Source organism: Eschrichtius robustus, chromosome 4 (genome assembly GCF_028021215.1).
Source record: "Eschrichtius robustus isolate mEscRob2 chromosome 4, mEscRob2.pri, whole genome shotgun sequence".
NCBI classification, from domain to species: domain Eukaryota; kingdom Metazoa; phylum Chordata; class Mammalia; order Artiodactyla; family Eschrichtiidae; genus Eschrichtius; species Eschrichtius robustus.
In genome coordinates, this window is record NC_090827.1 from 132,146,903 (window position 1) to 132,291,081 (window position 144,179).

The 144,179-nt window shown below is 37.7% G+C and overlaps 1 protein-coding gene and 1 pseudogene across 1 annotated transcript; both read right to left on the reverse strand.

The window, feature by feature from the left end:
* Positions 1-6,267: 6,267 nt before the first annotated feature.
* On the reverse strand, positions 6,268-6,385 carry LOC137764495 (small nucleolar RNA SNORA11; annotated as a pseudogene).
* A 17,486-nt stretch (positions 6,386-23,871) lies between these two features.
* On the reverse strand, positions 23,872-116,677 carry TNIP3 (TNFAIP3 interacting protein 3). The gene is made up of 13 exons (XM_068542331.1): positions 116,631-116,677; positions 79,986-80,106; positions 58,434-58,520; positions 55,142-55,222; positions 53,380-53,445; positions 51,847-51,954; positions 49,652-49,780; positions 44,999-45,118; positions 41,998-42,123; positions 37,811-37,861; positions 36,812-36,910; positions 33,859-33,919; positions 23,872-24,568 (listed from the first exon to the last, which is right to left on the reverse strand). Exons 1-13 carry the CDS (start codon positions 116,660-116,662, stop codon positions 24,537-24,539), a joined length of 1,113 nt encoding a protein of 370 aa, XP_068398432.1. The 5' UTR covers positions 116,663-116,677; the 3' UTR covers positions 23,872-24,536.
* Positions 116,678-144,179: the final 27,502 nt, after the last annotated feature.

The following is a 144,179-nucleotide window of genomic DNA, read 5'->3' on the forward strand; positions in this document are numbered from 1 at the left end:
TGTGCCAGGGGATTTATGTACATTATTAGTCTTCCAAAAACTCTGTCAGATGTGTAAACCTTGTAATTAAGATATAGGGACTCTGGCAAAAAAAAAAAAGAAACAAAAAGCCCAAGTAAATTGCTTAAGATTGTCCAAGTAGTAAGTGGGAGAGATGGGCTCAAACTTAGGTCTGTCTGACTCCAAATCCCATGAGTTTCCACAACAATGTGTTATTATTTTGGTGTTTTTCTCTAAGAAGAAGGAAAATTATTTTAATATATTTGGAAACAATATTATCTTTTTATTTTAAAATTTTGCAAGGCAGAATAGGAACATAATCTATCATAAAAGTACGTTTGGTATCGCAAACTCCGGGAAAATAATGGACGCCTTTCTAAAGGATGCAGCAATTCTCCCCCACCGATTTCGCATAGCCTTCATCTACAGAATTTAACTTTTTCTAGATTCCTGGAGGAAAAATCCCTCCTTACATGATAAAATTAAAGGCATATTCATAACCAAAAATTCCTCTAAGCAGAATTGAATTTTAAAACTTCCAGCAAAAAGAGACTGACGCCTCAGCAAAAAGTAAATAAAGATACTTTCTGCATCTTCTACATAAATTGACACTCATTTAAAAATATACTAATTAGTTGATGGACAGTGAACTAAGGAATTTTCACCTTCTAGTAAATTATGTGAAGTAGCGGCACCTACTGACAATGTACGATATTGCAGTCTAGCATCATTAGAAACAAATTCTAAAGACTTTAATATAGGAAGAAACTGTTTTGTCAGGTTTTAATTTTTATTTATTTATTTTAAAATTTATTTATTTTTTATTTTTTAAATTTTTTGGCTGCGTTGGGTCTTTGTTGCTGTGCGTGGGCTTTCTCTGGTTGCGGCGAGGGGGGCTACTCTTCGTTGTGGTGCGCAGGCTTCTCATTGTAGTGGCTTCTCTTGTGGCGGAGCACGGGCTCTAGGCACGCAGGCTTCAGTAGTTGTGGCATGCGGGCTCAGTAGTTGTGGCACGCGAGCTCTAGAGCACAGGCTCAGTAGTTGCGGCAGACAGGCTTAGTTACTCTGTGGCATGTGCAATCTTCCTGGGCCAGGGCTTGAACCCGTGTACCCTGCATTGGCAGGCGGATTCTTAACCACTGCGCCACCAGGGAAACCCCTGTTTTGTCAGGTTTTTAAAATTACAGAATGCATCTTCCTGGAAAAATACACTATGTCTGGAGTATAAGTAGTTACAGAATATGCATGGCACATCTTTCTGACATCTCAATTTTATTCGACATTTATATACGAAAATAAATGTTTATTGTGACTTAGATGGCACAATTAGCCTGATTTTTTTTTTAATCTATGATGGAAATCTTCCAAAAGTGTCTCTGTTTCAAACACATTCATTTTTGTCTTACTATTAGAGGTTCTTCAGTGGAAAACTTTTAGAAATATTGGATCTAGCTCATTCCCTTTGTTTGAAAGATGAGAAAAGTCATGTTCCAGCTTGTGTCTAGGCTCAGAGAAAAGTTCAGGGAAGACAGACGTACAGACTCTTATTCTTCATTCTTTCCATCTGAATTTACCACAGGGTCCCCATTTGTATGGTAGATAATCAAAATAGAAAAAAAATGTTCAATTTGGGGTATCACAAACACGTGGTCAAAAGAATTTGGGGAACGTGAGAAGTTCTACAACCCCGGAATCACTGAAAATTGGTAGCAATGCTACAATAAAAATCTCCCATGGGAGAAATTCTGCAAGTTCTCAAAGGACCGTGAGTGATGTCTAGCGATTCCAACAGCAAGCACGTCTTCTTGCTGATCGTCAGTCTCTTTTTGCCGGAAGTTTTAAAATTTAATTCTGCTTAGAGGAATTTTTGGTTATGAATATGCCCTTAATTTTATCATGTAAGGCAGCAATTAAATCACCAGCATTAGCTTTATAGCACGTTAACATTCTGAAACACATCTATTCCACATAATGAAAGATACTCAAATTTAGGCCAAATTTGTAAGTTCAAAGAATAGCTTTAAAATAAGACTGCCAATGAGTCTGTTTAGTGTTTGATTTGCAGCTAGTTAGATATCCAGATTTTGGGGGTCATACATGTCTTTGTGTTCTACTTTGCTTTATCAGAAAGCAAAAGGACTTAGATGTGGCCTAACAGTAGACAGATAACTTCAAGATTTCCAAATGATTCTTCAAAATGAAATCATAGACTGAGGTTGGCAAAAATAAGAACTGAAAATATGTAAGGATCATTACTACAGCAAATAGCCAAGCCAGGCTCAAACGGGTGCAAAGTTGCTGTTACCACGTTGCTGAAGAGGCACGCATTTGGCTTTTAGTCAAAGCGACGTGGTCAATATGGAAACTTTATTGTCGCACATAACTAGTGTTGCAGATGTAGGGAGCCTCCAGGGTTTGTTAATTCAGAGACTTAAGAAAGCCGTTAAATACTCAGAATTATTCTTTTCCTTCTATCAGCCTTGCCATCTGGGATAGGCCCTTTCGTGCTTGCAAAATGGTTCTATCTGCAAACTTTACATCCTCACACATCAATGTCCAGAGGAAAAACAAACTCAAGAGCCCTCTCTCACATGTCTTTTTTAAGAGCTTAGAATCTTTCTCCAGGAGTTACTCCAACAGATTTCCACTCATGCCTTATTAGATTTGGATCAGGTACCTCTTTCCAGCTCCATCTCCAAATGGAAAGGGAAATTGAACTACTGTGTTATGGTTGGTTGAAGGTAATCAAGATTCACCCTCTTGGGGCTGTGACTAGGGCAGGACTAATCTTTCCTGAGCCCTAAGACCTGCATCAAATATGGGTTCTACAGAAGGAAAAAGGGCTCTTGGCAAAAAACCAAGTGTCTCCTACCTGGCACATCATAAAGCAACAGAAATTAACATCCCCAAAGATCGATGGGGAGAAACTTTTAGCATGGAAGGTACCTTGATATAAAATAGAATGTATAGGGACTTCCCTGGTGGCGCAGTGGTTAAGAGTCCACCTGCCAATGCAGGAGACATGGGTTCGAGCCCTGGTCCGGGAAGATCCCACATGCCGCAGAACAACTAAGCCCGTGCGCTACAACTACTGAGCCTGTGCTCTAGAGCCCGCGAGCCACAACTACTGAGCCCGTGCGTCTAGAGCCCGAGCTCCACAACAAGAGAAGCCACCGCATTGAGAAGCCCACACACTGCAAAGAAGAGTAGCCCCAGCTTGTGTCAACTAGAGAAAGCCCGTGCACAGCAACGAAGACCCAACACAGCCAAAAAATAAATTAATCAATAAATAAATTAAAAAAAAATAGAATGTATAAGTGTAAGATATGCTTAGAGGACTTAAAGATAGGAAAACGCATTAGGTCAGTGTTTCCATCTATCCCTTCTGCTATCTGGGAATTTTATCTCTGACTCCTAATCACCAAAGGCAAAGGCAGACTAACATCTTAAGGCTACTTTCCTCAGCCGGTATGTATACAAAGTACAAGAAGGATAATGACTTGTCTTGCAAAAATACTGGGACAGCAAAAGGGTTTTGGTCCAGCTGCCTCTTTCCCCAGCACAACTCCATGGGTTCTTTGTGCTTACACACACACACAAATTCATAAAGGCTGTTTCTAGCATTGCTGTGTGCCTGACCTTGGGTTGTGGTATCCTGTGGGAGAAGGAGCACAGGAGATGAAAAGGAAGGCGTTTGTTCTCAGGAAGAATCGTGAGCTCTTTGGGTTCTATGAATTCAACGTAAGGGTCCTGTGAAACAATGTAGATTATGTAGATAATATAATGGAAGTTTATGTTGATAATTTCATTTACAGTGCATATTCTTATCATGTTCTACATTATGGTTACAAAGTAGATTATAGGACCTTTTTCCTCAAACAAGATTGAAAAGGTCAAAGGGATGTTATCTTAATAAATCTCTAAGCCAGAATCACAGAACAATATTGTTTGAAGAAGAATTCTTAAACTTCTCTGTGGAAACTTGAAAAACATTAAAGAAAGGCAAACCTCAAGACTTTCTACTAAAACAAACTGGTTATAAACATTTTTTAGCATAAAAGAAGATTGTACTTGGATATCCTATCTAATAGTGATTAATGTCCTAAAATTATATTTAGCTAAACCATATTTAGCTGTACTAAAGAAAGCTCAGGCTCCTTTCAGATCTAATATGATTCCAAGAATTCTAAGATTTTATGTATTACTTAATGTTGTTGTTCTTTTTGTTACTGCGTATTTAAAAACTATACAGATTCATTAATTTAACAACTATTTATTCAGTAACTCATACACGCCAGGCACTGTTCTGAGTGCTTGGGATACATTTGTGAACAAAAGTAGACAAAAGATTGAAGCCCTTGTGAGCTAATATTCTAGTGAGGAAAAGAGAGACCATGAATGATAAACGTAACAGATTAATAGATACACTATGATAGAAAGTAATAAGTGCAATGGGGGAATACAGAGCAGGGTGAGAAAATCTAGAGCATAAGAGACGTTGCCTCTTTTTTTATGTATTTTTAAAATTAATTTTTATTGGAGTATAGTTGCCTTACAATGTTGTGTTAGCTTCTACTGCACAGGAGACGTTGCCTTTTTAAATGAGGTGGATAGGGTAGACCTCATGGTGAAAGATGTATGTATATCTTATAAAGTTGTATGTGTATATATAATATAATATATATTTACATGAGTACATAAATGCAAGCTACATTAAAATTAAATATTAACTATATGTATGTTTTTACACTGAAAGTCTATTAATGTATTTCCCACTAATTTAAAATTTGCGATTAATTCAAACACTCTATTGGTTAAAAATTTATCTTTGTGTTTTCCATGAAGAGCTTCTAATAGCCTAAAATGACTTCAAAGAATGTTTTTATAATATTTTTTATTTTTCTTGATTCTAAAAGCTTGCTTATTTTAGGAAATTCAGAATATTAAAAAGAAAGAAAATAAAAATCACCCATAATCCCACTGCTCATAGAAAACTACTAATATTTTAGAAAAATTCCTCCCTTTCTTCATACCTGCCCTTCTTCCTCTTTCCTCCCTCCCTCTCCCCTTCCTCCTTCACTTCCTTCCTTCCAATCTTCCTTTTATCCACCTAGATAGAATTAAAAATAATTATATAAATGGATAGGTTTTTTTTTTTTTAATTGAGGTTATGCATAGGTCTTCAATCTCTTATCTGAAAACTCTGGAACCAAAATGTGCTTGAGAATTGAGAAATGATTGGGTATAAAAAGGTAATTTTATATAAACTGTACATTACGTAACATCCCTAGTGTGTCTGGGGCAGGACCCTGCAATCAAATACATTAATAGTGAAATGTTTGTTCATAATACATGAGATTAATAAAGACTATAAACAGCCTCATATGAGTTACGGTCATATTTTGCTATTAATTGACTCACAATTAGTCACAAGTAGTCTCTTGTTTTTCTGAGCTTATTAGATTTCAGAATTGCAGATAATGAATTGTGAACCTAAGCACATTTTTTTAAATGGTGTTGTTTCTTTACTTAAAGTTATATTTTAGAAAAAATTTAAAAATTTTTTTAAAAGTTATGTTAACATTCTATCATGGTAAAGTTTTATAAACAATTTTGATAGTGACAAAATAGCTTACATATTAAAAATTTATTAAATATATTTTAAGCATGTTAGCCAGTTGTTCACCATATTTGATGTGTATGTTTTTCTAGTTTATGTTTACCTATTTATGTTGTTTTTAAAAATAGTTACAGATATTACATGTATCAGTAAATGCCACATATGATATTTGTGGTGTCATCATACTTATGGCTGCGTCTGTAGACCAAATCTGTAGATTCTTTTTTGTTTGTTTCACCTTAGGGTTCACTTTAATGAAGTGAATAGTGTTGCACATTCTATGGGTCTGGACAAAAGTATGATGACATATACCAATCATAATGTCAAAGTATTTTCACTGCTCATAGAAACTTCTGGACTCTGTTGTATTCCTCTTCCCTCTCCCCCCAAACTCCTGACCACCACTGATCTTTTTATTGTTTCAACAGTTTTGCCGTTTCCAGAATGGCATATAGAATCTATTTTTCTTTTTCTTTTTTCCTTGAAAAGAGAGCTTCAAAGCCTTTATGTCTATAAGACCACTCATGGCCCACCCATGCGAGGACCAGACAGGCTCTAGGTGGCAAACTCCCCCACTAAATACTGTAGCTTTTCTTCCAATATTGAGCCCTGTCCCACTGGTCCTGCCCAGCCGCCACGTGGAGGACGTGTGTTGGGTATTTGTTGGGTATTTTGTGCCCCTTGTCACAATGAGCCCAGATTCCTGTCAAGTGTGTTGTAATCAGACGAGCCATTTCTTCTCGCTCCCTGCTCTGAGCACACCCCTATAAGGTGTTTTCAGTTATGTCTTTCTTTTAAGATTTTATATTTTCCTTTTTACCCCTTAATCCATCTAGAATAAACCCTTCAGCTACAAGGTAACTTCTAAACAAAAACATTTTAAAGATACATTATAGCTATATAGATATTATAGATATATAGTTATTGTAGACATATATACAGGAGCATTGGCACATGGTATAAGGTTTTGGCAAGTACTTTCTGAGGATCCTCTCTGACTTTTGGGAGCCATCTGACCCTGACCCTGACCCTGTCAGGAAGCCATCTGACCCATTAGAGCCCTGACCCTGTCAGGAAGGACCACGTGGTCCAGCACTGCAGGTGCCGGGTCAGTATGAGGAAGGTTCTTAGTCAAGAATTATCTTCAAAAAATCAAAGACAGTGATTTCCAAGTGGATGAAAAAGTGAAGAAAGAAAAGCAGCTTTTTTTCTTAAGAAAGTTCGTGAAGAGTGGAAAAAGAAAACCCAGTGATTTCAGTGAATGCCAGTATAGCAGAAGAGAGGCAGCCCCTTTCTGCGCGAGCTAACAGGATGCTAGTCAAGAACAGAGAGAAATGTCTTAGACCGTGAACTGTGTGCGAAGAGTCAGAAACTCCAAAAAAGAGCTTGATGATTCTTACTCCATAAAGAGCCTTTCTCAGAAAAGTGTTCTCTGCTGGCCTGGTTGATAATCGTAATGTGGTTTTGCAGTGGCTGCTAATTTACCAAAGATGACCTCAATGCTTCAGACGTTGACACTTAAGTATAAAGGAACTTCTGGCTGTAAGGTTCCTGTGGTTCCCAGTGAAGCGAAGCTGATTGGTTTTGCTCCTGGAGTGTCAGATGATGGGTGTTCTTTGATGTCGTCCTTTCTCCATTACACTAATAAACCCTCAGCCTTTCCTCTTTCTGCCAACTGCCTCCTTCCCCTTGCAAAAGCTTAGTAATATCAGAAGATTGCGAAGAGGTCAGTTTAGATGAGAATGGGAGAATAATTTTTTAAAGCTTCCCACACTCTGAGTTCTGCTTCTTATTCTAGCAATCCTCAATCCAAGAACATGTAAATGCCACACTGGCATGACTGTTGCTAACTTTTACAAGCTGCAATGTAACATCCTTAGCAATCAATTTGGACTTCGCTTATAAAGAATTTGAAATGCACTCAGGTGGTATGTTTATTGGTACAAAAGAACTTTCAGAAAGTCATCAGAAGAAAAAAATTTTATCAGAAGTTTAGTTTTTCTTTTATTGTTAAGTTTTTGTTGGATTATTGTCCATCAGACTATTTAATTCTGTACTTAATATATATATATATATAAGATTTAACATATATATCACATATAAATTGTTTTTACATATTATCTATAAAGGGAAAACATCTGGCATATATGTTTCTTGCCATTAATTTCCTTTTTTACTTAAACAAATAGCTTCAGGTGTATCTTTGGAGTATCTGTACTTCCAGTTTTTGAAATAATCTAATTAGGAACTAGGAGGCATATTCTATTGAAACTAATTGACAATCTGATTGTCTTTTGGAAATTGGAGTTGTCTTGCAGACATGAACATCAAGAGTGTGCCTGAAGCTGGAGTATTGCCGGATCTCCAAAATGTCTCTACATAGAGTGACATATGTAAGTTCAGCTTCATAAGGATGCTTGCAAACTAGGCTATAACATAAAAAGTCCTCCTTCTGCAAATTGCTAACCCCATAGCCACACCTGTGATTTAGCGTCTCCTTGAGTGATATGATTTGTTTTTCTAAAGAAAGTAAATGTGAAAACTGGAATCTGAGTTTAACTTGAAATTCCTCAGAACTGCAAGATAGAATAAAAATTTTGAAAAGAATTTTGTGTAATAGCCAAAATGTAAAATGCTCTTAGGTTTTAAAAGTAAGCACTTCTGGCCCAAGTAGCCCTTGGCTTTGAGCTGTGGCCTATATATAATGAAACTAATAACTTTCAGATTTTTAAACAGAAAGATAAACTCGCAGGGAGGCGGGCTCTTTGCATGGTACCATTACTACATTCTAACTAACCCTAGATATGGGAGCACTTTAATGTATTTTTTTAAATGCAAATATATACTACTAAGAAATAAGGTATTTATAATCACTTTACCATAAATTCAGACATTATCAAGCCATTTATATAAAATGTAATGTAATTTAATTTTTGCATATTATTTATACAAGGATACCCCTGAAAGATGACTGAAAAGATAAATGAAAAATGAAAGTATAATGCCAAAAAAATGACAAGTGCTACTCCATTAGCTCCTTGTATGTCAAGTTGTCCAGCATTGGTTGGTATTCCCTCTACAGTTCCTTTGTAGACCAACTGATTTTTTTAGTTTAGAAACTTGTATGAGGATTTTTTAAAGTTTGTGATTATGATTTTTGTAATACAAATAGTTTTTTCAGAGTGTGTCTGTATAGTCTTTAGTTCATTCTGTATGAGAATTTTTTCAAGTTTATGATTATTATTTTTGTAATTCAAATAGTTTTTTCAGAGTGTGTCTGTGTAGTCTTTAGTTCATTCTGTATGAGAATTTTTTCAAGTTTATGATTATTATTTTTGTAATTCAAATAGTTTTTTCAGAGTGTGTCTGTATAGTCTTTAGTTCATTCTGTATGAGAATTTTTTCAAGTTTATGATTATTATTTTTGTAATTCAAATAGTTTTTTCAGAGTGTGTCTGTGTAGTCTTTAGTTCATTCTGTATGAGAATTTTTTCAAGTTTATGATTATTATTTTTGTAATTCAAATAGTTTTTTCAGAGTGTGTCTGTATAGTCTTTAGTTCATTCTGTATGAGAATTTTTTCAAGTTTATGATTATTATTTTTGTAATTCAAATAGTTTTTTCAGAGTGTGTCTGTGTAGTCTTTAGTTCATTCTGTATGAGAATTTTTTCAAGTTTATGATTATTATTTTTGTAATTCAAATAGTTTTTTCAGAGTGTGTCTGTATAGTCTTTAGTTCATTCTGTATGAGAATTTTTTCAAGTTTATGATTATTATTTTTGTAAATACAAATAGTTTTTTCAGAATGTGTCTGTATAGTCTTCAGTTCATTCTGTCTGGATCAAGATGAGCTCTTTTAATTTGCATGCTTTGATCCATTTTCAGTTGCTTTCAAATTGAACATCGTTATCACTCCCTGTTGGGTTTTCCTGGGGCTTACATCTAGGTTGGTCTGCCCCTCTGTCTATCACCATCGACTTGGAACATTCCACCCATTCCTCCCGTCATCTGCAGCTGTGTCTTCCTCATCTGGGTCTATACCACCCACCCTATGGGTGTGCTGTACTTCCTTTCCTGTACTTCTAGCCTGTCCCAGCCACTGAAGCTAACCCTATGTCTTTGAGTGGTATGTGATAGGATAACCCTTTCTGTGTTGGAGCCACTCTTTTAATAAGCATAATATATCTAAACTTAACAGAGAATAACCACTTTTTATGCTTTTGTCTTGCAGAGATAATCTTTGGATGGCTGACTTTTGTGTTAATTCTATTTATGGTATCTTTATCAACATGACTTAAATTCTCCACAAGTTGGGAACACTTCACAGAGTGAGTTTCATAACTTGCAATTTCACATGAAAAGATCTGAGAACTCCTACAGTAAAAACTGGGTGGGACAAAGCATTTCTTACATTTACGAGGAAATCCTTTCCTGCACAGCTCCTATTTTTCCTCCTATCAAGCACATTTTGGGAAATGTTACCCAAGAGAAATTTCTTTAGCCGTCACAGTAAGCAAAGGGAGCTAACATACGATGAAAACCACCCAACTGCCAAACATCACATATTTGATATCATTTAACTTTTTACAAAAATCTGAGATTGTTTTCTTGTCATTTTTCAGTTATGAGAACTGAGGTTTATTAACATCGGGCACACTTGCTCACGTTCATACCCGTGCAATCAGGGCCAGAATCTGTACCAGACTCCAAATCCCGTGCTCTTTCTACAAAATTTTCTACAAAATTTACTCATTCATTACATTCTTATTTGATAGAAGTGAATCTCTTGAAGATCTCAGGTAAAAGCTCTTAAATTATCTCAACTATTCCTATTGGGAAAAAAACTCTTATTTTTACCTGATGATTTTTTCATTTTACTGGAAAGCAATCAGTGGAGGGTGAAGGAAATAGATGCTAAATAATTTGATAATGAAGCAAGAATTAATGTCTAAAGGTAAATTAAAAGTTTGCTAAATATTGTTAGTGGTAGTTTCTTTTGAAAAACATATGACAAACTGGAAAAAAATTAAATTTACGAATATAAATATAAATTTATGTCAGAAACATTGGCCTACCACTTCCTTATATTTAAAAAATTCATTTTAACTTTGTTTGTAAAGTTTCTTAGTGATTAATCTATGTCCTGGGATTAACTTTAATGTTTTATGGGAAAGATAGATTTCTGCCATACTGTTGGAACCTATTGAACTAGGAGTAATAATAAATTAAAGAAAAAGTAAATTAAAGGCTAGTTATTCTTTTGGGGAAAATGGATCTACATTTTGCTAATTAATGGAATAATACATTTTGATTAAAAAACTTACAAAGTTTTGCTAGAATATTTGAATATTATAATAGTTTGCTCACTTTAAATTGCCAAAATTTGACTGATTGCCTCCTGTGACTTATAGAAGGAAGATAATTCTTCTAGAGACATTGAAAGACTGAGGAATAGGTTGGAAATTAAAAGGAGATTCAATCTCCCCTGGCTTCAATGCATTCTCCCCACAGCTGCTAGAGTACTTTTCCTTAGACAATAGAAAGAATAGGAACTGCCTCTCTTTGGTATCACCCACGCATCACACCACACACAGTACAGTTTTATGCAAATAAAAGAAATTTCCAATAAAATGACAATGACAAATAATAATCCAAAATAGATCATTGATCAAGATGAGAATTAGGATATGTGTAGAATTGGCCAAATGTCCAAAAATGTATTGATTTACAAGAAAGTTTTAAGCCATCAGGAATTTTACCTTAACTTCTTATTGAGGAGCTGCCCTGTATTAGAATTCACATTTTGCTGCAGAATAATCTGAAGTTTATAATGCTAGAGTTCAACTTTGCTGGAAAGTAACACCACCATCTCACTGATTTTTAAAGCAGAGCTCATTTGGTATAGTTCTTTCACAAAGGAATTCTATTACCTATGATTTATTTATTAACAACCTATTAAAATGTATATTATCAGTTATATGCAAGTAGGCACTTCACTGAAAGAAATAAGGAAATTAGACATGGGCTTTGGTGGTTTTATTTCACTGGAACTTTTCCCAAAGTTGCTTCATTAAAATATTTTCTTAAGGAGCTTTGTCATATTTTGGAGGAAATTCAAATGAATAATTGTATTTTATTTTTATTATGAAGTTTTCCACTTTAAAATATATTTGAGTGTACTGTGCAGTGATCCAAGGTAATATTTTGTCAGACGTGCAAGCATAGCATTTGAATTGTTTAACTCATCTGATTATATTGGATCTGATTATATTATTATAAAGCTACCACCAGTCCTACTTTCCATTTTCAAAGATATAATAAAGAAAAAAATATGTATGTTGTATGTGTACATATATTCTTCACAAGACCCTTGATCTAAACTCTGAGCTTTAACTCCCACATTTGTGATTAAGATTCGTTTGTTTCAAACTAGAGAAACTAACTCTGACTGACCTAAAGAACTGATTGGAGAGATACTGGGTTACTCACATGAGTAAGAGGGAAGTTGTAGAGCATGGTCAATCTTAAGGGGCCAAGGTAGCAACCACTATCCCCTCAAGGCACTCTGCTGCCTTGAAGTTCAAATTCCAGCAAGGGAAAGTTCAACCGGCCTGGTTTGCATCACATGGGTGTCCCTTGCCTAGGAGAGGACAGGACACTTTAGATCAAACTGGGTCCAGTGGGGAAAAAGATAATTTTCCTAAAGGATATTAAGGTGCTATTCCCAAAAGAAGATGGAATGGATGTTTGGAAATCAAGAAAGCAACAATTTCTCAAATGCCTTTCATAAAGTATGCTAGAGTAACTTTCCTCAGAGAACCAGGAAATCTTATGTGTATTTTTTATCATTCTTTTGAGTATGCACATGCAAAGATATATAAGGAATAATATTGCCTAATAATTGACCTTAAAGCATATAATTGACAAGAGGTATTGAGCTATGTCTAAGATTGAGTTAATTGGAAGTATCCCATTTTATAAATGAGGTAGTTACTGTATATGTAACCCAAGTTTTAACTCCGAGCTCGTATAGGTAGACAAATTTGTTACAGCATTTAGAAAACTGGTGATTTTATTCACATATATCTGTTGGGAGAGAATCCTCCTTGGGAATATCCCATTTCTTTACATCTTGCAAGCAGAGACACTGATTGCCTTAGTTCTGGATTATCTTTTCAAAAGTATTTTTCAGGGGCTTCCCTGGTGGCGCAGTGGTTAAGAATCCACTTGCCAATGCAGGGAACACGGGTTTGAGCCCTGGTCTGGGAAGATCCCACATGCTGCGGAGCAACTAAACCCGTGTGCCACAACTACTGAGCCTGTGCTCTAGAGCCCGCGAGCCCCAACTACTGAGCCCGTGTGCCACAACTACTGAAGCCCGCGCGCCTAGAGCCCGTGCTCCGCAACAAGAGAAGCCACCGCAGTGAGAAGCCCGTGCACCACAACAAAGAGTAGCCCCCGCTCACGGCAACTAGAGAAAGCCCGCGCACAGCAACGAAGACCCAACACAGCCAAAAAATATATATATATATTTTTCAGAAGATAGAGGAAGTATCTCCTTCTGGAGTAGGTGGCAGACAGGTTTGCTGCCCAATATAATAAAGATAATGTCTCTTTCCAAAGCATCAGTCAGGCAGGATTACTGCCCATCATAAAAGGCTTGGGTTCTCTAAATTTAGGGTTCCTTTCCTGTAATGTGGCCACTGCATGTGTAGGTGTCACCTGGCCCTCTTCACTTTGCCCTGTGGGAATCAGGCTCAGATAACGGGCACAAGGAAATGCTGATACTGTGGCTACTGCTATTGCTGGGAGTAATGAAGTCTTCTGTCTCTGACCCAGGAATCTGTGTCTTCTGCTAGCATTCCTGAACTATGGCAGCTGACTTATGTATTTCAGACTTTTACAGTTCTTGACAATAGCAGCCTTTATCAACATTGACATTTTTCTTTATAGATATTGAAACCAAGGAATTTATTGAGTCTCTACCATGTACCAGCCACTGTGTTAACCTCTTTATACACATAATTTAATCCTTAAATAATCCCATAAATTAATAACTATTTTCTTCATTTTGTGCCTTAGCACTTAGAGAATTCATTAGAATTCATTTCAGAGAGAGCCTTGCCATTTGTCTGTCTGTTTGTTTTGGTGACAGAATACATTGATAATACTCTTGAGTAGAGGGTAAGACCTCAAGGACACGTTTGAAAAATAAATGACTGTCATTATATTTATGACAAAGGGGTAAATGTTTGTTGCTACTGAAAGAAGGGAAAGAGTTGGAAGTTAGAGAAAATGTCAGAGACTGAATACTACGTGGAAAAAGGCAGAAGAGAAAGTAAAAATAATAACAAGGCAATAAAGCTGTGGTAGAGGGCAAGGCAGGGTACACAAATACTAGATAGGAACCTGTAGTGGGAGGCTATGAATGCAATCCCCATGATCCCACAAATATTTAGGACAGACTGTACAAACCATGAGAAACTCATTTCAGGGATTAGATTACTTGTGGATCCTCTGGAAGTTTCCGAATTTCATATCCAGGTTTACATCCAGGGTGACAAGAGGTTTGGAGGTCATGATGAGTTGGTAAAACAGAGATGGCAAAACAGAGATGGCAAGCCAGAGGGTCTTGAAGCCCCCAAATACTATGTGGGATACTTATTCAAGGAAAACCTGATGCTCATAGAGGCTGAGTATTTTGGTCAGACTCACCGAGTTATTGTGCTGCGTGGCAGAGGTTTTAAAAACGGAACGTTTTCATTATGTTTAAGTAGAGAATCGCATGCAGAAATACAGTCAAGAAGGTTTTTTTCGCTTAACTTATGTGGAACCCAAATATCAAAGCAATTAACATAACCAAGCTGGTGCAAATGATTTTCAATGCTTGATTTGGATATTTTGAGTATGTCGGCTATCTCCCGCGTGGTATAACAGTGATTGTTCTCAATTAATGTCTCGATTTGATCGCCGTCAACTACAACTGGTCTACCCGACCGTGGAGCGTCGTCCAGCGAGAAATCTCCAGCACGAAACGTCGCAAAACACTTTAGACATGTTTGATCAGTCACAGCACCTTCTCCATACACTGCACAAATCTTTTTTTTTTTTGTTTCAGTTGCATTTTTACCTTTCTCGAAATAGTAAAGCATAATATGCCGAAAATGTTGCTTTGCTACTGCTTCAAAGGTCTCTGGTTTATGGGACTAGATGAATGACAATTCTGTAGATGAAAATAGGAAATAGAAGACAGAGTGGGTTTAGAAGGGACGATGGCATTCATCACAGTTTGGGACGCACTGAGCTCTTTATTAGGAATCAGGAGAGGGGTCTGGATTAAGTCATAGGAATCTGGAGACCCCCGGGTAAGTTACCACATCTGAGAGAACTTGAGATCACACTGTTTACATTCACGCTAGCGTCCCTCTTGCCTTTTTGAAACTTCCGTTACTTAAAAGGAACACGAGAAAAGTCTGAAAAAAGGAAACTGAAGGGAAAGACATGTTTTTGGTTGGCATTCAGGAGTGGTCAGGAAGCAGGAAGACGTTAGGGTCTCCACCCAGGAACAGAGAGAAAGAAGCTGTGGAAGTTAAACAGAATCAAAGGGGGAGAGAAGGCTTAAGTCTCATTCTTTACATGCTAAATCCTGCTCAATGCTGTAACCCCTTGTGAGAAATGCGGAGTATCATCTCAGCCTAGGCCGGCCCCTGCGATCTCGCACATGTGTTCCCTCAGCCCCCCTTCCCGGGGCAGATGGAAATGGCCCGAGTGTGGCAAATGCACGTGAAGCGACACGCCGAGCACCTTCACCAGCACAAAGCCAGCCCCTCGGCCTGCAGAGGCGTCTCCTAGGGGAGGGGGCCTCGTGCTCGCCAGCCGCCTCTGTGTCTGTGTTGGCTGATGTGGGTCGTCGTCATCTGACGGCCGCAGAGGCGGAGAGGAAGAAGGGAGCTGTGAGGTTCCCCCGCAGGTGTGCAAATGCTCCCCCCAGTCAAGGGCAGACTCAGGAAAGTCAGCTCATGTGATGATTCTCCCAACAAATGAATTCTCAGTAATAGGTTAAGAGCATTGGGAAGCCCTAGGGTTGGGCTTAGTTTACCAGAGCAGCACTTCGTGAGCCTCATATATTGTGCTCCTCCTTCTGACGCTGGAGTGGAACAAAGTGGAAGAAGAGCAGAGAGAAATTACTTTAACTTCTGAGTGCAGGACACAAATTGGCAAAACTCACGCATTTCCACAAACATTGAATTCCCCCCCTATTACTCAGCAATTATTGGCAAGTTAATTGGTTCTAGATCTCAACATTATCACTTCCTGTAGGAGGCTTAAGATAGAGTTTGTCAATATTCTTGGCAATATATTACACACACACCAGCATTTGAGGCAAAATGGAAAGAAATAACTTTATTATGCAAAATTTTCCATTTGAATATATCTACCCAGCCAGAAATGGAGAAACTAGAGTCCCACAGGGCTGCCTGGAAGGCTGGGGAGGCAGAGGCGGGGCGCGTGTGTGTGGTGTGTGTGTGCATGTGTGTATAGCATGTGTGTACTGGCAAAACTTTCCTTTTCTATGGAATCACAAAGGCTGGAGGTATACCTGTTTCCCTGTAACACCTTTTTCCCTTGGAGCAAAGACTGATGAAAGTGAAGAGGTAGTTATATAAGATGGAAACTAGGCAAGAGAAATTATTTCTAAAATTATTGAAAACTGAGGATTAGAGCAAACATTTTCTTTTCTTTTGAGCTTGTACTTGGAGCTTAAGCAATTTTAAGCCAGCAAAAGGATCATACTGTGGCTGCAAGAGCAGTGCAACTGATTTTATATCTGCCTAGGATTTAACATCCTGCAGGTGCCCAGGATGATTAGAAGCAAATGACAGAAATGAAACAGGGCAAAGGGACCCTCAAGTTGGGGAGAATAGTGGCTGCTGAATGACTCTGTCCTCCCCTCCAAATATGGACTCAACCAAAATTAGTGCATAGACAAAGAATCAGTGTGAGATGCTTTGAGCTGCCTGGACATTTTTGAAAATAACTGAGTGTTTAAAGAATAATTGTTAAATTGAATCATTGAATTGGGAGATATATGTCTTTTAGATTCAATTCTACCAGTGCCTGAGCTACATGAAAAAGTATCAATACATGAAAGCAACCAATCAGGCCCATACTTCTACCTTTAATGCATTTTAACGTTAAATGTACATTTTCCTTTTTCTATGTAGGAGCTTAAATGAGATACTTCTCTTAACCCAGGGGGTAACATAAATTCTATAAAATATATAGCATTTTTTATCAAAATACTTTCTCCTAGAAGTATGCTCTTATAACTGCAAATTGATGAAGACCCAAAGAACCATAAAACAAGTGGAACTTGCTGGAATAATTTAGGAAGCAGAATTATAGCATGCATAGAACTGGGCAGCCAGCCCTGGGGCAATTTTGAATCCTGGCTCTGCCATTTTCCTGCCATGAGACTTGGATTAATCACCTGTAACAACGGGATAATTATACCTCTCTTGCTGGGTGATAGAGCTCAATAAATAAACTAAGGAAAATCATCTGAAGTTAGTCCATGCTTAATAATATTAGAAATTTAGTCTGAAATATTATTTTTGTTGATAAGGAAAATGGGGTTAAAAAAAAATCTATGCTAGTGAGCGTTACAGGCTGGCCTCACTCCCAGACCTAACTAGACTCCGAGGAAGGTTTTCTTCTGACATCACATCACAACCATGGCAAAGTGAATACATCTTTCTCTTCATGTGATACCTTCAAGTCAAAGATCGAATTCTCCATGACCTTTGAAAACTTAAAATATGCCTGGTCTTACATTTCCAAAGTAATAGAGACCACCGTGTGGTGTGACTTCCTCTCTTTTCAAAGGGATAGAGCTATTCCTCACACAGTTTCTACAAACTGTGTGTGATAATGAAGCAAGTGCCACAGCACAGGGGTATGACCTTTATAATGAGCTGAGATGGAGACGTCCCCAAATGATTCCGGGAGAGGGTCACCAGAGGGATTGGCTGACTCGCAGGCCAGGGATGTGGAAACCTGTCTTCTTGGAGCTACAGTAGTGCCCTGGGCAAGGGGTCCTCTTTGCACATTTGCAGTCACCCACCGGGTGTTCAGATGAAATTAGGTCTCGCCTAAACTGGATTTTCTCCCAATACATTAGCATTTGTACAATCTTGCCAATGTCTGGCAGTTTGCTAATTAGTAATAGGATGACTTCAGTAATAGTAATGGCATGATTAAATCATGTTTTACTGCTGTTGAATTGACCTATAAAAAGGCTGCCAAGGGGTACTTCTTATATATACGTTCAGTTTTTATTCTGGTGAGCACACCTCAGTTGGCAAACTTAATCCACTACTAGAAGTTGGATTACAATGACTTTTTCACTAATTCAAGGAAATGGAAATTTAAAAAAATACACCAAAATGTTATGATGCAACTATGGTCTTTCTGATTCACTTATACTGAAGTATTGGCCAAGAATGATTTGTCTCTTTAATCAGTAGTAGAAAAAACAAAGCTTTAGTGAATTAACGTAAGAGAAGGATAATTGTTTCTCAAGAATTATCAAGAATTAAAGAGATAGCCTCAACCACCAGAGGGCAGACAACAGAAGCAAGAAAAACTACAATCCTGCAGCCTGTGGACCAAAAACCACAGTTACAGAAAGATAGAGAAGATGAAAAGGCAGAGGGCTATGTACCAGATGAAGGAACAAGAAAAAACCCCAGAAAAACAACTAAATGAAGTGGAGATAGGCAACCTTCCAGAAAAAGAATTCAGAATAATGATAGTGGAGATGATCCAGGACCTCGGAATAAGAATGGAGGCAAAGATTGAGAAGATGCAAGAAATGATTAACAAAGACCTAGAAGAATTAAAGAACAAACAAACAGAGATGACCAATACAATAACTGAAATGAAAACTACACTAGAAGGAATCAATAGCAGAATAACTGAGGCAGAAAAACGGATAAGTGACCTGGAAGACAGAATGGTGGAATTCACTGCTGCGGAACAGACTAAAGAAAAAAGAATGAAAAGAAATGAAGACAGCCTAAGAGACCTCTGGGACAACATTAAACGCAACAACATTCGCATTATAGGGGTCCCAGAAGGAGAAGAGAGAGAGAAAGGACCAGAGAAAATATTTGAAGAGATTATAGTCGAAAACTTCCCTAACATGGGAAAGGAAATAGCCACCCAAGTCCAGGAAGCGCAGAGAGTCCCATACAGAATAAACCCAAGGAGAAACACGCCGAGACACATAGTAATCAAAGTGGCAAAAATTAAAGACAAAGAAAAATTATTGAAAGCAGCAAGGGAAAAACGACAAATAACATACAAGGGAACTCCCATAAGGTTAACAGCTGATTTCTCAGCAGAAACTCTGCAAGCCAGAAGGGAGTGGCATGATATACTTAAAGTGATGAAAGGGAAGAACCTACAACCAAGATTACTCTACCTGGCAAGGATCTCATTTAGATTTGATGGAGAAATCAAAAGCTTTACAGACAAGCAAAAGCTAAGAGAATTCAGCACCACCAAACCAGCTCTACAACAATTGCTAAAGGAACTTCTCTAAGTGGGAATCACAAGAGAAGAAAAGGACCTACAAAAACAAACCCAAAACAATTAAGAAAATGGTCATAGGAACATACATATCGATAATTACCTTAAACGTGAATGGATTAAATGCCCCAACCAAAAGACATAGACTGGCTGAATGGATACAAAAACAAGACCCATATATATGCTGTCTACAAGAGACCCACTTTAGACCTAGGGACACATACAGACTGAAAGTGAGGGGATGGAAAAAGATATTCCATGCTAATGGAAATCAAAAGAAAGCTGGAGTAGCTATACTCATATCAGATAAAATAGACTTTAAAATAAAGAATGTTCCAAGAGACAAGGAAGGACACTACATAATGATCCAGGGATCAATCCAAGGAGAAGATATAACAATTATAAATATATATGCACCCAACACAGGAGCACCTCAATACATAAGGCAACTGCTAACAGCTATAAAATAGGAAATCGACAGTAACACAATCATAGTGGGGGACTTTAACACCTCACTTACACCAATGGACAGATCATCCAAAATGAAAATAAATAAGGAAACAGAAGCTTTAAATGACGCAATAGACCAGATAGATTTAATTGATATATATAGGACATTCCATCCAAAAACAGCAGATTACACGTTCTTCTCAAGTGCGCACGGAACATTCTCCAGGATAGATCACATCTTGGGTCACAAATCAAGCCTCAGTAAATTTAAGAAAATTGAAATCACATCAAGCATCTTTTCTGACCACAACGCTATGAGATTAGAAATGAATTACAGGGGAAAAAACGTAAAAAAGACAAACACATGGAGGCTAAACAATACGTTACTAAATAACCAAGAGATCACTGAAGAAATCAAAGAGGAAATAAAAAAATACCTAGAGACAAATGACAATGAAAACACGACGACCCAAAACCTATGGGATGCAGCGAAAGCGGTTCTAAGAGGGAAGTTTATAGCTATACAAGCCTACCTAAAGAAACAAGAAAAATCTCAAGTAAACAATCTAACCTTACACCTAAAGAAACTAGAGAAAGAAGAACAAACAAAACCCAAAGTTAGCAGAAGGAAAGAAATCATAAAGATCAGAGCAGAAATAAATGAAATAGAAACAAAGAAAACAATAGCAAAGATCAATAAAACTAAAAGTTGGTTCTTTGAGAAGATAAACAAAATTGATAAGCCATTAGCCAGACTCATCAAGAAAAAGAGGGAGAGGACTCAAATCAATAAAATCAGAAATGAAAAAGGAGAAGTTACAACAGACACCACAGAAATACAAAGCATCCTAAGAGACTACTACAAGCAACTTTATGCCAATAAAATGGACAACCTGGAAGAAATGGACAAATTCTTAGAAAGGTATAACCTTCCAAGACTGAATCAGGAAGAAACAGAAAATATGAACAGACCAATCACAAGTAATGAAATTGAAACTGTGATTAAAAATCTTCCAACAAACAAAAGTCCAGGACCAGATGGCTTCACAGGTGAATTCTATCAAACATTTAGAGAAGAGCTAACACCTATCCTTCTCAAACTCTTCCAAAAAATTGCAGAGGAAGGAACACTCCCAAACTCATTCTATGAGGCCACCATCACCCTGATACCAAAACCAGACAAAGACACCACAAAAAAAGAAAATTACAGGCCAATATCACTGATGAATATAGATGCAAAAATCCTCAACAAAATACTAGCAAACAGAATCCAACAACACATTAAAAGGATCATACACCACGATCAAGTGGGATTTATCCCAGGGATGCAAGGATTCTTCAATATATGTAAATCAATCAATGTGATACACCATATTAACAAATTGAAGAAGAAAAACCATATGATCATCTCAGTAGATGCAGAAAAAGCTTTTGACAAAATTCAACACCCATTTATGATAAAAACTCTCCAGAAAGTGGGCATAGAGGGAACCTACCTCAACATAATAAAGGCCATATATGACAAACCCACAGCAAACATCATTCTCAATGATGAAAAACTGAAAGCATTTCCTCTAAGATCAGGAACGAGACAAGGATGTCCACTCTCACCACTATTATTCAACATAGTTCTGGAAGTCCTAGCCATGGCAATCAGAGAAGAAAAAGAAATAAAAGGAATACAAATTGGAAAAGAAGAAGTAAAACTGTCACTGTTTGCGGATGACATGATACTATACATAGAGAATCCTAAAACTGCCACCAGAAAACTGCTAGAGCTAATTAATGAATATGGTAAAGTTGCAGGATACAAAATTAATGCACAGAAATCTCTTGCATTCCTATACACTAATGATGAAAAATCTGAAAGAGAAATTATGGAAACACTCCCATTTACCACTACAACAAAAAGAATAAAACACCCAGGAATAAACCTACCTAGGGAGACAAAAGACCTGTATGCAGAAAACTATAAGACACTGATGAAAGAAATTAAAGATGATACCAACAGATGGAGAGATATACCATGTTCTTGGATTGGAAGAATCAACATTGTGAAAATGACTATACTACCCAAAGCATTCTACAGATTCAATGCAATCCCTATCAAATTACCAATGGCATTTTTTACGGAGCTAGAACAAATCATCTTAAAATTTGTATGGAGACACAAAAGACCCCGAATAGCCAAAGCAGTCTTGAGGCAAAAAAATGGAGCTGGAGGAATCAGACTCCCTGACTTCAGACTATACTACAAAGCTACAGTAATCAAGACAATATGGTACTGGCACAAAAACAGAAACATAGATCAATGGAACAAGATAGAAAGCCCAGAGATTAACCCACGCACCTATGGTCAACTAATCTATGACAAAGGAGGCACGGATATACAATGGAGAAAAGATAGTCTCTTCAATAAGTGGTGCTGGGAAAACTGGACAGCTACATGTAAAAGAATGAAATTAGAATACTCCCTAACACCATACACAAAAATAAACTCAAAATGGATTACAGACCTAAATATAAGACTGGACACTATAAAACTCTTAGAGGAAAACATAGGAAGAACACTCTTTGGCATAAATCACAGCAAGATCTTTTTTGATCCACCTCCTAGAGTAATGGAAATAAAAACAAAAATAAACAAGTGGGACCTAATGAAACGTCAAAGCTTTTGCACAGCAAAGGAAACCATAAACAAGACGAAAAGACAACCCTCAGAATGGGAGAAAATATTTGCAAATGAATCAACGGACAAAGGATTAATCTCCAAAATATATAAACAGCTCATTCAGCTCAATATCAAAGAAACAAACACCCCAATCCAAAAATGGGCAGGAGACCTCAATAGACATTTCTCCAAAGAAGACATACAGACGGCCACGAAGCACATGAAAAGATGCTCAACATCACTAATTATTAGAGAAATGCAAATCAAAACTACAATGAGGTATCACCTCACTCCTGTTAGAATGGGCATCATCAGAAAATCTACAAACAACAAATGCTGGAGAGGGTGTGGAGAAAAGGGAAACCTCTTGCACTGTTGGTGGGAATGTAAATTGATACAGCCACTATGGAGAACAATATGGAGGTTCCTTAAAAAACTAAAAATAGAATTACCATATGACCCAGCAATCCCACTACTGGGCATATACCCAGAGAAAACCGTAATTCAAAAAGACACTTGCACCCGAATGTTCATTGCAGCACTATTTACAATAGCCAGGTCATGGAAGCAACCTAAATGCCCATCAACAGACGAATGGATAAAGAAGTAGTGGTACATATATACAATGGAATATTACTCAGCCATAAAAAGGAACGAAATTGAGTCATTTGTTGAGACGTGGATGGATCTAGAGACTGTCATACAGAGTGAAGTAAGTCAGAAAGAGAAAAACAAATATTGTATATTAATGCATGTATGTGGAACCTAGAAAAATGGTACAGATGAGCCAGTTTGCAGGGCAGAAGTTGAGACACAGATGTAGAGAATGGACATGTGGACACCAAGGGGGGAAAACTGCGGTGAGGTGGGGATGGTGGTGTGCTGAATTGGGCGATTGGGATTGACATGTATACACTGATGTGTATAAAATTGATGCTTAATAAGAACCTGCAGTATAAAAAAAAAAAAAAAAAAAAAAAAAGAATTAAATAGCCAAAGACTGAGGTTGAAAGTAGTTAACTGCTTAGTAAGGCTCTTTCATCTTCCTATTACACAAAGCTTCAAGTATTTCCAAAAATTGAAAAAACAAAAAAAGATTGAGCTGGAATTAAGCAGAATAACTTTTGGAAGTTGGAGCTAGATAGTCTCAGCTCTTATCTCTGGATTGTTTATTGGACTGCAGCTTCAGTTGACGCTCCTGGTTTTCTTTAGTTACTTCTAGAAGTACAGATATTTGTGAATCTCACACTCCTGCTTTATACCTCCTCGCAAAGATGATCTCCAGTTGGTCCTAGTAGAATCTTTATTAAATGGATGAACTTAATACTTTTACCTGCTTAATCTTTAGACATCTGTCACATCCCTGTATAATTTAATAGCAATAAAATTTGGATACATTCGTTTTCTGTTTTAATTGGTTTGAGAAGACAGAGTTACGTTTTTTGTTAATAATTACGCAAATGCACAGGAAGAAAAACAATTTAACTGCAAATCTATGTGTCTCTGAACTACTTCTCTAAGTATATATGTACCCAGCAAAGCCATCACCATCACATTAGGATTTTATGTTTCATAATCTAGTCCAGCTAAAAATGAAGCAGGCTCACAATTTCTCATCTTAAAAAAATGATTTGTTTATAGTTTCAAGTTGACCATTCAGGTTGAACCACTCACTTAGTTTAAGAATGTATATACATTTATAGTTTCACTAAGGACAACAATGATGAACATAGTATCTAGATAAACTGGCTAAAGAACTAAGCCCCGATAAAAAGAATGGGAGCAATGTTAAAATTTTACTACCGCAGAAACTTTTCCCCCAGGGAACACATATTTAAATCAACATACAATATTACTGCACTGCAAATGGAGCTGCTGAAATCATGAAGTCACCCCTGTGAGTCCAACAGCAACGTGCTGAAGAGAGTTTCAAGGCGTGGTGCCTCATCCATCAACCAAATCTCATTTCGAGGAAGCTGGAAGCTGTGACAGGTTGTATAATTTTGGCCCCTAGGACTTGATCAGGATCTCAGCTGGCACAGCCTTGTCCTCCATCCGTGCCAAAGGGAAACATTACCAGGTATAAGCAGTGGCGGAGGTGATGTGCAGGTGTGGCGGACACAAGCCACAGTAAGAAGACGAACGAGGGCCCTCAGCCAAGCTCTCCCTCGGCCTGTGTGCTCCTCCAACAGCGTGCGCTTCTACGCATTGGCTTTCTTTTCTGAGGAGAAACCTATGAAAAACAGCAGGAAAATGTTTCCGATTGAAAATTAAAAATTCATTTCTCTTCTTCTGGCTTAGGGCTAACATAAACTTCAAGGCTGGCGAGAAAAGAAGTATTTTATTCATGAGCACCCACAAGTTTACACTGAGAAATCAAGAGGCAGCAAATGGAAGGTTATTATTTTCAGGACTGACATATGCTTACCATTTCGTGAAACCACTCGTGGCCTAGTCCTAATCACGCCTGACAAGGATATACTACTTCTCATTCTTGCTGGCATTTTGGTGGCTCTGGCATTTGCTTATGAAAGTGAGTCATATGTGTTACTATTTGGTTCAGTACTCATCCCACAGAGAGATAACTGCCAAATAAAGTACTTTAAAAATACGATACTGGGTGCGTTCTTGCCGAAGCCATAGAAAAGATCACAGTTCTTACGATGTGAGAGTGTATCATGAAAACCAATATGAAAAATTTGGAATATTTTAGTAAGACCAGGATAAAATGCCACAAATAAGTGCCATAGGGAAAACAAAATCAAAGAAGTCTACTCATGGCAACAGAAAAAAAAAAATCGCATAAATGCCAAGAAATAAGGTGTTTTCCTGGTTCATGATAACGTTTTAGTATATGTTAAATGTTTTATACTTGTTGCCCTGCATTTGGTATTTCAAAGATATGCTAAACTAACATTTTAGTAACAGGAAGATAAAAGGTTACTTTCTCAGGCTGAAAAAATATTCTTCTGAGAACTGTGGTCATTATATAAAAAGGTATCTACTGGAAACAAAATGAAAAGACAAGCTACTGAATTGGAGTAAATACTTGCAAATGATATGACCGATAATGGGTTAATATGTAACATATATAAATAGCTCATACAACTCAATATCAAAACAAACAAACAACCCAATTAAAAACGGGCATAAGACCTGAACAGACATTTTTCCAAAGAAGACAGTCATTTGACCAATAGGCACATGAAAAGCTGCTCAACATCATTGATCATCAAAGAAATGAAAATCAAAACCACAATGAGATATTAGCTCACACCTGCCAGAATGGCTATCATCAGAAGGACCACAAATAACAAATGTTGGCAAGGATATGGAGAAATGGTAACCCTTGGACACTGTTGGTGGGAGTGTAAATTGGTGTTGCCACCGTGGAAAACAGTATGGAGTTTCGTCAAAAAAACTAAATATAGAACTACCATATGATCCAGCAATTCCACTCCTGGGTATGTATCCGAAGAAAACAAAAGCACTAATTCAAAAAGATATATGTACTCCAATGTTCATAGCAGCATTGTTTACAATAGCCAAGATATGGAAGCAACCTCAGTGTTCATCAACAGATGGATGGATAAAGAAGATGTGGGATATATATATATATATATATATATATATATATATATATATATATAAAATATATGTAGTATATATATCCATTACATATATAATGGATATATATAATATATATAATACATAATATATATATAATGGAATATTACTCAGCCATAAAAGAGAATGAAATTTTGCCATTTGCAACAACATAGATGGACTTGGAGGGTATTATGTGAGATAAGTCAGACAGAGAAAGATAAATACTGTATGATATCACTTATATGTAGAATCTAAAAAATACAACAAACGAGGGAATATAATAAAACAGAAACAGACTCACAGATATAGAGAACAAACCAGTGGTTACCAGTGGGGAGAGGGAATGGAGAGGGACAAGAAAGGGGCAGGGGATTAAGAGGTACAAACTACCACACATAAAATAAATAAGCTACAAGGCTTTATTGTACAGCACAGGAAATATAGCCAATATTTTATAATGAATGGATGAATATGTTATAATGAGCTATGAGCAGAGTATAACCTTCAAAAATTGTGAATCACTATGTTATACATCTGAAACTTATATAATATTGTAAATCAACTATACCTCAATAAAAAAAGAAAAAAAAATTTAATGCCTTTTTGGAAAGTTATATTAAACATAATAAGTATCATACTTTCTCAGAAATGTTAGCTACAGTTTCTACAGGAACTTAGCCGCATAACGTTCTTAAGATATTTGTGGTGTACGTTTTTGAAATTACATGCAGTTTATGGCGCTGAATTACATTTTATGGCAAAGAATTGATTTACAATATATACCTGAACTTTTGGTGTATTTTAAAGACAGAGTAGACATGATTATGCACTAAACTGAGAAAATATAAAAATATAGGTAAAAATGTGTTTAGATGGGAATATGATAACTTTACAATAATTTTTTAAAGTCTGGAAGCATTCCTTAATTTGATTAAAAAGATTTTGCATTTCTGAAAAGAAAAGATATCTAATACGGTGAGAACATAAATTTGGATCCAGAAGCATGATCTACTGGCCTAACCAATCCTGAAGTTTAGAATTAATCCATTAATTAATGATACCTACCTCTAGGTATCTTAAAACATTAAGAAAAATTAGTTCCTGTGTAGTTTTTACAACACTCTTGTGAAATAGGTATAGAGGCAAGGGCTACTACCCCCAAGTTTTAGATGGAGAGCAGCTATGGCCCATGAGATAATCCATGGCGAATGGAAATCTGAACAAAGGCAAATACAGGTCTTGAGTTCCTTGAATGGAAGGCAGAGTGTCCTTATATAGTGAAGTTGGTTAGAGACTTCTGTCGTGAGACTTGGCTCTGCAGTTATGGGGGCAGGACAAGAGAAACACCACAAGGGAATGTGGGTCCTCACCTGCTAGGAAGAGTTGGCTTTGCCTTATTGCTTGGTGAAGGACTCCACTCAATAATTGGGTAAGTAACTATCTATTAATGGTGTTGGTTACACTGTAGGTTTCCATGTTCACAGGAGCACAGGTTAAGTAGCCTGATGCCAAAGTGATCTGAATAGACCCCAGAGATCTTGGTGGCAGAAGCCATGTCTCAACTCTACATCAAGTATTAGCTGAATCTAAAGTTCAGTTGGTGGTTAAGAGTGGAGGGGGTATCAGTGCCGCAGGGGGGTTTTAAAAGGATTGAGGGGACTCTGCTCTCTACATGCCCACTAACCTCTTTGAATGTGAACTCTTAGGCATGAACAGTAAGGAAACCTAGGTAAGTAGACTTTCTTCCCAGTTGGGATGCAGAAAGTCTACTTACCTAGGTTTCCTTACTGTTCATGCCTAAGAGTTCACATTTTATATATATATAAAACATATACCTTGCTTTCCTTCCCTATGGATTTTTATCTTCCATTTAAGACAATTACTACAATTTTATTTACCTGGTGGAATTGTGACTAGTCTAGACTTATTGTGTGCATTTTTCCCATCTAGGATCGATCTATCTATCTATCATCTATCTATCTTCTATATCTATTCATACAAAATGTTAAATAGAATGTTTAGTCTTTGCTTATAAAATCAATGTTTGACTAGGAATATATTTACCATCTGTATTTTCATATGTTCCTGTACATATAAATATACTTTTGCACTTTATTATTCTTTTAGCAAAATCATTTAGTTTACTGATAAGCTGACCTTTAGAGCGTTAAAGGTGAGGTGGCATTTCTCCTGTAATTCTTTTCAAACAATCTAGAAACAGGCATAAAATTATCTGCCTCTAAGTTTCAATTAATTTCCTTTATTAAGAAAGTAATGTATTTTATAAAAGAAAAGTATTGTAATATTTTATCCATCTGTATTGAAAATTATACAAAGTATGGTCTTTAAGTTTCTTCTGTTCCTTACATTTCTTAAGTACTTTTTACTATTTACACCGGTTCCTTTATCTCTTCATACTATTAGGAACTGGAAAAAATCCAACTAATCCAAGCCATTTACCAATGTAAGATCACCTGTAATGTTTAAATATAAAGACAGTTATAAAAAGACACACCCTGAGAAATAAAGATTCTGGCTTTCAGGACAGGACCATTAGAATTTATTTAAATAGAATAAATGCAAAGTATGACACTATTACATTTTACTTAATGCAGAGCATGGGGTGGTCCATATTGCTTAGTGGTTACAATGTGGGCTTTGGAGCTAGACCGTGTGGGCTTGTCTGTGTCCCAGCCAATAACCAGCCATGTGGGGTTGGGCAAGTTACATGATCTCTCTGCTTCTCAGTTTCCACATTTACAAAACAGGGACAATGGCAGTCCTCGTTTCACATGGTTGCTGTAAGGTTTTGATGAGATAATAAATATAAGGCCCCTAAAATAGTTTCTGGCATATAGTTAGTGTTATTGGGTGAACCGTGTCCCCCCAAAAGATATGTTTAAGTCCTTGCCCCTGGTACCTGTGAACGTGTCCTTATTTGGGAATAGGCGCTTTGCAGACATAATCAGGTTAATATGAGGTTACACTGGATTAGCCTAATCCAATATGACTGGTGTCCTTATAAGAGGAAAATTTAGACACAGACACAGAGGGAAGATAGCCACGTGAAGAGAGGCAGAGATTGGCGTTATGCTGCCATAGCCAAGGAACATCTGGGACTACTGGAGGCTGAAAGAGTCAAGGAAGGACCCTCCCCTACAGGCTCTGAAGGCAGCACAACCCTACCAACACCTTGATTTCAGACTTCCAGCCTCCAGAGCTGTGCGAGTATAAATTTTTGCTGTTTTAAGCCACCTCGTTTGTGGTAATTTATTACGGTAGCCCTAGGAAATGAATTCAGGCAGTATTCAATTAATTAGTTATTATTAGACATCAGTAAAGGCCAATTATAATGGTTGGGCTTTGATCTTCTATACTGTAAAGAAATAATGATGTTTGCTCACAACACAATCTTGCATGCCTACATTTCATGCCATTCCAAATATGTAAGAATTGAGCTCCAGCTCATTAGACAAAGTTCAACTCTACACCATATGAAAATTTTGGAATGTACAGAAGTGATTGGCATACAATTGAGTCAGAAAACATAGCCTTTTGACATTTCAAAAAGGAGGAAACAAACAACATGCTTTCAAGGTTATACTAACTCTACTGTGCCATAATTGTTCTGGAAACATGGAAGTCATTTTGCATCTCATTCTGATAACAGATAAAATGAGATTAAAAGCTCTTTGTAAAATCACATGTTTAAACAGAAACTGTTAACCCATTGACATCTGGGGACATCATGTAGATGTTGCATTTTCTACATCATGTAGAAAAATGCCATTATTTAATGCTATGCAGAGAGAAAGCTAGGAAAGTCTCAAAGCCTTGAGACTTTAAATCTTGAGGTTCTGAAAGAAGATTTGATTTTCAGTGTGTCCTCAAAGCACTCTAAAATAACCACAGACAGTAGCTGAGAGCAAGGCTGGAAATCAGTTGACCTGAAGACTGTTCCATGTTGTACTCAGTACCAACTGACCTTAATCCTCGGCCAGGGAGCCCTTCACTGGGTCCCCACTCTTCAGAGGACCCTGTTCTGGCCCTCCTCCAGCCAGACTCCCCCTCATCATGTGAGCCCACCTTCCTTTAGGACAAGCTCCTGGCACCCACAAGCAGACCCCCAGATTCTTTGCCAGGTGACCCTGGGTCTGCTTCCAGGCCCCATGTGGTCTTCTTCCCCAGGCCCGAAGACAAGGGGTGCTGTTTGTAGGGTAGTGAGGGGTATACGAAGTTGGGATGTGCCTGCTGGCTGTCCTCAAATTCACGCTCAAGACCCTTCCCAGTGGGTAGGTGGGAGGGAAGGGGGTGGGCCATGGCTCAGGTCTTCCTGTGCCACTGCGTTCTGGCACAGAACTGGTTGGAATCTGAGTGTTCTAAATTTGACGCTGGCCTTCCAGGTATATTTATCAATAGGAGGATAGACTATACTTTAATAGCTTCTAAGCCTGATCCATAACGTTTAAATATTTACAAATAAAGTATGCAGCTTTCCTTGTGTTCTTGTCGCAGACCCTGGGAATGTCAGAGGAGGCTCTAGTGGTAGCAGAGACGTTTAGTCACCCATTTTGTACCCACTGTACCTTTTAAAAATCACAAGGCTACCGCTCTACGGTACGGGTAGACATTGGAGCCACTATTTCAGGTTAAATTATAATAAGAGGAATAATTATAAAGGAAGATACTAAGATAAAAATATCCTACATATATTGGGGTCAGAAAAATAAATTTGTCAGGAGTAATAGGAAATTAATAAAAACTGAGAACTAGGACACTCTAGGAAGCATATGTACTAATTAATATTAATTTAAATATCCACATTTTAAAAAAGATCCTTTTTATTTAAATATAAATAAAATATTTTAAGTATTTATTATATGAATAAAATGTATAGCAGTTTTCAGAAATTGTTTATAGATTATTAGAAACAGTCTAATTTTTCCACTCATTTTTCTTTCCATTGCTTGCATTTTGGTATTTCTAGTCCAAAACACAGGCTATATTGACTAGCAGTATATTCTTGAATAGTGGAGAATAAATGTATTGGTCATATAATGAGACAATAAAAATATCTTTATAATAAAAGCTCTTTAAACCCATATTTTTTTAAACAATCAATACTACACAATTATTTTTAAGAACTCTGAGCAATTGTGTTGGATCGACAAAGCAAAAGGAGCTTTCCAATTAAATAAAACAAAAAATAACAAGAATCACTACCGAAATTAAATAAGGGCACGTGGGATGTTTGTGACAAGGGTGATTTCAGAGCTTCTGCCAAGTGCCATGACCTGGCTTGAGCTTTGAAACAGCATCAGCTTTGGAAGCTAGAAGAGGGGCAACAGGAATTCCAAGCAGGTAGATTTTAAAGTAAGGAATCTCTTTCTATAATAGTCCCCTAGTCATGATCAGCCCTCTTCCCTGCTCTAGACAAGCCACAGTCAGCTGCAGAGCCGTGATGGTACAGAGGACAGGCTTCAAATGGTAATATAACCCTTCAGTTTCCACCAGGACTGCCCAAGCAAGATTTACCTCATAACACATTTATTATGCACTTATTCTTACATAGTACTGTGTCTTTTACCTGTGATATTCTAAGTGTCGAATGAGAAGCACAGATAATATATGCTATGAGTTCTTAGGAAGAAGAGATTATTGAGCGTTAGATACTAGACCTATAATTATCCAAGTTAAGACCCCCATTGTCATTTTTATATCTACCATTTTAGAGAATTTTGATATAGTAAGAGAGGTAGGTTTTCAAGGGCACTACAGGATATGATTCAAGCACAGGTTTTGAAGTGTTATACACCTGGAATCTAATCCCAGGGTTAAATCTTCCTAACTCTGTGATTTAGGCATGCTACTTAAATTCTCCAAGCCTCAGTTTCCTCATCTGTAAAATGGTATAATAATAAAACTTACTTTATATCTGTAGACCCTGTCACACAACATGTTTATACATCACAGAGCTCTTATATTTCTTCCCAAGTAGACAAAAATCAGTAGGTTTCACACACTGACTATAAAATTATATTTTTGCATGTTATTTAGTTTCTGAAGATCATCACAATTCATTCCTATTTTATATAATCATTAGTTTCTATTACTTTGGTCCAGGATGAATACAATAGTGATATATAAATGGCTTTATGATATTATTGAATTCTCTACTGCATAATTATATTTTCTAGTGATTCAACTCCAACTCAGGAGAAAATATCTTTAATATTCATTCCAGACCAATATAATATAAAATGGGAAATTATAATTGGGTGGCAACTCAGCTAATGCATTTCAGACACACAGACATTATGCAACAATCATTATGGTTAATAGTATGCCTTTCTATTAAAAGCTCTCCTTTATGACTGGAACCCAAGAACTTCATTAAAACCAATGGTTATATTAGTAGTAGAAAGAAAAGAAAAAAGAAAGTCCTACAGTTTTCTGATAAATACCTAGACATTTTGTTATAGAGTTCCCACTTTTTATCTTTCTTCTGCATAATGCTGCTGTGAGCTACGGCCTTTGCCACCGTCAGTGCTGCTGTGTACAGCTGCCCAGGTTGTGGGCTGCACAACTGTAGGAGGCTCCATTTACGGAGACGACCATGAAAAGCCCTTGGACTTGTGAAGTTCCCAACTGGAAAATTACATATGGCATCCCTGGCTCTCTCCTTCCACTCCATAATGGATTCCTTGTACTAAACACTAGAATTCTGTGACCTCAGATCTGAACTAAATGAGATAACATTCCAAGTATGGCCTGAAATTGGAATATGGCTCCTCTTCAGCTTTTGTAGAGAGACTCCAATCTCTGGAAATTAACAACTTAAAGTCACAGGTATGTGTCATATGGAATTTTAAACATGTAGCAGACATTGCTGACTTTTGATTACATGTGATGAAAACAGAAGAGGGATTATAATTATAGCCCAGTTTATTCAGCCCACTCCTGGGTGGCCTCATGAGACCAGAGAAAAAAGCAGTAGAAAGTGTAGCAGATTCTGGAAAGAAAGAAGAGAATGGTAAACCAAAGAAAAATAAGGTAAAAGAGTACTCTTAGGGCTTCCCTGGTGGCGCAGTGGTTAAGAATCTGCCTGCCAATGCAGGGGACACGGGTTCGAGCCCTGGTCTGGGAAGATCCCACATGCCGCAGAGCAACTAAGCCCGTGAGCCACAACTACTGAGCCTGCGCGTCTGGAGCCTGTGCTCTGCAACAGGAGAGGCCGCAGCAGTGAGAGGCCCGCGCACCGCGATGAAGAATGGCCCCCGCTCGCCGCAAGTGGAGAAAGCCCTCGCACAGAAACGAAGACCCAACACAGCCAAAAATAAATAAATTAATTTATAAAAAAAAAAAGAGTACTCTTAGTTGTGAGTACTTGGTAGGTGACTTTTTCATTTTTCTCAGCATACTTAGAAGTGGGCGTTGTGGGCAACTCTGGCCTAAACTTGGAGCCTGATATTTAGTCATTAGGGAACACAGCTCTGAGCCTTTGGTTTCCTCTGTCTGTCTGCCAGTGACATTTAAAACATCTGTCTAGCAAACTCAACCTGGAATAGTGCATGTGCATCTGTCTTGTGCAGTAGAATCACATAACTTTGTTGTTGTTGTTATAATGCAGCTCTGCTGGAAGTTCTCATTTCTAACCCCAGATGGAATACTGACTCTGAGATGGAATAGGAACAGAAGCCAGAACTGAGATCCATGCATTTCTGCATTCGAACATTTTCTTTTTCTAAAGGAGTTCAATTTAACCCCAGGTGCATCACATTAGAGTTGTGTATGCAACTCAACTTTATAGTGGGTCCTCCCTGAGTATGAGTGAATGTATGTCGAGTAAACATCCCCAAAAGAGCCCATTAAAATGTAAACATGAAAGAATGCTCAATACAGCTGTGGTCTTACCATTCGCCTTGTCCTGCACATCTGGCGGAAACAGGTCGGGAGCATACCACTGACAGTCTGGCTGTGTGGAACAATAAAACATTATTATAGCAACATGGGCTTCAAACCAAACATAGTGGCATGTTAAAAATATAACTATCCTATGTGGCTTTTGTTATGCAGGCAACACAAAAGGGATTTCTATCCAAACCTGTGGCCAATCTTCCTCACCCCTCTTATCTCCCTCATCATTATTACCATCTCCCTACCCCCCTCCTAAATCCACTCTGTGTTCAGCCAGAATGTCTACTACTTTGGGATTGTGGCTTTTTAAAAAAAAAAACAAAAACAGATGTGTTTTGGATATGTGCAGAAGTATAAACACTTTTGTAAAACTTACTATAGCCCGTAAATAAAACAAAAGAATTTATCATCAACAAATACTCTTTATAAAACCCTCGCACAGGAGGCAACAGGAAGACCAAGACAACAGTGTACAAGTTTAATGTTTTCTGGCGGCTCAAGGAAGGAATCTAAGCCATTACATGAGGACATGGCTTATAGAGGCTCAGGATGGTAAAGGAGCGAAAAGCTTTCCCTTTGTACTGTTCCTCTGCAGAAACTATTCTAAATTGCTTAGTTTAGACTAGAAAGTCAGTGAGAAGAGAGGGTAGACTTGGATTTTTCTCTTGGGATTTTTTCCCTATATTTACACCAATTAAGAACAGCTAGACATTGAACATCAGGAAACCTGTTAAACAAATTGCATTGAGATAAATCATAAACTATAGACCTGAATTTCAAAATACAGTTCCAAGGCCAGAATCTTTGTATTTAACCACTTAGACCAGAGGAATCTCAGCTTTACCTGCCAAGGAGGTTGGTCTGTCTTCCTGCTCCAGATGCTTATTCCTGCTTCCTCTACCTCTCTCCAAGACACAGAGAACACAGGCTTTTTGTTCTATTATCCAATTACCACCTGAAAATAACTCAGGAGAATTTTCTCTAACAACGAGCCAATAGGGGGCATTTTACAGGGCTGCCAGACCACTGAAAGTAGCCTAAGAGTTCAATTATCTAAGACGCTAAGAAATGCTGCATTTGGTACTGTCTGACCCCACGTTACCCTCACTCAGACACCTAGGCTCTTGGCTCTTTTTGGTCCACAAAAAGCTAAAAGAGGAAATGAGATCACCTCCGTTTTTCATCTCCTCGTTTATTTTTAGATGTCTCAAATAACACATAGGATAAGTGACATGAACCTCAGTGTTATATTCCAGGACAGTTGCCAAAAGAAGGTGAAAATACCATAATTTTACAAACGCTATCGCATGTGCTTTAATCCAGGCTTAGAAATAAGCATGAAACATGAAATATTCTTTTAAAATGAAAAATGAAAAATGAAATTACATGAAAAATGTAATTTCTCTCCTTATACTGAGATTTTGTTTAAGTGAATACTGATTGAAAATGTAGTCATTACATGGCTTGGAATCTTGTTTCAAATACAGACGTTTATTTGGTGATAATTTTAAGTGATCTGGACTGCCTAATCTCTTGTAATTGATAGAAAAGGTTTGATGAGCTTTTATAGTAAGCGAACTTCTGCCTTCTTTCCACAAACGAAGATTTGAAGAAAATCGTCATTTTTACTTCTAGGCAAACTTGAATGACTCATTGGATTTATAGTTAACCTTCCACGAGAGTATTTCCCCCAATTCCCTAACCTGCAGACAACTCCTTAGTAAATTTCTATCTCTTTGTTTCCCACAATATTAATTTCCTTCTACATTCTGAAAAAAATCCAGAATGATAGCTGTGTTTGGAGATTCCCAGAAATGTTTCTAGTGAAAAGTAAAAAGTAAGCAAACGGGTAAAGAAAAAAAAATGGAGGCAGGAGAGCAGACAGAAGAAGCAACCAACAACAACACAAAAAGAACCAAATTCTCAGCTGTATGCTGTGTCACACCAGGGTCAAATAAGAGATGCTCATTAAATTCTGACATCCTTTCACCACCCAAAGAGTCATTATCTCCTCCCTTGGGAAAAGGGCTTCTGAGTCACACTCAAATACAAAAGTGTGAGATGTTTCAGGCAGCTAAGAGAACTATGTACTCCTTAAGTGTCCTGCTAGGAAAATCCCATTTAAAATCTCAGATTCTTTGCCTAATTAGAAACACAGTTAATAATAACTAAGGGGGAGGAGGTTGTCTGAGCCAATCCAAAATGCAGAAAAATGCATGATTTATTTCCTGTATAAAGATTCTGTCTATGTAGGCAAAAATAGAGAGTAGAGACAAACTTCCAGACCATGGGGGAGGGTGGGTGGAACACTGCTTTGAGAAGGAAAGGGAGGGTGCTCTGGGTCTGACTTATTCAGGTTGACTGTCCAAATCAATTTCACTCACAACTAATGGCTCCACTGTTCACTTCATTTTGCTTGGGTAGACACAGCCATAGAGAGCAACTTAAGTGGGTCACTTTTTCTTGGATCCTTTAAGAAGATCCTTTCAACTGGAAAATGTCAAAAACTATTTTGCACAGATGTAGCAATATTCACAGTAGTTGAATATAAGTCTACAACTGAAAAAGGTATCTCCCAGACTGTTTTGCTATATTCATTTTGCTTTTCTTTATACACAGAAATGTCTTTTTGGTAGAGTCAGGTATGTCATTAAAAATGACCCATATAAAATGTTACATGTTTGTCCCTGGAATTTTAGTTCAATTCGATACCTTTCAGTTAATGTATTCCTATCTATATGTCCTATGGATACAGTGTCCTAAAGATAATTATAGTGTACATAGACCACTGCAACTCTGCAAATTAGAGGCTGAAATAAATAGAGGCTCTTTATGTAGACAGTACTATGTGCCAAAATTCCTGAGACAGACATCATTTCTACCAAAAGAGAATATTAGCACTTATTAGAGATATAAGCACTTATTTGTTGCAATGAGAGCTCTTACTTACTGGGAACCTCTGTAGATCCTGCACAGCCCCAGGGCCTGTCAGTAGGCATGGATCCCGCAGGTGGAAATTCCAGCCGTAGTTACTGGTTGGGAAATACATCTGAGGATAACAATGCTGTTGGTTCACGGGAAGTGGGTGAAATTGGGGAATCACACTGACACTTGTTTTATACAACCACAAAGTTTGGTTGAAATCTTAAGGTTTAGCCTAAACCTGGCATAATACAAATTCAAGATAGGAGGCCTGTCAATGCAGACTCTGGACTGATACAGATGAAGCTCACAGGCCAAATTTTACTTAAGGTGAAGCTGTAGCTACTTTTCCATGTTGAAGAAATTAGAAACACTTGAAAATGTATGTAGAGTTAACTTTGTGTCTCTGAGTTATCTTCACAGAGTCCTTGCTTAAGAAGAACCAGCCTTTAAGCCATAAAATAAATTTTCTTAAACTGCAGCCAGAGACACTGATGACATAACTAAAGTCCAGAGAGGGAATTAGGAATTAAGAGAAACAATATTCATTCCTTAAGGCTACTAGCGAACCAATGGGATAGAATGCTCCAATACCCAAGAAGATACTCTACTTTCTCAAAAGAAGGCACAAGTCTTTGACGTAGTTTTCCACTGTTGTGGAAACAACTGCAAGGAATACCAAGGAAATATATTTCCCAGGAGTTTGTGAGTCTATGGAGAAATCTCCGTTTGCATGAACACACACTAAAGCTTGTGCTACTGTAAAAACGTGTTCTGTAACATGTGCTTTTCATGAGTGTTAGGGTTGAGAGGCCTTGGTGGTACCTAAGCATTAACTCTCCACTGACATTTTAGTTGACAATGAAAAGCATGAGTTGTCCTAGGCCATCTGTAGCAGAGCTTGAAAATGCCTTCAATTGGGACCATGAGGAACTGCTGTACTTGGGAATAAATGTGTGAGTAAAACTTAAAGTTGGCATTTCAAACATGACAAGAGGCTGGTGAATTTAAGTAAGGATCAACATACCTGTTTTAATTGCCTTTCTAGTTTTTCTTTCTCCATCTGACAAGCTTTTATCTGTGGACAAAACAAAGGCATTTGTATATCAGAAAGAGCTCAAATGTTCTAAAGCTACTCTTGGCCCAGAGGGCAGTGATCTACTCAGAAATCCAGGGGGTGAAGCATTGATAACAGTCATGCCAATGAAAATAGCTGAGTTTTGGATTTTTCAGACAGGCACTGGTTCTATCTTGAAATTCCCAAATGAAGTTTGGAAAGTTGGATAGTTTAAAATTGTTATTCCAATTTGTTGGGGCCATTATAATTCTCAGTTTTAGGTTGATGTATTTAGCTCTAGATATAAATATAGATATAGACATAGATATGGATATAGAAACAGCTTCTACTGCTTATTGAATGTAATTGGAATTGGTCAATTGTACAGTCAAAGGCTTCCACAATAAATTTTAGAAGTTGCATATGCACTTAATACATGCCAGACAGTGATCTAAGTGCTTTACACTTAATAACTCACATTCAATCTTCCCAATACCCCTATGTGATACTTAACATTATTATTCCTATTTTACAGATGAGGTCACTAAGGCATGAGATGCTGAGTAATTTGTTCAAAGGCACACTGCTACACTTCATGCTTCTCGCTATTTAAGGTCCAACCTCATCCAGCAGAGTCACCTATGCTGGGTTCCCCCAACATCTGACACATCTAGGGAAAGCTGGTTTTCCTTGGACTCTTTAGTAATGCTATTGTCATCCTTACATCCCTATAAAGCAAGGTCAAATGTCCCCTACTGTATGATACCTTTCCAAGTCCTACCTATCAGAATTATTCTCTCCTTTGGTCCTCCCATATAGATAGCATTTTACATTTACTATATGACTTTTTATAGTCTAATGTGTACTATGTACAGTCAGTTCTCATGATTCACGGTAGTTATGCTCTATAAAGTCACTGTGAACACAGAAGTAGCAAACACTGAACCATTTCTCCCAGGGAAATGCAGGCTTAGGTTCCTACCAGCTTCTGGTCATGCCATTTTTGTAAATCAATAAATACATAATTTTGTTTTATGTGTGTTCTGTTAAAGACACCTCATTTAATAAATATTATAAATCCATTAACATTGAACTCATGGCCAATAGCGCTATATTCATCCCTGAATGAAGCTTATCTGACACATGCCTTTTCTCCATTAGGCACATCACAGCCTTCCTGTGCTCAGGAACACTGGACAGCACTTCAGCACTATGCTCAGGGGCCACTTAAAAAAAATGAAATCACCGGGGGCTTCCCTGGTGGTGCAGTGGTTAAGAATCCGCCTGCCAATGCAGGAGACATGGGTTCGAGCCCTGGTCCGGGAAGATCCCACATGCTGTGGAGCAACTAAGCCCGTGCACCACAACTACTGAGCCTGTGCTCTAGAGCCCGCGAGCCACAACTACTGAGCCCGTGTGCCACAACTACTGAAGCCTGCACGCCTAGAGCCCGTGCTCCACAACAAGAGAAGCCACCGCAATGAGAAGCCCGCGCACCACACCGAAGAGTAGCCCCCGCTCACCACAACTAGAGAAAGCCCGCATGCAGCAACAAAGACCCAATGCAGCCAAAAATAAAATAAATAGAATAAATTTATTAAAAAAAAGTGAAATCACCACCAAAAAGCACAAATATGTGAAAAATGTGGCACTGTATAGACCATGAAAAGGACACTTTTTACAGAATGAGATCTGAAAGAAGAAGACAGCATCACCTGTTGGACCTCCACTGGGAACAAGTGTGTCAGGAAGCTCAAGTATTTTGCTGCTCTGTACAAGTTCACAAATGACCTTAAAGGTGGCACAAAAATTGATTTTGGGGTGACAAATATATTTTAGTGAGTAGGCAAATTCACAAAAATGGAATCTGCAAAAATGATGAGGACAGACTATATATGACCCCCTCATTATCTTGTGAGTCTTTTAATAGAATGGATCATTTTTTAGTTCCCTCACAGCATATAGCAGAATGCCTTGCAGAAAGAAAGCATCAAAATTAGATTACGAGGCACTGAATGTGGCAGGCTAATTATACAACTAAATGAAACTATTAAAAATTCTCCCTTCCAACAGATTATTTATGAAATACCTGTGAGCCATGAATTGAACTAGATGTTTCTGCATAGATTTTTGTTCACTTAACACTGAGAACAACTTTGTGAAGTCATGAGGTGGGTATCATTATCTATATCTTACAGGTGAGTATGCTAAGAGAGGTTAAGCAGCTTACTTTTAGAGACAGAGGTTTTAGAGTTATAAGAAACATTTTGGAGATCATCTACTCCAACTTTGTCATTTTACAGATGAAGAAAAGAAAGCACAGAAAGGTTGAATATTTGCTCAAGGTCCTCACTGATTGTCAAAGCAGGCATGAACATTGGGCTTTTATCCTTAAATATCTCCTAAGAATCTTTCACTTCACCACACTGACTGTTTTACCAGTCATTGCCTTAAAATGTCCTTCGTGATAGGAAGAATAAACTCTGGTATGTAAGCAACTAGTGGCAGATCGATTTGTCCTAAAAATTCCTTTGGTCAAGTGGTCCGTTTGGACCACAGGTAATATGCTACTCAAATAAGGTAATGCCTATTCTATCATGGCATTTAATCTGCTGTTAATACATTTAACATAGATTGTTAAACCATCTATTATATCTGGTGAATTCCGTCTTCCTTTCACCTGAGTAAATGAGACTTTTGAAGAATAAATGCTTGGATTATCATTATAAAGAAAATTTTGATAGTTTTAGCATATCACTAGGATCCTCCCCTAGTTCATAAGCAGTTATACTGTACTGTAATTAGACAATACATTTATTTTTTGATATCAATCAAAAATTACAGATGACACGGGAATGAAAATTACTGTGAATTATAGTCTATAATGTAAGTATGTGGTTGTGTGTTTCTGGCTGTACTACAGCTTTTATAATGGCAAGAACATTGCCAGTCTGGACAAATATTTATCATCAATCTGAATTTAATGTAGTAGAATGAATAAAATTAAAATATGGCAGGAAGTAAAATGATTTGTGCAGTGACAACTTCAAAAAAATTAAGGCAGCTTTGCATGTAAGGCATACAAATTGAGACAGTGATTTTCTCACCAAGAACAATCAGAACATTTTCTCACCCACTGTTGTAAAAGTATGCTGCATGAATTATTTTCAGAAAAAGCAGTTTATTATATTTTTACCGTTATTTTATTCCTTCCAGTTTCTTAGAAAGGAAATGGTTCTGCCAAATAATTCTCCATGTAAAACTAGGAACTTAAAGTTAATCTTTAAAAAAGATGTCAAAGAAGAAACTAAATTTAACTCACAATCTACTTTGTATTAGGAAGAAGGGGATGACAAAGTTTAAAATCTCTTCTAAGACTAAGAATCTTGAAGCTACAGAGCTGTCACAGCCTGTCCCACAACAATTTCTTGTTTATTGAAAAACACTGCATAATTTTGCAAATTAAAAATTTCGTGGTTCACTGTTTTTTCCTAAGCCAAATTTGTGTTAGCTACATTTCCCTCATTAACATCAATATTTACCCATCATGGCAACTTCCCGAGTCTATGTTTAATAAATTCTATTGCACCTAATTTTAGTATGCTTACATTTAATATTCTATTAAATAAAGTGGCTAACATTATCTGGCTTCCTTGAGAGCACTCCAGTTACTTTAAATCTGGGAACCCACTGAACAAAATTCTTGGTTTCACTAGGTATATAAATGACATTTAGTATGTAAGTTTTTAGAAGACAGGAACATTCCAACATAGCCCTTCAAAGAAAATGATAAGAATTTAGAAACAACTTCACGGTACTAGAGTGTTTTGGCTTTGAATTTGAGTGCTAGGTAGTTCCAACTCCCATTCTACCAAGATAAATATTATGAGAAAAAGATCAAAAGAATTGGATTTTATAAAGGACTTTGGAATCCAATTTCTTGGAAAACTCCTTAATATACTTAAGTTGAAAGAAATCTCTAGTCATTTTCATTTCTTTACAAGATTGTTTAAGAATGATTTCATCCCAGGTGCTAATCTCTCAAAAAAAAAAAAAAAATCCAACGGCAATTAACAGAAGCCAAAATGTCTAGATTTTTAAATGAGAAAATAAAAATAAAATACATACGTGCTGGCAAAGATTATCTGGACTTATACCTGAGAATTCAGCCTGTTCAACTGGGTTTGAGAAGTTTGATTAATTTGCTGTAGCTCCTCTTTTTCTTGATTAAGTCTTTCTCGGTCTGATCGTTCCTTTTTGAAGTCTTCTTCGTATATTTGCACCTAGGAAATATTAACTTACTGTTACTGCTAGCTTCCTTTTCTCTTAAGCCATTTAAATGAGTTCTGGAGAGGTGCTATCTGCGTTTGTCCAATCTGAGACATTCCCGTCCTCTTTTCATGAATATTTCTTTATGGTGGGGCTCTATCTTGATACATATGACTATAATTTTATCTTTCACTTTGTTTATAATGGCAGTTCTCAACTTTTTTCTCCTTGAGCATATATCAGAAATTCATAAGTAAAGTAATAACATGGATATTTTGAAAATAATTCCCCTCACCGATTTTTTATTGCATATTCCATTATTGTGATGAAGCCTTGCTCCTCCCACCCCATCAGTGTTAAGTTTCACTGTTTTGGAGCAAATCATCCATCTCTAAAACAAGGCTTTGATGTATAAATATTGCTTGAAGTTCTGAAAGACAGTTTACTGACAATAGCTGCTAAGTGAAGCCACTAAAAACTGACATGCCAAAGTTTCTAAATATAAATTATAAGTTTAGCACAAGATAGAAATGGAAGGCTCATGTATGTGGGAAAGCAAAGCATGTTTATTGAAAGATATTTACCAGAGTTGGCCTTTATAAATAATTGTGGGAGTATATCATAAAAAAGAGTAACATTCTAGTGGAATGCCTCTCAAGAGGTACTCCAAATATTCCAGAAAAGTAATCAAAACAAACCCCCCAAAAACAGACTTAATTATTGTTGTTTTAATTGGTGTAGTGTTGGCTGATGGCTTGGAGACTAGAATGTGGAGTTATGAAAACAAATGAAGCTTAAGAAATGAAGCAAAGGAATTCCTCTAAAACCAGATTTAAACTACAACTTACATGCGAACCTAGTAGCTAGATTTCGTCTATTAAAGTTAATGCACATTGCACCACCATCAGCAACAGTGCAACAAATTTTAACTAAAGGATTATCAATTTTAAGTCAATAATAATAGAACAAAATGTAATAGGCAAGGGGGGGGGGAATTAAACATTTTACATGGATCTAGATGCAGATATACATATTTAATTTCAAGGTTTTATTCACCAGAAGGTTGCAAGGGAACTATACCCAGCCAAGCTGACATTTTGTTTTGGGGTGTTTTTTTTTTTTTGGTTGAGAGCTGAGATTCAAATCCAGACACAGTTAAACCAATGTTCTGTAAATAATTACCAGAGGCATCTGAAGTGGGAGAAGTCCATCTGATTAGAACAGAACACTCTGTATCAAACACAACACTGATAGCAATTTCATCACTTAGATGGCCAAGATTCAAGCTCAGTTTCTTTGTGAATTTAAATCCTTTAGGGTTTCACGCAGCACTTGGTGATGTAATGATTGTGGGTACCCAATTAGAAATGTGCACAGTTAAAATGTGAATGCCGAAAGCTAGCAAAAGGGCCATACAGAAACGAAGGAGATGGATTCTGGTCTACTCTTGGGGTTTATGAGAAGACGAATACCTGCCATTGTCTGTATCAAATACGAATTAAACCTTTACTGTAAACACGTGTAAGAGCAACTCTCTCGCATGTGGTGTACATTATATGGGAGCACTGAAGATGACTCAGGTGTCTGAACGTAAGCAGTACCTTTTTCAGAGGAATCCTGGCTAGCACCAGTGGTACTTTAGGGGTTGAGAATTTGGCAGTTTTAACACTCTGATTATACACTTATTCTTTCCATGGGTCTATTTTCAAGCTGTATATTTGATCCTGAATGTAATGAAGCAGATTATTCAAACTGAGTTGATAGAAGAGAAAATCCAACTTTATGTCAAATGCTCTGAATTTTTTAGATTTATAGATAGGTTACTTCCTATGAAGTAATAACAATAAAGTAAATAACAACAACAATATCACAATTGCTCTATTCTTCCTTGTACTGCATCAGGAATCCTTGTAATTGGCACTTGCTCAGAGCAAAACAGCCAACAAGTCATACCCAGGGCCATCAGAAAATAATACTTCTCGGCTCTTTGTTCTATGACATCCTATCCCCTGCCCCTGTCATTGCTAACATATTACTGACAATGTGTGCTTCCGGGATTGGAATTCCTATATTTCCTGTACTTATCAATATCACTTTGAACTGTTCCAGCCCTTTGCTTATATTAGTTTATTTAACCTCTTACAGGAAAAGAGATGTGATATGCATGGGTGGCTCCTCAGCTAAGCCAGCTCCAGCTGGCTGAACTAAAATTAGACTCAAGTAGTTTAGGCAGTGCTATATCCCCACAGCCCTATGTTGCTGGTGCATGCAGAAGCTTAGAGAGAACATCCTTTACTCTTGCTGTGCACTTGGAAACAGTGAGTGAAGTTGGGCGAGGTAGGAGGAGGAAACCATTGTACATCAGTAAATTCCTAGGTGGTGCCATGTGTATGTAGGGGTAGATGAACAGACCTGGCTCTTCAGTGACTGTGATAGTGCAGAGTATTCCCTTTAAAGCTGCCCTCATTGTTCAAAAGCCCAGAGGCCTGCAGCTACAGAATAATAGCCCGGCTGCTACCATTTTCTGAAAAGGTCCAGAGTTTGGGTTAATAGTGTCTTCAAAATAAATCATGTCTACATGAAACCCTCTAGACCCAGTGCTAATAGAATTTCACTAAAAGGTTAATTAACATGCCCCCTTTTTAAGTGTAGGATCTTGGGTGAGCCACTTAACCCATCTGAAACTCAATTTTCTCTTTTATAAAGTGTGAGAGTTGGACTAGGGGATCTATATTTTCCCATAAAGCTTTAAAATTAGGTAATTCTGATTAAAATATATGCAAAAACCTTTGACACATTTTGAATAGGAGGACTTCCAGAACTGGCTAAAGCAGCGTGAACAATGGGCCCTAAGTTCTCCGCATGATTGCTCCACTTTCAACTTCTCACCTGCTGTTTGAGAACTTCCATTTCTGTTCTCATCTCCTCATGGCTGCACTCCACTTCAGACTTCCCCAAACAGTCCTCAGGAGATGAAGAACACTCCATTTTCAAGGCATCCTGAAGAGCCTGTGTTATAAGATAAGCACACTGTTGGCCTGAGAGTTGCCACATCATATGAATTTCTCTACAATTCTTACAGTCATCTCAAATGCACTCCTAAGGTAGAATTTCATTTTTAATGCTTCTTTCATTACTGAGTAACTTTCTTCATATATGCATTTTTTTCAGAATCTCCATCTTTTTTCCATGATGGTGCTTATGTTATTCAACTCTCATTGTTACTTGAGAAGGCTTTGGTGTTAGAGCCCCTTCCACCTAGTCAACCATGAGTGGAAAACAGATACACAGCCATTCTCTAGAGTCTCCGCTTCAGTCAAATATATGCTCCATCAATAAGGCTCAAGCTTTAGGGAGCATCAGAATCACCTGGAGAGGTAGCAAACACGCCCACGCCTGGGTATTGCCTCCAGGGATCCTGAATCAGTATATCTGGAAGCAGGGCCTGAGAATCTGCATTCCTCAAAAGCTGAGCTCCTGATCTCAGAAGACATTTTAAAAAAAAATATCTTCATTGACGTATAACTGCTTTACAATGGTGTGTTAGTTTCTGCTTATAACAAAGTGAATCAGCTATACATATACATATATCCCCATCAGATGGCATTTTGAACAATGTATTTCTGCTATATAACCATGTCCCTTACAGGACAGAGGGAAACTCACATAAATGGAAACCCAGGCAGATTCATTATCCACTGTTGTACGGTTCTGCTCTGTACTCCTTCAGCATAACATGCCTTGGCCTAGACACAGTCATATTTATTCTCCAATAAAACATCCATTAACCCACTAGAGGGTGGAGAGAGTGCTCTGCTTTCTTGACATGCAGTACAACTTGGTGTTTTCACCGTGGGGTGAGGAAGTGAAGCGAATAAGAGACACTTAGATTTGCCAACCAGATCATCATCCTTACTCATAATTCCATGACACTCTTATATATACTATACTTTTTCAGATTATATGAAAGACATTGTCTCTATTCCGAAGACTTCTGGCTCATGATGAGTTAAATAAAACGGCCACCAAAAATTGTGACAGAACATACCTCATCCTGTTGTGGTCTCAGAGCCCACACACAATATGACTACTTGCTCATTATCAAATGAGTCCTCTATACAAATAGAAAAGGTTCACTTCCAAAGCTCCAAGACTTTACTACCTCTGTATTTCTTTAGTAGCTTCGATGGTGTTCATTTGATGAATCTATTAGTAACTCACTTCCCTGCATTACTATACAATATGGTCATAAGGATAGAAAAGAAAAGCAAATTTAAGGTCTTAAATATGCATAGTTAAGATTAGAAATTTCCTAATAGAATGTCTTATAGTCTAGCCTGATGTAAATATCATTTTTCAGGTAGTTGTAAGAAAAACAAGAACTTTTTTCTTCCTCTAAGAATTATTAGACAACAGAAGTTGTTTAATAATTTATGTTTTGTTAGAATTTATTGCTAAGCTACAGAGTTCTAGGAATTATCATAATAGTTATATTTTTAAAAAATGTGTCACTAGTAATAGAATCTAGGGTGGGGTGAGCCAAGTGAGTCAAGATAATCAAATATGCTGGTTCTATATCCTACAGCTATGAATAGACTATTTTTGTAGGTCTTGTAATATTTGAATTTTCTGATCTACCTTTCATGCTATTCAGACTTCTAGAAATTTTGCAAATGAGTCATAAACGAAAGGTGAGTCTAGTAGACATTTATTCCATCTTGGGGTTTTCCAACTTCCTTGAACAAACACCTGTAACCTACTCTAGAGCAGCAGTTTACCATAAGCACGGATATACTAAACAGATCTACCCATCTCACAATGGCAAGATGTCAGACACATCAATTTTGCCCATGGGTGGCCCTGGTTGACTAGCCTCAGGTAATTTCTCTCACTTTGATCAAACATCTGGCTTCTCTGTCAAGAACCTGATGAAAACAATGCCCTTAGGTATCTCCCTCAAAGCAAATAAGTAAAATTCAGTACACACAGTTGTGTGAACTTCTGAAAACCATATGTTAACTGCTAAGGTGACATGCTACCAATTTCTGCTGAGACCGGGTCAGCAGGCAGTGGGTTTGTGCAAGCAGAATGGACCCCAAATTTCCATGCTGTGATGAATGGTGTGTACAATTAGCTACCCAAATCATCATTTTGAGTAACTTCTATTTATTGCAGTGGTAAAAGAGAACAGAAGAAAAATCTATACTGTAAAATAATAATTTCTTACATTTCATTAGACACTAATACTAAATGAGAAAAAACCTAAATGAGAAAAAAATCTCTTTGCACTAAATGAGAAAAAAATGAGAAAAAAAATATCTTTATAGCTCATCACTTTCTGTCTATGTTTTTAAAGTGACAGTTGAAGGTATACATGTGTGAGATGAAATCTTTTCTGGCTTGAAGTACCTTTTATTTTTTCTTACTACTCATAAGTAATGTGTTACGCCTATTAAAGCATGAATCTCAGGGCCAAAGTTGGCTACTGAACATATTATGTACCAGCAAATTACATTAATTAGTTAATTCATCCATTCATCCAGTCAACAAATATTTAAGAACATATTATGAGCAAGGCCCTGTTCTAGGCACTTGGAATATAGCAGTGAACAAAATAGAGAAACTCAGGGCCCCATTATGACTGTTGTCTTTGTGAGTCCCTTCCTCCAAATAAATATGTAGTAAAATTATATATTATAATTGCATTCTTACAAAGATGAATATGTTAATATTAATATGAAAATGTTTTTTCAACCTCATACTTTAGTTTTTTTCCTCTGACTTTAAGAGGAATTAAGCATATTAATGGGCCACTGTAAGTATTGTGGGCCCTCAATACTGTGTCCATCTTGCCTAGGAGAGAAGTCTGCCCTGCAAATATCCTGCCCACATGGCGCTTACAATCAAGACTGGGAGACAGGATACAATTAAGATAATAAATATGAGACATTATGCATATACTAGAATGCAATGAATTCCAAGGAAAAATTAAAACAGGAAATATTAGAAGTGGAGTATGCAATTTTAATTAAGATAACCAGAAAAATCCTCTTTGAGAAGATGACAAGCTCTGAATTTTACTCAAATTAATTTTTCTCATTGAGATTTTATGATTATAATCATGAGTTTTAAAGTTTTTACTAATTAAAAAAAATTTTCTATAAACACACCTACACAAAAATGAAGGTTATACATGGGTTTGAGTAAAAAACAGAGTTCTTGGCTGTTTTAATTTCTACAGGCTTTATATCCTTGTGCCTACATTTATAGAAATAGAGAACAGAAGAAAACTGATAAGTAATAACATATTAAAAATGGGAGAGATTTCAAATATAATCTCAATTAATGTCAGTTCCTCTAATTCATTTGTGAAGGATTTCCAGCAGTGATTAAGACAGAAAATTCATTTGCCCTGAATTTGTATCTCTGAACATTGTTTTTCTCTCTTAAACGACAGAGAAGTACATTGTTTACGAAGTCAATCTCCAATTTCTCATTTTCTCCTGAATAATAACTTGCCCTATAAACAGATCAAACATAGCATGACATTTGTAAAGCACCCTATCAACCATACAGGCATATAGTTAACACTTTGGGGATATTTAAGTTACACCTCTGAATACTACTTAACTACAAGATGGCACATGGTCCCAAAGGCAAGCACTGAGCACGTGTTTAAGGCCAGTCAACCACCTACTCTTTTTTTAGAAGATAATTTCTGTTACTTTGGTCAAGAAATATCTAGCTTGAGAGATGACTATCTCAACTCAACCATGTACTACAAGTATTACTATGGTCCACATACGACGTGGCTCTTGGAAAAGTCAACAGCAAAGGATTTATTTTTTTTCCCTGAACAAGTCAGCAATCCCTCCCTGCAAGAAAATTAAGGTTTAGTCCATTAAAACAACACACACACACACACACACACACACACACACACGTCATCCTTTTGCAACAATTCACAGGCTCCTTTGAATTGTTGGAGCAAAGGCATTAAATCACCAGCATTTTCTTAATAGACCTACACCCCACTCCCCAACCCCCCATTAAAGGTGAGTTTTAGGCTTATTCTCAGGAAGGCCGCCATCTCATTTTTGGGTTTGGCATTTAGCCTGCTTCCATATAGTCTGTATTACACTCAGCAGCTCCACAGTGATGATTTTAAAGAGCAGCCTGCTTTCCTCAGGAAACTTTTGCGGTTGACCAAGAGATAACGCTACTATTCGCAAACACCCACTTGCTTTATGTGGTTCTTTGAACTACCAAAAAAAAAGTTCTTACTCTCTCTATAATTTCTCCTTATCTCTTTCTTTAATGACAATTCTTTGCAGAGACATGAATTCCCCAAAAAATTCTTAGCCAAGTATGGCTGAATGAAGCAGAGAGGAGTGATTTATGCAATTACAGAGACCTCCCGTGCAAGCCCCCGAGACTGTGAGCTGCATTGCAGTGTGGATTTTGCTGTGAGCCTCAGCCCAGACAGTGCTCTTTATACAGAAACCTCTCATTTGATCTCTCCAGCTTCACCTGGCCTGATACCTTATTGAGGCGTTTTATTTCGCATTCAAAATGTTGCTTCTTCTGGTTCGCGAGAGCATTTTTTTCCTTCAAAAGCTTATTCTCTCTCTTCAATTCATGTAATTCTTCATTTAGGCTCTCCTTTTCCTTCTGAAGTAGAAAGCAAGAAAACAAATTCAAAATCAATAAAATTCAGATGAGATGATATTGTAGGACTACTTCTGAAATAAAAAACAAACAAACAAACAAACAAGAAACAGGACCTGCTAGATTTTCACTTAACATTCCATTTGAGCAATAATCTCTGGGTGGAGGTCAGGATTAGGATAGAAGAAATCTTTATGTTATCCTTACTGCTACTAAGTTTCATGACCCCAGAACAAGCTATCAGAATCCCCACTCCTCACTTTCAAGGGTCAAATGGGTCTGCAGAAAAAGCTACTTGCTATGCACCCTTACAAGGTGATGAAAGAGTGACTCGGTAAAAATAACTGAAAGTTCTAATATGCAAAGTGTCATTGCAACAAAAGATACCAAATATCTCAAAGCCCAATCCTGCATCATTCAGGACTGGTGAGAGAAGGAGAAGAGGATAAAAGATAAAACCTCAGGAAAAAAGACATTTCACCACAGATAATTATTCAGAACACTGTATTGTTCTGATGATTACTTTTAAAAGGTGGAGATGAGCTAGTCCAACTGCCATCACTCCACCACTTTTCAGATCACCTTCAAGGAATCCAGTGTTTTAAGTAACTGAAGCAAGGTCGGTGGCTTAGACACTAACAGACTCTGGATTCAGACAACATCTGCCTCCTATCTCTTAATTTTATATTCTGGACAGTAAACTTTTTGTGGAGTGAATTGAATTTTTAATGAGACTGCAGTTTTAACCCAGTAAAATAAACATTCTGGAATTTAGGTAAATCGAGATGAGGAAGTAGCTAAGATATATGTTAAAGTATATTATTTTAATAGCTAATATTTCCCATCACAATGATTAAAGAAATCCACTTTAGGTGAGTCGTTTTCTTTAAAAGTGAAAACACTTCTCTTTGCCTTTGTTTAAACAGAATAGGTCCATATGTACACATAGAAAATTTACCAATCTTTTTCTAACTTAGCATAGTTTAAGAGAAAATTATTTCCACAAGAAAATGGTCCCAACTGCATAGGGAAAAAATTACCATGATTCCTGTGCTGCGAGTACATGGAACCGAAAGGTTCTTACGTGGCAGAAAGGGAGTTGCTAAGCAAGGAAGGGAACCTGGACTGATGATGTCTGCACTGATTTGTGACATTGCCTTAAGATTTGTGCACGTTTTAAAGCACAGCCAACTGCATCACAAGACTTCACCAGAGAAAATCTACCCTTCTCGTTCTTTCCTAACATGCCTGAAAAAAATGAGAGGCCATTAGAGCTCAAGGGTCTCCTCCCATTTTCTACAAATCCATGGAGTCCCATAACTAAAAGTAAAACCGGGAGTCTATTTTAAGAGAGGCCATCACCTCAATGGCCACCTTCTAGTTCTCAGGAGGATTAAAGGGGCCTTCCAGTCTGGAGACTGGGCTCAAGTCCCATTTTTCCACGTGCTACATGATCGACGACATTAAGTCATCGAAGCCCTACGTCTCAGCCTTCTCATCTCTAAAACGGCAAAAATAAGAGTCTCCTCACAGATGGGCTGAGGATGTTAAATGAGACGACGAGGGTGAGATACTTTTCAAAAATGTTATATTTTTAAGATGACACAAGTAACACTTATTTGTAAAGCTCTCTGTAAGCTGAAAAGCAGCTGTACAAATACAAGGAATTGTCGCATTATCAACACTGGTAATAAAAATGATCGGTATGAGTAAAAGCAAGAACGCAAAATGAATTTTCTCCGAGGCGGCAATGTCCGAGAAAGATACCCCGAAGCCCCGGCTCAGTTCTCCCCGCGGGAGGAGCCGGGCAAATGAAGGTCTGCCTGTTTGCGCGGCAAAGAAGGAAGTGAGCCGGGCACCTCCCGCCTTCTGATTCTAGAGAAGTGGCCCCTATTTTTGGCTCTGGGGACTTGCGTAACCCGTACAGCCTTGCCCATCGGTCACCGCTCTGCAGAGGGTTGATTTGAATAAACGGTTGGTGTTCAACCGTCTGGAGGCAGGTGCCCCCGCCCCCACCCACTACCGCGCGCTCCTGGGGGCGGAGACGTCGCTCCCCGAGCCCCGCCCACCTCCTCGCGCTGCTGCCGGTCGCTCTCCCTCTGGCTCTGCGGCAGCTCCTTCTCCAGCGTGCCTGGGAAGCTTTCTGCGGCGTCCAGTTTCGTTTTCAGCTCTGCGACCTGTAGAAGTGGTTCACAGACAGCTGCCGACACCTCGCCTGAAGCCCACAAACCCCTGGATTTATTCCCAGCCTAAGCACCCGGGGACAGAACTGACTCAGTCTTGGGCGTCCCCTAGGGAGTGGCTCTTCTTCCCACCGCCCCAAACCAAGATCGGGTCTTTTGCTTTTAAAAAGAAGTTTCCTCTGCAAGAAAAAAAAGCAAACACCAAAACGGCCTCCAGCCTCCTTTCTCTTAGACCACACCACTTTCGAGGAAATAAACCCGTAGACCTTAAGGGAGCCTTCTAGGCGTGTCATTCTATTCTCAGCTCGCAAGGTGTGCCTCATCTGATCTGAAAAGGACAGCGAAGGATAGGGGATAAGTGAATATGCCTACCTTGCCGAAAAACAGACATGACCTTTAACTCATCAGTAACCTGCAGCATCTGACCTGCTACTAAATGCCAAATTAGTCGTCTGAGTGACAAGGGTCCAGTGAGAAAAGCCTTAGGGACAGGCAGTTCATCAAAGATGGAAACTGTGACCATTGTTAACCCTGGGTCTTCATGCAGCTGCAAGCCGTTCAGGAAGGCAGCTTAAACAATTTTCTCTGGGATCATGTCCCTTAAAATTTGGAGATCCCAAAGCTGTCCAGACCGAATATTATACGGTGGCTTGACCATGGCCTGGTGTAGTGAAACGTTATCCTGCTCTTTCCAAATTTAGTACTCTGAGTATCAAAATGAGGAAGAAAAGAGCAATACTAATGTATTACTCACTTGTGGTCAAGTTTCTTGATTCTGAATTATTTGGGGGAGTTTACTTTCTCTTTCCTCTCTTTTAGAACATGGAATGGTTTTAAACTATAAACTGACTTTTACCCTTTAAAATATATTTCCTCCTAAAAATTTCTTTCTCACCAAAGCAAAAGTTTCTTGACAGAGAACATGCTTTGGAGAGAAGAAGGGATTCCCCACTTCCCCTCACACTTTCACCGCTAACACTGCTTGTCTCTTTTTCTGTGGAAAACAGCTTATGCTGTAAAGAATTAGAGAAGTAGCCTTGCATAAAAAAGTATGAACTTTAAGCCATTTCTCACCGCACTTATAACCTTGTGTTTTTATGGCTGCTAGTAACAAAGCCGAGGCCAGGATACTGTGTGAGCTATGATAAATGTGGGCAAGAACTCTAGAGACAGCACTGGGGGCTATATTTAGTACCTTTCTTTTGCCATGCTTAAGACATTTCACTGACACGTTCCTTCGTTCATTAATCTTCAGTACCAAGAGGCCAATAATGCACTCAGCACCCTCCCCCTTATCATTTTTCAACAGACAGCTGGCTATCCACAAATCTCCTGTAGTTGAAATCAATGAGAATCTTCACATACTTGTCTCCCCCAGATTACTGATTTAAAGCAAATACCAAACAGAGCGGTGTTTACCTTTCTTTCGTATAACTCTTTCATGCTTCTAAATTGCTGATCCCATCGCTGGTTAACTTCCAGGAGCTGAAATTATTAAAGTTTGGTAAATCAACACAGGATTTTGCCCATTTGGAAATTTAGCCAAAATGAAATCACTTTTCGAGGCTACTAAGGTTTTGGAAGCCATGGGTGAAGACAGTATTCCTTCCACCAAGTTCTGGTAGATCTGGGATAAGTTACTTGAACACATTCGCCTTTCATAATGGGTTCACATATGAAAAACTATTAAGCCTTAGGTATATCTTGACTAGTCAGTTGAACAGTTTATTAGCAACTTCTAACTTTGCTTAGTTATTTGAATTTTCATCTTCTTGTTTAATCTAACCAGAATCTGATAAAAAATTGTAAGTATTAATGGTTTTATGTAAGATTTATTAATATTTGAAGGGCCTTTTTTAAAACCTTTCCATATTTTTTGTGCTTACATTGATTTGTATAATGAAATATTTCTTCTAGCTTTTTAAAGGCAGAATTTATATTAAAAAATTCCAAGTTCAATTAACTGATAATCATTTGCTTGCAATACTGTGTTTTTTAAAAAAATCAGTACATGATTTGTATTATATACTCAGCTAATGGATAATATCACCTTTTTGGAAGCATAGGTTTTTCAGGGAATAATAGTCTTGTCATAAGAAAATATTTAGAAACAATTTAGGCTGCAAACAATTTGGAAGTTTTAAAACTGTGTGCCAAATAGATGAAAGAAAAAACACTGAGACCTGTTTTCAGTTTTCTTGTAAGGGAAGTCTACAACTTTCCACATTAAGAGAAATTCCAACACCTATAAATATGGGACAGACATGGAGAAGACTGTCACAATGACTAAAATGTAGCAAGACTTTCTCTTAATTACAAAACAAAATATCTAATCCAGAGTGGCAGTTGCTAGGTAACTCTTATGCTGGAAATAGATATGACTATTTATTATAAGACTATATAATATTATTATGTAAAGATCCCTGATCTGTTGTTATTTTAGGGACTAACATTTCTATGCTATGGTAACATTACTCTGCTATAGTTCAGTAATTTTCCAGAAGGGCACACTATTTTATGCAGTATCAAAGAAGGGTAGAGGAAACCATAGGAGAAAACATGAAGGCTGTAGCATAGAAAATGATTTCGAAAAGGAATTACAAAATTGACAACAGAGTGCCAAAACTGTTAACTTTTTACCTCTTTCTCTGTCAAGGAGAATAAAGAGGTTCTAATATTCATTAAACTCAGAAAAACAGAACTCAAAGTAATATCCATCACATTCCCGATGACATTTTAAAACAAATTTCTTTTATGCTAATGCTCCTTAACCCCTGTTGGTCAGATGCCCAACTCATGAAGTCATAGCACCTAATCAATGATGCAATAAAGCCTCTGACAGTTTGAGTTTCAAGGTGTGTCAAGTGCCAAGCATAAAGGGCACAGATGATAAGCTCACCTAGCCCATGTGGAGGAAATGTCTAAGTTTAAAAAAAAATTAAGATTATAATTATTGGATTTATGGCTTTGTCATTTTTATTCATTTGCACAAGCACTGAGAGACCGAGTAAGAGATATGTAGGTGAATAAGAAAGAAGTATTTGCTCTCAAAATAATGCAGTCCAGTATCCTTAAGATAAATACTGTGACCCAATAACAAAAATAAAAGGCACTAGGTGCCTATTTTATTCTCAGCATTAATCCACGGCACATGTTGCTTCAACTAATATTTCAAAATTACCTCTTTTCTCTGTTTTTCCAGGCACCTTATCTTTTGTTCAAGGGAATTTGTTAAGTTCTTTCTTCTCGATGATTGAGTCCACTTAAAAAAAAAAAAAAAGAAAAAGAGTGAAACAGAACAGTCTATAAACAGGAGAAATGCTTCTCTTCACAAACTCTTGTGTTGTAATTCATAAAAATATTTTAGCAATAATAATGCTCACACCATAGTCCTTCATAGAGACCTGTTGATCACAAAGCTTTATATTTTAGACTCTTTTATATGAATTAAGTACCAAAATAATTCTCTAATAAATTACAAATGTATCTATATAATGGACAAGCAAGAAATTAGGATTTTATGAATTTGGATTTCAATCCTTTTCCAAAAAAATGAAAATTCAGAGTATAATGTATATAGAAATCAAGTAAGTTTCATGGATATATGTTAGGTATTTACCTGGTAAACATTTCTAAAAACTCATTTTTGTAGACATACCCATGATCTGAAGAGTGGCCCTGGCAAAAGTCAGAGAAGTGATAGAACCACCAAGAAAAAAAGACCAACACACTACAGTTAAATGGCAACAGATTGATTCTGAAACAATAATACAATAAATTAACTACCTCAATGACCATCCTTATGATTATGTTATAGAGGTGGGCATAGATTATCTGGTATTTTGTAATTTTAACCAGCCCTTTGTATAAAGCTACTAGGTGACAAATTTAGATTAATAATAAATCATTGGTATGGTGAAAAATTAACCACCTTTCTTTTCAGTTTTTAAAAAAAAAATATTATTCATTTAAAGAAAGCACAAAAGCTCTGGAAACTCCCTGACATCTGTCTAAATCGACCATCAACAAAGTTTTCTTAAGTACTGTTTTCTCTGTTTTAACTCAGTAGTCTTAAAACCATCGCATGGCTGAGTCATATAAGTAATACAATGAATGGGGTAATGAGGGTCGTCCCTAAATCTGCTATTCAGTTTCAGGCTCAATAGCTATTGTGGACCACGAAATTGCTTAAGGGTATTCATGAGCAATTAAGAAATATTTTCAAAACATGTTGGCCTTTGCCACAAGCGTTACAGGAAATGCTGTTTTGCAATCATCATAGGATTTCAAGGACTTTTTTCATTAGAAATGATTTACAAAACTATTTTCTATCTTTTCTCTACCTACCTTTGTCTCACAATGTTTTAGGATTTGACGGTATTTTATACCTCTATAGATGCTGTTCTTAGTTTTCTTAGCTACTTCCTATTCAGATCCATGTGTAAGTAAGACTGCATTTAAAAAGCCATTCTTCTGTAGGTCAACACAATGAGAATGATTATACCTGCTTCTGGCCTCAAGGTGGTTTAGCCCAGTGCCAGAAGTGACATCAATCTCCAGGTGACAAATATGTTGGGTCCTGCAATTGAGATTTCCCTTTTTTAGGAAGACTTCCAAGGGACTCGACTTATTCTGGATCAGCACAGACTAAATATCAGGCATCTCTGATTTGGAGAATGCTGTGAGCCAACCCTACTTAGTGTGTCCTGGGCTCTGTGAAGCAGAGATTTGGTGAGACTGGATTCTAGACCAGTGGTTCTCACCACTAGAGCACATCAGAATCACCCTGGGAGCTTGCTAAACATAGGGCACCCTGAACACTGATCAGAATTTCTGAAAGGGAGCCGTAGCACCTCTATCTTCTTTTTAATAGACTACTTTTTAAAGCAGTTCTAGGTTCACAGAAAAATTGAGTGGAGAGTATAGAGATTTCCCACATACCTATTGCCCCAACAAATGGGTAGCCTTCCCCGTTATTGGCATCCCCCATCAGAGTAGTATATTTGTTAATAGATGAGCCTACATTGACACATCATTATCACCCAAATCCACAGTTTACCTTAGGGTTCCCTCTTGCTGTTGTACATTCTATGGATTTAGACGAATGTGTAATGACATGTATCTATCATTTGTAGTATCATGGAGAGTAGTTTCACTGTCTTAAAAATCCTCTGTGCTCCACCTATTTATCCCACCTCTATTTTTAATAAATACCACTGATTATCATGAGTTACACTAAAGTTCAAGTTTCTTCCATTCCATACCATGCTTCGGAATATGAATTTTAGGTCCTCAAAAAAAGTCTTTTTTCTATTTGTGATATAGACCAAAAAAAAAAAAAAAAAAAAAAAAAATCTGTGACCAACAAATATTTGTATGACCCTACTTTCTGGGAATCTAGATTAAGAGTAATCAGATAGCATGCATTTTTTTCCATATATAATTTTCTCTGGAAAAAAATTATGAAATATTTTGACCCTTGATTTTCTTATAAATGAGTTACTTTTAAATAACTTTATAAAAATCATTTATAAAATGATTTAGTAAAGATATTAAATCTGCAAGACAGAGAAAGCACAGCAATAGGTATGGCTTATGAGTCATAAATGTATCACTAGGGATCTCTCTGAGGGTTAATCAACATTTTACCACCATTCATATGTCTTAGGTGTGCATTAAAATGAAAGAAAATCAGTTAAATACAAAGTTTTGGGGAAACTTTTCACTTGTTTTTGCTGTGCTTCCCAGTTGCTAATAAAGGCATAGAAAGATTTTTAGTCACTGGTCCTTCTAAGGGCTCATTTAAAGAACATTTATCCCCTATAAAATGTAATCTGTGTTCAAAGTATTTGGACCTTGATTTCTCATTTACCCTAATACCCAGACCAACTTCTAAAAGATCCAAGTTCTGAGACTGCTAAATTAAATACCTAAATGTACCAAAAAGTCTCAGTTTCCTATTATATATTAGTTATCTCCAAAAAAATCTTTAAGAAAGCACTTTCATTCATTCATTCAATTAGTAAGTATCTGTTGCAGTAACCAGTAACAGAACAATGACTGTGGTATTAATTACGTATATAGAAGTATTTCACCATAGATACTCTATTGCTATAATAGCTTTCATTTCTAACCACACAAATATAATATTCTTTTTACATTTTACATTAAACCAAATTCCTTGAAATCAAGAGCAAAATATGAAACACATAGAATTGAAAAGCTGACAGGACAAGATTTTATTTCTCACTTTGTAAAAGAAGAAATGTAGCTCAGAGGTGTCAAAGGAAATGTAACCAGTCACCTAGATATTTTTCCTTTGTTGAATAACATTCTTGAAATATATAGAGCAGATCTTAGCTAAAGAAAGCAAACTAGCCATTTCTACTCTTATTAATCATTGCATAATTCGCCATTAGCAATGCTGTCGATGATATATATGGTCAATTCTTCCCCTAGAAATGCGTTCTTACCTCTGCATGCTCCGTAGAACTTTCTGTACCACTCATTCTAGTTGTGGACTGTAGGAAATGTGTCACGGAAGCTGGCTTTCCTGGAGTCTTGGAGAGCAGAAAGAAAGAAGCAAAGAAAATATCTCTTAGTGGTGTCTTTTAAAGTGAGAGCAAATATATATATAATTTTTAAAATACCACACAAATAGTTAACTGATGATAGAAAATAATAGCAACAGTTTTTCACTGAAAATGTACAGAAGTGACTCTGTATGTGAATTATACAGAATAAGGTTAAAAGCACAGCAAGTGTGATTATAACTTTTCTTCTCTTCCAGATAGGGATTTCCCAGCATGTCTCAAGCTGCAGGCTGTGACTAACACACAAGGCAGATAAGCCTTGCTATGGTATGTAAATTGCCATTCTTCCCTTACTGGCAGTTTCTCCCACTGGAGGAAGAAGTTACCACAGAAGGCCTAGGCAAGCCAAGTCTTTCCTCAGTAGACTAGCTGCCGTAACTTCACTGTATTTCCAGATCAATTAGGTAACTGTTGACTTTTTGACAGCCCAGTTCCTTGCTTCCCTAAGGGAAGGATTTTCTGGCAACGCCTTATACATGTCAGCTTAGCTGTGCAGAATTTAATGAGTCATACATAATTCTCATGGAACTGAAAAGAAAATAATTCATTACAAAGTTATTGGGTATTGTTCGTAAAAACTAATCTTCTGTATTGGCAGGAAGTTTAAACTTGGTTCTCAAGTGTAAAGTCTCAAGACTGTCTTTTCCATAGGTTGTCCACATTTTCTCCATGATCCCATGGAAGTAAAATCTTTGCACTAACATTTAGCTTTAATGAGTTGGCTTGTCGTTTTACAGGGCACTGAGATAATGGAGCACATTATAAGTAAGGCAGATAAAAGCACGGAAAGCAGATGTTTGGAGCTACACAGATGGGCCGTGATAGAGCAGAAGACCTCATTCTTGACTTGGAGGAGAGGGAACAGAAGACAAGGCAACAATATAGAAAGGAAAGAATGTGTTGCTGAAAGGAGAAAAGGAAGAATTTAGTCAATCACTTAATTTACGTTTTTCTTTAGACCTCCCTATTTGATATCCACATATACGTAGGATAAATCCTTAAACTCCTGAAATTCAGATTCTTTAAAAGGGAATGAATGGGTGGCTAAGATTTGGCCCTCCTTTTTCTCCTTTAGATCTTCTACCCATCTCCAATTCTTGGGCTCCAGACGAACTGAATTCCCTCTGCTTCCTGAACTGGTCACGCCCCCTGATATCTGTGGCTCTCTCCACCTGGAGTGTGTGTGTGTGTGTGTGTGTGTGTATTTACTTTCTGCTGGTTTCTTGGTCTGTTTGGGGGGTACACTTGAGTGAAATAGAATGATATTTCCTTAAGGCAATATCCAAAAATACAAGTGGGAATGAAATTGTTCAGAGTTCTAAAGGTAAAACTTATGACTCACATATGATTTGATTTTAGGGAATATAAGCAGGGATTTCCTGGCGACTGACACTTCATTAACAGTAAAAATCTACTCATCAGAAAAGAATAAAAAAGACAATAACATAAAAATATATTTTTTCCCTCTCAATCCCCGCCCCAAACACACACACACACACACACAAAACATAATTATATATTAATTATATATGGTTCAAGGTTCCCTTCAGCCTTATTTGTGTATTTGGTAATAATAACCCAGTGGATGTGTTAACACTGACCTAAAGAAATGGTTAGAAAGAACATTTTCTTGCCAGGCACTGTCGTCTTTGGGTCCCCTCTGTGTGGGTATCCTGTTGCACATTCATCGTTGTAACCCATCATGATGTGAGTGATTCTACTGAATGGAAATCCTGTATCTTTGCATTTTTCATTATAAATTTTTCCCTCTTTTTCTGCTATGGCAGTTTAACAACGAACAGATTTTCTATTAGCTCCAGAGAGCCAAGTGGTGATTTATGAATAAACAATAACTCTTCTGGAGTGTCCCAAGTTCAGTTTGAGAAAAAAGGAATTTGCATTAGTACAGTCCTAGGAATAAACTGGATATTTTCTGTTACATATGCCCTCTTCACCTCACCTCCATCCCTTTCACATATGCTATATACTTTAAGAGTCTGGCTTTTAGTCAAGCTTTGTTTCATGAGAAGTCCCACTAGCTGCAATAACTTTCAGAGAAATGGACATGTCACTCCATGTTTCCAAAGTGATTTTGAAGAGTCCTCATTTCTCAAGTGAATAAAATAATCTCTAGAGGAAAATAACTAACAGAGGGAAATATGGTGAAGTAAAGGACCAAGGAACTACCGGTCAGTGGTCTGTAACTATCATTCCGGTTGATGATAATTCTCTCAGAATTAGTTCAAGAGAGATCATCACATTTCTATACATGCTTGGAGGGATTCTTTGGCAGGTAAAATAAACATGGCTTTTTCTTTAATATCCATTTAGAATGGGGGTTAAAAAACCTCCTTTGCTTCCTGAATCTATTTGCATAGATTTTTAAGTGAATGTGCTATCTAGGTAGGAGACAGAGTACGTACGTAGTGGTGACTAAACATCTGACTCTAGAGTCCAGTCATCTGGATTCATATCTCAGCTCTACCTTCACTGCTTGTAAATCTGGGGATGATGCTTAAGGCCCCTAAGTCTCAACTTCCACATTTGTAAACTAGGGATAGTAGAGGTGTCTTCTTCCTGGGGTTGCTGTCCATGATAATACATAGAAGAGCTTAGATGTTAATAATGATATGACCTTAAAGATAGGGACCATCAATCATTTACACATCACTTACTATGCACATGGCACTAAGTGGGTTCCAAAGGAAAATAAACAAAAGTAACAAAAGTTCCTACTTCTAATGAAATTTACATATCTATAAATAAATAAATAAATAAATAAATATATATATATATATATATATATATAGAGAGAGAGAGAGAGAGAGAGAGAGAGACATGACCATAAGAATTCAGAGCTTTAATCATTATTGCAGGAGTTGGAATTTCTGCTGGGCCTTGAAGGCTGGATAGGATTTTCATAGATGGTGAGAACTGAGATATATTATTATAAGGGGAGCAACTTAAATGAAACAGAGATAGACAAGCCTAAATATGAAGGATTATAGCAAGCTCAGTGTAACTAGAGGGGGGCTCATGTGGTCTATCTAAAGTCGATTTGGATCAAATTGTGAAAGGCTTTTAATTTCGGACTAAGAAATTTTAAGTTTATTGCATAGGCCGTGGGGCACTGCTAAAGACCCTTGAGGAAAGGAATTATATGATCAAAGTGGCTTTTTAGTAAAAATAAACCTGGATATGCACATTATGTACTAAATGGGTTAGACAACTGCAATACCACTTAATGGATATTATCAAAAGTAATATTCAAAATACTTAACATCTCGTGGTAATCAAAATATTTAATAATCAGTTCACCTGGGGCACTCAGAATGAACCACACCTCTGAACTCCAGACACCTATATTAATTGCCTACTCACCATACCTGTTTGGTTGCTTAATAGGTACCTCCTTATCCACTTATATAAAAGCTATTTCTTGATCTTCCCTCACAAAACTTGTCTTCCCCATGACAATGACAAATTCCATGCTCTGGACTAAGAACTGTGGAGTCATCCTTGACTCCTCTTTTTCCTCACAGCCTATACCCAATCTATCTGAACATTTTTTAGGCTCTCTATAAGCATACACAGAAAGGAGAGTAGCATGTTGCCACAAGAGCCTAGAGACTTCCCAGTTTAAGGAGAGAGTGAAATAAACATACAATTTTATAAATTTTCAAAATGGAAACTTTAATGATTACTTCCTGATTTTATTCACATGAAAATTCTTGAGAACATCCAGTAGTTACTGACATCTGTCTCTGTGTCAAATCCTAGTTCCATCCTTTCCTAGATATGTGACCTTGGGCAAGATGCTTAGCATCTCTGCATTGATCAAGCCACCATCATCTCCTACCTGGATTATTGCAATATTATTGCAATGTTCCTTGCTTCCCCTCTTGCTCCTTTCCCATCTATTCTCAGCCCAGTAGCCACTGTGGGTCTTTAAAATATGTCATTTCACGTCACTCCTCTGCTCAAAACCTTTCAATGGCTTCCCATCTCAGAGAGAAAGCAAAACTCTTTATAGTGGCCCACAGGGTACTAGACACTCTAGCCTGTGCTCCTCTGACCTCTTTCTCAGTGTCCTCCTGTTTGTTCACTCTGCTCTATGTCCTGGCCACACTGCTGGTCCATGAACCTCTCGTGTACACTCCCTGTTCTGTCCGCCCAGAACTATCTTTCTCCTAGATAACCTCATGGCTCATCCCACCCTCCACCCCAAACCGGTAATTGCTTCAATGTCATCTCTTTATTAAGATCTTACCTACCCCTCCCCCATTTAAAATTACTCTCCACCCCAGTGCTTTCCTGCTTTTTTTTTTTTTTCCTGCTTTCCCAGTGCTTTTCCACAGCACTGTATATCATACCCTATATATTTTTCTTCTTTGTTCTTTGCCTCCCACCATTAGAACTTAAACTCCATGACAGCAGTTGTTGTCTGTTGTGTTCATTCTATATTTCTCGAACCTAAAATAGTGCCAATTATGTTAGTGCCTAGGCAAGTACACGTAGTACTCAGACACACGTAAAGCCTCCTCCTCACCCAAAACTAAATCTGTAATGTTGCTGAGTCATGTATCTTCTCAAGAGGTTGTAGAAGATCTCAAGATCAGAAAAGTCAACTTCTTGGCCTCCAAACTAGTAAATTACTTCTCTTTCATACCCCAAACCTGGGTTTGGACTAGAAGAGTCCCATGAGAGGCATGTCCCAAATTCCACAGCCTCAAGGGGGATACAGGCTTGTGTCCCTCCAGGTGGGCGCTTTGAAGCACTTCTTCCATGCAGTACATACATGTCTATTTCCACTGCACACTTTTAGTTTTTAGTGCATTGCAGATACATCACAGGGCAAATTGGACTTTGCTGACTATTCTCTAGTCTTTAGGAAACTGCAGAATTTATGAAACTTCCATGTCTAAAGATTTCTCAGCGTTGCCCAAAGCAATAAACCATCTGACACAGCCTGACCAGCAGCCCCTTCGAAGTCTCCCCTGGTTTTCCAGAGCAGTTAGTTACCTCCTCCTCTGTGATCCAGGGCACTTTGTGAAGCATCAATTCCTGCACTTATTGTAAAACTGTCATTAATTTTATGTACCTTTCTCTCCCAAGGCTGTAAGTTTCTGGAAGGTAGGGTCGATATTTATGATTTCAGCCTTGGGAACTGACATAGTACCTTCAGAGTACAGAGTAGTGACATACACATTTAAAAAAAATAAACCTGTTTATGTATAAATTTTCAGTAGGAAATCATAGTACACTTCTACATCTCAGAACACAGCCCAGAGGAGAATGACCACAGGGATAAACAACGTTATATGTTTTGTCTCCAAATCAGAAAGGATCAAGTAGGGGTTTCCATTTTTAAAAAGCTGTTCTGTTTAAATGTATTTTCTTTTTATTCATCTTATAGGTAAATATTTCACCCTTTTTTATTTTGGTTACGTGATCAATATTATTTTGTCTCCATACAAAACCTCCTTAAATTTTTTTCTCCTAATCCTAGTTAATATTTAATAAATAAATAATATAAATGATTATACATGTTACGAGGGAATTTTTAAAAGGTATAAATGTGGTCTTCAATAATATCTCCTGCATTTGTACAGTGCTTTATTATATCTTATGAGATAAGTTAATCTCTTGAAGTATTAACTGGTGATTCCCCCAAACACATATGGTTCTTTGTTTCATGTAACTAATCCTTTCTTTGTTCAGTAAGAGATATTTTTCGTCTCAGGGCTGAGTAAGTTTGTCATTGAATGCAAAGGGAAAAACAGTCCCTGCTCAGCCTTTGAACTTCAAAATAGACTCTTCAAACTCTAGAGACAATCCTGAAAACCAAAGCTTTGAATTGCAAGAGCTAGTATTTCTGAAAGTAATATATTTAAAAAAATTTTTTTAAAGATTAATTCCTTTTGTGAAATTTATTTTGAAATGCTTCAAAAAGTAACATGGATTGATGGATGAAACGTGCGGTGGGTAGATGGATAGATATATGATAAACAAGTAGAGTGAAGTTTTAATAGGAAAATCTATGGGTGTACACCATAAAATCCTTTCAACTTGGCTATATATTTGAAATTTTCATAACAAAATGTTTGAGAAAAATCAGAATCAAGCCATAAAATCTTATACCATAAACAACTGACAGAAGAGAGGGTAGATGAAGAGATGGTATAACCTATTCCTTACCTCTTCCACACTCCCTACCCCATCCCACCCAGAGAAGAGTAAAAAAAGGTATATGGCCCTGAGGAAAAATGAGAAAAGAATCAGGGGAAAAGAGCCATGAATGTTGTGAGTCCTCTTGGGGAAACTGAGTACAACTCTTCTAGGGGCTCATCCATCATCTATCGAACGGCATAGATTGAACATTAAAGAGCAGAGAGAGCTTTGGCCTTACCCCCTGAGGTAAACCTGGGGAAGGGGCAAGTCTTGAGAACCTCTGCATAGCACACATCTGGGACTTCGCAGCATGTCTAGGTAGGGAGGTCCTGAGACAGACACCTCAAACACAGAGTGGTGTGGAAGCAGAGTCAGAAATTTCCTGCATTCCTGAGAAGGATGTAACAGTGGTTAACTAGGGTTTTGTGGATTTAAGAATGCTTTGCTGTCAAATTGGGGAAAATGCAGTATTTATCACATGGATCCGAGGACAGGAGATGAGAAGAGGGACCTGGGAGCTTCAGTGATTGCCAGTGAAGCAATAAGCCAATGAAAAGAGCCCAAGGAGCAGATTATACCAGTGCTAATGGCAGTGTAAGATGATGGATTATTGCAACCTGGTACCTTCACCCTGAAGTTGCCAGAAAAACATAGGACCTCCAGATAAATTTGAGTGTTAGATGCACAATAACTTTTTTTGTAACAGTATGTCCGATGCAGTATTTTGTTGTTTATCTGAAATTCAAACTTAAGTGGGCATCCTGTATTTTTATTTGTCACATCTGGCAACTCTACTCCACCTGCATTTTTCCACAAAATCTGCATCACAGACTGTAGGTGCTGCTGTGGGGAGAAGAAGACAGAGGAGAGAACCCCTGCATAAGGCTGCACTGAAAATATAAATTGCCTGAGAAAACGCTGAAGTGGCTGAGATTTCCTGAAGTCAACTGGATTAAATTATCTTCTCAAAGACAGCATAAGGGTCCTAGATTGAAACTAAATTCAGCTTAAAAAATGGAGAAAATTACAATTTTGCACATGTGCGTTCTGTGGTTTGAAAAATTTTATCTGCTTCAATTTGAACTTCATAACAGTCCCGTGCAGCTGTCCGGAGAGACATCTTTGATGTTAAGAAGGATTAAATTGAGGTTCAGAGTTGAGAAGTGACTTGCCCATGGTCATTACATGGTGAGTGGGTGGCTGAACCCATACCAGGACTCAGTCCCCCTGGCTTATTCCCCACAAAGAGCCTTTCACCTATGCGAGGAGACATGAATAACATAGCTAAAGATTATTGGACAAAACATAATTTACTTTGTGTGATACAGGAGCCTGAGCCATTAAGAAATATAATTCAGAAAAGTTTCAAGGGAGTTGAGCTTTCTTGAGGGCCACATATGAACTGGCTTGACCTTCAAGATCATATCCAAACAAAATCTTACCAGTTCCCGTCACTACTTGCCTAGAGATTAATTTCTACTGCCAGTGACTGGTGGTCAGAAAAGAGAAATTTAGCCTTCGAAAATTGTAATCCTGCATTTGAATTTTTTAATGTTCTCTTCTCTGCCAGGACTTTAATCCATGATCACTCGGTATCTTTGCAAATCACTTTATTTTTCTCTTGTACTTAGCTTACATGTGTTGACTTCACCTTCATTCATGTACTCATTCATATAATAAATATTTATTGATTATGGACTGTGTATTGGACATGTGATAAGTACTAGATGAGCAAAACAGACATGTCTTTCATGTATTTTCTGGTTTTTGAACATAAAATCTGAAGATTAGAGGGATCACTCCATTGATGATGAAATCCTTTCTGCATCATTTCATAATCACCAAGCGATTAGCCTGGAGACCTCAGGTGAAAGAGACTACTTTCTTCCTGAGACAAAACATCTCAACATGTCATAGCTTTAGATACTATTTTTAAATAGCAAAAATTATAGTTACATATAGTAATTAAGAAAGGGCATGTACATATAAAGATGACGTGGGAATAATGGGAGCCTATGGTGATGACTTGTGGAAACACAAGTGATCAAATAGTGTATATTGGGACTGTTTTGTCTGAAAATGAGCCTGACTCAAAGAAAATCTCTCAATATGATAGCTTGAAAATATTGCAAATATTTACTAGCTGATCTTACTGATTTAAGGAACATTTACTTTAAAAAAGTAAATCTTCCTTACTGGAGAAAAAAAAAAAGGAATAAATTCTCTCACTTTTTGCGTCCTATCCCAGAATCCCATAGGAAAAGATATTTATATACTTTGTGGGTCCAGCCTCACTCCCCTCACAAGTACAAAAGAAGGTAAAAAGAGTCTTAAGGTGCATTTCATCTAGATGGTAGACATTAGAATACTATGAGCCTTCTTCAGTGAGAGCTGAAAGTGCCCATTTCGCTAGTATTTTCCCCACGCCCATTAAAGAAATTGTTTCTAACCAAACTAGAAATGGGAAGGCTTGCTTGAGAAAGAGGGCTTCTTGAGGCATTAGATTCCAAAACCCATCTTAGGTTTAGAAGTCCCTATGAGAGATCCACATTCTGTCACAAAGCTAAACAGATCAAGAATATAAAGAATACATATTTGCTAAACAACTCTTACGAACGTGTTTATTCGTGGTATCTCCCAAGCCAAGAACTTAGCTTCCTTAATAGTGTCACAAATTTACAAATCTCTGAACCCAGAGGCTGATGTTACTCTTCCTTCTGCATAATAAGAAAGACATATCTAAAGTTTTTTCAAATGTAATTGCTGAAGTCATCTAAGTCTAGGAGAGGGCAACGATTCCAAAAGTAAGGATAATACTTTTAGTTCCAAAAGTCTGTTTGCTAGAAGCCCTGACACTCAGAATTCATTTTCTTCTCTTTGCAGCCTCCTGGATGCCTTATGTTCGTTTATTCCGTTAAAATTATAAAATGTATTATAATTTCCACCCAGATGTCACCCTTCACTTCAAGATTTGGTGGCTTCCTCCACTAACACCCACCTCGTGTTGGCATGCTGCTCTCCTGGCCACCGAAGCAGCCTGCATTGGACCTTCCAGGATCATTATGTTCAGAGGCAGATGGACTCCTCTTGCACCTACTGCCGGCATCTTCGAAAGGACAACCTGCATCTTCCAGTGTTCTCTGACTCCCTCTCTTGTGGAACTTGGGGCAAATCCTCCCAGCGATGGAAGAGAAAACCTTTGAGTAAGAAAGTGTCCTACTCAAAAGTGTCTCTTACTTATTAACCGAGAGGAGCTTGAGTTTATCGCCTCACTTCTATCCAATAGACAGCCATCTGTCCAACAATGGACGCCTCTCAAGTGTTAGGGAGAGTTTCTGTCTCCCTTCTTTTATAAGAGTTTTAATTGTGTCTTAGAGTTCGATTTTAGCTTACAGACTTGGGTGTCTGTTTTCCTGTGGTGCCTGCTGTTATACCTTATTACAAAATAGAGTTCAAGGTGGACAGACACAGCAAGATCTCCTTATCTGGACATATACCTGATATTCATGCATAGTGGAAGCTTTTAAAATCTTTGTAATGAATGGAGGAATAATATGTCGTAGATAAGGCGTGGTGATATCTTGGGAAACACAACCTGGCCTCTTTATCCACTAATCTGTTTAGTTTTGAGATTTGATTATACTTTTAGAACTATAAGACTAAAAACTACTAGCTGAACTTAGAGATAAGAGAAAGATACATAGCTCATTTAAATGACTTCACCCAGGTTGCCAACTGTGAGCTTCAAACACCACAAAGTGCAGCAGCTGAGTTGAGACAGGCCTTCTTGTTGCCTAAGAACTTGCTGTTTTTCCAGCCAGCTATTCAAACATTTCCCAGGGAACAGTAAACAGGTCCTCACACAACAATGCAACGGTTTTTCCTAACAAAAAAAGGGTCGAAATACTCCACGATTACCACAACTGAAAATTAAATAATGGAATTCAAAGAGGAAGCCAGTAATTGTATGAGAAAGACTAAGAGGACTTTGAGGCCCAAGCTAATCCCACTAGTGTAATAATAATAATAATAATAGTGCTGTGTTTCAGCCCTTTACAGTTACTTACAAAATGCTTTCACATTTTCACTCATTTATTTATTTATTTATTTATTTATTTATTTATTTATTTATTTATTTAACATCTTTATTGGAGTATAATTGCTTTACAATGTTGTGTTAGTTTCTGTTGTATAACAAAGTGAATCAGCTATATGTATACATATATCCCCTCCCTCTTGCGTCTCCCTCCCACCCTCCCTATCCCACTCCTCTAGGTGGTCACAAAGCACCACCGAGCTGATCTCCCTGTGCTATGCAGCTGCTTCCCACTAGCTATCTATTTTACATTTGGTAGTGTATATATGTCAATGCTATTCTCTCACTTCATCCCAGCTTACCCTTCCCCCTCCCTGTGTCCCCAAGTCCATTCTCTATGTCTGTGTCCTTATTGCTGTCCTGCCCCTAGGTTCATCAGAACCATTTTTTTTTGTTTGTTTTTTGTTTTTTAGATTCCCTATATATGTGTTAGCATATGGCATTTGGCTTTCTCTTTCTGACTTACTTCACTCTGTATGACAGACTCTAGGTCCATCCACCTCACTACAAATAACTCAGTTTCGTTTCTTTTTATGGCTGAGTAATATTCCATTGAATATATGTGCCACATCTTCTTTATCCATTCATCTGTCAGTGGACACTTAGGTTGCTTCCATGTCCTGGCTATTGTAAATCATGTTGCAATGAACACTCTGGTACATGTATCTTTTTGAATTATGGTTTTCTCAGGGTATATGCCCAGTAGTGGGATTGCTGGGTCGTATGGTTGTTCTATTTTTAGATTTTTAAGGAACCTCCATACTGTTCTCCATAGTGGCTGTATCAATTTACATTCCCACCAACAGTGCAAGAGGGTTCCCTTTTCTCCACATCCTCTCCAGCATTTATTGTTTGTAGATTTTTTGATGATGGCATTCTGACCGGAGTGAGGTGATACCTCATTGTAGTTTTGATTTGCATTTCTCAAATGATTAGTGATGTTGAGCATCCTTTCTTGTGTTTGTTGGCAATCTGTGTCTTCTTTGGAGAAATGTCTATTTAGGTCTTCTGCCCATTTTTGGATTGGGTTGTTTGTTTTTAATTTTGGGCTGCATGAGCTGCTTGTAAATTTTGGAGATTAATCCTTTGTCAGTTGCTTCATTTGCAAATATTTTCTCCCATTCTGAGGGTTGTCTTTTCATCTTGTTTATGGTTTCCTTTGCTGTGCAAAAGCTTTTAAGTTTCATTAGGTCCCGTTTGTTTATTTTTGTTTTTATTTCCATTTCTCTAGGAGGTGGGTCAAAAAGGATCTTGCTGTGATTTATGTCAAAGAGTGTTCTTCCTGTGTTTTCCTCTAGGAGTCTTAGAGTGTCTGGCCTTACATTTAGGTCTTTAATCCATTTTGAGTTTATTTTTGTGTATGGTGTTAGGACGTGTTCTAATTTCATTCGTTTCCATGCTGCTGTCCAGTTTTCCCAGCACCACTTATTGAAGAGGCTGTCTCTTCTCCATTGTATATTCTTGCCTCCTTTATCAAAGATAAGGTGACCATATGTGCGTAGGTTTATCTGTAGGCTTTTTATCCTGTTCCATTGATCTGTATTTCTGTTTTGGTGCTAGTACCATGCTGCCTTGATTACTGTAGCTTTGTAGTATAGTCTGAAGCCAGGGAGCCTTATTCCTCCAGCTCCGTTTTTCTTTCTCAAGATTGCTTTGGCTATTCGGGGTCTTTTGTGTTTCTATACAAATTGTGAAATTTTTTGTTCTAGTTCTGTGAAAAAGGCCATTGGTTTTTGATAGGGATTGCATTGAATCTGTAGATTGCTTTAGGTAGTATAGTCATTTTCACAATGTTGATTCTTCCAATCCAAGAACATGGTATATGTCTCCATCCGTTTGTATCGTCTTTAATTTCTTTCATCAGTGTCTTATAGTTTTCTGTATAGAGGTCTTTTGTCTCCTTAGGTAGGTTTATTCCTAGGTATTTTATTCTTTTTGTTGCAGTGGTAAATGAGAGTGTTTCCTTAATTTCTCTTTCAGATTTTTTATCATTAGTGTATAGGAATGCAAGAGATTTCTGTGCATTAATTTTGTATCCTGCTACTTTACCAAATTCATTGATTAGCTCTAGTAGTTTTCTGGTAGCATCTTTAGGAGTCTGTATGTATAGTATCATGTCATCTGCAAACAGTGACAGCTTTACTTCTCCTTTTCCAATTTGGATTCCTTTTATTTCTTTTTCTTCTCTGTGGCTAAAACTTCCAAAACTATGTTGAATAATAGTGGCGAGAGTGGGTAACCTTGTCTTGTTCCTGATCTTAGAGGAAATGGTTTCAATTTTTCACCATTGAGAACGATGTTGGCTGTGGGGTTGTCATATATGGCCTTTGTTATGTTAAATTCCCTCTATGCCTACTTTCTGGAAGTGTTTTATCATAAATTGGTGTTGAATTTTGTCGAAAGCTTTTTCTGCAACTATTGAGATGATCATATGGTTTTTCTCCTTCAATTTGTTAATATGGTGTATCACATTGATATCACACTTACATATATTGAAGAATCCTTGCATTCCTGGGATAAACCCCACTTGATCATGGTGTATGGTCCTTTTAATGTGCTGTTGGAGTCTGTTTGCTAGTACTTTGTTGAGGATTTTTGCATCTATGTTTATCAGTGATATCGGCCTGTAGTTTTCTTTTTTTGTGACATCTTTGTCTGGTATGGTATCAGGGTGATGGTGGCCTTGCAGAATGAGTTTCGGAGTGTTCCTCCCTCTGCTATATTTTGGAAGAGTTTGAGAAGGATAGATGCTAGCTCTTCCCTAAATGTTTGATAGAATTAGTCTGTGAAGCCGTCTGGTCCTGGACTTTTGTTTGTTGGAAGATTTTTAATCACAGTTTCAATTTCAGTGATTGTGATTGGTCTGTTTATATTTCCTATTTCTTCCTGGTTCAGTCTTGGAAGGGTGTGCTTTTCTAAGAATTTGTCCATTTCTTCCAGGTTGTCCATTTTATTGGCTTATAGTTGCTTGTAGTAATCTCTCATGATCCTTTGTATTTCTGCAGTGTCAGTTGTTACTTCTCCTTTTTCATTTCTAATTCTATTGATTTGAGTCTTCTCCTTTTTTTTCTTGATGAGTCTGGCTAATGGTTTATCAATTTTGTTTATCTTCTCAAAGAACCAGCTTTCACTTTTATTGATCTTTGCTATTGTTTCCTTTATTTCTTTTTCATTTATTTCTGATCTGATCTTTATGATTTCTCTCCTTCTGCTAACTTTGGGGGTTTTTGGTTCTTCTTTCTCTAATTGCTTTAGGTGTAAGGTTAGGTTGTTTATTTGAGATGTTTCTTATTTCTTGAAGTAGGATTGTATTGCTATAAACTTCCCTCTTAGGACTGCTTTTGCTGCATCACATAGGTTTTGGGTCATCGTGTTTTCATTGTCATTTGTTTCTAGGTATTTTTTGGTTTCCTCTTTTATTTCTTCAGTGATCTCTTGGTTATTAAGTAGTGTGTTGTTTAGCCTCCATGTATTTGTATTTTTTACAGATTTTATCCTGTAGTTGATATCTAGTCTCATAGCATTGTGGTTGGAAAAGATACTTGATACGATGTCAATTTTCTTAACTTTACCAAGGTTTGATTTGTGACCCAAGATATGATCTATCCTGGAGAATGTTCCATGACCACTTGAGAAGAAAGTGTATTCTGTTGTTTTTGGATGGAATGTCTTATAAATATCAATTAGATACATTTGTTTAGTGTGTCATTTAAACCTTGTGTTTCCTTATTTATTTTCATTTTGGATGATCTGTCCATTGGTGAAAATGGGGTGCTAAAGTCCCCTACTATTATTGTGTTACTGTCGATTTCCCCTTTTGTGGCTGTTAGGATTTGCCTTATGTATTGAGGTGCTCCTATGTTGGGTGCATAAATAATTACAATTGTTATATCTTCTTCTTGGATGGATCCCTTGATCATTATGTAGTGTCCTTCTTTGTCTCCTGTAATAGTCTTTATTTTAAAGTCTATTTTGTCTGATATGAGAATTGCTACTCCAGCTTTCTTTTGATTTCCATTTGCATGGAATATATTTTTCCATCCCCTCACTTTCAGTCTGTATGTGTCCCTAGGTCTGAAGTGGGTCTCTTGTAGACAGTATATATGACTCTTGTTTTTGTGTCCTTTCAGCCCGTCTATATATTTTGGTTGGAGCATTTAGTCCATTTACATTTAAGGTAATTATCAATAGATATGCTCCTATTACCATGTTCTTAATTGTTTTGGGTTTGTTTTTGTAGGTCTTTTCCTTCTCTTGTGTTTCCTGCCTAGAGAAGTTCTTTTAGCATTTGTTGTAAAGCTGGTTTGGTGGTGCTGAATTCTCTTAACTTTTGCTCGTCTCTAAAGGTTTTAATTTCTCTGTCTAATCTGAATGAGATCCTTGCTGGGTAGAGTAATTTTGGTTGTAGGTTTTTCCCTTTCCTCACTTTAAATATGTCCTGCCACTCCCTTCTGGCTTGCAGAGTTTCTGCTGAAAGATCAGCTGTTAACCTTATGGGATTTCCCTTGCATGCTAATTGTTGCTTTTCCCTTGCTGCTTTTAATATTTTTTCTTTGTATTTAATTTTTGATAGTTTGATTAATATGTGTCTTGGTGTGTTTCTCCTTGGATTTATCCTGTATGGGACTCTCTGCACTTCCTGGACTTGACTGACTATTTCCTTTCCCATATTAAGGAAGTTTTCAACTATAATCTCTTCAAATATTTTCTCAGACCCTTTCTTTTTGTCTTCTTCTTCTGGGACCCCTATAATTCGAATGTTTGTGCATTTAGTGTTGTCCCAGAGGTCTCTGAGACTGTCCTCAAATCTTTTCATTCTTTTTTCTTTATTCTGCTCTGTGGTAGTTATTTACATTATTTTATCTTCCAGGTCGCTTATCAGTTCTTCTGCCTCAGTTATTCTGCTATTGATTCCTTCTAGAGAATTTTTAATTTCATTTATTGTGTTGTTCATCATTGTTTGTTTGCTCTTTACTTCTTCTACGTCCTTGTTAAATGTTTCTTGTATTTTCTCCATTCTATTTCCAAGATTTTGGGCCATCTTTACTATCATTACTCTGAATTCTTTTTCAGGTAGACTGCCTATTTCCTCTTCATTTGTTTGGTCTCGTGGGTTTTTACTTTGCTCCTTCATCTGCTGTGTATTGCTCTGTCTTCTTATTTTGCTTAATTTACTGTGTTTGGGGTCTCTTTTTCGCAGGCTGCAGGGTCATAGTTTCTGTTGTTTTTGGTATCTGCCTGCAGTGGGTAAGTTTGGCTCAGTGGTTTGTGTAGGCTTCCTGGTGGAGGGGACTGCTGCCTGTGTTCTGATGGAAGAGGCTGGATCTTGCCTTTCTGGTGGGCAGGGCTGCATCCGGTTTTGTGTTTTGGGGTGTCTGTGAACTTAGTGTGATTTTAGGCAGCCTCTCTGCTAATGGGTGGGGTTGTGTTCTTGTCTTGCTGGTTGTTTGGCATGGGGTGTCCAGCACTGGAGCTTGCTGGCCATTGGGGGGAGCTGGGTCTTACCGTTGAGATGGAGATCTCTGGGAGAGCTCTCGCTGATTGATACTACGTGGGGCCGGGAGGTCTCTGGTCGTCCAATGTCCTGAAGTCCCCTCTTCCACCTCAGAGGCTCAGGCCTGACTCCAGGCTGGAGCACCAAGACCCTGTCAGCCACATGGCAGAAGATGAGAGATCATGTGGAGGAGAACTGAGGAGTCTCAGCCAACATCCAGTACCCACTGCCACACATCTGAGTGAAGACAACTTGGACCCTCCAGCCACAGTGGAGCCTTCAAGATAACTGCAGATTAAATGATCCCAGGATAAGGACCTCCCAGATTTACAGCCATACGACTCAGCAATTCCACTCCTAAGTATTTACCTCGAGGAGGAGGCGTGTGTGGCGCTGCCTTCCACAGAACGGTAAGAGACCCGGGTCAAGAGGCATGAAATCAGGAGAAAATCCGAGTTGAGGCTGCGGCGTTGGTGCAGCAGGGGAGCAGCGGGGCCCGCGGCTGCTGAGCGAGCGCGTGGCTTCACTCTCCTTCACTCACTTTAGTATATTCTTGTGACAACCCATTTTAAAGATGAGAAAACAAGATTTCAATAATCAAAATTTTATTTTGATAAAGAAATAGCTTAACTTTCTAAAAAGGGAAATAAGGAAACGGAAACTAGATCTTTTGTTTTTTTCAACAAATGTGGTTACAAAAAACGTGTGTCAACTTACTGTACTTTCCAAGAAGTTTCATATTACTCTCTGAACATTTCGAAACATTTTCCCAAAGCTTTTTGCCTTGAGAAGAATGTCCAGATCTAGAATTTTTCTCCAGTTACTGGGAAATCTTCCCTTAGCTGGTACCAAAGTTGTTAAAAGCCAATTTCTAGTGCTGTCTCAGTTAAAATCAGAAAAGCAAAATAGAATCTAAACACAAGACAATGCCCTTAAGCAAATTCAGTTATGGTATATCTTCTTAAAATTTGGACACTTTTCCTTCCCATTCCCAAGTGGCACCCTTGTTTCCAAGCATTACTGGAATGTATTTGTTTGTCCAAGAAATACATCTCAAGTCTCCTATCACTTTCTTTTGTATTTGAAGACATACAATTACAGGGTCATAAATTAATGTTCATATGTTAATTTTCTCATAGTATTAAGACCATGTCTTGGTTTAGTGTAACTTCCATTTAACACCCATTTTGGAATTGAATATTATTCTCACTTAGAAAATTATTTGTCCTTTGCCTATGAGACTTTAAATGCCTTCTATTCACCAGCTTTCTACTTCAGCTCTCCCACAATATTAAAACCTGCTTTCATACTGATGGAGTTCCTCATGTTCATCAATAATGTTTTTCTGTTTCCTCAAAGCAATGAGTCAGTCTGCTCATTTTCTCTTACAGTAATTCTCCCTATTTACTTATTCTTGGCAAAGATAGAGCAAAAAGGGAAAATGACATATGTCTCAGGACTTTTCATTAAATCATATTTCTTTTATTCAGCCACACTCTTCCCATCTCATAATGTCATAAAGAAATTCATTTCCTCTTCCTGGAAAGGGAGTCTACCTTACCGTTCTTATGCTTACTTCCCCCAGTGGAAAAATGAGAGACGCCCTCCACTGTTCTTCTGTCATTGGCTCACCCTTGTCTTACCCCAAAAGATTTTTCCTATACGTTTTTTAGTTCCATCAGTATCTCAGTGAGAATGCAACAGTTTTTGTTTGTTTTGAATGTAGGATTTACTTCTGCAGAGTGCTATTGTAAACAGTAATTCAGCAGAGCTTCCAGCTGGAAACTAAGCTGTGTTTGCTTAAGGAATCAAATATTTTAAGATACTTCAGATGACAATTGAGGAGGAGATGCCAGAAGTCCGTGAGATAAAGAGAAACTTCCAGGGATTTTTCCTGGGAGACCTTACCCTCAAAGAGAGAGTAAAGGCACAGTAGCTTGATCCAATGGTGATGCTTTAAGCCAGAAAGGAGGGTTTGCTCTGACAATAGCATCATTCCTGATACCAGCTTGAACTTGGGCCCAGTCACTGAATGGTTCTTATGTGAGGGAGGGGAAATTAAGAGCAGGATATATAGGGCAACCCAGACAAATCTGGGTTTAGGTCCAGAAACCAATTTCTACTAGCTGTAGGACCATGAGAAAATGATTTAGCTTCACCGAACCTCAGTTTCCCCATCTGCAGAAGGATGAAAGTCAAAAAGACTGTTACACATATTTCTGGCAAACACTGGATGTGTAAAGTAGCACTGGGGGCCTGTGTAGCTAAAGTTGGAAAAGAAAAGGTCTTTCCATTGAAATGGAGAGAGCAATAGCATTTAACTGCATTTGGGCTCTGGAGAATATATCCAAATATTAGGCTTACTTGTCACAGTGAGTGGTACCACAACAATGCCACCGAGAGTGGTACGGCTGACATCTAGAAGCAGCAGTGATAGGTGGGCATCTGACAATCACTGGCAGTCAAAAGCTTTAGGATGAGAAACTGGGCTTATAAGTGTATATTCAATATTCCCCTGTAGACTTTGAGAATTATTTGTGAAGGGATTCTAGAGATAAGTTGATTTTGTATATCTAGTTTTCTCATAGTGCATGAAAACAAACATGTTGCATAACACTGGTACCCTCTAGAAAAACCTATATTGTGATACTTTACACATTCATGTGACACTTTATACCCCATCCTCAGGAAGTCCATGACTGGTGGGGAAGACATGTCTATACATAAATGATTACAAAACCAAGGTGATAAAGCCTATGAGTGAGGTATAAAGAAGGTATTTATTTAGGACAGAGCAAAAGGGGGCTGGAGAAATCTGTGGGACTAAAGAGTCATGAAATGTTCAAACCTTGGCATAAAAGATAGTTCATCCATTGGGCAAGGAGGCAAGGGTTCCCATGAAGAATAAACAGCATGTGAAAAGGCATAGTACATGAAACTTCATGGTCTGTTAGAGGACTGTGGGGTGTTGGGACATGGGTGCATTTGGGGAAGTGGGAAATGGAGAGTGGAAAAAAAGATAACAAGCAGTTTTAACAAGAAAGATACTGAATTCACCTTTGAAAATGCTGAGTGAAGCTGATATGAGTATAGAAAAGAACTTGACCTTTAGTAGGTGTATGTGTCGGAAGTCATCAGCCTATATTTTGTAGTTTAGTGAGCCAATGATTACGGACAGATCCCTGGGTGACACTAGTATAACACAGGCAGGTGATGTAAGAGAAGTCAGTGAAGGTGAGTGAGAAGAAAAGATCAGAAGGAAAAAGGAGGGTGTTGAGGGACACTTTTATAGATGTAAATGGAGTGAGACATTTTAAGAAAGTTGAATTAGTGAATAGTATCAAATGCAGATGGGAGGACAAGTGAAAAATCAGATGCAAAATGACCGTGGATTTATCAGGGTAGAGCTTATTAGTGCTGTGATAAGGGGCTGGAATGTCTTGGACGTCATGATCAATAAGCTTGGCTATCATGTATTAGAGTGAGTTAGAACATTACCCCTAAAATGGGGCCGAGGGAGGGATAAATTAGGAGTTTGGGATTAACAGATACATAGTACTATATATAAAATAGATAAATAACAAGGACCTACTGTATAGCACAGGGGACTATATTCAATATCTTGTAATAACCTATAATGGAAAATAATCTGGAAAAGAATATATACATGTCACTTTGCTGTACACCTGAAACTAACACAACATTGTAAATCAACTGTACTTCAATAAAAAAGTAAAAAATAAAAAAAAATCATACTTAATGGTGAGAAAGAAAGAACATTACCCATAAAATAATATAAGGTCTCATAAATGTTTAAAGTTGAGGAGAATTAAGCTGGCAAGAGGTGATGGAGAGATTGAAGATTTAGGAGCCCAAACACTCTTTAGTGACTGGTGTTATTAAGTGGTCCTCACTGCTACTCAGCAACTAATTTTAGTTTTGCTCCTCTCTCCTGTCTCTCAGTCTCTCAATGGCCATTTCATATCTTCCCTTATGTTAACCACTGGACTTCACGTTTACCCTCGCATTCTCTGTAGATGTCTTTCCCTCACACTTCACATCAGCCAGGTACCTGTTCTCCTTTGCCTGGATATGTATCAGAAAATGAGCCAATTTCATCAACAAAGTGATAGGGGAAACAGTATCTTAAAGAGAGGTAGAAGTTCCAGTTAAGTCCCCAGAACAGAGCGAGCTAATTTCCAAGATGGTAGCAATAAGGATGGAGAAGAGGTCTTTACCATATAAGGAGGAATCCAGAAAACAAAACGAACGGAATGGGGAGGGAAGTCAGTCAAATGAGTCTTGGGGGCTAATAATCAGAGAATATGCAGATCAGGGTACCGGAGGGGATTCAAATTCTCATCATTAAATTTCTTTCCGGGATTAGACAAGATGGCCACTACAAAAAAGCACACATTTCGTGAAGGAAGGAAGTCTTAACTGGGAGTTAGAGGTATGTGTATGGGGGTGGGAGTGAGAAGAGAAGAAAGAAAAGCCTGCTTGCCCCTCATCATTAGCAGAGAGTCATTTCTAACTTTGAAAAGCAATACTTCTTTTTCAGGGAGAAGTGGGAAGAACACACACCATACTATTTGGTCATTAAATGAATGAAAGAGTTATAGGAATATCCACAACATTTTATTAAGTGATAAAAGGTGAGTTTAACAAAACAGAGTGTGCACGTGTGTGTATGTGTGTGTGTGTGTGTGTGACAGAAGGAGACACACAGACAGACCCCAAATGCTGAGAGAGGCTCTCTAGGAGCTGTGGGCATGGAGGGGATTTCAGAGGCTGATACATGTTTGGTGAGGCCTGAGGCTTATACAATTCCAGGACCTCCTTTAAGAGAAAAAGACACAAATCTGTGAATGCTAATTAGTTACAAAAGTAAATATTTGTTTAGGGGAATTCAAGCTTAATTAGCTCCACAGTAAATCTGTCTCTACATGATTTTTATAGTATTCTCTATGCTTAGTATAGCTTTTCCACAATGAGCATGAATTATTTTAGAACTAAGAACCAAAGCAGAAGTTATGTCAATGTTTTTAATGTCAGCCATGCTCTCTAATTTACTTACATTAGATCTCTTTTGAAATGATCATTAGAGACGGTTTCTAATCAGAAGGGCTGCAGAGCTTAAGAGCTTATGTTGTCATTTATGATGTATTTCTAGAAAGTCATGCACAAAATTCCTAGCTTGAGCTTACCCTTGAATTTTCTTTGCTTACATAAAGCACCATAGACAAATATCCTAAAACAAGAGGAAAGTCAAAGTCAAACAACTTCTCTAATCAGGAAAACCTTGTTCTTTCATCAAAAAAATGGCCGTGAGTTGTGCAGACTTTCGTAACCCAGTGTAAGTGGGTTTACCAAAACGAGGTTAGCGCCTCCCAGTAAAAGAGCTGTCGCTGCATTAAGCGTTCTTTCTTGCGGCTTGAGCTCTGCTTCCCCTGGTATCATGCTTTAAACTGGAAGGAGCTTCTGCTGAGGGTTTCCTTGGTAACAGGAAGTGACTGTGTATGAGAAGTTGGTACTGGTTCACTTTGTCCTCTCAGCCGTCAAGGAAGTGCATTACTGTAAATGATTTGGGGACTGTCCCCATGCATCCTTCTCGGTGAACACGCTGCTGAAGGGTGTATTGAGAAAACGTCGAAAGAAGATGTTTTCTTACCTTCACAGGACACGGACTTCTGTGACTCGGCATTGGCCCCGGGGTGACCCCTCTGGGATCAGGAGAAGCATTCCTCTCAATCAGATCGCAGATTTTATTATCCAGCTCCATGCTTTCACATCTGCCCAGGGGACATGGGAAAGTCACATTTTACAAAGGTAATTAAAAATGATTATAATTTTGTGAACGATGTGGAGGTGTTATTAGTGTATGACATCCCTCTAAAATCTCCAGTTCCCTGATTTCATTTTGTATTCATTAGTTGCTGCCATTAGAGAACTTTAAAGAGTGTTGGAGTTTAATTTTCACTTACTTGCACATTTATTCTAAGTAATCAAGTAAGATACAGGCAAGTTTAGGGATTTTCACAGTCTGATAACGATGACCAGAACTGAGCATTCCCAGCAAGCCCGGTGCTTTACATCCATTTTCTTATTCAGTGGGTACAACACTCCATTACCGTAGTCAGCATTACCTGCGTTATACAGATGCGCAAACTCAGGCTTAGGAAGTTAAATAACTTACTAATTTATGTGAAATCACACTGCAGAACATTGGCAGGACCAAGATCAGACTCAGATCTGTAGGGTTCTATGGCCTGTCTCTTGGCTATGTTTGCTGTATGTCTTCAATTAAACTGAGAACAAATCCCTAAGGAATTATTTGCCACCAAATGGAAATATTATATTAGAGTCAAAGAGTATCTGGAAGTTACCTTAAAAAGAACTTAGTCCAACTTGCATCATTTATCTGAGAACCAGAATGAATTGCTTACATTCCCATGACTATTAAGAGGTAACATCAAAATTTAGATCAGATTTTCTGACTCCAATCCATTTTTCTTTCCATTATATCATGTTGGCATGATGGAGAAATCTTCTCATTAAAAACACAATTCAAGAGAAAAATGCATTCATTTTGTGATTTTTCTTTACATATATATATATTTTTGTCTTCCTCATCATTTTTCATCCCTTAAAAACAACCCCTTGGATTGGGGTAGGAGTTTTTTCAGGAATACTTCTTAAAGTTGTCTCCAAGTAGAATAAATATGTAGGTGGATGACCTAATCGCATGTCCATGTGGCAGAGGTTGCTTGGGCTGTCTGCCCAACCCTCTACCTTCTTTGAGAGTGGCTCCCAGGAAGAGGCTCTGACAGCCATACTTGCTGACACTATTTGACCTCACTTGTTTGGTTATAGCTGATTGGACCAAGCGTAAACAACTGATTCCAGCTTGGCCAATGAGATTCTCTTCTGTGTGCAGAGGGAGCCAAGAATGAAGCAGCTGGGTAGGGAAAGGCAGAGCTGTGAGACAGAGTCTTGGCAATTTTCTAGTCCTGAATCTTACCTTTCTAAGGCATGACTGCCTTCCTACCCTTATATTCTGCTAATCATCCCATATCTTTATAATGAATTATCTCTGTCTTTTTTTTTTAAGCTGGCTTTTTGGTGTCTGTTATTTGTAATAGAAAAAAAAATCTCTAAATAATACACCTTAACCCTCATATTTCTATTTATTCTTTCTCTTGGGCTGTGAAATAACTGTACCTCACGTCCCACATATGATGCCACCATATACAACAAACTACTGGGTGTACCGTAAAACCCTTCAAGGCCCAAAAGTTTGTATATGTGTAGCATTGAGTTTGGACCTATCCTCAAGGTTTCCCACAACTCTCTGAGAAGAGTCACAAAATTCCTTTAATAACTGCCCCAAATCCTTCAGGTTAATTAGATTCTCAATTAATTAATTAGTCCTATGGAATTGGACTAGACTGAATGTTAAGCCCCTGAGGCAGCTTTCTGACTTATTCTGAACCACACTTACCTGCCAAGAGGTCACAATACTTCCCAGTACTACATTCCTCTGTGGCAAACATGTTACTGAGCCCAGCCCCCAGAGGGGATCGTTTTGATACGACCCACTGTGACCTCCAAGTCCCCAAATGATTGGGCTCCCTTGCTATGTTTCTGAGCTCATCGTCCGCTCCCCTCCGCCCTGCCTTTTTCTTCCAGGCACACTTGCCCCATCACAGTTTATTGAACATGCCAAGCATGCTTCCCACACTGGGGCTTGGCGTTTGCTGTTTCCTCCACATGTCTTGCTCTCCCCATGCCATTCAGGGCTTGTCTCAAATGTTACTTTATCAAGAAAGCATCTGCTGACAAACCTATCTAAAATAGCTTTCTCACACCCATCACTAATGACCCTTAATTCTGTCTAATTTTCTCAGAATTTTTTTATTACCTTGATTTCTTATTTGTTTACTGTTCTTCTCCCCACCCCAATATAGGCCTCATATATGTCCCATGAAAGAAGGGTGTTTGGGGCTTCCCTGGTGGCGCAGTGGTTGAGAATCTGCCTGCTAATACAGGGGACACGGGTTCGAGCCCTGGTCTGGGAAGATCCCACATGCTGCGGAGCAGCTGGGCCCGTGAGCCACAACTACTGAGCCTGCGCGTCTGGAGCCTGTGCTCCGCAACGAGAGAGGTCGCGATAGTGAGAGGCCCGCGCACCGCGATGAAGAGTGGCCCCCGCTCGCCGCAACTAGAGGAAGCCCTCGCACAGAAACGAAGACCCAACACAGCCAAATAAATAAATAAAAATAAATAAATAAATAGTAATTTAAAAAAATAAAAAAGGGTGTTTGCCTGCTTTTATTCACTGCTCTTTCCTGGCACATAGTATGACCTCCCTCAATAAATGTTATTGAATAAAAGTGACGCTGTGATGAAGTTTAATTCAAAATATTAACTCAAATCTAACAGTAAATTAGATGCTTATTTAAGATGTATGCAAATAACCTCAAACTCATAGGACTGATAAAGTGGAGGCACAAATCGTTAAGCATGGAAACATTAATGACAGCTATAGAATGGGCACGTGAGCTTAGTTATTACTGCCTTCGTGGCTGCCTTGTGCTTTTGTCCTTGAATTATGTGCCTTCTTCAATATTCAATAATAATTCATTGAGTATCCACTATTGCAGGGTTCTGACTTTTTGCAGGAATAATCACAATCCACGATGATCCCCAAACTGTTTGGACTTTAGTGGTGAACCTGCTTAGAGGCCAACAGCCACCCTTTCCTTTCTTGTTGGGACAAGTGAGTGAATGTTCTGCCTCAGAGCAGGGGCCCTGCTCCCTCTCTTGTGAGTGGGGTTCACACATGTCCCTCAGAACAATAGCCAAAGAGCGAGGGGCCCTTGTGGGGCTTGTGGGTTCCTGAACTTGGAGCAGAGTGAGCCTCAGGGTGGAGACCACAGCTGCGGTGACTTCGGCCACCCTAGAAAGAGGAGAAGTGACGGCAAAGCGGAAGAGAAGCACATGGTGGTGAATGGAGGCGGGGAGCTTCCAGTCACACCTATGGAGATGGCGGGTCTCGGCACCTAGGAACCCAGCTGGGAGCTGAAAGGACAGGGGAGGGATGGAGCTCCAGGGATTATATCTCAGCCAGGACTCAGGGCTTCTTTGTCTTCTCATTGCCATTGTCACAGCCGTTGTCCCAATAATGAGTATGCCTCAGAACTTACATATGAAGCCTCTGAAAGAAGCATTATGTTGCAGAAGAAAGTAGAAACTAAGTTTTTTAGGGTTGAACATAACAGTGGGACCTAGGGTAAGTCCCCCATCTTCTATGAGTCCTATTAGCCTGGTTTATAAAAATAATGCTGTACCGTGAGGCTGGCCGTAGGATTAGTGATAACATGGGTACAATGCACTGTGCCAGGCATGCTGTAGGTACTTAATAATTGATATCACTGTTATTATTCTGAGGGTCTGGCACAGTTACCAAACATTCTAACAAATGAGACTGGAAAGTAGGAACCATAAATGTAGTATATTGCTGAAAGGAAAAATAATTTAAAAAGCACAAACATTTTAATTTGGTTAAAAAAATAATCAAAAAGTTTAGCCGCACCTTGCTTAAAAGACAGCCATGTTACCTACCTGGGTTTTATGAAATTCTTAGCAAATCTTTTAGGTTATTCTTTAATATAAGAATTTAGTGAAAGAAAATATATTTATATTCTGTCTTTAACTTGTGAAATTCATTATGTTTCATGAAATTCAATTGGCCTTAGATTTATTTTATAGAAGAGAATACTATTTATCTAGGTTTATTTCTTTCTTAGAAAGCTCAAAATTGTGACAACTGAGAGGCAGAATTAATTAAAGTTTGTAAGCTCTGTTTTCCTCTTTAGATCACTAAATAATTGCTTGCAACATATAACATTGCATGTAACATTAGGACCCAAGGTTTGGAGTATAGTAAAAAAAGAAAAACGCTCTACCAAACTTTTAAACACAAATAGAACACATCCTACATAACCTTGCATTAGTTTTACTGGGTCCATATTATCCTCACCTGGGATCTGTTCCCTGATTCTACTCAACTGATTAGGTGAGGGGTATGGCTCCAGATATCTGTGCTCTGGGCCCTACCCCTTAATCATCCTTATTTTTTAATTATGTAACTTGAGACTTAGTGAAGTTAAGTACCTTTTTTAAAGGTCACTTGACTTATAAGGGGCAGGGTAAGAATGCGCTCTGAAGCCCATGACTTTTTAAGCTACCTTTGGGTTGCTAGTGATTTTAGGAATTGTCACTACAGCAAGACCATAGAGGACTGTGTTATTCCCAAATAACTGGGTTTAGGTTTTCCATTGTGATGGGCATTTCTGCTTCAGTGCCAAAGAAAACAACTTATTGGTGCCTGCAACTGAAAGGTAGCTGACTTATAAAGTCCGATATCAGGAGAGGGTTGGGAGACAAGCTATGAGGACCAGGTGCTTCACTGATGGTCTTTTACAAGCCTCCTTGTTTTTCTAAGTTGGGAGTTATGGACCAGGGTCCAGGATGAAATGCGGGGGGTCCATGAGTCATCCCAAACCAAATTAAGTACAGAATTATATATATATTATAATATATGTGTTATATGCTCATTGTCTCTTTCTGAAGAGAGGGTCAATATTTTTTTTGACCTCCCAAAAAAGCTAAAAATCACTGACCCATCTTGAGTTATTGCCATGAGTGACCACTTTATATTCAAATCTCATCGTGGCTTTCTTTGTCCAAGAGTACACTTTGATTTAAAAAAATATATTCTTTTTACCATGGAAGAACTATGAAAATTCAAAAATGACTCTTAAATACTATTAAGTAAATCTTTATTTGAGGTGGCATCCTTGTGAAATCGCAAGTGAACAGGGAATTATAGAGGCAGTATTGTTAGGCTAAGAGTTTTCCAAGATGATGGTGACAAAATTCAATGAAGTCCAATAAATCCCTGTTAGATCCTTGGCTTATTCGTTGCTTGTTTTAAACTTACGTGGATATAAATCTCCTACGTTACTATTGCTCCTTCCTACCCTTCATTCAACAAGAATAAATCAACCTAGAAAGTAAATAGAAATGATATTAATGTGAATTAGATTTTACCAATAGGATAATAGGTTAGGCCAATGTGACCATGAAGCTTATTCTACAAATAGTTTTCCCTATGTTATGTATGATGTGTGAACTCTTTTTCCCCTAGACTACCCTTGGGAGGTAACAATCTGCCCAGTAACCCAGCAACCAGAGAGATCAGGGAAAGAGGTGAATGAGTTGCCAGTATATCTGGAGCCCTCAGACTTTTATTACATATTCAAGGGTCTCCAGTACAGATGCCTCCAAAAAATTATCCAATAAAGTGAAGTCTTCGTATGCCATCATTTAATACGCTCATCCAAGGATTATTTAATTATTTAAATTTTACCATTTGATTAGAGCCAGGACGTTGTTAATTTGTAGAATCCTCTCTGGCAGAAAAGATAATCTCAAAGTTTATGATTTCCTGCCTCTTAGGGAATTACCATTTTTGTATCTAATCTAACATCTTATTCTAACATTCCTTTATTAAATTGCCTGTATTTATTTACCCAGCTCTTCAAATGCTTTTTGAATGAGCTCTCTTATCTTTCTGGATACCTCATTAATTAACGAGTTGAATTAAAACTGAACATATGTTCATTTTATATTTGTAGGACGGTTGTATTTTTAAGTTTTTGTGCCTTGTACATTAACATCACTGGATATCTATACTTTAAGACCATGGAACTTCCACTTACCGATAATGACTTCAGGTGAACACACAACCCCAAAACCCCACCAGACTTGGTTTTTATGGTTACATGCTGTGGTTGCCTCATTAGTATTGGCAAGCAGTGTAAATTCCTAAAGAAAACAATTACACTCAATAGACAAAACAGAAACCACAATCTTGGAAATAACCTGAAGATCATTTAATTCCTCTCCTGCATTTAGAAGGCAGAGAAATGAGGCTCAGAGGGGTTAACTGGCAGATAGCAAAGCCAGGGCGAGAATTAAGGACACTAGTGTTCTTTGTTCCTCTGCACACTCACCCACCTCAAATGTCCACATTTTCTCCCAGCCTGCCGCCAAGGTCACATGTTATGCTTTGATCTTATGTCATAAGCCAAGTCTTTTTAGGGAAGATTCCGGAGAACAAAGTTTTCAAATACAAGACAAGGAAGAATCAATAGCATGTTCTTCTATAATGGAAACACTTCCAGATGTTCAAAGACTAGGAATCACAACCGTTGGGGACCCAGAATGAAAAGTGTTGTCTAAAATACTATAATCAAGCCGTGCATTTAGATTTTACTTTTTGTTATTGTGATTAGTACTCTGAGTGTGCTACTGGCTATAAGAGGGAGAAACAGATGACTCAATAAAGACTCAATAAAGAAGTTACTCTGTGTAAATGTGCTTTAGATCCACAAGTCATGGTGTCTTAATTATTTCGTAATTGGGAGCTTTAACAGTTGTGGTTTGAAGAGGCAATGGAAGAGAAAAGATTTGCTCATAAAATTTTCAGAGTAGCATTGGCCTCGGGGAAGAGTGACTATTTCTAGAGTTCAACCCAAGGCTATGTGGCTTAATAATTTAAATAAATGTCTAAAGATGGTCTTTGCGTGTCTGAGACAAAAGCCTGGAGGATAGGGATATTCCTTATAAACATGGACTCTATTACTGCCCTCAGTCTGCATTCTTGGTTGGATCCCTATTTATCTCCTCTCTGCTTTTTGTGATGTGCCAGGTCGCTGAGTTGATGCCACATACCCCAGCCAAACCTCTTGTGGCCGCTCCCGGGAGGAGCGCGTGGACAGAGGAGCCAGATTGGAGTGGAGATAAGGTGCAGCTGCAGGTGTTGTTCAGACCGCAAAAGGTTACAGGTGAGCATAGTTCTGTAGAAAACACATCTTCCTATAACTACCCTACGGAGTTAAGGTTTGGCCATCTTACTGGAACTATCCTACGCCAGTGAAACATTCTCGTTCACAAGGGCAGAGTGACAGATGAGACAGGACGCAGCGTCTATGAATACACACTGTTTCGACAGGAGATATTGTGATACATGCAAACCTTGGCCTTTTTGTCTGGCTAAATGTTAGCCATTGTGCAGTTCTCACCTTAAGTATGGGAGCGTGACAAGACCCTAGATTGCATGAGGTGTTCCAACTATGTATTTCCGTAGCAACGTGTATTTCCTACATTAGGCAGCTTATTACACTTGATTTGTAATTGCATGTTTACTCACATGTATCCTCCATTAGATTAGAAACCCCTGGAGGCAGGCACGGGTTTGGCTTGCTTATCACTGTAACTCCAGAGTCTCAGAGTGATTATGAAATGTTTGACAAGAGAACAGATAGTCAAGAACAACTAGGTCTGAGGTCAACAAGGATGCCAGGTAGTCCTGAAGGAGGGGACGCTTGTATTAAAAAGTCACGTGTAGGCTGCTCATCTGTTCTCTCTAGATGCGTTCCCTCCATGGGATCCATATGATTTCTTCCCTCCTCATCTCGGTAGTCAGCCTCTGGGAGAAGGAGCTGACAAAGTCCTAACAGCTTGGGATGTTGTAACAGGGGACACAACTTTCTGCTACAAGCCATAGAGCTTTAGGCATCAGCAAGCAGCGTTCTGGAGGGATTTCGGAGTTGTGGAGTCCTTCCAAATTCCTTGGAATCAAACCTGTAGTCAGGTTGATGCTTGAGAAGAAATATAAATCAGGATAAAATCTTGTCCGAGGGCAAGTAGTAAGCATGATTCTCTCCTCTCCTAACAAGTTTTCTGAGTTTTTATTGAGAGAAAAATGACACTGTTTTTAGGTCTTAGATCTGCTGGATAGACTGAAACCTGGAACACCAAGGTTTGTTAGGATGTGAGTTTCTCTACCCCAGGGAGCAGGGACCCTGTTGGAGGAACAGCAGAAAAACGAAGAAGTCATGCAAATATTGCTACTCTCCCTACTATTTATTATGGGGTTGAAAACATACAAAATACACCCTCTAACAGGGATACAGGAGGGACATAGCTTGAGAGCTTTATGGGTCAATAGGGGATAGATTCCTTGGTGTTTTTGTTACTATTTTTTTTTAATATGGCAGACTATCATGAAGGTTGTTCTTTATTTACTTAAAATTCCATTCTTTTGAAGAAGCAGAGACTATAAAAAGTGAATACTCTTAAAGATTCAGGTGATAGGAAACATAATTCCCAACCAGCATTGTGAATAAGTTAAGCCTCTAGTTTCAGGTCAAGAAAACCTTGGCATTTTAGCGTTTGTATCACGCGGTTAAAGCTTTTGCACATTGTTCTGCAGAGTAAATATGCTCATACTGATTTATTGAAAACAAAATTAAACTAGCTATACATGCAGAGCAAAATTATATATTTTATTGTGAATGTTGAATGATGGCAGAGAATGCCACCCCAAAATATGCCACTTAAGCATAAGGATTATTTTGAACAAAAGATACTTGAAAAACAGCAAATACAAAAAGAGCATTCTGATCTTCCCTTTTTCTTCCTGAAAACAGGAGATAAAACTCCCTTGTGAAAGATGTCCCCCTATACTAGGAAGAAAGAAGCATTCTTATCATCAAGGATGGGAAATTAAGACGAAGAGAAATCTGTACAAACAGACCTTGTTAAAATAATTCTTATCTTCCTTTAGCCTCATCATATGTTTCAGTTACTTTTCCCTAATTGTCTTTCTTTGATCAATTTAGTATAAAAGCATTTTATACTAGGTTTTGCCATTTCTTTGGGTCTTCATTTCCTAACCTCTTAGGCTCCCATGTCACCAAAAACTTGTTTGTGCGATTTTCTCCTATTAAGCTGTCTTTTCTTCCAGAGCCCATTCAAGAATTTTCCTCCCCTACACTGTTCTTGTAAATAAGCATTTCAACAGGAACATTAAATTATATATTTTACAATTGTATCTATATCAAAAAAGCAAAGTAGATAAATTAGATCTGGTTACACTCATCTGATATAACCACATTTTGGTGTCAACTATAGTTTTCCTTTAACTTATCAAAATGTATCTCTCAAATCTCTTCTTTACACAATACCAAGTTGTGACATTCTCTAGGAAGATTGGAAGACTAAATTTTGAGTCATGTCTAATTATAATATTTTCCCTAGTATCTCATTGCTGTTTAATATTGACTATGTATTTAGGTAAAAAATATGATCAAATAAAACAATATTATCTTAAAACTATTCTCTTAACTCAAATCTATATTGTTATAGCTGAACTTCATTCAGACAAATATTTGAAAGGACTTTTTTAAGGAACAGCCATTGGTAAAATAATTTTATTCGAATTATTTTAAATTATTGCAAAGAAGGTGAGAAAGTGATACTTTTCAATAACTATAGCTGAAGTATAAAGTAATTTAGACCCCCATATACTTGAGAGCTGTATAAAAATTTTGTAATAGGAGAAGTAGTTTACCTTTCTATTTACTTGATCTTTAAGTAATACTTATTTAAACGATATCAGTTTAAATGTGAATTTTTCACATCTGTGTTGGAGTTTCATTTCAAGATGTGACTACAGTTCTCGATTTTAATTCACCAGCAGTTTTGAAGTTTGCAGCAGTACATAAAAGGTACAGAGCCAAGTGAGGCAGTTTACAAGCTGAATCTACAGCTGATTCGTCTATGGATGGTGAGGAAATAATGGAATAAATTATGGAGACATTTCTTCTGCATAAAATTTTTGGGAGATTTCAGATTTGGCAATAGCTTTACCAAAAGTCACAAACTGACATATGACAATTTGATGTCTTATCTTGTGATCACGTGTCTCAATTCTCTTGTCTAGCTGATAAGGTGGGAGCCACTTTTTTGTTGGATCCCTTGCATTAGTTTTGTTAGAGGTGGTACATAATACACTGAATCAAATCATGATGAGTTATTAGTATGCGTAGAGTAAACCTACGTATTGAATGAGAACTGCTTCTGAAAACTTTCTACAGAGCTATGTTATAAATAGGTTCATTTGCAGTTGGAAATATTGCATTGATTAAATGGTGCCTCTAGAGGGCACTCTGCATTCAGTTCAGGTAGAAACTAGTTTCTGAAGTTGCTCACATTTTCTGTTATGATATTTATTTTGAATTTTGACGTCAGCAGAGAGAGAGAGAGAAGTGTATGGTGTGTACATTTGTAATAATTGTAGCTTGTTTTTTTTACCGAATTTTAAACTTTTAATAAAAATTTTCTTTCTTTTTTAATAAATTTCTGTTTTTTTTAAAAATTGCAGCCGTTGTTTAACATTTATGTAATAGACTTACACCGAATAGCTTTCCTACTATAGTGGTAAGTTAACTTTGTTAAAGATTGAAATGGTCCATATTCATTTTCTTTCTTTCTTTCTTTCTCTTTTTTTTTTCAGTGTTCATATGGATGTGAAATTGATGAGCCTAAAATTTCTTTTTGTGCCAGAAATTAGGAAATACTTAAAGAACTGGTTAAACATGGGACAATTTCACATCAAAATAAGTAATGATAAAAATGCATTATAACTCATTAAATAAAATAGGATTAGTTAATTTATACTGATAAAAAATTTAGAAATAGACATAAATGGGGACAGGAGAAATCTTTTTTCTTTACATTAGAATACCTACTAATAAATGTAGAAGAAATTATGGTATCAGAAATTCACTATTCAGCCATCATAGTAATAATTTAAATAGGAAATATTAATGGATGCTAAAACTCATGCCTGAAATTTTGATGAGGAATGGGATCTTTACATCCTTTCATAGGATCTCCCTCCCCCAATACTTAGCTAATACTAAAGGAAATACAGAAGAGTAGCTTTACATTGGAGAATATTGGCAGACTCCACCTTAACGAAATGATCAAGAATAAAATCACCTGTAATGAGAAAAATCCAAACTGACCATCTGGTAAGATGCATCAAAACATAGCTTCACATCTGTGGTATTCCTGCTAAAAATGTATAAAGTGTTAGGTCATGAAAGTCAAGCAAAGACTGGAAAACTGTCCCAGATTGAAAGAGGCTAAAAATCATGAAAACTACATGCAATCTATGATCCTGGATGGGATCCTTCTTTTTCTAGGAAAGACACGAACAGAATAATTGGCAAAAACTTGAATGGCTTCGAGGATTATACGATAGCATTGTAACAATGTTCATTTTCTGATTTTGATGCAAAGGGGATCAGAATTTGCCACCCTCAAAATATGCCACTTTGATATGAAGATTATTTTGAGCTGAAGAATCAACAAGTATGGTAAGAGTTATCTGCCCTCCTTGATCTCCCTAAAAGCAGGGCATAAATTTCCTTTTGTGAAGGTGGCATAAATTTTGCCCTTTTCCTATACCAGGATGAGAAGAATAACTCATCACCGGAGATCAAAACCCGGCAACCAAAATGAGTCTGCATAAACAAACCTTACTAAAATAGCCCATATATTTCCTAGTTTCTTCCATACAATTGATTGTCCCCTGAAGCCCAAACACTATTTCCTTTGCTAAGAAGGGTATAGAAGCTCCTGAGTCTAACTTCTTCTTTGAATTTCATTTCTTCTCGTGAAATCCCATGAAAATACAAATATTAATAAATGTGTATTGCTTTTCTCCTGTTAATCAACCTTTGTCAGTTAAATTAGCAGGCCCCCCGACACTGAACCTAAGAGGGTAGAGGAAAAGTTTTTTCTTTCTTGTGGTTACATGGGAGAATGTCCTTGGTTATAGGAAATGCACACAAAATAATCCAGTGTTAATTTATTTCTGAATGGCTCAGTTAAAAAAAAAAAAGATCTTGATACACTTAGAAATTCTTGGGAGTTTGAAATTATCTTAAAATAAAAAAGTACATAAATATTAAACCTAAAAAATAAAATCGGTTTGACACTTTATCTTATACTCAATGTAGAAATCATCTTATGAAAATGAAATTAGCATTTCATTATATTGCAGAAACTAAGATACAGGCCAATAAATCTTCTTTGAGATTTGTGAAATTAGTGCAAACCGAAACAAAGCAAAGATGATTTAGTGTTTTGCTTTTCTAAGAGAATGTGGAAGTAGAGCATTTGTGTGAATCAAATTACTTTGATAGTCTGTTCTAGCCCAAGGATTCCAAAAATGAAATGAGCTATTTCTACCATAATATTTAAAGCCCAGGTAGGAAAAAACACAAAATAAATAAACAAAACTCCCAAACCTTGAATGTCTTCATCTTTGCTCTGTAATGTCTGGCATTTCACCTCCCTGCGGACTTCTCATAATAAACATATTGAAAATTGTTGAAATCCTCAGATTATAGAAGCCTGCCTTTGGAAATGTGGGTTAGTGTTAAAATCCATGCACAATAGAAAAAGAAAAAACCCAAACTCAGAGAGACTTTTTTTCTCATTTAATTCAACAAATATTTCTTTAAAACTTCTTTATGTAATAAAGTCTATTAACCTTCAAGAGCCTATGTCCTCATGATTTTGGGTGAGATTCCAAAAGAAAGAAATGTGCATAAAGGGAGATTTTTTTCTTTCATTAATTACTTTTTTTTAAAACACAATGATATGACTTTTGGCATCAAGGAATAGCACAGGGGTTTAAAGTGTATTTTTAGGGACTTCCCTGGTGGTCTGGTGGTTAAGAATCCACCTTCCAATTCAGGGGATGCGGGTTCGATCCCTGGTCGGGGAACTAAGATCCCACATGCTGCGGGACAACTAAGCCTGCATGCCGCAACTACTGAGCTTGCACGCCACAACTAGTGAGCCCGTGTGCTGCAACTACAGAGCCCACATGCTCTGGAGCCTGTGCGCCACAACTACAGAAGCCCTTGCTCCGAGCGCCACAACTAGAAAGATCCCGCATGCCTCAACTAAGACCCGACGCAGCCAAAAATAAATAAATAAATAAATAAATAAATAAAATGGATTTTTATCACAACATTATTTTTAGATTCAAAAACTATAAAATAAAACTATTGTTGACCTTGTGCATTTCTGAGTAGAGAGAATGGATCATTTATTCTTGAGTGAAATGGAAAATAAAAACACTGGTTTCTCTTTGTTATAAAACATCAAATCATTGAATTCGGAAGGAAATTATCAAGGGTCATGATTATGCGAGAAACCAGCAAAGTGAAACAGTTATTTGGTATGAATTGTTTCTTGTTCTTCAAACATCTTTACAGGATTGACGTAAAAGCAATTCAGGTATTTGTATAAATGCAACTACACAAAGACTAGAGGAGGCATTCCTAAAACTGGGTAAGTTAGAATACTTGGCAGAAAAAGCAAATCTCACATTTAACTGGCATTTTCGAGATGAAGTGAAAAAAAAAATCATCTCCAAAGGCCAGGTAGTGTTCTGTACTGAAAACAAGACCAGCAGGTGGGTGAGGTGACATTGTTCTTATGAGTGATGACAGAATAGATGGGAAACAGTAGCATTCTACTAAAAAAATGACATTCACCCTTACTCACCTGACACTTGTTGAAATATATACAAACACACAGTCCCCTGGCCAGGCTAGTCACAGCGATGGCAGTGTCTACTGAGCCAGGCACTGCACTAAGCACTGTATATGCTTTATCCCATTCACTGCATAGAAGGCCTCCTTGAGGTAGGAACTGCTTCCCCTGCCTTACAGTTGAGGAAACTGAGGTTCACAGAGATGAAGTAACTTGCCCCAGGTGAGCTCTTCTCATTGCATTTCATTGAGCAGAGCTTTTGTGTAGATTGCCAAAGGTAAAGAATTAGAAGAGATCACCTGTTCTAATACTGGTGGAAACAGATCTTTTCAATAAACAGTTCATTTTTCTATATAAGTACTTTTTTAAAAAAAAAGACAGTAAGAAAAGAAAGGGCCACATACGATGTTCGGTTTTTAAGAGTTAAAAATTAAGAACTGGTTCAGGAAGTAATTGCGCGTGCTTGACTGTGCAATGGAGATCATAATGCAATTAAATTCAGAATTCCAGTGAAATTTGGAAAACTAAAGAATTGGTCAGACTCAGGCATTAAAAGTGGGATTACAAATAGCCAGGGAAAAGTATTTAGTTGTGAAGACAAAAAAAATTAATAATTACTTAAAAATATACACTCATATCAAATATAAGTATGCATATCTAGTAGCATTTTCAGTAATAAAGATTTTTATAATTATTATAATAGTAATACAACTTTAATATAGAATAAAATCGTGGTAAATTTACCCTTTTCCTTTCTATGCACATACATATTTTTGTAAATTGGGACTAGGGGTATATAAAGTATTGTATTTTTTTTTCTGATTAATATATCATCACAGTATTAAAGGCCTTTCCTTCAGTACAGAGATCCATGAGTAGCATAGAAATTCAATTTAAAACATTCAAGACCAAATATGAACAGACTTGGGTCAAAGTATTAGGCTTAATGAACTTAAACCAGTTAGAAAGTTATCAGTACAACGTAAAAGTTGTGCTCATCAAGTAGATGGCTGTTCAGAGTTAAGAAACTTGATTTTTGACTTAACTGTTAAAGATTTTGAGTGTCCCTTAACATCTAGGGCCAAGCTTAAGTACACATAAGATCTAGCCTAAGCCTAGCTATAAAGCTAAACATAAACAAAATTGTGCGGGACTTCCCTGGTGGTCCAGTGGTTTAGACTCCGTGCTCCCAGTGCAGGGGGCCCGGGTTCGATCCCTGGCCGGGGAACTAGATCCCACATACGGCAACTAAAAGAGCCCGCCTGCCGCAAGGAAGATTCCACACGTGGCGACTTAAGCTCCCGCGTGCCACAACTAAGACCCCGCGGCCAAATAAGTAAGTAAGTAAATAAATAATTATTAAAACAAACAAACAAAAAACCAAAAGAGTAGGATTCACCCAAGAATTCTGAAGGAATTTGAGGACAAATTTAGGATTTTTCCTCAATATTTGTTAGCCAACAGAGAAACAAGGTTTGTTAATACTATTTTAATTAAGAATAGCCATGTAAGAAATACAAAGACCTTATCAGTGAGAAGTAGAATTTATGATACAGACTTACTAACACGAAAGTAATTTAAGCTGTGGAAAGAAAAGTTTCTGTAAGGACAAATCTTGCTTGATTGATTAAATACACACATAAAATCTCTCCACTAAGATTATAGGCAAAGGCAATTTTAAAAATTGAATGCATATAAAAACGTTTTGTCACGTTTTAAAAATAGATTCTAGAAAAGAACTGAAGGGAGTGAGATAATAGACAAATTTCTGGGTGACCCTAGGGATCTGGTTTCTCTTAGGGATCTGGGCTAGGAAAGATTTCATTTTTTTTTTTTTTTGTAAACTACAGGAAAGGAAAGGTAAACAATAGCAATGAATGGCATTTTAATAGCCTTTCCAAACCAAAATGTTAAAGCAAAAGGAATGGACTACAGGAAAGATACAAAAACTTAAAGGAATAGGCTGAAAAGTAGTATATGACCTTCACTGTAGAGAATCACATTCCGAGAAAATATAACCCAAAACATATGAGTTTGATATCTGCGGCCTAAATTTTTAGTTACAAAGAGGTTTACACGGCATTGAAGGCATTGAAGATTTTTTGCTTATGAACCATTCTCACAGAGTTACAGAGGTAAAAAAAGTAAAACAAAAAATGACTGGAGTTTATCATCTATCCCTTCAGCAAATAACTATTGAACATCTATTATACGTCAGACACTCTTCCTAGTGGTTGGCACATTATCTCAACGAGCAGAAAAGAAAAAAAAATTGCCTCCGCTTGTGGAGCTTACAGGATTTCTTACAAACGGCCGCTATAACATTTTCCTGCCTCCAAACAAACTGTAGTGAATTTGCTGTCAAGTTCATTAATAAACATGGCTCAGGAGATCCAGTGAGGGTCAACTATGCTGATCAAGAAGATTAACTGCCTGAAGGTTATCAAGAGTTTAGTATATCTGCTTGGAAAATACGAGTAGGTTCAAAGAGAGTGTTAACAAAATCATGGGATACGTTATGAGAAGAACCCTTCCTCTCAAAAGTGACTGCAGTAGGCACTGAGACCCTAGAGTTTTTCCTCGTAAAATACTCATACAGCTCTGAGGTATTTAAATCAAAAAAAAAAAAAAAGAATTATGGAGCTTACTAAGAAAGAGATTATCTTTAACATGTAATGTTTTTAAAGAGGTGCTTTGAAAAGGGTATAGACCTTCTATGATGGCTAGAGATACAAAGTTGGAAAAAAATTTGGAGGAAGTTTAGTGAAACTCACAACAAAACAAATAAAAAACTTGGGAGAACCCAGATGCAACATGGCAGGCCCAGCTGAAAGCACTGTGCAAGGACAAGACAGAAGAGAGAGTTCAAACCAAAAAACAAAAAATCAAAAAAACCCCAAAACAGAACAAGAAGATCTAGAGGAAATCAGGAGAAAAGGAAAGCTGAGAAGTGTTCAAGGAGATGGGGGCTGGCGCCACCTTAGGGACGCTGTAGGTGAAGAATGTGAGAGCCAGGAAAAGTTCAGTGAAGTATTTGTAATATCGGTAGGGTACTGAGCTTAAAGATATATCGATGAAGCTCATTGTTACCTTGACAGCAGTTTTCATTTAAAAGTAAAAGAAGTCGGGCGTGGGGCCTATGAGAAAGGAGTCTTGCTATTCATGTAGCTTGGAAATACCCCTGCCTGGCAGAAGTAAGTGGGCAGGGAAAACAAGGACTCCAGGTGTCCTGGCCATGAGTCAGGGTCAATGGATTAGAAAAGGAAGTGGCAACTGGGAATCATTGATTGAAGATTTCAACCATGACTAGCTGAGAGATGTGAGACTAAACTAATAACTGAACTGATTTTTATCTTCCAAATTTCCCCCCACAGAACTGGAACTACTTGTGTGCACCTAGCATCAATGGCTGGGGAAGAACGTCCCAGAGAAGAAGAAACGGATCATGTCAACCCCAAGTCACAATGTCTGGAGTTGAAGCATCCCTCTGATACCCTCAGATAAGAAAGGAAGCTAAGGAAGCTTACTTAATCCTTCTGAGGTGACAGGGCAGGTAACCTGTCAGGGTAGCTCACTGAGGACAGTTCTGTGGGTTGCTGTGTCAGAGCCCCTGGCTGGTGCCGGGGAAGGCTGGCATCTCACCCATGCTTCTCTTGCCAAGCCAGGAGCTCTCGCGTGGGGCTGTGTACACCCAGAAAGGGGAGCATCTGTTTCTCAATTACACAAAGGCCCTCTCTGGGCTAACAGTGCCCTGGAAACTGTGTCCCCTGTCAAAAACCATCGTCAGAGGAAAAGCCCATACCTGGCAACATTGGGGTGGCATTTGGCATTTCTTCTGTTTGTATGTTGAGACATGGCCACCACTTGTGACTGGTTCTTTAACGCCCCCAAATGGACACAGACACGCAAAGGAAATTCCTCTTGCTTTTGTTCTCACCCGAATAGGCGACACCAACCACACCTGAGAGTGCTAAACAGTGGGTTTACTGGGATAACTGCAGAAAGATTGTGATGAATAGGACGCTATGAAAATTACGAATTCCCTCTGCATAATCTTAAATTAAGAAGAGGACACTTTCGAGTCCAAGATTTCTCAAAAACCTCATAGTAGGGGCCTCAATTGTCTTTATTTAGACCCAATTTCTCAAAACTGTACCTAGTTAGAATGCGCTAGGCTCAGGGGGGTTTTCCACGCTTCTGAGCAACGTTTTTCATCTTTACACAAAATTTTGGCAGTTGGCAGCTGTCGGGTCACCAGCAGTCTCTGGATGCAGAAAGGGACCCCTGAACACACGTCCTGACCAGCAGGCTCCCAGCTCCTCTGGTGCTTTAGGTGACCACCAATGACTGCTGATTAGAAAGCATCCTTTTCCTATGACAGAACAATCTAGTTCAAACAGAACTGTAGCTGACACTTAACTGTGTGACTGATTTAATGATCAGGGAATTACTGCCAGCTAACAGGCACGTTGGTTATCTTTTCCTCAACAGATTTTTGTTTGTTTGTTTTTGTTTTGATTTCCGCAGAGAGCTTTTTGTTCCCTTTCATCCAGCAGATTTCTGGAACCCCCAGCCCAGCTGGCCATTTCAAGTCCTCTGCTCAGGCTCTATTAAGAGGAAAACCAGAACTGTACTGGAAAATAACGTACCTTAGGTGGAACTAAATCCGGAGGGAAGTATTAAAAAGCGAAACTGGTTCTTTGGATCCGCTAGGTGAGAGTGAAAGTAAAGGTCACTTTTTGGTAAGAGGCTCTGAATGTTAGTAAAAGCAGAACTGTGTGCTGGGGAAAAGAGTAGGAGTTGAAGGTCAAGGGGGAAATTTGGTGGCTGCAATAACTAGAGTTAATTTATGAATGGACTCTAGGCTACGTCAGTGGATGCTTCTGACGTGCCTGAGTGAGTAGGGGGCAAGAGAGGAAGTTTGGGGTGTGAGGAAAGTCCAGAAAACATGCTAATCAAATGTTCCACAAAAGGGGACAACTGGGTAGCCATATTGATACTTTATGTAGTGCTTGGAAGGACCAGAGTAGAACTCAGCACCGAAACCACAAGGCTGTTCCATGCAAGATGGTGTGTGGTCACTGGCCTGCTTCTGACAGGGCAGCAGGCTCCAGCATAGAACATCTGGTTGTTAGGCATTGTTTTGTGTCTCATGTGTTTAAAATTCATTTCTAAGCATTATTTTGTATGTTTCAAAAAGCAAAACACAAAAACAAAAAACCCAAAACAAAAAGTAATAAGCTTTCTAAGAGGAAAAGATAATTATGGTCCTTTACTGTGTGCATCATGATTTTTGCCTTAGGCAAATTTAGAGCCAGAGTTTATCACTGCTTTAGGCCATACACACATCTTTCTCCATGTTGCTTTCCCAAGCCTATGTCAAGGGAAAGAGCCCTGCACCTGGAATCAGAAGATCTGTATTCTAGATGTACCTCTGCCACCAACTAGCTGTGATTTGAGCAAGTACTTAGCTTGTTCTTTGTCTAGTAATTAATGCATCCATTCATTTATTCAATGGCCTTATACTGAGAACCTGCCTTGTGCATGGTAATCTCATTTTCTTCATGTGTAAATTAAAGGAACTACCCTAGATCAATTCAATGTTGGAATCATATAATTAATTTTAAATGTCACCTTTTTTTGAGAACTGAGATAAAAATCTAGGTCCTCTGATATGATACATACACTTATTCTGCATTTATCAAAGCATTAGGCTATGTATTTTCAAATAAAAGCCTGTTTTATTTTTTTCTGTATTGTACACTATAAAAGTACACCCACTTTAACAAGCCAACACTAGAGAAGATTAAAAAATAATAAACTTATTCTTCCCTCAGTTCCACCTTACTGTGATAATTAGTATTTGCACCAGTATTCCATATTCTTCTCTATACTCATACAAATATGTGTATATTTATATGATATATATGATAATTTTTCTTCCGTTTCTAAAAAAGTAAAATATAGTCACATTATACATTACTCTGCTAATTATTTGGTTATTTTGCATTTTTCTGAACATTCCTCCAGGTTCATACATATAGATCTAACCAATTATTTTTAATGGCCAAATAATATTGAAAATTATAAATGGGTCAAATTTATTTAACTATTTCCCTATGATGGAATATCAAGTTGTTTCTAAGTTTTTTCTTTTTAATGTCACTTTAGTTAACGTCATAAAAGAAATATTTGTCTAGATATATTCTTACATACTGGTGCTTTATTTACATAGAATAGATTTAGATTGTTAGCCAAAGGGTATAAACGTTTAAACTTCTAACAATGCTTCTAGATTACTTTCTAAATTGGTTATAGTAATTTTCATTTCTATCAGCTATATATAAGAATTTTTATTTTCCTACAACTGACGTCAGCTCTATGTGTATTAACATCTTTGCCAACAATGAGTATTCCACTGTTGTTTTAATCTGTATTTTCCTAATTACCAATGATGTTGATCATATTTCAATATATTTGTTTTTATTTGCTTGTTCTCTTCTGTAACTGTTAGTCTTGGTTCTTGACTGACTTTTCTTTGCGGATGCCTTTTCCCTTTCCCATTTGCAGTACTTCTTTGTCTAGTCATCATTTTAACAGGTAGAGGTGTTACAGAAAACAATACAAAGCAAGGGAAGTGGGATCAGAACTATGGAGTGTCAGAAGTAGGGGAAGTAGGGATTCCAACTTTATGTAGGGTAATCAAAGGCAAGGCTCACTGAGAAGGTGACATTTGAGCAAGCCTTGTGGGAGGTGTAGGAGTGAGCCTGTGGCTTACTGGGGAAACAGCAGTCCACTCCCTGCTGAGGTAGCTAGTGTCAAAACTCGAAGGCTAGAGCTTGCCTGGTGTGTCCAACGAACCCAAGGAGGAAGGTATGCCTGGAGTAGACAGAGCTGGAGGGGAGGTTGTAGTCAATAATACTAGAGGTAAAAGGGAGCCAGCTCATGGAGGGCTTGTAGGTATTAACAAAATCTTGACTTTTACTCTGAGGAGATGAGGGTTTTGAGCAAAAGGGTAATATGATGTGACATATTTTGGAAAGATCACTCTGGTTGCTGGGTTTAGAGTAGCCTGCAGGGAGGCAAGGGAAAACGCATGGAGACTACTGAGACTACTCAGTAATCTGGGCAGAGATGCTAGTTGCCCTTTACTGAGACAGAAGACTGAGGGAGGAGCAAATTTGGGTAGTTTGAGAAATGGGAAGTCTACAAAGTGTTCATTATTGTCAGACACATTTTATCATAGACACATTACTTAGTGTTCTGACTTTTTAAATACAAGTTAACTTAAAGGTGTTGAAATGTTAGACTTAGATATAACCTGGATTTTTTTCTTGTACTAAGCCCCTGAGGGTACAGAGCTATCTAATTTTATATTTATGGGAGTTGCCTCTTGACATTTTGCCTCAAAATAGAAACAAATTTAAGTATCGACTCCAAAGGGCAAGGAGCTAAGAGCAGAAAAAGGTGGTCAGGTAGAGTAAAATCTTCTCATTGGAAAAGAACAGTCATGGAGAGTCACATTAGTGAGACTACTTTACATGTGGTCTGGGTTTTTTTGTTTTGTTTTATGTTTTTTGCCATTTGTTTGTTGGTGTTGTTAAATACCCACAATTGAAGAGAAAAGATAAAGGGAGCGTGAAAGTTCAGAGAATTGTTCAGAAGCGCAGAGAAAAATAACCTCAAGATCAGTAAAAAAACAGTGATCAATGATGTGTAACTGAGAACATAAAGAAGACATTAAGCTTTGACAGCTTTAAGTGCAGGAACTTCTAAATCACAGAGAGAAATTAATTAACAAGTCTCAGGAAAATCAAAGATTTCATTAATATTAAATCTATTCAAGTTTTGTAGAAACCAGGATACACTAATGCAGATTTTTCTCGATTTATGAGATGGGACTACATCTCAATAAACCCATCATAAGTCGAAAATGCATTTAATACACCCAACCTACCCAATATCAAGGCTTAGCCTCATACTACCCTACAGTTGGGCGAAATCATCTAACATCTAACACAAAGTCTATTTTATTGAATACTTTACTGAAAGTGAAAGACAGAATGGTTGTATGGGGACAGAATGGTAGTAGGTGTATTGGTTGTTTATCTTCATGATCGCACGGTTGACTGGGAGCTCTGTCTACTGCCACCGCCCAGCATCATGAGAGAGTATGGTATGCATATCACTAGCCAGGGAAAAGATCAAAACTCAAAATTTGATATATAGTTTCTACTGAGTGCATATCGCTTTCGTACCACCATAAATTAAATAAATCATAAGCCAAACCATCATAAGTTGGGGACCTCTGTACATGATTTATTAAATGTTGATGAATTAAGCAACTAATTCTATATAGATGCTCTACTTCTTTAAATCTCTCTAGACTATTTCATAAGTCTGGTGATTTTTAAATGTTCTATTTAACTGCTCTAACACTGAGTTAAGGTATTAACATTCTAGCGAATTATAGAACCTGAGGAGAGGGTTATAGGATCCCCCAAATTTATAACCTGTCAGTCAGAAGTATAGGTGGCCCCTGTGACTGGAATTCAAAGTGAGGCCAGTCTTGTGGGACTGAGCCCTTAACCTGTGGGGTCTAACTCCAGGTAGCTAGTGTCAGAATTGAATTGAATAGTTGGACACACAGTTGGTGTTGGAGAATTGGTTGTGGAAAAAGTCACTCATTTGGTGTCAGAAAAAAGATGTTACAATGGGCATAAGTGATGCTTATATAAACCCAAGAAGCATTATACACAGAAAGAATATTGCCTTGTAAATTCAGATCAGTAAAGTTATGGAAAGTCTCACATGTATTCATGTGTGTCTCTGAAGCTCTATAAAATAATTGTGGAAGAATCAAGGTCCTCTATCCTTTGATCCCAGATGGGGTGAGATAAATATCAGATACATAATTTTATTATGTGATTTTAATTCACTCACTAACAAATATTTATTGAAGTTTACTATGGGCCAAGAACTGTCCTCAATGCTTCTTATATTTCTTATTGTAAGAAACAAGTCAGTGACACATTTGGGGGTATTATATAGACTTGTACCTAATTTTACATGACTGCTTCTAAGTATAGAGAAAATTTTTGACAACTGAAATATTTTTAAGGTGAGACATTTTCTATCCATAAGCTAAGTTGGTTGTTTTAAATGCATCTGAATGCTTACTATGTGTCAGAAGCTCTATATGTATTATCTTATTTAATCCTCACGACTATTATTATTCCCATCAGGAAGATGAGAAAACGACGATATTTAGAGAGATTAAGTAATTTACCTAAAAAGTGCGATTTGAACTCAGGCAGTCTGACTCAAGAAACCACACTTTCAACCACAAGACTGTTTTTTAAATGGTGTCACTGATATAGTGGATGCTCTTTACTTGTCAGTAAATAAGAACTTCTATCAGCTTTGCTCAAAAGGATAGGTAGGAGTTTTCCTGAGCCATTGATGAGAAGGGGTCTCATCATCCTCTAATAAATTATACCATATGATAAAGAAAAAAAGTTTACCACTATATAGAGATGAAATAAATCCTTGTACTCTGGAACATTTCTAATAGTCTTAAATTGAACCAGGTTTGGTAATCATATCTTTGATAATAAAAATGCATGTGTTTCTTTAGGGGATTATTTCTCAATATATTGCATGGACTTCTAGATTCCTGTTACATTTTAGCAGTTGCCTAATCCAAATTCCTCCACACATCCTCCAAAATGCTTACAGATCAACAAGAAGGGCAAATAAAATCCACAATAGGCATCTGTAGCATAAATAAGTGTCTTAGCCTGCTCAAACTTCCATAAAAAAATACTGCAGACTGGGTGGCTTCAACAACAGAAATTTATTTCTCACAGTTCTGGAGGCTGGGAAGTTCAAGATCAAGATGCCAGCAAAGTAGTTTTATTCTGAGGCCTCTTCTCTTGGCTTGCAGATTGTGCCGTCTCATGATCTCTTCTTTTTTTGCGTGTGTGTGTGTGGAGAGAAAGAGCTCAGGGCAGCTCTCTGATGTCTCTTCCCATAAGGACACTAATCCTATTGCACCAGGACCCCACCCTTATTACCTCATTTAACCTTAATTATCCCCTAAAGGCCCTATCTCCAGATACTGTCACATTGGTTTCGGGATTCAACATATGAATTTGGGGAGAACACAATTCAGTCCATAGCAATAAGAGACAGAGAGTACTATAAATTTCAATCTCAAACCAACAAAGCTAGATTTGGGAACCATGCCAGAACAGGGTCTGGTGAAGAATGAGTTGAAAAGAGGAGCAAACCCATTGTGGTCTAGTAGTGACGTACATCAAAAAAATCTCCCTGAGAAAAAAATGTCCCCATTATTTCAAAACAGGTACATGACAGAATCAAGTTATTTATATTGCCTCTCCTATATAATCTGTATCTCAGAATAGTCATATAGTTTTGGGGAAATTTTTTATAGAATTATTCTACATAATAAAGAAGAAATGGTACAATGCTCTATTGCTATTTTATAATCATAATAATAAATGAATGGATCTAAGCAATTATCAGAGGCTGATATTAATCCAAAAAAGAGATGAGCAAACATTAAGTATTTTCTGGTAGAAGTATACAACATCACCTATAAAGTAGTCTTGCCAAATGAATAAATAAAATCTGATTCTGATCAAGCCTTTAGATCTAAGGAGCAATTTATAGTAAATACAGTGGACAGAGGAACATCTATTATATGATCAACGTGATTGCTGTTGGCAAACTCTATAAATTACCCAGTTTCTTCAAGAGACAACAACAGCAAAACAAAACAGCAACAACAAAACTGCAAGAAAAAGAAGAAGAGGAAGCTGTAGACCAAAAGATAATTAGCTAGAATTATCAAATGTTTGATCCTAGTTCAATAAACTGTAAATAGAAACAAGTCAATTGCGAAAAATCTTAACACTGGATATTTTGTGATGTTAAGGAAGTGTTGTTAAATATGTTAGTTGTAATAACGATATTGTGAGTATGTTTTTTAAAAGAAATACTTATCTTTCAGAGATACTGAAATATCCACAGATGAAATGACATCTTCAATTTTTTTCAAAATAATTCAAAGTTGGGGGGTAGGTGTGGATATAGATGAAATAAGACTGCCCATGTATTGAATATTATAAAAACTGCTGTGATGATTAAGGGCTTCACCATAATATTCTCTCTGCTTTTGTATATGTTTGAAAATATTCATAATATATTTTCAAAAGGAATATATCAGAATTTTGAAAAAAAAAAAAAGGAGGTGAAAGTCCCCTTCTGAATGAGAAAATACTCAGAACGTGTCTGAGAACTGGCTTCTGGGGACCCAAAGATCAAAAGGCCGCCATCTAGAACTGTGAAGAGGCTGAGACTTTCTCCTTGCAGGCTAACAATTTAACCCATCAGTGTTTCATGGATACTGACAGAAGAGATGAGACATATATCAGAGACAAAGGACTTTATTGCTCACAGAAATAGCAGTAGCCAGGTATCGGCGTTTTTGATAAGCTGGGCTAGTTCCTCAAGGCTAGTTCTTGTAGAGAGGTGCAAAGGTAGCCAGGTAGCACATGTGACCAAGTTTATTGCATTACAGAGGAGGAGCCCTGATCTTAGTAAAATGAATATTTTATACTGGACAGTAAATATGACTGCCCCTGCTATGAAGGGGGACACCATATTCCAAAACTGTAAGCAATTGTGCCCTTCAGTCCAGGGAAGACATTACTTTTGTCTTCTAAGAATTTTTTAAAATAAATGTCTTGGGAAGGTAACCCAGAACAAAGGCACTCAATGTCTCTGCTTGTAAGACATGCGTGAACATGAGAGACCCATGGAGAATTGTCCCCTGACAGTGGCAGCCTTGGGTGGGCACCACTGTGAAGGAGAGTATGAGACATGGAAGGAGGAAACATCCTGTGGAGTCTGGTGGTGAAGGGATGTAAGAAAGCAGGCTGTGGAATTGAACCCTATAAAAACAAAATCAGAAGATACATCACCCTTGAACACACCAACCACCAAAGAAAAAAGCATTTATCTTTACCAGCAGAGGAGGGTCCTCTTGAACTAGGAAACCTAGTAAGACATTCTCACCAAGTTTACATCGAGACATCTATTATTTCCAGTCTAGGAAACTGATTATAAAATGGACATTTGACAACCACTAAAAACTACAAGAAGAAAAACAGAAAGTGAGAATCACCAGATTTTAGCTGATCAAAATATTCTCTAAAAAACCAAACATGAAGCACAGGAAAACTGTAATGAAACTGTAATAAAAGATGCACAGGAAAACTGTAATAAAACTCCAACAAGCTTTAAACATCTCTAAATAAGCATTTTTAGATATAAAAGAGGACCTTAGGGGCTTCCCTGCTGGCGCAGTGGTTGAGAATCCGCCTGCTAATGCAGGGGACACGGGTTCGAGCCCTGGTCTGGGAAGATCCCACATGCCGTGGAGCAACTAGGCCCGTGAGCCACAACTACTGAGCCTGCGCGTCTGGAGCCTGTGCTCCACAACAAGAGAGGCCACGATAGTGAGAGGCCCGCACACCAAGATGAAGAGTGGCCCCCGCTTGCCGCAACTAGAGGAAGCCCTCGCACAGAAACGAAGACCCAACATAGCAATCAATCAATCGATAAATCTTTAAAAAAAAAAAAGAGGACCTTAAATCATAAATTCAAGAAAACCCAGGACAGAAGTGAGCAAAAGTACAATTTAAGATGAGATATGACCAAATTCAGGAAAGAAAAATTGAAAAAAGGATAAAAATCATCTCATGGGTGAAGGCGAAATTACAAAGTATCCAAGGAAGAAGAGATTTAGCTACAAGTCTCATAAGAGATTTTGAGTAGAGGAACAAAAATAAAATGAAGAAATAAATACGATCAGAAAGGAAGTGCTTGATATAGAACAGAAAAAAATATCCAATACACATTTGATTTTCTGAATAAGAAAAATAAAACAATGAAATAGAACAACCATTAAAACTATAATCAAAGTGAAAAAAGGAAATCTTAATCTTATTGTTGAAAGTGCCCCCCCCCCGCCCCCCCCCCCCGTATACCTTCGAAATTACAAGACAGAGTCTAGTAAAACTATTTAGTTTTTAAGAATCCGTCCTCTGGGGGAAAAAATACCAAGAAACTTACAAAGTTTCTTGACTGAAACATGAGAAGCAAGACAAAAATGACACAGCATTTTAAAAAAAATTTTAGGAAAGTATGAGTAAAGAATCTTGTATCCAGTTAAGCTGTTTTACATGTATTAAAACTAAAGGGGAAAAAAAAAAAACAACAACTAAAGGAAACTTTGGCAAAAAGACTGTTGATGGGGCTTCCCTGGTGGCGCAGTGGTTGAGAATCCGCCTGCCGATGCAGGGGACACGGGTTCGAGCCCTGGTCCGGGAAGATCCCACATGCCATGGAGCAACTGGGCCCGTGAGCCACAACTACTGAGCTTGCGCGTCTGGAGCCTGTGCTCCACGACAAGAGAGGCCGCGACAGTGAAAGGCCGGCGCACCGCGATGAAGAGTGGCCCCCACTTGCCACAACTGGAGAAAGCCCTCGCACAGAAACGAAGACCCAACACAGCCAAAAATAAATAAATAAATAAATAAAAATAAAAAAAAAAAAAAAGAAACTGTAGGAGGATAAATGTTTAAAAAAAAAAAAAAAGACTGTTGATGAGTATTAAAATAGTAGATCTAAGATTATACCCAAGACTAAAACAAAAGGGAGAACAAGTATGAAAAAGCATTATCTAAATATGGGTTCTGACAAAAGTAATTTAGAAAGTTGTAGGAGAAGGGAAAAAGTAAAATTAGAATAAGTTTGTAGCTGCATAGATTATAGACAGGAGTCAAAGAGTATCACTTAAATCTAACAAAGCAGATAGGAGAAGCCTAATTAAGGGGGAAGAAAAGATCAAGGGAAGTTTGAGTTATTAGCATAGAGTTAGGCAACTACTAGAATAAAAATATAAGCTTTTCTAAATGCAAAAATAAGTACTAAAAATAAACAAAGAAGACAGATCAAGTAGAGAAAGAAACATAGTAAATCTAACATTAATATTAACATCAAATAATAAGACAGAATTGAGAACAAACATGCTGATCATATCAACAAATGTAAATGGACTTAACTAGGCTATTTAATGAACATGATTTTGAATGTGGCTTACAAAGCAAAACCCATATCTATGCTGAGTAGAAAAGACACTCCAAAACCAAGTGATCCTGAGAGGCTCAAAGTAAGGGATTGACCTAGCAGACAAACGAAAACAACAGTAAGAGTGCCAGGGTTGAGATCAGCAAGGTAAAATTTGGGTGCAAAGCATTAAATGAGACAAATTAATACTCTCTGAAGTTAACTGGATGTGAATACACCTGATGACATACCAAGTCTCTGGCCATTGAATTGAAAATGTCAGAACACATTAAGCCTCAGATAGTATGGAAACAGCAAGTGTCACTCATAAAATAATTCTCAAGATTGACCTTGCCTTACTCTGTTTCAGTAATAGGCAGATATCCATAAGGTATATAGCACATATGAATTTAACTTTTTTTTCTTAAAGCCCTGTAAAAATACCAAGAAATGAATTCTTTAAGCCATCATTAACCCACAAGAACACAGAACTGGGAGAGGAGACAACTTAGACGAATTTTTTTCAATCAACTTTTGGAAAAAGAAAAGCAGAAGTCGTAGCTGAATTACTGGAGCAGAGGAAGTTAAAACCCATGTCTTTAGAGAGAGAAGCGGTGGAGAATTGAGGCCAGTTTGCCCCATAGAATCTCTGAGAGGCTGAGCACTTGAAAGGACTGAAGAAAAAGTTGAAACAAGAGAAGGGATTCACTCTTTGCTTTTGGAGCATTTGAATCCCTGAGGTCTCCTCTCACGTGAACCTGGGCAGCCAGGCAACTATCTTCTTTTTTTTTAACATCTTTATTGGAGTATAATTGCTTTACAATAGTTTGTTAGTTTCTGCTTTGTAACAAAGTGAATCAGCTATACATATACATACATCCCTGTATCTCCTCCCTCTTGCCTCTCCCTCCCACCCTCCCTATCCCACCCCTCTAAGTGGTCACAAAGCACCGAGCTGATCTCCCTGTGCTATGCAGCTGCTTCCCACTAGCTATCTATTTTACATTTGATAGTGTATATATGTCCATGCCACTCTCTCACTTCGTCCCAGCTTACCCTTCCCCCTTCCCATGTCCTCAAGTCCATTCTCAAGTCTGCGTCTTTATTCCCAGGCAGCTAGCTGTCTTAATACCCCAGACATGGCCAGAGGCTGATTCTTTTGGGAAGATGAAACCCAGAGCCTCTGGATTCAGAGATAGAAGGCACAGAAGAGGTCTGGGGTGGGGTTGAGGGGTTGCATGGAAATCTACATAGTAAACTGTAGTAGTCTGAGATCTCGTCCCTCACTTTTGCTCTAAATAGTACAGCCGTTCATATATCTCAAGACTACAAATTGGAAAGACCCTCACTAGAAAAACTGAACAGCCAGAAAAGACCAACGATTAGAAATTCTGAGGTGGTAAAGAAGGTTCTAGGAAAGACTGCACTGCTGGCCAAAGAGTAACAATCCAGATTGGAGAGAAGGACAGAGAGCTCGAGAAGTGAGGGTGTTAGAAAAAAAGTAACTCACGGGGTTGACTGTAGAGAAAATAGTATGGGTAGGTTGTCTCACTTGGTGAGAAGGACTTCTAGAAAGCTGACCAACTGAAGTGGCAGAGCAACTTTAACTCCAGTAAGGGATAGTATTCTTAGGAAAGAAATTTTGACCAGAGTGAAGTACTTGGTTCAACAGTGAATAATATTTGGAGCAATAATAACAATGTAGAAAAATTATTTCCGGAGGGAAGGTAAACGGGTTATTCTGCTTGAGAGCATTGCTAAGTACACATCAGAAGTTTTAAATTTTTCTGTACTTTCACTCAACACTCCACTTTTAGGAATTTACCCTAAGAAAACAAAAGTGAATGTGCACAAAGATTTAAATACAAGTATATCTGTTGCAGCGTTGTTCCTAATAGTAAAAGATTGAATACAACCTATATGCCTCAAACAGGGAATCAGTTAAACCAATATTGATATGGCTATATAACTGGATACGATCGAGATGAATATTTACTTGGGAAAATATTTATAATCTACCTACTTAAAAATTTTCAAAAGCAACCTTTTCTCTATAGTCCCGTTTTTAAAGAAAAAGATAAAAAGAGGTAGAGAGAGATCTGAAAACTTCTATCAGCAGTTATTTTGGGTGTTAGGACTAAACCTGAGTTTTCTTTTCTTTCTTTTCATCTGTATTTGCAAACACTAAAGGCTTCTACATAAATATAACAACTCTTAGAGTTGCCACACACAGAAAGAACTGACATAACTCACGTTTTACTTTTATAATTAGAAAATAGAAACTATTTTCAAAAAAGAAAGAGACAAGGAGAATAAGATGGCATGGTGGCTGGTTCATTTGTAATGGTCAGAAAAATGTTCTGTTTAGCAGAGGGGCAGAGCAAACTTATCAGCTAAATTAGTCTCCACTTAATCATTCAGCAAACATTTCAGAGCCTTTACCATGTGCTACTCACTGTGATCAGCTCTTTTCCTATAAAGAGCAACTAACCTTTTGGCAGGTAAGACACAGAAGAAGTTGGAAACAACCAAGAATCACATATTGAAGTTTACTTTTCTGTGTAGCTTGTAATCTACTCTAAATTTAGATATAAATGTGAAAAGACTGTCCAAGCTGTGCAAGATATTAAATTAATGTAAATCTGATTTTGAACAATAGCACCTCAAGAGTGTCATATTCAAGTACTGATAATAACAACAGTATAGGGTGTGAAACTCATCTAAGTTTTGTTGCTAATATTTACATTTCCCTTCCTGTTTATATTCTAAAATAAATAAAGTGTGATATAGTACAGAGTAAAATAAAAACTTTTAAAAAGGCAAATCATCCAAATGATTGGAGTCTTAAAATAAATTTTATTTCACTTTTTAATGTGCTGATATTTTCTGCGATAATTGAAAATACTGAGCTGGTAATATAAGGAGAATAATGGAACTCACATGGTTAGAACAATGAAAGTAATTGTATTTGGAAAGTAGATGTCTCCAGCTCAGAAATATTTCCTAGATGTGAAACGGAAAAATGATTCCCTAGTGCAGTTGCCTTGGAAAGTGAGGTGATGTGTGATTTAAGTAATTACAATCCTTCCTAACAGAGCAATATATTCAGACTATAAAGTGAACACTATGTCAATATAAAAATTAGCAAATGATATAAATGACGAAAAGCAGGGAATAAAAATTGATTTCAAACAAATTCTGAACATAACCTCCCTCCTTTCTAAAGTAAACCTATGTTTGAGCAGAGACATATATAGTATTCAAAGTAGAAGCCTACCAGCAATGAAAAAACCCAGTTCACTGAGGGTATTAAACTTAAAATTTCAATTTATATGAAGGAATAAAAGAGAAAGATCCAAACCAAAACCAAATTGAATTTTCCAAACTCAAGTCCCTTCATTTTTCCACATTATTTCCTCACTTAGTGTTTTGACATAACTTCCTGTCAGAGCAGCAGAAAGAGAGTTGTGAACTTGTTATTTCCAAATTGCCCTGAAAACTGGAATTTTGCTAATACAATATCTTCCATCATGTTAATTGGCTTTGAACCACATCAAATTCAAGCCACGAAACTAAATGTACTGCCTTAGAAGGGTCTGTGTATTTAATTACCACGTTGGAGGACATGCCATTAGCTTAAACTCTGAAGCCTTCTGCAAAAAAAAAGGGCAACTCAAGAACTGCCACACACAGAAAGAACAGACTTATAACCCCTTCAGCTGGCTGCATGTTGTCTGCAGCCTGCCTGGGGCCTAGTTAGACCTCCAAGTGAGCTCTGTGCATTCCGAGTTAATGCCAAAGATGTTTCCATTGAGGTAAAGCTGGCAGATCCAGTCTCCAGATACACAAATTTCATGCTGAGAGGTAGTGCCAGTTCTTCCAAGATTAACTGATAAGTAGCTCCTTTGGAGAATTCTAATTTGGTATTCTTTCCAACAGTATTTCCCCAAACACTTCCTAGCATATGGTAGTAACTTTACAAGTTATTGCCGCATTGAATCAAACAAAGAGTTTATGTGGGCATAAAGTATTAAAAACAGACAGACACAAGATATACCATAGATACCTTCTTTGGCATTTTGTTTAAGCTGGGCCTTAGAAAATGGGAAGTCCATGTTCATCCCATGCGTGTTGTTTGTATGGAAAAAGCTTTTCTGAAATGTGCTTTATGGAGTCTGGCTGAAAACACAAGTTTTCTAAAAGCCCCCTGTCTTATATCTCTGTGAATGTATCCATCCAATAAAAGTTAATTTTATGTAATGTATTACACATAAACACATGCTTGAGATGCTATTTCTTATTTTGGAAAGAGAAGAGACTTAATTAGACTGTTGTCCAGAAACCCAATGTAACTTTGATGTTTATTAGTTTGAAGAACTGTAATTTCTGAAAAACTGACAAATTTGTCTCATAAGTTTAAATATTGAAACTGTTTAAAGCATGACTAAGAATTAACAAAATTTATGAGAAAATATAGGTGAGGATCTGTGATGTTCTGTGAGTAATTAAAAACAGCACTTCAAAATTAATTTCTCTTTTATCTGACAAAATAATGTGAATGGATAGAAAATACGTATGCCAGCCTGAGAAAGTAGATGATACCATTCACTTCTCTCTTCACCATGTGGACAGCAGCTGTATAAATGGCCCTTTATTCTGCCCTCCCAGAATAGTTTAATTTAGGGTCAGGTAAGAAGTAGGTTAAAAATGAAGAGGCCAAAAGAACTGTAAAAATGCTTATGATATCATAAAAATGACCTTTTTAGCTTTCGGTTACCACACAGTCTTGTTCCAACCAAAACATCTGCCTATCACCCCATAAACGTCCCTACACAGTTCTTCCCTTTGTGAGCAAAAAATGAAGCTTTAAGGGATGTTTAATAGCCAGCAGCTCTTTGGCTGCCAAATACTGCATCTGGTGGGTAGTGTACTCTTCATGTAGGGGAAGAAAAACCAAAAAACAAAAACCTGTTTAGTTTTCTTAAAGTCCACCAGTGTTTTGCATCAAGACATTTAAACCCTTTGAATATGGGGAAAGACACAGGAGCTCCTTAAGGGCATCTGAAACCAGTGTATTGTTCCCAGAAAGCAATGAATAACAGAGATTGTATTTGACCACGTTCAATATGTAGGTTGAACAGGTGTTAATGTGAGTGAGTTTAATGCCAGGTAAAGGAGGCACGTCATGGGAATTTAACATTCATTTTATTCTACTGTGATTACCTCTACTTGAGGCTATAATGAATCATAATAGTTTTCCTTGCTAGGTAATAATTATAATTTTCTGAACACATAATTTATTAAAAAAATTTCTTAAAATAAATACTAGGACAGGGAAAAAATTCTGCTTTAGGAAAATTTAAATGAGGAGCTGGTCTTATAAGAGTACATCAAAGCAAGGATGACCCCAGGATCATGACATATTGAGTGGGGCTGCTTTTTAAACAATATGCTTCGAGATTTTGTTAACAGGAAATATAAAAACCATAAAATACTGTTTCGACTTTGATAGTTTCTCACTGGGATCAAAGTTGTTTCCTCTGCCCCTTTACTTTAGAAAGAAGTTTGGTATGACAACCATGATATCAGTGTATCACCTTCAAGAAGTGGCAAATTTTACCTAAAATGGTTCAAGTACAAAGGGGTCAGTTCAGGAGAGAAAGAGGGAAAGATGACCAGCACTCACTATTCAGTTCCTAGTCTGTGGCCTCTCATCTCCCTGCTTTCTTCTCTCTTTCTCACCTCCCTTGAGAGGAGGGTATGGACTGCAGCATCTGCCTCATCCACCATCCTTCTGGACCCCAAGCCATATACACCAAAAAGGTTAACCTGAAAACCATCTCCTGAGCATTTTAAATTACTGTCAAAGGACCTACCTGTCTCATTCTCTTAGAAATACAAAAGTTTTACTACTGTAGAAAAAAATATGTTAACTACTAAATTCTGAGTAATTTTCATCATGGGTAAATGGAGAGAATCTAAACATTAATTTGGGTTGCTGAGGAGAGAGGGCAATAGAATGGGACTCAGGAGCTTACAGAGTCCTTATAATTCTCCACCTGGAAGAAAATGGTGTGTGGGGTGGGATGGGATGGGGAGGTAATCCCTACTTCTTTGCATTGTGGTTATACTGAAGGAAAAGCTAGGCTATACATAACTTCAAAACACAGAAACAATAGGTTTGTTTGCCTGCTTTTCTTCCTTCCTTCTTTCCTCCCTTCTTCTCTTTCCTTTCCTCTCTTTCATTCTTTTTTTGGTTTTAAACTGGTAAAATTTGCCAAATATGGACCTTTGCTACCAAAGGTCCATATTTGGCAAATATGGGGTATCATCTTTCCTAGAAATCATTCAACATCATATGTTATCTTCTATGCTTCTACAATATCTATAGTATCTTAGAGGTTGTCAGTATAATTGGTTAATCCTCAAACTACTCCTGTGAGCTGAATTTCTATTTTGCTTACACATTTTATAATAATTTATATGAAATTGATCAATGCTTATTATAGGCCTACTGCTAAAGTGGGTTATACCATTGTATGCTGAGTTCTTTCCCTTGAGGTAGATAAAATCTCATCAAGGAGACAAGACTTACACATACAGCACAATTATAGAATAATAAACTGTGATACATAATAAAATGCTAAATTTATACAATTAAAGGCTAAAATGCTTGTTATCGATACTGAATGTAACTGGTTGAGAGGAATGGGATAAATCAGCAATTCTATATTTGTTCAAGCTTCTAGTCACCTCCCCCCCTTGCCAACTTCAGACACTGTGGCCAGGTTAGCCTATTGTCAATCCTTGTTCAGAATTCTCATTGGCTTCCCTTGTGCACAGTCGTGATTCTCACAGTGGAAGTACCTATGGGCTTCTTTTAATGAAAAGTTTTTCATAGACCAAGAACCCTGAGAATATGTCTCCAGATCCACAGGTTATGAGAACCCAAGTTTGAGCAACACTGACTTGAGAACCTGAGGGTAATTATTTCTTTGAATTATCTTTCACTTGAAAGAAGTTTTGTCTTTATACACAGAGAAACATTGGCGTGTACAGTAAGTCCTCAACTATTTAGTCTCTCACTCAAGATGAGTTTTGTATTACATGCCAGATGTAGAAGTCAAACCGAACAGCTCACTGGAACCAACACAAGTCCTCAACTTACCTACACAACTTTTTTGTATACATTCTGCCTTCAGCCTGGAATACGCTTTCCTTTTTCTCTTTTTCCATCTGTCTCCCTATTTTCTTTTTGCCAGAAATTAGGTCAAACAAATCCTTCTTCACGCATCTCTTTATGCTCACAACTAGGATTCTCACCTTCCTCTGATTTCTCAGGGCAGATTATCTGTGCCTCTTTTATGAGACAAAACATTCAACATTTATTAAACTTAGCTGTGTGGCTTTTCACTTCTAAACTGCAAGCAGCTAGAGGAAAAGGACTGGATCTGATTCATCGTCTAGAAGCAGCTGGCCCAATATCTTGCACAAAAATAGGTGCCAAATAAGAAGTCAAAGAAATAACTACATGGGTCAATGAATAGAGTGAAGCTTGAGAAAAGCCATAAATGGTCGATGGAATGTAGAAAGTGACTGAAGAAGGGATTTTTTTGATAAGGGACTTAGTAAATTTCTCACCTTATACCTGAGCTGAGGATTTAAGAACTCAGGAGAGAAGATATAGCTACTCTTCACCCTAATAATGAAATAGAGTTGGGACTTCCCTGGTGGCGCAGTGGTTAAGAGTCCTCCTGCCAATGTAGGGGACATGTTTTCAAGCCCTGGTCCGGGAAGACCCCACATGCCACGGAGCAACTAAGCCAGTGCGCCACAACTACTGAGACTGCACGCCTAGAGCCCATGCTCCACAACAAGAGAAGCCACCACAATGAGAAACCTGTGCACCACAAAGAAATGTAGACCCTGCTCTCCACAACTAGAGAAAGACCGCGCGCAGCAACGAAGACCCAACACATCCAAAAAATAAATTAAAAAAAAAAAAAAAGATATAGAGTTGTTTCCTAGGAGAAAATGTGTGCTCTTCAGGAGAAATTATCTGAAGAACCAAACTTGTCAAGGGAAATTTATCAAATACTTTAAAAAAAATCAAATAACTTCCGTAACTTGTTATGATTCTTGACCCTTGAAGAGCAGCGAAAAAAAATGTGTTCAAATAGTCCACACTGTTATCCACCATATCTTATCAACTCTTTATTGTTGTATCCAGATAAGTTCTCGTCTATTCTTTTTTTTATAAATTTATTTACTTATTTATTTATTTTTGGCTGTGTTGCGTCTTCGTTTCTGTGCGAGGGCTTTCTCTAGTTGCGGCGAGCAGGGGCCACTCTTCATTGCCACTCTTCATTGCGGTGCGCGGGCCTTTCACTGTCGCGGCCTGTCTTGTTGCGGAGCACAGGCTCCAGACGCGCAGGCTCAGTAGTTGTGGCTCACGGGCCCAGTTGCTCCGCGGCATGTGGGATCTTGCCAGACCAGGGCTCGAACCCGTGTCCCCTGCATTGGCAGGCAGATTCTCAACCACTGCGCCACCAGGCAAGCCCTCGTCTATTCTTAATAGACTGAAAACCTTTGTCTGAAAGCTGAAGTGCTCCTACTAGAATATTACTATTAGAGGCATGTATTCTCTAAATAATGTGTTTGTAATTACCTTTCAGAATCTTCTGACTGATTGGTGAGCATGACTAGTTTCTCTTCGTGTTTCTTGTTTTTATTTAAGAGTCGTCCACATGGAAACTAAAAGGAAAAAATATAAAGGACATGAGACTTGGCCGTATCTCAAGGGAAGATAACTATGTCAGTCAATGGAGGAGAAACCACTTGTTAAATGCATTTTTCCCAAAAGCCATGTTTTTATTCTCATGTCTTGTTTTCAGCACTGACAGTTACGAGAAGACAGACCATGAACTTGCCTTCTGTCTAGTTTCAATCAAAGGTAAAATACTGGGTGTAAACATTAAGGACCCAGTCTTCCAGTTAAGGAAGAGTCTCATGACAGGGAGAAATTGTCCAGGAGCAAGTGAAGAAAGCTGGACATTCCAACGCACGAGTCATAAACTGTTAATGCTGTCAGACTGACATGTTTGTAGTTCAATTAGCCACAGTCCAGGAATGAGTTTTCCAGGAGTGCCTAACGACCCAGTGACACCAAGAGCTTTCTTCTCAGAATCTCATTCATTCCAGCTTTTTCTCCACTAGGAGTTAGTGATTATTTCCATGAATTTCAGGATAACAAGGGAACTGGTAATGTGATCATTAAAAAAGGAGGGAATTTTAAAAGGTGTGTAAGAATATTTTTCATTTCCCAATTTTTTTTCCTATTTAATATTAATTGCAACTTAAGCACCAAACTGTGGTCAAACATTACACAGACATCATAGTCCCTCATGGGGATTATAGTAGATTCTTGAGATTGAAGCACTTGAAGACGTGTGTATGTTTTAAAAGCCAATTCCTGCAGGCGCTTAACACATCTGAAATGCATCTGGAAACCACTAATTGCTGTGATCCCATTAGAAAAGTTAGGCTGTTCAAGTCTGTGTGAAACATGAAGCCAGTTTGTTTGAGTTTTATGAGTTTTTATTTAATAGTAACAACAACAACAAAAAGTTTGTTTGTTAAATTGCTCCAAGAAGGATTTGTTTTAGCTATTGGCAAGCTGTCTTTACATAGTGTAGGAGGGTGGCTTTTTTATTTTTTTTTCTTTTCAGCTTGTGACAGCTGTTTAAAAGTCATCCATTACCACCATGGTAGCCAGTTGCTAGATGAAAGCGAATGCCTTTCAGGACTGTTGTAGGAATTAGACCACCAACTAGTACAACTATCTTTTAGCTATATAAAATTGCAAAATTGCCTAGTTTCTTCATGTGGCACTCTGGAAATACCATACAATTCTGCAGATGCTTTGAAAAGGCATGCAAGTGAGGTGCTACCTGACAAAGCATGACTTGCAATTAAGTGTGCACTCTGTAATTTCTGGAAGATGAGGTTTTTAAAACAATTCATTTATAAAATAAATTTGCAGTAAGTTTTAAAAAATATCTTCAATGGTTTCATTATTCCTAAAATTACTTTTTAAAAAATGTTAATTTCCTAGAAGAGCTGAAATGGCACATGGAGTCCTGGAGTATTAGAGAATCATAGAATTTGAGACCTTGGAGAATACTGAGAATTATGACATCATCATTTTACAAAAGAGGAAACAGAAGCCCATAGAGGACAAATGATTTGACTAATTAATGCCTCATCTAGGATTAGATGTCTAGCCATTTGACCCCTAGTCCATGACTTTCTATTGTTGTTCCACAATTGAACGTTATACAGGTGAAATTTCAAGTCTGAAATAAGATGAGATCTAATGCTAAAATATTTAAAAAGTAATATATGAAATGTTTACATTATAAATGAAACCTCATAAAAACATATTTCTTAGGCAAGGACATTGTATTATTTGAACTCTGGTGGTAAAAAATCCCCGAAAACAGCATGTGGAAAGGGAAATATCCAAACTTAAAATGTTATAGTTTATACCACAATGAAAAAATAAAAACAACAAACAAACAGACAAACCAAATGTTATTGTTTAAAATTCACAGATAATACCTCTGAGGCACTAGAAACAGATGAAATAGGTGTTGTCTCAAAGGTGTACTTTACTGAACATTGTAATTCCTTCTAAAGAGCCTTTTCATAGGCTGGAATTTTACACTTGTTATTCTTCTACCCAGGAAGTCGAAATATCAACTAATGATAATCAGAAAAGTCAATATCACGGGAATAATCATAATTTCCAATAGTTTATACATTTCTGTTAAGGGGGCTGTCTTTCCATCAGAAGAGAAACAAAGAAGACAATCAGAAAAAGACACTCAGCAATTAAAGGGCCTCTCTTTCAAGTGGAAGCAAACAAATCAAGCCAACCTTGAAGACACAGGGCCTTTCTCAATGTCAGTGCCTCACTTTTTTTTTAGTTGTAGAGAAAATGAACCACTTTAGGAGTCTCATAAGACTTAGTAAACATGTGTGTGCCTCTCTGCACTTTATCTCTACTAACTGTAAGTCAGGGTGACATTAAACCATAAGATAAAGAATTCTACTGAAGTTCTTGCTCCTTTAATTTTTCACAGAATCAGCCTGGAAGGGAGGTAATGGACTTCCTGAAATTTAATTGGCTAGTGTGGAGACATGAAACAGGCAGGAGCAAAGCACCTGCTTCACCAAACCAGGAGACACTGTGGTCAGAACCCCCAATTCTATAGCAGCACATCGCAGCCTACTGCAGCTTGATTGAGGTTCATTCATTTCTTGTAAAATGTGTAATTCAAGCATTTTTGCTTTGCTAAACATTTAAAATGTTTGAGGCAGATCCCAAATGGGACAACCAAGTCAGACATAGAACAGGGTGAACTTTCATTAAAACGAAGAGTATCTGAATATCAAATAGTAGAAAGATAAAGGAAAGATAGGGTACCTGACCCCTCTTAACCTTTGCCCATTCAAGGTGAATTTCTCAGTTTATCCTGAAGTACTTGCAATATAAACTAGTCTAGTTTGTACTGCTGATTATGGTGTCTGCCTGCTCTACTCTTATTTCTATTAACTTCTAGGTAGACGTCAACAGATCTTTCTCTCATGTCTGTGATATTGGTCTCTACCCTGCAGGGTCATCCGAGAAGCCATTATTTCTCCCAGATATGTTCGCTATGTGGTCCACGAGCCACTGAACCTTTGTACCCTATCATCCTTGATAAGAAGTGTGACCGTAATGTGACTGCTCTCTGCCAACAAAGCTACTGTGAATTAAGTACTGACATCTCTCTTCTGAAATCACTTCTAGAATTCATGGTACATTCTTTTCAAAATTTTTGGAAAAGACCTAAGTTATCAGGTTCAAGTTCAGGAAATAAGGTGAAGACAGTAAAGCTAAGTAATATCAGTGGTTTAAAATATAGGGTGAAAAATAGAGCTGTCTTCCTTCCCTCCTTTGTAAACTTTTAAAATATATTTTCTTTGTATGGATAGAAACAGAGTAGCATAGTGATTAAGAGCAGACTGGGAAGCAAGACTGCCCAAGTACAGTCCCGGCCCCTCTGGTGACCCATTGAGAGATTACAGTCTTCCTGTGTCTCTGTTTCCTCTCTGGTAAGATGGGGATAATAATAGTACCTGCCTCATTAGGGCTGTAATGAGGCTTAAATATGTTGATATATGTAAAATTTATACAGTAGTGCTTGGCCTGTAGTTAGTGTGCTATACTTGTTTACGGGTGTCATTTTGACAGAGTCTGAGGAGGAAGGAGGTAAATAACTGATCATTTCATCACCTTGACTCATGGTGGGTAGGAGGAGCTCATACTGGGAGAGCTTGGTGTATGGGGGTTGGTGTAGATGATATCTTTTAAGGTTCCTTTTGACTCTAAAATTCTCTGCTTCTAAGATTCCGAGGAAAGAAAGAGGTGCTTGCTTTCAAAGAATTCACATCCTATTGAGAGTGTAGGATGCTAAGCCTTAGAGACTCAAATCCAGGTGTTTCTTATTTTCATATCTCCAGGATCCTACCTGGTACTTATCTCACAGTGAGGACCAAATATTTTAACAGCAGAATTAAGAAGGATACCTAACTGTATGAAAGGAGAGATGTGAAAATGAAAAATAACTGATACTGACAATTAAGAGTTTGAGGATTATAGGACCTAACTATGGCCAACAGCAGTTGCTCTGATGTTTTTAATGGATTATTTACATTGTTTTATTTTTACCTTTTATATCAAGGAAATTTGACAACAAGAGGGCTTAAAATTTTGCTTAAGTTGTTTTATACTTTTGTTTTCCTGGGGGAAGACTAGTATAAACCACATAGAATGTCTGGGAACCAAAAGATTTACAATTAAAGACCACGGACGTTAGAGTACCTAACTGGCTGACAGCGTCCTCTCAGCTAAAAGCAAACACATTTCTTTGTTTCCATTGTTTGATTACTCTCTTCTTCCTCTTCTTCTCCCCCACCAGTTCCTCCTCTTTTTAAGGAGTTTCTCACTGCTCAAGAAGCGGCTGTTGCTTTCTGTTTAACTTAACCAAAAGATGTCCTGGATTCTTGGATGGATTTCAGTACATCAGTGAAGATCATAAACTCTTTGATTGTTTAAGCAGAAGTTCACACAATCCACATTTCCAAAATAACCCAACTTTAGAGGATAAACTTACTTTTGGAAGTAAACCAAGTTTTATGAGCTTTTTGCCATTTGTGGTGACAAGTTTTTAATACACTTGGATTTTTAAAGTCAGGTTCAAGGACTAGGGTGTGAGCATTACCAGTCATGGTCAACTGTGCAGAAATGGTTTTTACAGACCTTGAAGATATCACATTAAAAATGGCCAAAGAATTCTTCTACAATTGTATAACATTGTTATGTTGGTCAAGTCTATGCTATAGCATTGGAATGTGTCAAAATAAATGAGCAATCAAAGGCATGAAAGTTTTACTTATAACAGAAAGAAGGCTGTCAGCTGAGGCTGACAAGTGATCTTTATCTATATAAAATGCTCTGCCCTCTGGGGCGTACTATTTAGAACTCATAATACTTACCCGGAAAATCTGTTTCATTCCAGAGTCTACCTTAACTAAATTCAAAATCAAATGTTAACCAGGTCCAATACATTTAGGATGAAATGTCCTAGGTAAGTACTAAACCATTATGAAAATTATTATCCTTATATCTAAATATATATGATAAATAATAAAGATTTTATAATATGCTGAAAACATACATACTTATACCCTCAAACTTACATATATGAAATCACTTATATTGATTTTTAAAGAAATGATATATTGGTGTGTAACACACAAATGCTTTCTTATCATCACATAAGAGACCTACAAGTAGTCAGTTGATCAAAAAATTGGTTAAAACTGGGACTCATGAAAAATAACACATTACTATCATAATAAGTTATTGTAACTTAAAATACACAAGTGCACCCCAGTCGCCAAGCCCTCTTTTCCCAGCAGGAATCAACTGATGGTGTTCCACATAGGCTTTCTGGCCCACAGCAAATCCTCCATAAATTCTAGTTTTAGTTTTGTTTACAAGGGAATTAGACTTGTAAGACATTTACAAAGCTGTCTGAAAATAGAATGCTTTTCGATGTTTATATTTTTCCAGTCTTTTAAATTTGCCTTACCCACATCCAATTTAAATTTGGCAGCTCACCTGTGTTGGATGTTTCCAAGGTACTCACATTACCTTGTACAGAACAATTCTTTTACCTTTTTTGTACTCATGAAACATCAGCTTATACAAATTTTATTTAAATTACGTAATTGCCAAAAAATTAAAATTGTCACACATAGCTTGGGGGAAAAAATAAGACTGACCCTTGGCAAACGTACCACTTAACTTTTGGAGGCAGAAATAAGAGAATGTCCTTAGCTGCGAGTATTCGGCGTGCCTTGAGTGCCAGTTTACAGAGAGAATAGACAGAATGGTTAATGCATGCTGAGCTGGTTAAGTGGAGTTTGGAAAAAGAGCAGTGATTTCAGTCAGGAGTGGGAAAGTGCCTGCAGGGTATCAGGAAGCTAAGATAAATTGGCCACATTAGGTGGTGGTAGGGCCTGTGGAGAGGAAGTAAATGAATGTCCTGCCTCAAGGCTTTCAAATTCAATTTTTTTTAAAAAAAAGCAAAGTGAACAAACAAAAAACAATGCTCTTAAAAAATATTTCTGTTGACTTTCAGCAACTATCAAGTCTATTTTTCAGAGCCGTTTGTAACTTCCAAAGCATGAGCTTATTTGTTGCCAATATGTAGATAATCATGCATAAGTTTTGAGATCCTTGCGATTATTAGTAAGAAAGAAATATGAAAAAAGGCACTAGATTAGAAACTAGAAGTTCTTTCGTTTTTATTAGTTTTTTCTGGTCCCAATTCCTAAATTAACTAGATGTAAAATTTTAAGCATTTTAATTATTTTCTCTAGATTTCAGCCCTCTCCGGCAGAATCAAGGCCTGACTGGATTATCTCTAATGTCCCTTGAATTGTAAAATTCCATGATGATTATTGCCAAATATTTACTGTCAGCACTGGGGATGACGACCAGGATCACTACTGGGTCAACCCTTATGGTGGGAAGGAGACACGGGTGCTATTGTTCTCTGTGTTTGGTTCTCCTTAAAGTAGAATTAAGTGACTTGTACAAAACTCAAGAACGAATTGGGGAGATAAAGGGCCAAACTTTTCTTTATGCTTAATGTTCTATTACATTGGCTGGTAAGAAATAACTTCAAGTATTGTATAGCTTCTTTCCAATGCTTGCAAACCACTGACAATACCATTCCTTTTTACCTGGACCACTAAAGTAGCATCCTAATTGGTCTGCCTCTTCCTGGTGTTGGCTCCCTTCAATTGGCTCTCCACATGGTAGACATAGTGTTCTTTTCAAAACACATATTTGATCTTGTCATCTCCCCTCTCTCCACCCCCCAAATAAACCACCTTCATGGTTTTCCATTACAGTGACCAAAGTCCTTATCATAACTAAAGGGCTCTGCTTGTCTCAAACCAGTCACTATTGGATATAGGAAGTGATGGTTCTTTGCTGTGTGGCAACTCTTCTGGTATTGACATCACCGGCCTCCAGTCATTATGATAACTGAAAATGCTCCCCTCTCTCCCCCATTGACCCACAAGCACCTTCCAACCACTTTTCTTATCACCCATTAGCCTTTTTGTCAGTTCCTTGAAGGTACCACGCTCCCTTCTGCTGTAACCTTTGAAGCTGCTCTGGCTTAGATTGCTCTTCCCCTCAAAGTAAATCTTTCCTGACTTATCTTGTACAAATTCCTTTAATATCCATTCTTACAACTGTATGCATCTCCCCTTTGTAGCATTTATCATAATTGTAATTTCACTATTTTAGTGTGTGAGTATTTGCTTAAGGCCTTTCTTCTCCACCAGACTGTAAATTCTGTGATTTTTACATCTGTTTTGCTCACAGCTGAATCCCCGGTACCTGGTGCAGTGTCTGTAATATGCTAAATGTGCCACACATGTTGAATGAATGAATTGAAGGATGTTAATTATGCCAGCAGTAAGTTGTACATGGAACTTTAACATTTTTAATACAAAATCTTAATAAGGTTTCCTAATAATACCTTAGTTTAGTCTAAATCACTCTTTAAACCTGTTTGTATGTTCAAGAAGTTTTATCCCCAGAGCTCCCTATCAAAATAATTTTATAGTCAAAAAAATTAAAAAAGAAAAAGGAATTCACTTAGCCTAGAAACAGGGTTAAATTCCACTGAAATATTTCAGATAATTTCTATGATAAATAAGGCAAATGCACAGGTTTTTTTAAGAATACAATAATGCCACTCAAAAAAAAAAATAAGCATTTGTTCTAGGTTTTCATTCATTTATTTTCTCTGGCAAAAAAAAGATCCCTATATCTAAACAGGTACTTAAGGCCCTTTGAGTACAGTTGTGGAAGAAATTGGAAGAGAGAAAAATTACACATCACTCTCATTTACAGTAATGGCTCAAGGGAGATCGAGAATAGGAAAGAGATTTTTGGCTACACATTGTTTGGCTAAACCAAAAGAAAGAGATACCTAAAAGAAGAGCTGTGTTTTTTTTTTTCCATTTCATATTTCTGAGAAAGTTGCCCAATCAGGGGACTTTCATCATCTATTTCCTTCTAAGAAGTCTTTTCGTTTTATAGCAATAGAGTAAAATTCTTTACCACCACAGATACTCTATCGTTCAAGCACTTCAGGGCACCTGCACTACTTCTTTATGAAAAACTAACATTTGGGGACTGAAATTGGGAAAGTTCCTGAATCAGGAGTCAAGAGACCAAGATTCTGTTACCAGGGCTGTCACTAAACTTGCTCGTCCCTGGATAAGTTGTTTATCATCATCTCACAGATTTGAAGTGATTGGACATTATAATGGCTAAGAGCTTTTCCAACACTTAGGTGCTGTGAAATTGGTCATCCTAGCATTATATATATTGCAGTATCTCTTGTGACACAATGTCTTAGAGGCTTACTGAAATATGACCAGCGGCCAATTCTTACCTCATAGAGAGGGTCTTGTTGTCCATAGCATGGCCTTTCATTCTGCAGCAAGACAAGCATGTGCTTGCTCTGGGCCTTTATCCAGCTCTATCTGGGGAATTAGTCTCTTTCTGTGGATTTCTATTGAAGGACTCCCCTGAGGTCCCCCAATTTAGAAATTCACCTTTCTTAACATGCATATTACAAAGAATGATTGGATTAAGTAAGTGTCAAAATATGTGAGTCCCAATCTATCTCTTATACTCAACAAGCTTTGTGACTTTTGGCAAATTAAACTCTCAGAGCCCCAATATCCTCATCTGTGAAGTAACAATAATGCTTCCTATCTTCAAAGGGAAAAACATAAAGATTAAACACAAGAGGTTGCATTTGAAAGCACTGCCAGTTTGCCTGCACTACAAGGAGATTTGCCAGGAGTTGTCTGGTGAATAGTAAGTTCTAAATAAATATTGTAGAATTTAAATACTGTTTAACATTCAAAACTCATTGGAAAACCTGTAGAGAAAGTGATTTTTATGGGACATGAATATTTTATGTATGTTATTATTTATGGATGTTGATTGTTTTGTTGATAGTCATGAAACTGGGAGATTAAGGAGGTGTTGTTTTATGGGAATATACTTCAGATGGGTGTATTCTGACCTGCACCAAATTTTTAGCAATAGAAGCCATGTCCAAGTCTGTGTACTTTCAAAATGATAATAATATGTTATTATTATTATTATTATAAGTACTTAACATTACTTACCATGTTATTATTATGTTATTATTATAGTAATATAAGATTATTATTATTAACATCAAGGAATTGTGATAAATCTAAATATCCGTGACTACATAGAAATTACCTTGGAATTTTAACATCCAGGTGATTATCACCAGATTAACAAACATATATATATATAAAGAACTATGCCATCTCAATACAACTCAAAGGAAAATAAATGACTGTTTAGTATAATAAAAATGAATAGTTAATGAGCTCACCCCTGAGATTTTAATAAATGCTTTCTGTTGGTAAGGAAAAGTTGAGATGAGACCTGACCTCCGGACACTGGATTTCAGATACAGAATCCATCCTTTTGCTTTTACATGTGAAATTCAAGATCCTTCCAGACTAATTACATAGTCTCTGCTTTAGTCTTATCTAACGTTAATGTTTACAGTTTTATTTTTTGATATTTTTTCTTATTTTTAAAAAAGCAACAGAATAGGGCTTCCCTGGTGGCTCAGTGGTTGAGAGTCTGCCTGCCAATGCAGGAGGGGACACGGGTTCGAGCCCTGGTCTGGGAAGATCCCACATGCGGCGGAGCAACTAGGCCCATGAGCCACAACTACTGAGCCTGCGCGTCTGGAGCCTGTGCTCCGCAACAAGAGAGGCCGCGATAGTGAGAGGCCCGTGCACCGCGATGAAGAGTGGCCCCTGCTTGCCGCAACTAGAGAAAGCCCTTGCACAGAAACGAAGACCCAACACAGCCAATAAATAAATAAATAAATAAATAAATATTTTAAAAAATGAAAAAAAAAAGGCAACAATAATCTCTAATTAGAAATTTATCTTATTTTTTGACACACATAGGTAGGATTAAATTTGTCTACATGAAACACTTTAAGGTTGAGAATCTTCCTACTCACTTTTTGCAACTATAAATCAAATTTGATTGTTTCAATACTGTTCCAATGTTTTATGTTCCTCTCTACAAGAAAAATTCAAAGAGGAAGCACATTTTCCTATTGTTCAGGCTGAAAAGCTTTTTGCTTATTTTAATATCTACAGTTGTTTTGCCTTTTGTAGTTGAAAAAAATGTAAGCTTTCTTCCCAGAACACTTTTGAACAGCTTCTCCTACTAAAGAGTTTGTGAAAAGTGATAACATATTCTTCAAAACTGAAGGAAAAAAGGTGAATATGGCAACCTACTGAAGAATGTACTGATATACCTTGTAAGCATGCAATCTGTCATCTGGACATAATCTATCAATATTTATTCACATCAAAAGGAAACATTTCAAACGAAGACCCAGCACAGTCAAAAATAAAATAAATAAATAAATAAATAAAATTTAAAAAAAAAGGAAACATTTCACCATCTTGTAATTTAAGATGTATTTTAAAACTGTGAAAGGAGTAATTTACTTTTGAATGTATTTTATGAATTATGCCACTTAGTATATTTCTTCTCTCAGCTTAGCAAAAGTATAGAATAATTAACTTTGATTACTTACCATAATAATCTATTAACTGTGTACTAACTGCCCCACTGTGACTCGTTCTCTGTCATCCACAGTTTTTTACATTCTTAGATCAATCAAGGGATCCATTTGTTGCGACTGTGCTTTGCAGCCACTAGAATAATTTTCACCCATATGTTGTTTTTATTTTAAAACCCTGGGGATATTTCATCTTGGTAGTGTTTTCAAATAAAATTGATTGTTTACTCATGCTCTGTGCAATTTCAGTAGAAAGACATCTTTAAAATTCTCTCATCTTTCTTAAAGACTTGAGGACATATGTGTGTAAAATATGTTTCTTTTATTTTAAATCCTTCTTCCTTCATGAAAACAATGTTTGAAATATCTGAACTGTCACAACTCCAAACAGATGGGAGAACAACTGTGCCTAACAGGTTTTCCTCTGAGACCTCTTCATTATCTGATCTTAATGAGGAAGCGAAGTTTACAAAGTGATAGCTAAAGCACTTAAGCATAAAACATTAGAGAGCAATTTTTAAAAGTTAACAGTTAAAACAAGGCCTAAGGTTTTATTCTCTGCAGGAAGTATTCAGTTGACAAAGAACTTGGTAAGCATCTTCATTCCCTCCTCCCCCTACCCCCTCACTATCTAGGTAAAGATGCTTAACCCCAGTGGAAGAAGATGGTCAAGGAGTAAGGGACCTTGATGAAGCGTATAGGATAGTGCCTGTCTCTTCTGTTGTTCCACAGGCCCCTCTAACACCTGTGTTTCGGGTTCCTTTAACTGGAGGAATTGAGTTTAATACTATATTTCCCATGTTTAAGAATGATTATTTCTTCCTCATTCATGCCTCATTTATCTCATTAAAACTGGGAAATTGTACAGTGACTGCAAATTTCAATGGAATAATTATACTGGAAGCCAATGATGTACTAATTAAAATGTAGACTTAGTGGAGAGCAAGGGAAGCCAGTGGAGGGGGAGACAGAGAGAGGGAGAGAGAGACAGAAAGACAGGAAAGAGACAGAGAGAGACAAAGATACAGAGTGAAAAGGAAAGGAGAAAATGAGAGGATTTGTTTCCCGTTATTTTCTGGATTTTAAAAATATATTACAATTCCAATTGAAAAATAAAATTAGCCTCAAAAATTTGAGGAGAACTTTTCTGAAAATTGTCTGTGTTAACATTGACCCGTTCTACAGATACTTGCTTGTCACCCATCATGTTAAGGCCTTGTGCTGTGGGAGCAGGTCCTTGGATGCTTTGCCATTTAAAAAAGGGCTTTCAGAGTTTCTGCAACAGGGCATTGCCTGAGATTCCCAAGAATAATGAAGCCCCTTAGTATTTCACAACAGAACATTTTGTGGCTAAGCCAGAAACTTAATGTTGCTAGATTAATGAAAAAAATCATCACTGTGCTCACAGCCAACTCGTCTCCCTTTGTCCACTGCTGGCTTTTAAAATGAAACTTCATTGGATGCCAATCTGATTGCTTACAGTTAAATTGCACCTAGGGAAGTTTATTTTCCAATCTCCTTTGGAAGATTTGACAATTTAAATAAATCAACCCAGTGACTTTATATTTAGAAATACATTCTTTTAGAACGTTTTATGCATCCCATCAGCATGATTCTATAATACCATGAAGAATACAATGAAGGCTATCCACTACAGGGACACACATTGCCTGGATCCTTGCGTGGCTCATTGCTTAATCAAGATTGTTGAACCCTGCAATATTGCCTAAGAGGACAATCATAGTAAAATTATTCATATGAGTGCTTCGATTTGGTTATTATTTACAGAATTGTTAGAAATAGTAAATAGGATAACATCACATAGTTAAATGTGTCATTTCAAAATCTCTTATCTGACACGGACAAAGGGGCTAACTGGTGAAAGCTATAAAAAATTTAAAGGAGAACATCACACGTTATTACATTTTATACATTCTATCTCATTTCCCACCTGGAATACACAAAACCGGATCTTAATCGCTAATATTACCAAATTCAAAAACCAATCACACATGCCGTTTTAATATGAAAACTCTAGGCATTTTAAAAAGAAATTAAGTTACGGCAAACTCTGGTAAGTAAGCGAAATGAAAGTAAAGGCAGGAGGATACGTTACTCACCATGCTCTATACTGAAAGTTCCTCTCAGATCTAGGTAAGTGTACTACAAGGTCTAATAAAGACGTGGAGAGGTTGTCTTTATGACAGCCTTTGAATCAAACAGTAACTAAGTGGTTGAAGTAGAAACATATATTTTGAAAGGTTAATCCCCCCATGCACAGGGAAACCCCTTTTTCTTAAGAAAGTCACTCTGCCACCAAGAGGCTACTAATATTCACCTCTTGGATACAAATACAACCTACAGATAAAAGATTCACAACCTATGTGAAAATACCACAGAGGATTCCCTCTTAGTCTCTATGCTGTAATGGAAACAAGAAAACAATATACCTCTTCAGGCACTTGGGGGTACTGCAGGAAATCCACCTGCCCACTTAATGGAAAAGTTATATCAGCTTAATAGGGCCACAACACATAAACATAAATGTAAAATTAGTATAATTTACTGTAAGGACCACGTAGGTCACACACTCATTTCTAGGAATGTTCCTCTGTTTCATCTTCCTATTTCTTTCCCTGAGAGAGCTAGCAGCCAGGTTAACATTTAAACACTCATTCTTTAAAGTAATTTAGAAATAAGCCCACTCCCTTTTTAAAAAGGAGTTGCTGAGTGTTTCCTTAGAGGGGAAATTGTACTTATGGCCTCTATATTGCTTCACTGGCATTATAGGATAGGAATCATGTATATTTTTCTCATTATACGAGAAGATAGTCCATAGAATTTTTAGCAGTGGCAAACCTCTCCAAAGTAATAAAAAAAATTTTTACAAGTTCAGAAATGAAATCATTGTGGATGAAGAACCCAATAGGAATCATTAGGGGTTATTTACACCATTTGATTATATTGGAGTGTTAATTTTTCTGGTAGACATGGTGAGAGTAAACTGCCAACAGCATGTGGGCAATACGCTGGAGAAGACAGACTGTATTGGAGTTTGACTGTTTGGTACATTTCAGCTCTTATCACAACAGGCATTGTACTTCAGAAAAATAGACTGACACCATGAGAAGATCTCACTTCTACAATTCCACTTCCACAAACACATTTTGGAAAGTCAGTGGATTCCAAAGAGAACTTCAACGTTATCTTTTTATGACAAAAATGTTATAAATATCAATACTGAGTGGTGAAATCATGACTGTTTGTTATATTTTTTTCACTTTATTTCTGTATTTTCAAAAATTTTCCACAAGAAGAAAAGCCTATAATGCAATGTAGTTTGCACATACAGTCAACCTAAAAAAATCTAAACAGAAACTAGGAAGTAAACAATGTCTTTAATCTGAGTTATTAAAGTAAACATATTTGACATCGAAATACCAGTACTGTTGCTTTAAGGTCTCCTAAAATCTTTTGAACATGTCTTCTAAAAGGTCTTTTGAGTTAACACAAAATGACATTTACCCTGTCAGTTTCTTTCCATATGAGAAGAATAATTACTTAATGTTTCACAAGGATATGCCATTTTAGTGTGATGTCAAAAGAGCAAGGAGACATTTATCAGCCAACAGCATAAGGTGGAAAGTCAAGTCATTCTTATAGATTGGAAGCTTTAGATCTAACTGATATTTTCCTTTTCTGAAATTTCTATAAAAATTACAGAGTGCTATACAAATGCACCACGTAATTGCTGCTATTAAAACTTTGAAGTGTTCCCAGAGTGTCTCAGGACCAATCTAGTAATGATGCCATAAATTAAAGTGTTGGACAGAGCATAGACATTTCTTTCAGAGTTTATTGACGATTAAGCAAGAAGATTATTTCCATTAAAAACTATGGGAAGAACAGGGGGATGGTCAATGGAAAATGGAACAAGACATCATTTTCATTTACCTCATGAAATGTTGGAGAAGGGAGAGTCTCTAAAACTCAAGAACAGATCTTCTTATCTCTACCGCCCATCATTCTGACTGTAAAAGGGAAGCTGGACTCTCTCTAGAACACCGTCATGAAATAAAGGCATTACTTGGTCCGTAAAGCACTGCATTGCTTCTAGTACACATCTAAGCCACGTAACATCAACGGCAAGCAAAAGCTGACTATCGACCAAACGGTTTTTACTGTTCACAAAAGAGCATTTTGTTTAGTGATTTACCTTCAGGGAAAAATAAGGAAATGCGTTGAAAAAAATTTAATGAAACGTGAAGACTAATACCTAAAGTGACTGATCCAAAATTAATTTCACATGGCTTGAGGGTACAAGTGTCTGAGGGAAAAGGGGGAAAACGGAGAAAACGAGACTGGTAAAGTATAAGACAAGGCCACTGAGAGTTGAGTTTGGGAAAAAGAAAGTCATATTCAGTATTTCTTCCTTTGTCTGGAAGTAATATTAAGAGTATTAAAGAGGCTAAGGTAAGGAAGTTTCCCAGCTTTAGGCTTGGGAAAGGACAAATCCAACCTGTCTCTAAAGATGAGCTAAATGTGTCGCTCGGTAACCAGGCTCCCATGGACCTCAGCTGCGCCTCGTGAGCAGGCAGTCCACAGGCATCCTGAGGAAGACAGGCAAAGTGCTTCCACATGCTTCCTTTCTGGCATGATTCCAGGCCCTCTCCTCTCCCTCTCTACCCCTAACTCAGGCTCTTTTTCCTCCCAGACTCTCAACATCCCAGATTCCGAATCATGAGTAAGAGTGGAGGTTGAATGGAGACAATCATGTAGGTACCACAGTTGAGAAATTCACTTTCAAAGGCTTCATCATCGTAAGGTTTTAAAAGAAATGTTGTAAAACGAACCTAGTAATGTTTGTCCCATTAAAATACAGGGTCCTCAGGAGTTGTTCAAACTAGATTCCGTCTGTTGGGTGACAGCTTCCTGAAGATAAGACACATTTGATAATCCTCCAGAGTCCTTCAAGAGGGAGGCCATGACCTCTTGCCAAATTTTGGTCCTCATTGTTTCCATGAGAGATTCAAACTATAGGGTGTATTTCCATGAAAACTTCAGGACATCACCTGTAATATTACTTCAAGGACGGAGATAGTTGTGCCAGGAGCCTCATCTGGATGGCTAGCCAACCAGAAGAGTAATATTGCGACTTCTGCTCTACTGTCTCCTAGCCTAGTTTATGAAGAATAAACCTTAGTATTAATTTGGGCTTTCTACTTCATAAAAAAAAAAAGGCATTTTTTCTCTCAGATTCAAACTCCAGTGACAACCAGGAGTAGAGCTGATTTCACTATTTGATTAAATTTCACCTGGATGAAAATTGACATAAAGAGCGGATAATTTTTGTCATCATTTTGCAAAACTGAATACCCCTTCATAAAAATCTGGGAACAGTTGTACTCAAGGTATAATGGTTAAATTTGACTTTTTTGTCCATTCTTTTTTTTCCCAATGGAAAAAAATTTTAAGGAATTGAGTAGTTCTACACATTTTCACTGAGTTCTTCCTCATTACTGTGTGTGTGTTTGTGTGTGCGCGTGCGTGCATGCTTTTAAAAAAAAAACTCCAGTGTATATAACAAAGGGCTAAATAGCATATAATGTAAACCACTGAAATATCACTTTTTCCTGACTAGATCTGATTTTGTTTCTGAAAAATTCTACCACAAAAGAGGATATATCGGGCAAACAGTTGGGAGGGAGAAGGGGCAAAAATCTTATTTCTAAAGAGAATGAGAGAATGGATACGAATCATGGCTGTAGATAAATCAGAAATGCAGCTGTTTGGGACCAAAGTCTAGTTATTACTATATGCCAGGCCCAGAGACATGGTGATCTTTAAAAGGCAACCCCAGGTGTTGACAGTGTAGAGACATCCCAGGAGAAATCTTTGACACTCAACCTCTTAGACTTTTATCCTCACCACAACTGTATTCCTTCCTGTTTTCAATATGAATGAATATATTTTCTCATCCAAATTCAGGGACCATACCTGTTTTCAACATTAAATTTGCTTTTGATCATTCCTATCTTACAGGAATTACCACCCAAAGAGCATTAACTTAGAAGTCAGGCATTTTGGACCAAATTTTATAAGACCAACACTGAATAATTTATACATTCTCCATCTGTGCCAAAACTGAGTTTGGGTATTAGAAGGCCTACACCTCCTACTTGAAGAGACATATTTCTTACAGCATTTTCTTGTATTCAGTTGAAAATCTAAAACAGAAAAATAACTTCTCATCTTAAGCTGTGATTTCTACCTTCTATGACCCTCATTTACAGCCAATGATCTTCGTGTGATCTTCAGATCTTAACTCCAAATCTACAGCATCGCGGGGTTTGCACACTTGGGAATAGACAGGAACTTTAAAACTGTAGGAACAGTTACTAAAATGATTAACTTTAAGGATATTTTAAGGAAAAGCCATTTACTGTGCTAAAGTTTGGGAGGGGCCCTCAGTGTTTTATCGCAAAGGACTCAGAAGGTTACATAACAAATGTAAAACTTTACCTCCAACACTTTGAAACTCACAAGATAATTTTGAAGCTTGTATTGGAAATAATTTTGTACACCAAGGAGCAAAATGCTGAGATCTGTTTATAGAAGTTTAGTTTAAACCAATGCATTATTCTCCCATGGCATTCATTCTAACAACCTCACTACAAATCAGACTCATTTAACCCTTGGAGATTACAGTTCCTTTTCCTAAAAATGAGACTGGGACAGATGATGCCTGAAAATCTCATCCAGGTCAAAGATTCTATAATTTGGTAACACCCTAAATAGCAAACAACACATTTCCATTTTGATTGGCTTTATGCTTTTTAAGTTCCCTTATATAGTTGAGAAAAAAAAAATCACAAAAATTTTACTCTCACATTGTTCTACCACGTGTCTACTCTGAGTGGATTCTACTCATGGAATTATATTAACTCTTTCAGCTCTTAAACCGAAGTATTAAAGACTTAGAAGAGTTGGACTCCCGGCACAATTAATAGTTGTGTACTTGAATGCCGAATTTACTACCAAGGAGTAACTAGGCCTTAGGAAAAACTGTTCTCATCATGTCCTTCATTGTTCTGTAAAAATGTTTGACAGTAAGGGAAAGTACTTCACTCTGAAGGAAATTTTCTCTATTTTACAAAGATGCTAGTGTTCTGGAAAGTCAAGAGTAAACAAGGACCCAAAATAATAAATATTTTTCCTTTAATTTTTTAATTACAAAGGTCATACATAGGACTTATGCAAAGTTTAAGAGTATACAACTATATTAAGGAAAGAGAAAAAATGGAGAAAGAACTTCTGATATAAGGCTGTGATTTCGAAAGACAACACCATTTTCAGATAATTTGGTGCACCAAATTATCATTATTATTATTATTATTATTTGGTTTTTTTCTTCCTCATACACGTAATAATTGGTATCATTATTGAGCATAATATTTTGTTACTGGATGAAGCTAACAAGTATTACTAGTGACAATAATATTTTTTGATTGGATGAAACTAGGAATATCTCTTGCAGTTTAATAAGTTATAGTTTCCTCTTTATATACTAAAATGGAGAGAGAAAGAATAAAAAAATTATAAACTGAAGTGATTTTCATGTCATTCTCTCTGTGGTTTTTAAAATTGTGTATAAATGAGCCATGTAATATAAAGAATAAACACATATGGACAGAGACCATTGCTGAAATTAAGCCAAGTTTATAAGAAAAGTTAGCTTGCATAACTTAATAACTTATGATTATTGTGTTGCATGATAATTAAATATAAATGGAAGCAATTTACATTTATGAGTTTGATGATAGTAATTGAAAATAATGACTAGCAATAATTTCTGATCGTCTATTATGTACCAGTTGCTTTACAAACATTACCTCCTTGCTACTTAAAGTGAGGTCTTTGGACCAGCAAAAAACTTGTAAGAAAGTGTAATAAAGGCAGAATCTCAGGCCCCAACCCAAACTTACTGAATCAAAATCTGCATTTTAACAAGATCTCCAGGTAGCTATAAGAGGGGATCTCATTAAAGAACACTAAAGTCTGAGAAGCACTGCATTATCTCATTTTTTCTTTTTAGTAACTAGCAAATAAGGTGTCACTAGGCCTCTATTATCCATGAGGAAAAGGAAGCTCAGAGAAGCAGAGGTAATATTCAAAATATTTGACACCTGATTCAACACGGCATCAGCCAATAAGAGAGGAGAACGGGACAAGAGTAGGTGCAGGTATCCAATTCAACCCTGCCGAGAACCGAAGGACCCATCTAAGTCACCTTACCTCAGCCGGTAATTAGCATAGCTAAGATTCAGACCCTGGTTTATGAGTGGCAGAAACATATTTTTCACACTATCCTACAGAGTGATTTTATGACTGTTACACAAAGAAATCAAGAATTCCTAAGGTCAGTTGGGGTGAGAAGTAGATTCAAAGCTAAATGTAAAAGCCTTCGCTGTTTCTGGTTTTTTCTCTACCCATTCACTTCTCCATTTCAATCCCTCTGCCCTACCAGAATTTAGTTGAATTCATGGACACCCAGCTGAGGTGGCAGAGAATTACTTGCTGCGGGGGAAAACTTCCACACGTACTGTGAGCAGAGGGTCAAATGTGAAGTGTCCTGTGTGAGCGTGGTAATAGTTTAAAAGCAAAAAGAGACACAACAGCTGAAAGACTCACAGGTGGAGGACTGGGGCGTTTTATAACCCATCCTCCAAAATGTACAAATTTTGTCTCTGTGACTGCTCTTCTCACCATAAGTGATCATGGAGTTTTTCTGGTGACGCCCAAATGACATCTATGTCACCCTCTGTTCCAAGAAGTCCAGACTCCTTTTGTTCCTCACCGTCCTTCTATTCACAGGCCAGCAGGAACCCTCATCTCCTTCTTCCCTGGTCAGTGTCACTGCACTTCCCCTGCCTTTGCCAGGCTCTGCTGGGGAAGTGTCTGCATGATTTCTTTTTTTTATTCCTAGGGTTGTGACCACAGGTAATGGGAAAAGGAATATTTGTTTCTCTGGAAAATATCATCTCACAGTTACAAGCAAAGTCAGAGGTATGTCCAAACCCCAGTGTTGGAAGCATCTAGGGAGTAGTCATTTTTTCTTTTAAACTTTTTATTGATGTATTAATATATAGAAATGGTGCATGTATCATGAGTATACAGCTTGATGAATTTTTAAAACCTGAATATACCTGTGTAACCAACACCCAGTTCAAGAAACAGAACCTTACCAAGGAGGCAGCCTTTTAGCTGCCCATTCATGGCAGGGTTTGTGAATTGCAGGGGGTAAGCAGCCCTCCTGTTTGTGACCCATCTCAGGCTGATGAAGTCAACTTTGTAAATGCAGCCACAGTCTGAGGTCCAGGCTGACAGGAAGGTGGGGGCTTGGACAGTAAGTTGTGGTTGGGATGTCTGCTGATTAGAATAGGGGAACCTGATTATTTCCACCACCAGGTTCTTGTTTGTTGGGCCTGACTTCAGAAGCTGTGGCGTTATTTGCAGCTCTCAAAGTCCACTGCATTTTCTGGGATTGACTCTCCCTCCTCTATGTTGCTCCTGGAGAGCCACAGAAGACTCATCTCTTTATACTTCATCTTAGGTTGGGAATATCAAGATTCTTCAGCCGTCATTAGCCATAAGTATATTCCACTTGGACCTTTCTTCTCCTTTGTCAAACATCTTCCTGTCACTTCTCCCAGTTGATCTGTTGTGGTTTGCCGACTGAAAAAAAAATGCACAGCCTAAAAGTTGAGAATCATGTTTTATTTGGCAAACTTACTGAGGACTTAGGCCCGGGAGATAACCTCTCAGAGAGCTCTGAGGGACTGCTCTGAAGAAGTGAGGGAGGAGCCAGGGTATACAGGAGTTTTTACAACAAAAACCAGGCAGAACATCAAAAGGTTACTGTTAATTGAAAAAAAATCCGGATATCTCAAGTTAATGAATTTAGCACTTTTCTATGTACGGGAAGATGCAAGAGTCTGGGCTCATTGAAATCATTCCTTTGATATGCACCTTAGCTGTCTAGGGCCAGTGTCCTGTTTTCTCTATCCTGAATCCCCTCAGGGTGCACAGTTGGGGGGTGGCTGCAGTGGCTGATCGCTAGATGGCCCCAACATCCTTTGTCTACTGACATAGCAGGCGACATTCTTTGACCACAGGTTGCCTTCCAGTTGGAATGGGAAGCCGAAGCCATGAGAATCCTTGTCACCGTACTCTGAATCACTTGTTCTTGGGAAGTGAGGTCATTCTACATGGTCTGTGTGTCTCTGAGATCATGAACCACCCCAGAAACCTCTCTTTTGCCTGCTGTTTTTTTTCAGCCTCTGAGACTTCCATCCTGCCTTGTGTCACTGGTATAGTTTACAAGACTCCGTCTTCTCCTTAAGGTCTCAGAGATGCATGCTCTCTGTGAATCTGTCCTGTTTATGGTGAAATACCTTATGCCCATAATTCAAAGCTTGCTTGATTACAAGTCACACAGTAATAGCCACCTGCATGAAGAATCTGCGATCAGTTAGTGAAGCAGAGCAATTAAGTCTGCAATAATCCAAGCAAGAAGGATACCCACTTAGCTATTTGTCATTTCTCAGGAAACTTAGTGCTTCATGGATGTTGGGTGAAAGCCGATGACAGCTTCACAACTTTATGAGAGAGATATTGAGTTTTCCTTAAGTTATTGAAGCAACACAATATCATGTAAGTTTGATTCTCTACCTGAAGTAGCCAGTGTCGAACCGTGTGTTGACCCCCATATTGCAATTCAGATTTCAATGACATTTCATCATTGTTTCACTGGTAACCTGGTAGGGTTCTAAAAAAAGAGAGCAGAAGCAAACACGCTCAGAAATGATGCAACTTGGCTTCCTACACATTAAATCAGCAAAGCAAGCTACAAGGCCAGCCCAGATTCAGGCAGCAGAGAAATAGACTCTACCCTAGTGCTGGTAGAAGCAATGCGACTTTTTAGTTTCTCCCAACAAGAGGAGAGACGTGTATCCCAGATGCCCCCCCCATCTCCTGCCTAGTTAATTGCCAGCAACCCCCCAAAGCGTAATTGCCTTGCTTGACCAGCTGCTGCCTGCAAACATATATGAGTCCCATTGAGACAAGAACTGCCTGTCTGAGCCCAGGCCAAACTGGCAGTCCACAGAATTGTGAGCTAAATAATTAGTTGTTTTATTACATCACCCAGTTTTAGAGTGATCTGCTACACAGCAAATACTAAGTGATAGACTGCCCTATGAGACACTAAAAAATGTACAGTAACCATCAAACATTAAAATTGTTTTTTTTATTTATTTTTTATTTTTTTAAAACATCTTTATTGAAGTATAATTGCCTTACAATGGTGTGTTAGCTTCTGCTTTATAACAAAGTGAATCAGTTATACACATACAATATGTTCCCATATCTCTTCCCTCTTGCATCTCCCTCCCTCCCACCCTCCCCATCCCACCCCTCTAGGTGGTCACAAAGCACCGAGCTGATCTCCCTGTGCTATGCGGCTGCTTCCCACTAGCTATCTATTTTACATTTGGTAGTGTATATATGTCCATGACACTCTCTTACCCTGTTACATCTCACCCCACCCCCTCCCCATATCTTCAAGTCCATTCTCTAGTAGGTCTGTGTCTTTATTCCCGTCTTGCCACTAGGTTCTTCATGGCCTTTTTTTTTTTTTCCCTTAGATTCCGTATATATGTGTTAGCATACTGTATTTCTTTTTCTCTTTCTGACTTACTTCACTCTGTATGACAGACTCTAACTCCATCCACCTCATTACAAATACCTCCATTTCATTTCTTTTTATGGCTGAGTAATATTCCATTGTATATATGTGCCACATCTTCTTTATCCATTCATCTGTTGATGGACATTTAGGTTGCTTCCATGTCCTGGCTATTGTAAATAGAGCTGCAATGAACATTTTGGTACATGACTCTTTTTGAACTATGGTTTTCTCAGGGTATATGCCCAGTAGTGGGATTGCTGGGTCGTATGGTAGTTCTATTTGTAGTTTTTTAAGGAACCTCCATACCGTTCTCCATAGTGGCTGTATCAATTTACATTCCCACCAACAGTGCAAGAGTGTTCCCTTTCCTCCACACCCTCTCCAGCATTTATTGTTTCTAGATTTTTTGATGATGGCCATTCTGATCGGTGTGAGATGATATCTCATTGTAGTTTTGATTTGCATTTCTCTAATGATTAATGATGTTGAACATTCTTTCATGTGTCTGTTGGCAATCTGTATATCTTCTTTGGAGAAATGTCTATTTAGGTCTTCTGCCCATTTTTGGATTGGGTTGTTCGTTTTTTTGTTATTGAGCTGCATGAGCTGCTTGTAGATCTTGGAGATTAATCCTTTGTCAGTTGCTTCATTTGCAAATATTTTCTCCCATTCTGAGGGTTGTCTTTTGGTCTTGTTAAACATTAAAATTTAATTCTGGTTTTATTTTTGTCTTTTGAAAAACATTAAAGGGTATCTCACAGCCCACAGCACCACTTCTGAGAAAAATAAACAAAACGGCACAATCTCCTATCCCTCGTTCTATAATCCATCAAGCAGATCTGGAGCCCTTCTTGCCTCATTCTGAAACCACTCCTCAAAATGCTGTCGAACGCCCTGCCCACCCACGCTTCTCACTTCCTGTCTCTCAAAAAGGCACGCTTGGCCGCCCCTGTGAGGGAGTGATTCCGGGGACCTGCCCCCGCCTGCTCAGAGGCAGCCAGAGGATCCAGCAGCTGTCTGCCCTCTTGTCCTTGCTCGCTCACAAAGACATCTGTGGCCGTGCTTCTTGGAAAAGCTGGGCTCTTTTCTCACTCTGATGGCTTTTCTTACAAAGAACCTCCTAAAAAATCTTCCAAAAAAAAAAAAAAAATCCCCACATCTCCACTTGTTGCCTAAGCAAATTCTACTGGGGGTGATAAGTAGAAGTAGCCTGGGAGTGTGAGACTCATTCACGTCTTCAGATGGGGGCTGTCTCTACTCTCTACTGGACATATTGCCAAAGTCATCCCTCCAGAATGTACCCAGGCTAAGGGCTTGAATGGGGCAAAAAAAAAAAAAAAAAAAAGTGAGGTGAGGCTTTGAGCAAATTTACAAGTAGAAGACAACTTTTTAAAATAAATATACATAATGTCGTCAAATGGGCAAGTAGCTCCAAAACAAGTGGCAATCAGAAAGCAACTGTTTTAGTAGTTGCTAGAACTTTAATGGAAATACCTCAGCATAGATTCAGCTTCAGCTGACAGCACTGCTAGACAGTATTAGTTCTACCAGGCAGTACTGGTACTGCTAGAGTGCTGTATGGGTAAGTTGTGGGCATAAGGGGCTTTCTGTGGGAGGCTGGCAGGTCTGACTTGCCAGTTAGTACAAAAACTCAGTCAAACCAATGAATCAGGATATTAAGTTACTGGAGGAATTCAGGAGTGAGAACCAAGAAATAAACAAGCCAAAGTATTCAGATAAGGAGCTGGGTCAGAGTCAGTTGTCACATCTTGGAATCAGCCATGAGGGTCAGGAGTAAGAAAAATTATTGTACCCAGAACCCCTTGAGATGAGATAGTAAAATTTCTTACTTGGTTCTTTTCTTCCTAAAACGGGTCTGTATCTATGAGTGGAAAGTTGTACAGAGCTAAACAGTGTGCTACTGCCCACTGTTAGGAAAACCCCAGGGCGAGAGTAAGGTGAGGCTTTAAGCTTGCTGGGCATGAACAGCAGGTGGAAAAGGTCAAAGGCCCCAAATGAAATCATCCAATTCCCAGGGCTTTTCTTTGGGTCCACGTCATCACAGTCATGAAATAGACGTGTTGGAGGTTAAAGGTTTTATCCTGGACTGAAAATTCTTTTTGACTCCTCACTTTAATGGTTATAGCTAGACAGCAAAACTAAGCTGGCCAAAAATGAAGAGGAATCAAGGTAAACATGAATGTAGCAGTTACAATAGAGTTGAAAATATTTGGAAGGGATCAATGAAATAACTGTTTACTTATAAGAAATTACATGTGAATGAAACGAGAATCACAGTCTATCTCTGACCTGGAGAAATTCTCTCAGTATGATTTCATCCATTTGCCATTTGTTAGTAACCTTGACAAATGAAACGATGACTTGAGATCATGCATGTGTGTGGTTGAACAAAAGCACTAAATTGTATTGGGTCAGAGTCTGGAAAGTTTAGTAAAACATAACTTCCAGGGGAAGGTCATTCTAGGTAGGGCAGATTATAGTGTTAGCGTATGGACACTGCTCTTTAGACAGGATTGCTGGTTGGCTGGTGATGCCTGTACACTCTGGAAGCTCTGTTTGAAAGATGCTCTTCTACTGTTAGTCTGAGAATTTGGGATTATGAAGTCAAGTTCAGTTATACTTAGAGGGTAGAACCAAAATATGTTGTTTAGGAATATTTGTACATCGGTAGTAATCATCTTTATACCCTGACTGGGGAAGAAGTGTGCTATCTTGGTCCTACATTAATCACCTTGAAGATAGTATCATGTTGTTAGGATAGAGATTTCTGCAATAAAATCTCATAAAGGCATTCCATTTTCTCAGCTCAGGCTTTAACTTGAGTACACACTTCATAATTCTACAGGAATTGTTGTCACTATAATTGCTGCTTAGTGCTTGCAGAATCTTGACGGTAACAGTGCTATGACTTGAAGACGAAGCTGTTGCATCAAAGAATTTGCGAGAGCAGAGGAAACGAAGTGATGGGCCACTGAAATGGCTGTATATGCAGAGTAGTCGTATAATCTACATGACAATGCAAAGAATTATACCATCTGCAGTGAGTTTAATTATGTCAAATGAGCACAACTACAAATTGTCACTCGTATTTTTGAGGAGGTGAGAACGTGCATTCTTGCCTGTCTCACTGATGAGTAACTTGCCTGGATCTTACTGCTTGACTCCTGACCGCCCACCTGGTGGAGATCCACTATTTCTTGTTCACCTCTGTCCTCTGTTCTCTCCAGTGGTGACCATCCTCTTGTGGAGTTCACGCACCATATCCTCAGCCCTGGTCTTTGGGTCCCCAGGGTCTGGCTTTAGGCTCTACAGCATACACATCACTTTCCACGTCTCTGCAAGATAGCAGTGTAACTTCTAACTTCTGACATATTCACCTTCATAGTCCAAGCCAGCAGATGGACCATGGCTTACCTGATGCAGCTAAATGACTGCAGGTCAAGTCTTCTGGAATCTGAAAACCTGAGATCTTTATCCTGGAGGGTATGTGATATGGTTCCCTTGGGCTCTCAGATATAACTGGGTGGATAATTTGAACTAATTTCTGGAAATTTGGTCAAAGAAACTTGTGCCAAAATTGTGGATAAAGAGGAAGTACCTTCTTACCTCCTCAGGTTGTGGTGATAGGCGTTGAGACCCGGGAAGTAAGCATTGCACTCAGTTTAACTGCCCCGTATTAATGAGGAGCGGAAGGGCTCCTTGAATGACAGAGAGGCATGGCCTCACGATCATTTCAGAGCTCTAGGGAAGCTACAGGTGCATGTAGTCATCTCCATCTGCTAGATTTTCAATGCCCACCAGAGACATTTTCTGGTGGTGGTAGGATTGTAAAAATAACAGAAAGTTGTGAAAATGTAATGTTCTGCTGTGACTTCTGTTTTATTTTTTATTTCATTTACCTTTCTACGTGTGTGTACACATACACAAAATATATATAAAGCCATAGATACTTACACATATAAATACATTTACACAAAACACACAAAATACGCAAGTTTGAGATTGTTCGGTTTTTGATAGAATAAAAGTTAATTAACATTTTAAATAAAGATTTCAAAGTTAATTTTTTTTTAACGTTTTTATTGGAGTATAATTGCTTTACAATGGTGTGTTAGTATCTGCTTTATAACGAAGTGAATCAGTTATACATATACATATATCCCCATATCTCTTCCCTCTTGCGTCTCCCTCCCTCCCACCCTCCCTGTCTCACCTTTCTAACTGGTCACAAAGCACCGAGCTGATCTCCCTGTGCTATGTGCTAATTCTTTTAAGAAGAAAAAAAACAATAACACTCAGAATATCAGTTCCTGTCCAGTAAGTGTTTCTCTGGGAGAGTGGATTCTCTGCTAAGGTAATTCTGAGCCACAATATCTTAAATTGAATGATGCAAAGATAGAAATTCTTTCCTTGGTAAAAAACTATGACACTGTAACTCAAGGCCTTGGAGAATTTCAGATGAAATGCTGAATTTAATATATTGAATGACACAGCATCTTTATTTTTAAATAGAACAACTCAATAAGATATTTACAGGAACACATGGCTTGAATGATAAAATGTGTGTGAATAAGCTCTTAATAATTTATTCCATTTGCTGATGCACGTTCATGCAAACTCAAGTGTTTTAATGAGAAATGTAAGCTGTTTTTTGAACATATGTGTTGAATGTGAGGGAGAGAGAGAGAGAGAGAAAACAGACCAACCAAGCAACTAAAAAGTAGCTGGGAACTGCTAAAGCTAGATGACTAGGAGCCTGATCTCGGACTCTTGAGTCGTCCCTGACCACCTACAGCTTCCCACACAGATCGGAACCTCCTCTCACGCTGCCCCCACCATTACCTTGTGTAGGAGTTTATCTTTTCTAGCTATCACTATGGGCAGGGTAAAAACTACTTTTATAAAAACTACCTTCATGGTTACTGAAACCTGAGGAGGAATACTTCACTGATCGTGGCTCATGACTCATAGTTTAGACTGAACTAGTAAGCATTTATAAGATTTCTTGGGGGCTAGATTTTTTTCTCACGTAAAGATTGCTTTCATTTCATTTCATCCACATCATAGCGGCACTCTGGATGAAGTACTTCACTTAACTCTCTGAATTCAACCTTTCGCAGGGGCATAGCAAATTTTGATGGCTATT

Coding starts and splice junctions, on each gene's coding strand:
- TNIP3 (XM_068542331.1), bottom strand. CDS start 116,662: ATGCTCACCAATCAGTCAGAAGATTCTGAAAG. Junction 80,107..116,630: donor CAGTCAGAAGATTCTGAAAG/GTAATTACAAAC, acceptor TCCCCTGGGCAG/ATGTGAAAGCATGGAGCTGG. Junction 24,569..33,858: donor TGTGCAGGACAAGGCGAATG/GTAAGACCACAG, acceptor TGTTTTTCATAG/GTTTCTCCTCAGAAAAGAAA.